Source organism: Eupeodes corollae, chromosome 2 (genome assembly GCF_945859685.1).
Source record: "Eupeodes corollae chromosome 2, idEupCoro1.1, whole genome shotgun sequence".
Lineage (NCBI taxonomy): Eukaryota > Metazoa > Arthropoda > Insecta > Diptera > Syrphidae > Eupeodes > Eupeodes corollae.
In genome coordinates, this window is record NC_079148.1 from 40895755 (window position 1) to 41026982 (window position 131228).

Genomic DNA, 131228 nt, shown 5'->3' on the forward strand with positions numbered 1-131228 from the left:
AATAGTCTTTTCTTAAGCAAAGTATCCGCGTTTTCTGCTGACAATGCAAATGTTAACTTTGGCAAAAAAAATTCAATATTCACAATTTTAAAAGCGAAAAATAAAAAAATTATAAAAGCAGGCTCGTCCAGTTCATATATTACACAATGTTGCTAAATTTTCAACTGAAAAACTAGAATACGATGTAGAAAGTTTTTTTCTGAAAGTATACAGTCATTTCAGTCGTTCGCCTTAAAGAAGGGCTGATTTGCAACAACAATTTGAAGCTTATGAAATGGAGTGGGAAGAAATATTAAAACATTTAACTAACAGATTTGTAAACGGTGATTTTTTAAGAGCTTGAGAACTTTTTAAAAAAAAAAAACGACATTTACTTTTTGAAGATAATTTCATTTAAATGTTGACCGCGGCTGCGTCTTAGGTGGTCCATTCGGAAAGTCCAATTTTGGGTAACTTTTTCGAGCATTTCGGCCGGAATAGCCCGAATTTCTTCGGAAATGTTGTTGAATAGTTGCTGGCTTATTTGTGTAGACTTTAGACTTGACGTAGCCCCACAAAAAATAGTCTAAAGGCGTCAAATCACATGATCTTGGTGGCCAACTTACCGGTCCATTCCTTGAGATGAATTTTTCTCAGAAGTTTTCCCTCAAAGTGGCCATAGAATCGCGAGCTGTGTGGCATGTAGCGCCATCTTGTTGAAACCACATGTCAACCAAGTTCAGTTCTTCCATTTTTGGCAACAAAAAGTTTGTTAGCATTGAACGATAGCGATCGCCATTCACCGTAACGTTGCGTCCAACAGCATCTTTGAAAAAATACGGTCTAATGATTCCACCAGCGTACAAACCACCCAAACAGTGCATTTTTCGGGATGCATGGGCAGTTCTTGAACGGCTTCTGGTTGCTCTTCACTCCAAATGCGGCAATTTTGCTTATTTACGTAGCCATTCAACCAGAAATGAGCCTCATCGCTGAACAAAATTTGTCGATAAAAAAGCGGATTTTCTGCCAACTTTTCTAGGGCCCATTCACTGAAAATTCGACGTTGTGGCAGATCGTTCGGCTTCAGTTCTTGCACGAGCTGTATTTTATACGTAAAATCTTCCATGTGGTCGAATAACACAAACCCAATTGCTGCGAACGGCGACGAATCGACATTTCACGGTCTTCAGCAACACTCTCAGAAACAGACGCAATATTCTCTTCTGTACGCACTGTACGCATTCGTGTGGTTGGTTTAATGTCCAATAAAGTAAACTGAGTGCGAAACTTGGTCACAATCGCATTAATTGTTTGCTCACTTGGTCGATTATGTAGACCATAAATTGGACGTAAAGGGCGAAACACATTTCGAACCGAACACTGATTTTGGTAATAAAATTCAATGATTTGCAAGCGTTGCTCGTTAGTAAGTCTATTCATGATGAAATGTCAAAGCATACTGAGCATCTTTCTCTTTGACACCATGTCTGAAATCCCGCGTGATCTGTCAAATACTAATGCATGAAAATCCTAACCTCAAAAAAATCACCCTTTATAATTGGACCCAGCTGATGAAAGATTACTGAAAACATGGCCTGCTCTTAAGTCACACTTTAACGAATCTGGAAACGAATGTCCTTGTCTTATTGAGATAGCTATTGAAACAGAGTGCGAAGAAAGAAAAACGCTTGCCTACTTATCATTTGTTCATAACGCGATGTTTTCGGTTGTTCAACGTGTAAATGCGTTTGAAAATGCACGAAATTCGTACAGAGTTATTCCTCGTACTTTGACTTTACCTGTTCAGAATTTAATAATTACATTAAAAACAATACTGATATAATTAAATGTGCCAAAAGTTCCTTAAATTATTCTTAGTAATTGTGTCCAACATAAAGTTTTTATCTACATATGAATAATTTATGTACCCAATTACAAAAAGACTGATCGTTTATGTGAAACTAAATTACACTATAGTAATAATAAAGTTATTTTAAAGTAGAAGATTTTATTTTTAAGTTTCGTGAATGAATTTCATTTTATTATTAATATACCTATGCAACTATGCAACGTAAATTTAAACACTGTGTTTTATTAGCTTTTAATAAAAGAAGTTATTTATTTGAATATAATTATACATGCTTTTATGATTTATTATTTTGTCCCGTGCAAAATGTTAAATTCCCGGGATTTCTCATTATTTAAGCCATTTGTCCCGGTTAGCTATTCGAAAACTCTGGCAAAGCAATTGGTGACAGAATATAGCCCTGTCTGAGTGCGCTTTCAAAATCATCTGACATACGTTGCTTTCATAATAACTATTAGTTTTTCTGGGATGGCTCTCCTCCGAAAATCTAACCAAATGTATTCCCTGTTGTCGCTTTCAAAGACCTTCTTGAAGTCGATGAACAGCACATGTAGTAGTGCTCGATGTTCAATGCACTGCTTAATAATGAACCACAGGGTGTTGATTTGATCAATGCAGGAGGATCAAGCGCGGAATCCTGCTTGTTCGTTCGTATAGCCTTTAGTTGAGATCTGATGAGCTCCAGTATGATTTTTCCTTCTATTTTGGCAACGGCAGCTAGAACTCAAATCCCTCTTCAGTTTTCGTACTTTGTAAGATCTGCTTTCTTTTGCTGTTCTTAGAAAGCCAATTTCACTTAAAGATATTTTCTGTTCAGATATTCGAGATTGATTTTATCCAAGAAATTTAATAAAATAACAAATTCTTATCTAAAAAGAATAAAATTGTTCTAAGAGTTATACTTTCTTTTTCTTAATTTGCAGAAAACGATGTAGAATTGGAAACTCATTCACTTAAGAACAAAAACATTATTTTGAAATGCATACATACAACATAACATACAATTAATTTTAAAACATAAAATTAAGTTATAAATGAAGGGTCTTCTTAATATGATTTTAAAAAAATAAGATTTTGTATTATTATTATCGAGCAACAAATATTTGTGTACAACTTTTTTTTTAAATCACGTCTTACTTTTTATTACCACTGTTATATCTACCTATAAATTCTATTTCTTGTACATACATATGCATATATTTCTTGCCTCCATTCATAAACCCATTCAGCTTCATTTTTACTCTACTACATCAAGTGAACATGTTTCCGATTATTTGTGAAGTGTGATTCTTTTTTCATTTATTCTTGATGCTCTTTTCTATTCCAAATAGAAAAAAACATATAAATACAAATATTCAACACCGATAAATATAGAAAAAAACGAATTATTTCCTCTCTTCTGAACACTTTTCATTCCCTCATCAACAAGACCACAATTTTCCATGGAATGTAGCTTCAAAAATGCAGCAAAGCAATATTCTCACTCAGTACTGTGGAGTGTGGTCAATGCGTAGATACTGTATATAGATACAACATTAAAAGTATTCTTTTGGGTTGCTTTTGTACCCAAGCAAGCAACAGTGCCAAGCCCACCTTCATTTTAGGTTGCCATGCTGCTGCTGAAGTTGGTATCGCCTCCGGTCTTGTGGATGACGTTGTACATCGACAATGCAATATTACTTGGAATGGACTGGACTGGACTTATTCCCTGTTTTTCACTCCCGTGATCTCATCTTAAAAATATCTGTATATACTCACTCCCTGCTTCGACTTTTCGAACATTTGATTTTGAATACTGATTAGTTGCCTCACTGAAGCAGAACCGTCGCGTTTGTCCGTCCGTCCGTAGCACATCAGAGTATGATACACCCTACATCGCCCGCCCAGGTAAAAATCATCGTAGACAACAAATTCACCATAGCGAAATAGGACGCAAGAAGAAATAAGAGTGGAAATAATTGCTGTGATCGAATTCGTGAGCAACTTGTGAGATCAAAAGCTAGAAACAGGGTTACCCTTTTAGACAGTTAATATCTCAATCTCAGTTCTATGTACAAAAGTGTACAATCAGTCCCAGTTATAGTTCTAAGATTAATTTAAAATGAAATATTTTGAAGGAAATTAAAAAACAAGTTCTTGTCGTCTATATCCTCGCTAGTGTTGAAAAATATCTTCTGTGTGAGTTGAGTATTAACTAAAAAAAACTGCTAACAAAATTATTGTTAAGTTAATTTTTATATTTTATATGTGGCAACACTGCAATAAGGTGAGCTAAGAATTGAAATACTTCAGAATTCAGATACACAAAAACACAAACAGATCTTTACAATCAGGTGAGACGTGTGCGAGAGATTCATTCGGTTTCGGTTCTCGCAGAAACTCTCACACAATCGATGAGAAAATAAAATCACTTTATTGTTTTTGTTGTTGCTGCTGGTTACCCTCATATTCTCTGTATAGTTCGTTCTCCGTGCTCCGTCACGTTCACGTCTTGTTGATAGTAACACAAACCTGTTGTTTCATTTATTTGTAATTAGTGTGACAGTTCGTGGAATTTTGTAAATTCAAATTTTTGTACTACACGTAATTAGTTAGTTAAGAAGTAAATTTTATGTTTAAGTTTTATAAAATAATCACGTAGGGTTTTCTAATTTATTAATTTTTTTAAATTAAAAATCCAAGTGTTTTTAAGATAAATGAATGGATATTTGTATCTTTAAAGAGAAAGAAATGGCAAATGGACGCCACGGTTACGGCTACAGAACCATTTTCTTTACATAAAAATTTGTGTGACCACTCTGCACATTTAGGGTTGTAAGAAATTTTTCGTCACCTAAAACATACAAATCAAGATATTGAATCGTAAGATTCAATTTTTATCTTCAAGAATTTATATGGTCATGAAACTTTTTAGTAAAATTTTGAGTGTTTAGTTGCTTTACCATTTTATCGAAAATAAACGTAAATATCTTCAAATACCGTGAAAAGGATCCTCTTCAAAGAATAGTTTTCGATGAAATTCAGGTTCATTTTAATGCACCTTAAGGGACCTATTACAAATGATACAACTCTTCTGTATTTTTTTAATGCAAAAGTGTAGCCGACTAAAAAGTTGAATTATAAAAAAAACAAACCACGTCTAATACAAAAACATCATACAGTTCAAGGGCCATATCTCTGATCTTCTGCGGTTTTGAGACTTGTTGCCATCTAGTTAAATTATGTGCTAGTAATGAGCTTTAATTCAATAGATCTTGGGTTCAATCCCTGCCTGTGCCATATAATTTTCTTTTTAACAGGTACTACCTCTTGCGAAGAATTTACAAATCCTTCAAAAGTATTTCTTCTCATAAAAAGTGTTTTCTCAAATTTGCTTTTTGGATTCGTCCCCTTTATCACTGACAACATTACTCAAACACAGGAATGATTGGGAGTTGTAAGTCACCAAGTCCTAGTTCTCAATTAACTGTTGTGATTTATTTTAATGAGCACAAATTTGGTATACGGCCTTAACCAAGAAAGGTGTTTTGAAAAAATATTATTGATATTTATTCATATAAAATTTCTCTAAATTCAGTCTTCCACTGCAGAACGAGATATTGGCAAAACATTTTGCCACAGTGAAGTTGCATTCTATAAGTGGACCGAAAAAAGAATCAATTAAGCAAGACAAAAATTTTGCATATCAATCTTTTATTTAAAATTTAAGACTAAACCATACAATGAAGTATACGTCTAGGTAAGTACTAGTAGTCTAAGAGTTATCCAAAATAAAAATTTAAACCCAACAAATAAGTTAAACTCTCTATATTAACTATCTGGTACTTCTAGAATCTCACCAGAAAACTGCAAAGATATGTAATAAAAAACTTTTAATTAGCATAACAATTGAAAAGCCTAAGGAGATTTTGAAAAAAAAAAAAACGAAGCAAACGACTGAATCACATGAATTTGCTCTGTATCCAAAGACTCAGTTTACAAATAGAACTTATACTTTAAAATTTTAAAAATTTAACATAAACATAAGTTTGTCTTCAAAGATTTAAATGCCATTTAATTAATCAAAAAACCTTGATTTAATAATTTGTTCATAATCGAAAATAGTTAGAGCGGTCTGTTTTTTTAAAATTAAATTTTTAATTTTAAGTTTGGAAATATTTTTAGCATGCAGCTTATTTATTTATATAGGTTTTAAATTTTCTTTTTGTTAAGAAATATTCATTTATTTTTGAGATATCGAAGTCAGCAGAATTAATATTTGTTTAAAAATCCAAGAAGTAAAATTTGACATTTTTGATAAAAAAATATTTTAAAGATAATATAAAAGCATGTGCAACACAAATAATTATTAAAATCGGTTATTTAGTTCTTGAGAAAACTTACAAACAAAAATTGATTATATGGGGGTACCCTTCTGAAGCAATATCAACATATTTTTTTCGATTGAAAAAAGCCAGTTTAAGAAATCAAAAATTAGAGACAATTTAATAAAAACGTATGGGTTCTTTTTTGAGAAAATTCGTATTTTCAATTTAGGATAACAGTGATTTTTAGTCTTTAAAACAAATAAGAAAGCACCTAACGTGAATCTGCTTAAAACCTTTAATTCCGAAATTGAACTCAATCAACCCTGTAGGTGAGAGGAAAAAAAGACAGACGGATGAAATCGGCGAACCATTTTTTTCGACGTTTCTACCATCGTATAATCATGTTTGATTAAAATCTGGCATCCTAAATTGTTTACGAATGCAATACTTGCCATGCCATTCCTATATCGAGCCCTACCCGCCTAACGTAAGCGCCAAAATAAATTTTATCATAAACGACTTATCAAAAGCTTACTGCTGGTCCTTGAAACAACTTGTACCTACCTATAGTCATTATTATGTATTACTGACAAATTTTAATAATCAAGTTGTCTTTTTTATTGAAAATGTCGCTTATGATAAAATGAAGGGAAGAGCTCGATATGTCGCAAGTAAAAATGGAAACTCGCGAAAATACATGTCTCCAAATTTGACTTCAGAAAGCTTAATCCTGAGCTGCCTCCAGGATCGTAATAAGCAGCTTAAAGAGCAAACTCGACGAAGAATCGACAAAACCTTCCATGTATCTTTGAAAAGCCCCTAGGAAACTTAAAATTTATTTACTTGAATATATATTTACATACAGCTGGCCACACTAATTACGATCACTATCCTCGGGAGAGAAAATTTAATCGGCATCTCTCTGAATCTATACAACCACGACCACCGATGCTGTTAAACCTCACTTTTATCCCCCTTACTCTATAAAGTCTTCAAACAAAAATAATAAAATTAAAGCTTCTCAAACATACCACCGCCGATTCCGAAATCCGAACCGAAACATTGATCGAGAAGAAAGGCAACAAACAACTCACCTCAAAAGCATTTTTTTAGTCGATCGTAGCTTTTCACTGTGAATGAACGTGTCCGATTCGAGATTGTCCCAAAATAGATCCAAGAGTTTTAAAAAAAAAATCCGGAAAATGTGCTAATTTTCTTTTTTTTTAATGGTTTCTTATGATTTATGAGCAATAAAATTACAAAAAAAAACAAAGCAACTTAACACTCCTTGGTTTACTTTTTGTGTTAGACGTAGTTAGACACACGCTTTCTCTGTAAAGTCTGATATCGTGTTTGTATATATTTTTTGTTTAATTTAATTGCTGATGCCAAACGAACGCGCGGCAACGACAAAAGGTAGAAGCATAGAAATATGATCAAGTGCTTTATTAATACCTTCCACAGTGATTGTATTCTTATTAAAATTTAATTAAATTTGTTGTTTAAGTTAATTAACTTATTCACCTAGTGGCGTATTGGATTACCATCTGCAGTGCTACGAGTAGCTGCAGCAGTGCGAATCCCATGTGTTACATCGTGTTTGTTCACTATAGATAGGACCATATACACGAGAATTCTACAACAATAATCACGATCGAATTGAAACAAAAAGAAAAAGAATTGATATTGAGTTAGAACTTTAGCAGCTAGACAAGACAAATTCAAAAACCACATCCCATCTCCTCATAGTTCCCAGTCCAGCCCCACAGAGAGACAAATATTGGCCGTGCCTGTCTGCCGTGCCCCAACCCGTGTGGTGTTGAATAGGAATTTAAAGTAAGTTCTGTTTGTTTTTTATTTTCTTATTTTTTTTGTTATTTGTAAATCGCGCAAAGTTGGAATATTTTTGTGGTCATTGGGTTTTCAACTTGGCATTAAAATGTTTTTATTTTTACAAATCATCAAAGGGGAAAGCAATATTCAGCAATAAATAAAAAGAAAAAACTCCGAACTATGGAGTTGGTATCTGTCTCCGATCAGTGTCTAATTTGGCATTGTTTTGGGCTTGTCACGCAATTGGGCATCATATTCAGATTCAAATTCAGATCCGTTTTGAATCTTGAGTGCTGATTTATAGTGTATTCCGTTAACAACACAATAACACGTAAGTGGGAGTTGATTTCCTCCAACAATTGTCTGATTTGAATTTGCTTGGTTGGGAGAAAGGCAATACAAAAACACATCAACAACAACAATAAAAGTAACAACCAAACCCAATCGCACTCGTTTTAACTTCCAACAGTTAGCTTTGTAGATACATACGAAAAGATATATAAATAGATACATAAAATGGTAATAATTACTAGTTGATGATTAAGTAGGAAAATGCTGTCATTGTCGGCAGCGCTTTGTGGGCGCAATAATTGAATTTTTTTACCTGGTAAGGTATAACAAAATAAAATCAATAACAGCGTCGTCGCACAAATTTGCTCTTCTTTTAAATTAAATGTTTTTATTTTATTCCCAATATTTGTCAACCTTTTAAATTAGGTACTATATAGGGTGATTTTCTATCTGGCAATACTTTCTTCGGAGTTGGCTTTTTACTAGACAGAAGTCACTTGATTTATGTTCAGTTTAGTTTAGTTTCATAATTGTTTGTTATTTTATTTGCTTGTGTACGCAAGATCCTAGACGATTGACACCTTGGAAGAGAATATTCGGAGGATTATTGCTGCCATATGGCAAAAATTGGTCTAAAATTGGGCTAGAGTTCATTTGAGACAGCTAAAAGATTTTAAGATAATATCTTTTTGGCAACACTGGTTGAAACAACAGTTTTGTTTGACTGTCAAACATCTTCAGTTTGATCTATAATTTAACCATTAATCGTCTCACAAACAACTTGCAAATTGCGTGTTCAAAAAAGTTCATGGCGCCTTTTTACCGAAAAATTGTGTTCAGCAACGAAGCTTATTTTTGGCTCAATGGGTACGTAAATAAGCAAAATTGTCGATTTTGGAGTGAATATCAGCCAGAAGCATTCCAAGAGCTACCAATGCATCCAGAAAAAGTCACAGTTTGGTGCGGTTTATGGGCTGATGGGATCATTGGACCGTACTTCTTCAAAAATGATACGAATCGTATGAATCGTAACGTAACTGTGAATGGTGAGCGCTACCGTGAGATGATATATGCCTTTTTTTACCCAAAATGCAAGAGCTTGACTTGCATGACATGTGGTTTCAACAAGACGGTGCCACATACCCAATAGCAAGCACAAGAATCGACTTATTGAGAGGCGAGTTTGGTGGACACGTTCGGGACCGTTGGCCGTCTAGATATTTAACGCCTTTAGACTATTTTTTGTGGGGCTATGTTAAAGTTCATGTCAAACAAGCCCGCTTCAGTTGACGCATTAGAACTCAACATTGAAGAATTTTTTCTTGAGATACCGGTCAAAATGTTGGAAAGAGTATGTCAAGATTGGACTAAGAGGATGGACCATTTGAATCGCAGTCAAAGTCAACATTTGCTTGAACTTATCGTCAAACATAAATTATATGGAGCGTACTATCGATTAAAATAAGAACTTTATGAATTTTTCTGAATTTTATGTGTTTTTGTTTTAAAACGTTCTTATAGCTTTTAAAAAAAAACACCCTTTATACGTCACAATTTACAAACTTTCCGTTGAGTTAGTAGTCCGGTCAAATTAGACCAAAAAATCAGTAAACCCACGACAAATTCAGGGGAAGCTGAAAATTCTTAAAATTGTTTAAATTATAATTATAAACATTGTCTTAAAAGTCCCAACCGATCCCATGTAAGGAAAAAATTTTAGCGGGGTAATAAGGTCCAAAAAATGAGTTTTTCGCGATTTTCTTGAAAACGGTAAGTTTTATCGCAAAATTACCCCAGACATAATTTGTAGATCAGGGAATTTCCTTTAAAAAAGGTATCAATAATTTTTTCCCTAAAAGCCACCGCTTCTGAGATATAACGATGCAAAAAATTGCAAGCGTCATAAACGCACACGTTTCCACGCCACCTCTGAGGTAGTGTACTTAGCGCGTTTTTTTTAACGTGGTTTCCCCAATAGGCCTATTCCACGGGTCTGTTGTGATTAGATTTAGAAATTAATAGTTTATTCGTCGAATTCGGAATCGTCAATCACTTCTTCTTCTTCTTCTTCCTCTTCTTCTTCTTCTTCTTCTTCTTCTTCTTCTTCTTCTTCTTCTTCTTCTTCTTCTTCTTCTTCTTCTTCTTCTTCTTCTTCTTCTTCTTCTTCTTCTTCTTCTTCATCCTGACTATAGGTGAATTGTGTTAAAAGTGAAGCATCACATGTTTCTTCGTCAGTATTAAATGAATCCTCTGTTGTTTTATTAGCTCCGTACCCTTTATCGTTGTTTGATGATATCGGGATGCGTAAAACACAGAAGTCTGCCATTTACGGTTGTTTCGAAAAAGTAAACATTGATATTAACAACGATAATGCGACGTACATTATTGATGGTGGATATTTACTGCACCGTGTTGTTTGGGATACTGAAGAAACATTCAGTGTTATTTTTGATAAGTACGTTCAGTATGTACGTCGACATTTTGGTCCCAGAGCTACTGTCGTATTTGATGGCTATAATGATTGCACGACAAATATTAAAGCAGCAGAACAGCGTCGTCGAACTTTGGCAACATCTTCATCTTCCGACATTTTATTTGATGAATTTATGACAGTTCCTACTAGTCAACAGAAATTTTTGGCAAATACTCACAACAAGTCTCGATTTATTTCAATGTTAAAAGAAAAGTTTACTGCTGAGAATATACTGGTTAAACAAGCTCATAACGACGCCGATGTACTGATTATCGAAACAGCAATAGAACAAGTTAACATGACAAATATAACGATTGTTGTGGGTGAAGATGTAGATTTACTCGTGTTACTCACTGCTCGAAGTCCAGCTGAAAAAACTATTTTCTTCTTAAAACCAGGAAAATCTCAAAATCAATCAGAGTTTCATTCATCAAAAAGTTTGTCGACTTTTGCAAAGTGTCGAAATCACATACTATTTTTACACGCCATAACTGGCTGTGATACGACATCTGCATTTTACAGGAGGGGTAAAACAACTGTATTCAAAATGTTTGAAAAGCAAGACTTACTTGCAACTGCTGAAGTTTTTGAAAAATGTAATTCAACTCCAGAAGAAGTTATTACCAACGGAATTCACTTTCTTCTTCGTATGTACGGAGCTCCTAAAAAAACTACCTGCTTAGACAAGTTTCGATATGCATCTTTTGTCAAAAATACTCGAAATAAGAAACAAGTACAATTAGCTTGTCTTCCTCCAACCTCAGTCTCTGCTCATCAACATCTTCTTCGGGTATACTACCAAGTTCAAGTGTGGCTTGGTTATCAACTAAACCCAACAGATTGGGGTTGGAAGTTGGTCGATAATATATTAGAACCAATTCAGACTTTGCTTCAACCTGCGCCGGAAAAATTGCTCAACACTATCTTTTGTAACTGTAAAAAAGGATACAATGCTAAATGTGGTTGCAAAAAAGTTGGGCTGATTTGTTCTCTGGCTTGTACGAATTGTCAAGGCCAGTCTTGTTCTAATGTAGAATCACCAGCAACAGAGGATTCATTTAATACTGACGAAGAAACATGTGATGCTTCACTTTTAACACAATTCACCTATAGTTAGGATGAAGAAGAAGAAGAAGAAGAAGAAGAAGAAGAAGAAGAAGAAGAAGAGGAAGAAGAAGAAGTGATTGACGATTCCGAATCCGACGAATAAACTATTAATTTCTAAATCTAATCACAACAGACCCATGGAATAGGCCTATTGGGGAAACCACGTTAAAAAAACGCGCTAAGTACACTACCTCAGAGGTGGCGTGGAAACGTGTGCGTTTATGACGCTTGCAATTTTTTGCATCGTTATATCTCAGAAGCGGTGGCTTTTAGGGAAAAAATTATTGATACCTTTTTTATAGGAAATTCCCTGATCTACAAATTATGTCTGGGGTAATTTTGCGATAAAACTTACCGTTTTCAAGAAAATCGCGAAAAACTCATTTTTTGGACCTTATTACCCCGCTAAAATTTGTTCCTTACATGGGATCGGTTGGGACTTTTAAGACAATGTTTATAATTATAATTTAAACAATTTTAAGAATTTTCAGCTTCCCCTGAATTTGTCGTGGGTCAAATGTCTAAATTGACCGGACTATAGTGAATCTTCTTGTGTAACAATCGTATTAAACGTACTTACCGGCAGAACTTCGTCTAGGACAATAAATAAAATTCAAATTTCTACAACCATTGGGAAAACCAAGAAATCTTTTAGATCAAAGAAAAGTAAAGGAGTTGTTGAAGTTTATCTTCCAAATTAATTATTGTTTACCAAATACACAAAAACAGTCTACGAAATTAAGGTTTTTTTTTAAAGTCATTGTTTTTAAGGACAACTTAAAACGATTTTCGCCCATTTTGAGGATGCTTAATCATCGCACCGAAAAGATTATTCTTATATATTATTTTTAACGTCCGAAAGCGCTGTCAGTAAGAGTAGGTTTGGAGAATCTGGGATAGTTGATTTTGGATCATTCATAAAAACTTGGTATTTTACTGCCTACACTTTTGTAAAATCTATTTCCCAACTTGGGGTATGGTCTTCACCCATCTGAAGGTAAAACTACCTTTGTTTGCAAAATAAGGTCTGCGTTTGTATTTGACTGACCCTGGATTTCATTTAATCTTTAGCATTTTGGCTCATTTAAAGATGAATATTTACGTAGAAAAGACTAACTAGTCAAATTTGTAATGGTAACAAGCTTTATTAAATTACCTTGAAAAAGTCACTGTTCGGTATAGACTTCTAATAAAGACATTGAAAAGACCATCGGATCAACGTCAGGCACTACCTAGGTTAATCATCGATCAAACTTCTTTGATCATGATTTGAATGCTATGTACACCATTTACATATTTCCAATAGAAAAGCAGAGGTTATAAATTCGTTAAGTAAACAGAAATCATTTCAAGTTAAAAGAATCAAATTCTTCTTCCATTATGTCAATTTGACTGTTAAGCTGTCACTATGTTAGATATGTTTTGTCTCATCAATGAAAATCTTGTAATTTATCCATAGAAACACTTTCGTTGTCTAATGATAAAAAAATTATTAAATTTTTTATGAATCCATTACTTGTCATATTTAAATTACAAAACACACATTACCTAAAGTAAAACAGAAAGATAAATAAAATGCCTAAATGCCATCTTAGGTGATGCTTTAAGTTGAAATCATAAAATTCTTGTTTTTGTTTGAAAATGTCGTGGGTTGTTTAAATAAAATATTTATACGTCCATGTTCCCAATTTGGAAGAGTTATTTACAGAAAAGACGCTGAATTTCAATTGAAAAACATTTTTGTTTTTTTTTAATATTTGTTTTAATGATACTCAGAAAAATGAGTATCTACCTACCTACTAATGTTTAAAGCTTATCTATTGTAAAAAGACTTAAGTTTATAGTTTAAGATCTCATAAATGTAACTATGGATGTTCTTTTAGAAAAAGTACGAATTTTGTTGTAAATTGTCTAAAACATCTTCGATTTGGATGGAACTTTTCCTATATAAAAAAAAACCGTATCGAAAAAACAAGTTAAAGAAAGCCTTTTATAACCTTAAAATAAAGTACTTCCTTTTATATATTTTCGATAAGTGTTTTTTACTATACCAATTTTATTTCCATTTTTTTTTTTAAATTAACGTTGCTGTTAGTTTTTTCCCATCAAATTCGTCAAATATAGATAAACATGCCCAAATTTCATTCATAAAAATCTTTATTAAAAAAATTATCATAAAATATGGAATTCGAACGAATAATAATTAATAAAACGTTAAAATTTTACAGTTAGCATCATTTAACATCACCAATATCTATCTTGGTCCAAACCTCTAATAGTCATAAAATGATGCTCTTTCTGAATTATATGCATATCTTCTCATCGTTTCTTGCATTAGCCACATCATAAAAAAAATCATTAAAAAGACGAAACATAAAAGTTTCTTTTGATGGTAGATCGGGTCGGGGTAGGGGTCGCAGCCGGGCCGGGATGTTCATTGCTTGATTAGGCCAACAAAGTTAGATGATGTGAATTGTGAAAACAACAATAAGGAAAATGAAAATTTTTATTTTCATAAACGAATTCATTCACCATCCACCTGTTTGACCAGTCCAAGAAGTCTCAACAACTTCTACACCAGCCAAGCTATAAGCGCGTGGTTACTCTGTCTTGTCTGCTAATAATATGCTATACCTTAATGGTCTTTCGTTTTTGAAAAGTCTTATTAAAGGCGTTGATGTGCAGGCACTGTTGCCACTTGAAGAAGTATATAACTCAAACATATTTCCCATTAAAAAAAATAAAAAGAAAACTATGGGAAAATAATTTTTAAAAAAGTTTATTTTTGATTTTGTTTTGTTATTAGAAAATAATGAACTTAATGGTTGCCAATTCAACTGAATTTCGTACTTTGAATAATGCAAGATAAGTTTTTATGGAACTTAATTTAAAATTACCTATTTTGTAATAATTTTTAAAATAATTGTAATTTGAGTTTTCGAAGTATTTATAAGTTCTAAAAAGTTCCCTAAATTCGACTTTGTAATAAAAAAAAAAGTGCCAACCATATAAACTGAGATTGATCAGCTCAGACTGAGAAATCAGTGGCTTTTGCTGCTGCATTCACAGTCAATCTCATGTAACATTAATGTAGGATGTATCTACACTAGACATTTATATAAAATACAGGTACAATATATACAATATGTAGGTACATATGTACTATTTTCCGCTTATGGACTTTTGCGGAATTTATAAGTGAAATTTATTTTTCTTATTGCAATTTCAATCTCAACGATAGTGCCGTTTTGGGTTTACTGAGAAACTTGAATAAAAAATATATAAAACTGGAAATCGTACTTCCTCCAATGAGAAGAAAAAAAAAATGCAAAATGAGGAAATAAAAATTGCGTTTAGTTTAAAATGAAACTGGTCATTGTCATGGAAGACATTGAAACTCATGTCCTCCTTTTTATACATATATAGCTAAAAACTATACTATACTATGTTTTGTATAGACATATTTCAGACGAGATAATTAAATGTGGTTTTAAGGTTTAAAAATTTTGCAAGCAATGTTAATTACTGTCTTAGTAAGCTGAAAAAATATGAACGTGTATTATCTTTTTTTTATAATAAGGAATAATGGTTATTAATTTTTTTAACAAGTATAAAACTATTCCACGCAAAAATAAATTCAAGTTGAAGGTGTAATGAACTTTAATGGGGAAGAGGGGAATTAAGCTCGAAACTATTACTGTTAAGCGTTTCTAAGAAAAATTGTCACACATTTCATTTTCTTAATAGTTGAATAAATTTTGTAAACCATAAATATTTTATTATATGAACGTCATTTTGTTGACTTTAATCAAAATAATATCTTAAAACGTGCTCTTTTTAACATTTATGTGTATTAGTCATTGAAAAGTTCATTCAAGTTTTCTTTTATACACAAAAATGCAATTTAAGAGTATTGAAATAAGTGTAGAATTTTATGATAAGAAAAGTTAAAAATAAGTTACTATTAAACACATTTACTTATCTTAATGTAATATATATAATTTCGAAAATAATATTTAACTTCCCTTTAGATGTTAATGTAAAATTGTAAATTTTGATATTTCTTAAAGTTTCAAGGAGCAAGAATCTTAAATCACTCTAACGTTCGTACCTTAGAGATAACTTTTTCTGTTCTTCATATCTCTTAGGGCGTCGCGGTTGAGATTAATTTTTGTCTTTACATAACAACACTAATACAGGATTAACCATTTTTCGGTTTGTTGAAACCACATATTCTCTAAGTCATATTCTTCAATGGCATCCAAACAAACGTCGGTTATCATATGACGCTCCGAATTGACGATGATAGCCGTTCAACTGTCGTTTTCGAAGAACTAAGTTCCAATCACACCTCCGTACTAAAAAGCGCACCAAAAAAGTGACTTTTGGTGGATGTAATGGCCTCTTTTCAAATACTTGAGGATTCTCAGAACTTCAAATACGATAATTTCATATACATACATACAGTACAGGACAAAATAAGTACCTTATAAATTTGCCGTTATGTTGACGAACATGTTTGGACAGTTTTGGGACAGTTACAAACATTATTTAAAGAATGTGGGTGAAATAAATCGAAATGCCGAAAATTTCAATTCAAGTTAGAAATCTTGTTGTTTTAGATAAAAAAAGGCATTTCGGATAGGGAAATTGCTAAAAAATATTTAATTAGTTAAGCCTCTGTAAGAAAGATTCAAAAAAATTTCAAATACTCGGTTCGGTAAATGATAAACTTGGTCGCGGTAGAAATAGAAAGAATAGTTCCTATGATTATCGCAAAATTATACTGGAAGTAAAAAAAAATAGAATGATTTCGAGTCGTTTTATTCAAGAAAAGACTGCAGTAAATGTTTCACAAAAACAATACAAAGGCGATTAAAAGAAGGAGGCCTCAAAAATAGTTTTGCTCAACGAAGCTCTTTAATTCGAAAAGCGAATAAAGTTAAACGATTAGAGTTTAAACCAATTAAGAATTTGTGGTCTATTTTGGACTCCATGCTTTTCTACATCCTGCGAAAATATTGATATCCAACATTTAAAAAATTTCGTGGAAAGTATGCCAAGGCGTCTACAAGTTGTTTTCGAGGCTAAAGGAAGGCATACGAAGTACTAAATAAGTTCAATTCCAATCTTTTATTGATTGCGTACTTTATTTTGTCCTATACATAAAAACGAAATTTTGATTTAACAAGTATTCAATTGGAAAACATGAAATAAAAAAATAAATCTTCGATATTTTTTGTTTTTTTTATCATTAACTTATTATTTGTCATTCATTATAGCACCAACACAAAAATTACATCGGTGCGCACTTTATTTTGTCCTCTACTGTATATTCACCGAGTGATACAAATACTTCGTCTGCAGCAGGCTTCAGATGTTGTTTGAGCTGGACTTTATATGGATGTAGGTGTAGATCCAAATGCAAAATACCCAATATTGTGCACTAAGACAGTCGTAAACCCTGATAACCACGAAGAATCGACACATTCGGGTTTTCGGCAAAACTTTCACTTAGAGCAGCGATATCTTCAGTGGTAAGAGCTAAAAGAAGAAACACAGACCTTACCTTTTTAAATTTTGCCAATTGCTTGCGTAGTTTGACGTTTATGTAAACCATAATCTCCCTAAAGCGCGATAAGTGACTTTGGCACAATCAGCATTTTTGTAGTAGATTTCAACAACTTGTTTGCATTATGCGATAGTTAAGCGATCCATTTTCGTAAGTCTCAGACTTTCAACCAAAAAAATAGTTGAACAACTAAGTTTGACAGATGTCAAATTCCAGCCCTACACTTTTTTAACCGCACGCAACAAGAAAAGTTAAAAGTTAAATAAACCCAATAATTATAATTAAAACTTTTTTTTAGCTAACCACTAAAAACTGTTGTTTGATATTTTTCGACCTTTTTAGGATGCAATAATATAAATTAATTTTTACTAACATTGTGCGTTAGAGATACCTTTTTTTATTTCCCAGGGCCAACTGAGGTTAATTCTATTTTAATATAACAACATTAATATATACAGAAAGGACTGATTTTTTTAAGAGTTATGTTGGCTGATCTGAGATATGACCTAAAAAAAAAACATATTTTTCAGCTGAAAAATATAAAGAGAAAAAAGTGATATTGTATATTCAGAATAACTTATACCGGCAAAAGACATTTTTAGGTCTGGTAACACTTTAGAAAAAATTAATTTACTGTGTTTTTTTATAAAATATGACTGCGAAAAAAAATGATATTGACGTCAATATCAAAACTAATACATGTGTAAGTTTTTATGAAGCTTTAATAGGAGTAATGTCTCGAAAAAACAGCTTAAACTTCAATTTTTTAACAAGAAATTAAATCCAATATTTTTCGGATCGATAAATCAATATAGAAAAAATCGCGTACGTTAAATCGGAGGAAAAAATCACAAAGTAACACAATAGATTCTTTTTTAATTTCTCATTCTATGATTTTGTGCTCAATACTTAAGTCCAAACATTTTTCTTTATTTTATAAACAAATATTTAATCTTTTAGACTTCTCATTTTTTGACGTTATTTAATTTGTTCAATCGAAAATCGTATTAGAAATTTTAACATTTTGAGATACTTTTCTTAATAGTTTTTAGAAAGTTGTCTCAATTTTGCACATAAGTATCGTAAAAACGTGGTTAAACATCGATATAATTTTTGTTTATAAAATTGAAGATCTTTAGAAAATTCACAATAAAAATTATACAAAGCTGTTTTTTGAAAATTCGATTAAGTAAATTTCTCAATTTCTTTAATACATCATTTGAGTTTTATTTTGTTTGTTGATCTTAAATACTTTCTAATGAAGATCTTCAAACTTAAATCTATTTGTAATGTAGTTACATACTTATGTATATCTTTTTAATACAATATTGTTGAATTTCAACTTATAAACCTGATTTATAATACTAGTCTACCAAATTATGTTTTTTCTTCTAAAGGGTGCCCCAAAATTAACTCAAGATTTGAATTTGCCACCATTTGTGCAGTGAAGTGTTGGCAACCCTGAAAAAAAAGCAATTTGACAGCTAACAGTATAGGGTTAATAAAAATGGAGCGTTACACGATAGAACAACGTGTCTTCTTATTAAAGAATATTTCAAAAATAGTGAAAGCTTGGCGGCTGCAGTTCGAAAATTTCATACAAAATATGGTCGGAATAGTGTTCTAACTTCATCAACTGTGAAGAGAGTAATTGAAAAATTCATGGAGACTGGATTGCCTCATTTGGGGTTCGGAGAACCCACATGTGATTGTCGAAAAACAAATGCATCCACAACGCGTGAATGTATGGTGTGGATTTTGGGCTGGAGGTATAATTGGGCCATATTATTTTAAAAATGATGCTGGTCAAGCAGTGACTGTTACTGGTGCTCGATATCGCGACATGATTACACAGTTCTTTCTACCAAAATTGGATGATATTGATGTGTCCAATATGTGGTTTTAACAAGACGGTGCCACATGTCATACAGCCCGTTAAACAATTCAATTACTGCATGAGACATTTCCAGGTCGTGTACTCTCTCGTTTCGGTAATCAAAATTGGCCTCCTAGATCGTGTGATTTAACACCATTAGACTTCTTTTTATGGGGTTATTGAAATCACAAGTCTATGTCAACAAGCTCACAACCACCCGTGCATTAAAGGAGGAGGTTCAACGCTGCATCAACGAAATTCAGCCACATTTATGCAGAATGGTCATGGAAAATTTCAACAAAAGAGTGCACATGTGCATGCAAAGCTGTGGATGCCATTTGTATGTGTTATTCCATACATAACCCTATTCTACGTACTTTTCGAGTCAATAAAAATATAACTATAAAAAGACTAAAGACGGCGTTTTCTATTTAATTCAAATCTTGCGTTAATTTTGGGACACCCTTTATTTAATACTATTTCAAAAGATTAGGTTTTGAACATATGTTTCTTTTAAGGACTTAGTTAAAACACATCAAAATGCCTTTAGAATAAATCATAAATTTCTAATTTGTATCTTATAAATACTGTTTAAAACATTCCAGTATTTCACTTAGTTTTTGTAACATTTCATCATAGTCATGAGATTACTGAAGGGTCTTTATTTTGTATATGTATGTGCTCCAAATCATAAACACCCGTTTCCACCTGTTCACTATATACCAAAAACTAAATTATATAACCTTAGGACTGCGAATTCGTAATAAAATAGAAAAAAATTAGAATAAATACTTAAGCGTCCATTTAAGGTTAATTTATGCCAGGTAAAGATTGAGATACATTTTTTTTCGAAAAATAAATAATACCCTGACAATTTCTGAACGATATATTAAAGAAATGTCCTTTTTGGAAAATCATTACGAAATTTTATTTACGATGATATTTTATGAATTTACTAGTGGCCGGGTACGTGCTTCGCGACGTATAAGGCATAGTAATACAAAAATGATTATTAAGTTCATGTATTCAAACAAAAAAATATTTTAAATTGCTAGCTATTTAAAAGTCCAAAAAATGACCCAATGGTTGGTCTAAAACAGTTGGATAAACAATATTTTTAGTTTTTCCATTTTGAGCATGAATAAATAAACAGTTGAGTTTACCGACTCTGAAACAGGCAACATAAAGTTGGCCTTGTGAAAAACATGATCCCTCCAAATTGACACCACAAACGTGAAGTGTTTGTCATTGGGCCTTATTTATGAACAACGCAAGTGATAAACGCACAGGATATTGTAATCTTTTCAATTCAAATGGCATGTTAGTTGGAATCATAGGGATATGCAGTATCAAACACACTTCTCCTTTTTATTTAGCAGTTAAGATTGTAGCTTCAATCAAATTTGGCAATAACTTTTTCACTGCCAATCTGGTTTATTATTACATAGTTTTGGTGGATTAATATTTCGCAATAATATTATCAAAGAACCAATTTTCAGCTCCAAGCAATGCGGTGGTATACCAGCCGGTTCCAATGAATTTAAAAATATAATTGGGTAATTCATTGCCTTATCTTGATTCTTAATACTGTCAATTGATTTATGTGTAGTGCCTACACCTGGCAATTTCGCTGGAATTTGAAATGGCATTGAAATGAAAGTTTTCGGTGCTAAAATGGTCCGTTCTCTCAACCAATCATGATTTCTCTTATTCTGAAGAATATTCGGAAAAAACCATTCAATTAACTCATCTATAGATTGCCCAATTGTACACAAATAGTTCGGTAAAGTGATCAATCCGTTGGTTGTCGATTGGTATTTTGCCATCACCAATTTCTAACAATTGTTTTAAAAACTCATGGGCAGTTGCATCATTATTTAGGTGAATACGCATATTAATGTTAAGTGTCAATTTTCGTACATATCTCCAAAAAGCTGATGACTTTAAACAGGCGTTTATTTCATCAGTAGTAGTTGATGGAGGAAGGACAGGCAATGTTTGATGAGAGTCTCCTGACAGCAATATCAGAGCACCACCAAAACAGCTGTTGATTACCGCGTAAATTTTGCATCTTCGATTAAAATCTTCTATTAATTTTTGTTCGCCATTGTCCACTCATCCCATAAAATAATTGACGTTAATCGCAGAACTTTTGCCATAGCAACATTTCTCGAAGAAACAAGTTGGAGTTTCAATCACCCATACATTTAATGGCAATTTAAATGCAGAGTGTGCGGTACGACCACCTTCTAATAATGTAGCAGCAATTCTTGAAGATGCATGTGCCAATTCAATTTTCAGTTCCGATCGAATAGTCGCTAAAATCAATGATACAACGAAAATTTTGCCTGTACCACCAGGTGATTCCAAGAAATATAATCCACCTGCATTATTGGAAACGGCTTGCAAGATTGTGCCACATAAATGTATTTGTTGAATATTCAATTTGGTTATATTCGATTGTAAAAATAAACGAAATGACATATGATCACGTTAAATTTGTTTGACAGAAATAACGTTACCTTCTTCGATTGTTTTGCCAAAGGTTCAAATCGGCTTTTAAGTAAAGGGTGATTTTTTTGAGGTTAGGATTTTCATGCATTAGTATTTGACAGATCACGCGGGATTTCAGACATGGTGTCAAAGAGAAAGATGCTCAGTATGCTTTGACATTTCATCATGAATAGACTTATTAACGAGCAACGCTTGCAAATCATTGAATTTTATTACCAAAATCAGTGTTCGGTTCGTAATGTGTTTCGCGCTTTACGTCCGATTTATGGTCTACATAATCGACCAAGTGAGCAAACAATTAATGCGATAGTGACCAAGTTTCGCACTCAGTTTACTTTATTGGACATTAAACCAACCACACGAATGCGTACAGTGCGTACAGAAGAGAATATTGCGTCTGTTTCTGAGAGTGTTGCTGAAGACCGTGAAATGTCGATTCGTCGCCGTTCACAGCAATTGGGTTTGTGTTATTCGACCACATGGAAGATTTTACGCAAAGATCTTGGTGTAAAACCGTATAAAATACAGCTCGTGCAAGAACTTAAGCCGAACGATCTGCCACAACGTCGAATTTTCAGTGAATGGGCCCTAGAAAAGTTGGCAGAAAATCCGCTTTTTTATCGACAAATTTTGTTCAGCGATGAGGCTCATTTCTGGTTGAATGGCTACGTAAATAAGCAAAATTGCCGCATTTGGAGTGAAGAGCAACCAGAAGCCGTTCAAGAACTGCCCATGCATCCCGAAAAATGCACTGTTTGGTGTGGTTTGTACGCTGGTGGAATCATTGGATCGTATTTTTTCAAAGATGCTGTTGGACGCAACGTTACGGTGAATGGCGATCGCTATCGTTCAATGCTAACAAACTTTTTGTTGCCAAAAATGGAAGAACTGAACTTGGTTGACATGTGGTTTCAACAAGATGGCGCTACATGCCACACAGCTCGCGATTCTATGGCCATTTTGAGGGAAAACTTCGGAGAACAATTCATCTCAAGGAATGGACCGGTAAGTTGGCCACCAAGATCATGCGATTTGAAGCCTTTAGACTATTTTTTGTGGGGCTACGTCAAGTCTTAAGTCTACACAAATTAGCCAGCAACTACTCCAGCTTTGGAAGACAACATTTCCGAAGAAATTCGGGCTATTCCGGCCGAAATGCTCGAAAAATTTACCCAAAATTGGACTTTCCGAATGGACCACCTAAGACGCAGCCGCGGTCAACATTTAAATGAAATTATCTTCAAAAAGTAAATGTCATGGACCAATCTAACGTTTCAAATAAAGAATCGATGAGATTTTGCAAATTGCATGCGTTTTTTTTTTTTTAAAGTTTTCAAGCTCTTAAAAAATCACCGTTTATTAGTAAAAATTGTTTGTATATTGTGAACTATAGAAAGATGTTGATTTAACACTTTTTCAAGATTTTTTTAATTTTCTCTGTGTACAAACCTTTTCTGGACTTCCACGAATAATTCAAGACCAAAATTAGCCAAATCTGTAAAGGCATTGTTGAGTTATTACATTACAACGAAAAGTGCCAATGATTTTGTATATATAGATATAACCTCAAAAAGCGTTATACACGTATTTTTTTCTAATTATGAAACGTTTTGTATCAAAAAATTCCTTATACATTGATTTTGAGGTTGGATTCAAAATAAATTAATCAAAAGCCTTAGAAAATGTATAATTTGATTGCAAAAACTTTGATTGCTGGTAGCTGATAAGAGTTGAAAAAAAAATAATTTATTTTTGAGAACGAATATTTAAAATACATATGTCAGATTATAACCACTTTACTTTACAAAATTGGTAAAACAGATAAAACAATTAAAGGAAATAAATTGCGGGTTTCTAACGATAATAGTAATTTTTAGAGTGATTAAAATATAGAAACCAATTTATTAAAATAAAAATTAATAAATACATTTTAACAGCTATTCAACTTAATACCTACTAAATTATATGGAAATACAAATTTATTCGAAAACCTTATCTGATATTCATATAAAATTCCTTAATTATAAATCCTAATTAAAAGAAAGACACCTGATACTAAACTTCCCTCATACCCCTCGTATTGTAATTATACATTCATTTTTATTCTAAAAAAACACTCAAATTAATAAATTATATATTTATTATTAACTTAAAAATATATGAAATTTTATCTATCTAATACTTCCGTTGAATCTTGTTTAAATTATATGAAATCTATTATTTTTTATTCATCCACATATTAAAGAGGTATATTATGTCAATTCAAAGTCCACTCCACACACACAAAGCCTAAAAATCTTAACCTAAATCGAAATAAATTTCTACCTCTCCATAGGCTATCGAATAAATTAATTAATTGAATATATATATAGTTTAAAGACGCACAATATCTTAAGTGTCGCACCATAAACAACCATAACAACTCTCTGTCAAAGTTCAAAAAAATCTGGTCAACCGTTAATGCGTTGGCGTTAAATAAAGAAAAGTCATCCTCTTCACTATACAAGAAAAAAAAAATCATCTTAAGAGCACTCATTTCTGTAGTCTTCCCTCACAGATGGTAAAGCTATAAAATTATGCATCATTATAAAAACTATAGGTATGTAAGTAAATACTTTATAGACTTTAGAGTGATACAGGTTTTTTTTTAAAGTCGCCCCCCATATGGCTGAGCACTGATACATATAGTTCAGCCCACGCGTTATCAGCCTCTTTTGGGTGAAATATGTTAAACATCAGCAACCCCGACCATAATTTTTCAATTTATTTTAACTCTGATGTCTTGATCCGTTTTTATTTTGAACGCCCACCAAACTTTGAAACAAAAAACAAAAAACCTGCCGTCATGTTTGACATTTTAGACGCAATAAAAATGGGAAAATAGGTACGTATACAATTTCTACTCCAAAGCCAGTGCTTGATTTATCTACATAGCTAAGAATATAAAGATCGAGGGCGCAGTTTAAATTTAAAAAGGCAACTTATTTAAAAGTTAAGAACAATATTTTGTATAAAACGAAATAATTAATTCAAAAACTTCGTTTTTATGAGATATTCTTTGTGTAATGTTTTTTTTGTAGATTGTTATTTTTTATTTAAGAAACGTCAATTGAAATTTTTAAAACGTTTTACCAAATGTTGAAAACAATGTTTTGTAAGATAAAATGGGTTTGAAGCCAAAATCTTTGATTCTTGCCAAGATATCCCGGTGGAAAAATACCAAAAAGGTTATTTGAGAAATATTTTTTCAATTTTTTTTTTATATTTACTGCCCATAAAAAATTGTAATCGGTCCGCTTACGCACTAGATACTTGAATTACGCTAGAGACTTGAATTACATTTTATTTTATATATTGTAACGTGATACCAAGAAAATGTATTTTTGGAAAAAATCCAATAAAGGGATTTTTTATAAATCAACAAAACTGAAAAAAATAATATTTGTCACCTCGAATGTTTTGCCAACAAAAAATAAAAAAATAACCTAAAACACCATTTTTTAAAGTTGGTAAAAATTGATTTTTGACTTAAATATCTTTTTAAAAATTTGAGATTATGGCTCTAAACTAATTCTATAGAAAATATTGTTTTAAACAATCAGTCAAATTTTAAGAAAAATTGAATTGACAGTTTTTTTACAAAAAAATAAAAACAATACTAAAATTTGGTAAAAACTTACTTTCAAAATTTATAAATATTGGCTTCAAACTATTTTTATTTCACGAAAAATAAAATTTTCAAAATTCAGTAAATTTTTTATAAAATCCAACACTCAGTTTTTTTCATAAAAAATTTAAATCTACAAAAACTAGTGCGCAAAATTGCTAAAAATTGGTTAACTTAAATTTATTTTGAATTCAAACTATTTCATCAAACGCAAACATTTTAACATTTTTAATAATAATTCAACTGTAAACTTTTTTAACAAAACACAAAAAACCTACAAAATTTTAAGCAGGACAAATCGACAAACGACGTTATCAGTGTGGGTCGCATCCCAGCGTCTTTGAAAACCGATTGATCGATATGTAATAAGAGTCACTAAATTATTAGTTCGAGAGATATTCGGGGTTAACCTAATTATACCCTTTGTTGAAATTGCTGATGTAAAAGCAGACCAATCTAATATGTTTAAAGTCCTCTCTGCATCTTTTGATGTTATTACCTGTCAAACAACATTTTTTGATAGCGATATCTCTTAAGGTTCTTCAGCTTATGTCCGACGAAAAAAGTTATAACGACAAAACACAAAAAACTACCTTTGATTTAGATTCTGAGGTTTTAATTCTACAATTTGGACCAACTACATTGCAATAACTCCTCTTAAAAAGTAATAATTCGCTTAGTAATATTTTCTGAACTTAATTTCAATTTATGGCATACTTTGAAAGTAATATACGCCCAACCAGCAACAAAACTCTCTGTTGTTCTTGGGAAACGGACACGGTTTTTGTGTTATTTTTATCTCATTTATCTTTTAAATAATATCTAACGTTCAAATCAAATCAATCAAGAAAACTTTGAGTAAGTCCAGTCCTGGACATTATTTTATGTATTGTAACCTTACACCTGACCTAAATGTGTGACCATAAAAATACATGTATCAATCCTAACACACGACTCTCGAATTTGTATACTCTGATGCAGTTACAAAATGTCAAACACAGATAACGAGCCTACAACTTCCGGTTTAATTATCACCTACCAAGACTTTATGTGACATACCTACTTATAGACTTTTACATTACCTACAGCGCGCTTTTCTATTTCCACAACAGCGAGAAAATGTTTTCATTAAACCTAAATTCGTTTGCATCGTTCCGCGTGTATGTTGACCCGCTTTTTTGCGGAAAGCAACGCAAATTTTTGTGTTAAATTGTTTATCTTCCGCGATTGAACAAACATTTGAATATTATTGTTTGTGCGTAGTATAGCGCACATTCACGTTCGACGACGTACCCGTCGTACCCAAAGTAAAGATATAGAGATATAGATAAATAAATGGGAGCTTTAGCATATCCTCCCACTCTCACGCGCCACTATACACTCTATGGACCGAGATCCGGAGATTCTATTTTTTTTTGTTTGTGTCTCGCTGAGCTATAAATATAACATCTGAACTGGTAAATGCGTGTATGGCTGTTGATTTTGGCTTATGCCGAGTGCCGACTTATTGAAGTTTAATTAACTTAATTAGAAGCCCTCAGTCGCTGGCTTCCAATTATTTAGCATTCGTCGAATACTCCAACGAAATTCGATGATTGATTTGAAGCTTCTCGTTTTGGAATTTGATTTTAGATTCCCAAACACACACACTATCCCTGCACGCAATGTGTTTTGTGTTTCATCAAAAAAAAACGACACGACATGTAAGCATTCAGATCGATTCAATTTGTTGTTGTTTTTTTGAGTATTGTTTTTCTTAGGAACACCACTTCTGTGATTTTAACCATTGGAGTTTCCATTAGGGCACGTCATTCGGATGGAAGGAAATGTTGTTTATGTTCATGATGCCGCTGATGCTACTGTGATGAAGAGCCTATCTTTTTTTTGGCCACATAATGTGTTGACGACTGCGTCTGCCTCTCCTGCTGCATGCCTTTGATTGATTGAATGAATTGGAATGTGTGATTTGAGATTTCTTCATACCTACACGTCTGTATAATGTAAACAAAGCCATTGAAATATATAACTTTTTGAATTTAAATATTCAATTAAAAAATGTTGATCAAAGATTTGTATCACTTCTTAAGTTTTAATAACATAATAATTTAAAAAAATGCTGAGATATTGAAACCATTTCAATTCGTTGCTTTTCAACATTCGACTGTCAATATTTTCAAAAATAATTTGCTTTATTCCATTTTATGCTTTTAAAAAGCCCTTACAAAATGGATTTTGAAAAATGAAAAACAGAAACAAAATTGAAGAACAACAACAAAATTGAAGAACAACATTATGTTGTATGGAAATCTAGAAAAATATGATTTCCGTTTCGGGTTTCCTAAGGACTCTGGTTTTTTTGAATATTAAATTGAAACGGGCATAAATGATAAAATTAAATCCAGTTTTTTTACTTAAACTGTGATACTGCTTTGTAAAAACATCGAAATATGAATGTCCTTATGTCTATATTTTAAAAAGTACTATAAACATATGCTCTAAGAAATTAAAAAATGCAGAATTATGACCTATAGAAAGTTTTCATGGAAAGTTATTTAAATTTATCCTATTTTTACATTGTGCACAAAATTCAAAGCTTTAACTTTATGCTTTGAAAAGGGAATATTTTTAAAAATTAGAAAACTAAAATGTTGAATTACCTATTATTGGTTGGCTACGTTTTGATATCCTGAAATAAACACAATTTGCTCAATTCCACAAAGTATAAGGTCCAAGTTTTTAAGCGTTTGGAAATAAAAATTAAAGACTGAGTCGCACGAACTTGTTCATTTATCTTAACACTTTAGAACAAGGGAATGAAGTTGACTGTGTTTACACTGACTTTTCTAGGGTTAGGTTAGGTTATAGTGGCTGTCCAAGATGAAAACGGACACACTTAGGCCAGTTTAATGGCTAATTGTGATACCACATGAATCTTGAGGCTTCCTCCTAAGCTCAATGGAACCAGTTAGAGTCCCTTACGAAACGTGAGAGGCTGATTATACTGATATGATTTAGATCGTTTAGATCGTTAAAGAAGAATTCTCCTAGGTAATTCTTGCGTTTTCGAGCTAGAGCAGGGCATGTGCAGAGAAGATGAAGAACCGTTTCTTCCTCTTCCTCGTCCAAACAGCTTCTGCAAAAGTCATTTGAGAATACGCCTAGTCTCGTGGCGTGCTTTCCTATTAGACAGTGTCCGGTTATGACACGTATTATCGAGCTTATATGAGATCTGCTTAGAGAGAGCAAGCACCTTGAACGTTTTAAATCCAGTGTTGGCCAGATGTTTTTTGTGGCTTGATACGTGGTGATGTTGGTCCACCTGGTGCCTGCCCTCCTCGCAGCGTCTTGCATTAGTAGCAGTTTACAAATAGCGGTTGGTATGCCAGTACTTGCCAAACGTGGTAGGATGGGCTGTACTGTACCGTTCCTGGCGAGTTCATCAGCCTTACAGTTACCTGGAATGTCTCTATGGCCCGGCACCCAGCATAGGTGAATATTAAACTGCTGCGCCATCTCCATTAGAGATGATCGACAGTTATGGACTGTTATAGAGTTTGTAGAGACAGAGTCCAGAGATTTGATAGCAGCCTGGCTGTCGGAGAAAATACGGATATCAGATGTTGATATCACGTTTTATTTGAGCCAAGACAAGACTTCCTTAATCGCCAAAAGTTCCGCCTGGAACACGCTACAATGATTGGGAAGGCGGAATGAGAGACTTAATTTCAGTCGTTCAGAGTACACACCACCACCAACCCCTTCTTTGGTTTTTGAGCCATCTGTGTAAAAGTGGATTGACTCATCCTCTAAGAATGTCCTATCCTCCCAAAAAGATCTGGTAGGTATAGAAATCTGGAAATTCTTGTCGAATTGTAGTTGGGGGATGGTGTAGTCTGTGTGCTTTGGAATTGATTCTAAGTACCTTAGAATCACGGAGTGGCCAATGTTGTTGTTAGTCCACTGCGACGAAGCATTGAGGCGAATAGTCGAGCTTGCAGCTATTTGTTTGCTAAATATGTCAAGAGGTGTAAGGTAGAGCAAGGTGTCCAGTGCTGCAGACGGGGTCGTGCGAAGCGATCCGCTTATACACAGGCAGGCTGAACGTTGGACTTTATTTAACTTATCCCTGTTTATACCTTTCTCTAAAGCAGTCCACCATACTGCCACACCGTACGTTAAAATCGGTCTGATTACCGATGTGTATAGCCAATGCGTGATTGTGGGCTGTAAACCCTATTTATTACCAATAGCTTTTTTGCAAGAAAAGAGAGCTACAGTAGCTTTTTTGACTCTTTCCTGTACGTTGCGTTTCCAATTTAGTTTTTTGTCTAAGACAAGACCTAGGTATTTAGCCTCGTCTGAGAATTTTAATTGGATTCCTTTAATATAAGGAGGGTTGATGGAATTTTGTATCCCCTCGAAAATAAGACCAGATCGGTTTTGTGTGGGTTAACACCCAGTCCACACTGTCTAAGGCATTTTGTAAGAGTTCATTTAGGATATTAAGATGCTTTCCTGAAACTGCTATAGCAACGTCGTCCGCATAAGCTATCACTCTGAAACCCTCCGCATCCAGACTAGTTAGGATTTCATTCACCACTAGGTTCCAGAGGAGAGGGGATAGAACACCACCTTTTCTAACTTAGCCACGAAATTATTTTATTTAAACTTAAAGCTCTTGGTGTTCCATTTTTCTTAGCTTGGATCAAATCATACCTTAAAAACAGATCATATGAGGGAAAATTTAGAAATTGTCATTCTGAACCTTTTGTTGCTCAATCTGGTGTTCCCCAGGGAGGCCATCTTGGGCCTTTTCTGTTCATCCTGTCTATTACCGACGTATCGTCATTTCCACGCTCAAGTGAAGTTTTTGCTGATGACATGAACATTTTTAAGATAGTAAAGCCCAGCCAAGATCGTATCCTTTTCCTAGCCGACATTGATCGTTTCACATTTCGGTGTCGCAAAAATAGGCTTACCCTCAACACTTTAAATTGCCAGACGATAACTTTTACTAAAAAACGAATCGGTATTGTATTGTATATCACAGCAAAAACTCTGTTACGTCTCCACATTAAACGATTTAGGTGTTCATTTCTGTTCTAACTTAGAATTTACACATCACATTAATTTTATTGTTAATAAAGCAAGTTCTATGCTTGGTTTTATAAAACGCTGGACAAAGGAGTTCAATGATCCCTTTGTTACTCTTTCTTTGTACAATTGCCATGTTCGTCCTCATCTTGAATATGCTTCACAGGTTTGGACTATTACGAAATTCATAAAAAACGTATTGAATCAATTCAATATAATTTTATTCGCTTTTTGTCCTAAAGGGTCTTCCTTGGGATGATCCTTGTGATCTGCCTCCCTATGAAGGTCGTATTCTGCTTTTTCAAATGCAATCTCTCCATCAATAGCGTGTTAATAATGACTTAATATTTCTTCATCAACTCATTGATAGTGAAATTGATGCACCTTATTTGCTATCTTGTGTACATTTGAATTCCCGAGGAGGAACTCACTACTTGCGTACTTTTGCCTTCATATATATTGACTTCCATAGAACTAACTATGGAAAGAATGAAGCTTTAAGTCGAATGACCATTATATATAACTTAAACTGTTCATCGATAGATTTAAATTTAAATAAGGTGGGATTAAAATCATTGTTCAAAACCAGTGCTCCACCATCGTAAACGTTCCTATTTTATTTTATTTTCTATGATAGTTAAATGTTAATTATGTTTTGTATTTTGTGCGTGTGTTAGGCTATAATTGGATTATTTTTTTTACTAACAACATGCACTTATGATGAGCCTCTAATCGTAGTTTGACGCTTGCTATAAGCTTACTACTTTCTGAAAATTTTGAAGTCTTAAAAAAGAGTTTGTTTAAAAAATTTCCTATCTTTGTTTGTTTTCAAAATTTAAAATGCCAAAAGTATTTGAAAATCTTTAAAGCGCTTTTTATAAATTAATTTTGTTTGTAAAAATATGTTTAAGTTGAGTTTAAGAGTTTAAAAATATTTTTAGTATGAAGTTATTTAGAACTTTGTAATATACATTTAAAATTTTAATTGCGTAAAAAAGTAATGAACCATTTTCCAGATATTGAATTTCGAAAAAAAAATGTTTATTTTATTTTTTTTTAAATCAAAAACATAAATAATTAAATTATCAAATATTATTGAAATAGCATTAGAGCTTCTGAAGAAAAAAATATTGAAATCGATTAGTTAATTCTTGGGCAATAATGGTTTTATGGGAGTACTCTTCTTGACCAATACAAACAAATCGTCTAAAATTTGACCAGAATAAGTGTAAGGGGACTACTGTTATTATTAATCTTTAAACAAATAAAAACGCAAATCGGCTCAAAACCTTACTTTCTAAATATGAGGTCAACCGAACCACTGCTTTAGGCTGTAGGGGCCAGGACAGACAGACTGAAGGAAGGAATTGGGGGTCATACTTCTCGAGTTCGAGTAGTTTCTATGTATCAGAATTAAAAATAATGGCAACAAAACGCAGCAGCAGTAGGTATAAACAAAAATACAAGTTTCTTAACTCGCTTAAATATTGCCTTCAAAGTTATTTGATCTTAATAAACTTATTGTTCTTAAAATTCAGTTTTCGAATTTTTCAATTCAAATTTTTTCAAAAGTCCGACTGTCAGTTTTTTTGCTAAAAATAAAAATATACAAAAAATACTACACGAAGTTAAGGTATAGAATTTAAATTATTTACATTTGGTGTTGTAAACGTAAAATAATGGTCTTAGACAAATCCAATTTGTATTATTTTTGTATAGGAAAAAAAAACTTTCACGAAATGCTACAAAAAAGGTAGGCAACATTGTACCAACAAATATTGTAAATCCCAAGTGTTTGAACTTGTTGTTTCATTAAGATAAAGATTTTTCTGCGATCACAATTTGCTCACAAATGTTGTTGAACTTTGTGCCAAATTGAACGAGATGAACAAGTAAAGCTAAATATTTGCTGCCTCTTTGATAAAAGATTAAAAAAAGGTATTATTTGGATATTTTTTCGTTATTCGTGATGACAAAGTAAGGGAATAGAAAAACACTATAAATTCTTTTATAATTTCAAGAGCTTCTTATCAATAGCGAACAAGGATACAACATTTATAACAATTATTTGACAACCGCGGTGCAAGCTCTATCTCCAAAATGTTGGAATTGCATAGTTCGGCCATAAAATGGCATTGTCCTTAATCCTCAAGCCAAAGCCATTAAAAACTGCTGCCTTTGTGTTCAAGAACAGTTTCTTTTCCAGATAAGTTTGCCATTTGTGGTCAAAGTATTGAAAGTATTTTTTCTGTCCTGCGTCGAATAAGACGAATTTTTTTTATTGAATAATGAATTTTTTTCTTCTGCCTTGCATCGATTAAAAAGAAATTTTTTATTGAAGTTACATATCTTACAACTTTTCTTTCAACTTTATATTTCGATGTCTCTATGCTCCGCTCTTCTTTAAAACCATTCTTATTTGTCTACAACAAAAGTTTTTAAAATTCAAACAAAACTTTCATACAAAACTAATTTAAAAAAATATAAATAACTTTGAAATGATTTCCACAAAAGAATCTCCCACATTATTGACAAAAATTCTCATCTAGTTTGCTTTTCTTTTGATCAAAGACAAATATTTAAAATGTTTATAGTACCACATAAAATATTAAAATATTCAAAAAGGGCATTTATGGCTATTTAAATTCAAATACTTTTTCTATGTCATAAAAAACACAAAAGAAAGGAAGTAAAATAATAATAAAAACAAACCAACAAAAACAAGATCAGAACAACAACAAAGAAAGGTGAAGATCACATAAGTTTGTTTGTAAACATTTTAATATTCATATAAATATATTTATAAAGAATCTTTTTTTAATTCTAAAAATAAAAGTCATTAACATCGACCAGATTTTTTTGAAAAACAAACAAAATTCTGGCAACATATGGCGACCACGATGTTTTGGCTTTTTATGCTTTCACCACAATAGGTTGGGTGAAAAGTGTTGCATATGTTGAAGATGTTCTCGTTAAAGTGATCAGAACTGGAGTTGCTCATGTAAGAAAATTTAAAGGTTTTGAGTAAAATATTACATTAACTTAATAAAAAATTTTGAAATAAAATTTAAAGAAAAATTAAGAACTTTCAGAGATTTTAGAACAATACTAGAAACTTTAAACATCGAACATTTCGCTGAATTAAATCTTTAAATTTAAAAATTCTTAAATTATAAATCTATACGACTTCATACCTGTCTTTTGTTCAACAACTAGTTTAGTCGTTTTAGACTCCAAATAATATTACTCAAAATTATAAAATAATTAAATAAGTTTTCAAAACTTACAACACTGCCTTCCATACTATTAAATGCCATGTTTTCTGATTTATATTTAAGTGTGGATATGATTTTGAAAAATTCTGTTCTTATTCTTGATGAACTTCAAAAATATTACAGACACACAATTTTTCAAAGTCGTTGAGCTTTTCTGATGGGCATGATGTGGTGTGGCATTGCCATAAAAACGATCTGATGATTTTTCTACTACAAAAAGTTTTGATCAATTGACAAAGTGATTTAGTTTTCCTTCCGTATGGCTTAAGTTTTGTGTGTTTAATGATATTTGGGTGTGCCTATTATTTATTTATGTTTATAATATTTTTGACAGTTTTTGAACACAACATCATAATAAATTATATTCTTTTTTTGTTTTTTTTTTTCAGAACTCTTAAAAAGTGCTTAAGGAACTATCCTCTTAATGAAGGCTACCAAACTAAATGATTTTAAATATGGCTACTTCAACTACTGATGATCGTCCAATTAGTGTTTATGACAATTTAAATACAATCTTGCCAAATTCAAATACAAATTCACCAAAAACACCTATTGTCACAATGAATACAAATACAACTTCACCTTATGCTGATATTTCATTTAAATTTGATGCCTCAAGATCGAACCAACAACAACAACAACAAAATATCACAAATAGTCCTCTTAACCATAATCATGCCAACAACAATCAAAATTCAATTAAAACCCCATCACCTATTATTCATCATTACTCACCAAACAATAATATCAACAACAATAGTCCGTACAGCCAAGTAAACAAACCCAACTCTCAGTCTCAGTCACAGTCTCAGTTAAGCCGTCCAATTAGTCAGCATTTAGATACAAACGGATATAGCGGTATATCGGCTGTCAAAGCGGCGCTCAATGATGCCAAATCAAAGTTTTTCGGTCTAAACGGCAATAACAACATTGAAGATCCAACCGAAGAATCTCTCTTATCCTCCAGCAGCGTTGGAGCCCAGCCAGACCATCAGAAGCTTTCAATAGTACCAAAATCCCAACCCAAATATCAGAATATCCCAGAAAATAGTGCAATTTTTAAAAGTGCTCAAGTTAATGTGCCTGCATCACCGCCAACACCTCCGCCACCACCTCCCCCTCCGCCGCCTCATTCGTCTTCGCCAATTCGTGATAATAGTAAATCAAATTCACCGGAAATGAGCAGACCAAGTACAGCCTTCTCAGCGCATTCCTCACCCATCTCGTCAATCGGTCCAAACTCGAAACTCAAGGACTCCCCGAACTCAGTACAATATTCCACAATTCAACACAAACCAATTTCATCTGAAATGGACTTTAGCATAAGTTCACAGCCTTCACAAGTAAGTGCAGATTTCGAAAATAGTGCAAAATTTTATTGTGAGAACCTACAAAAAAAAGACTTATCCAAATTAAAATATAGTTTTTAATCTCTGTTTTGATACTTAAATTATCAATTAATTAGAGCTTTTTAGTGGTTATAAAAGTACAGAGTTTATAAGTAGCTAATTAAAAAAAAAAAAGATGAATCAGTTAACGTGGTGTGAATTAAAATATAGGTTCAGGAACAATAGTTACGTATTAGCATGTTTTTTTTTTTTGCTGTAGGAAATGCCGGGCGGTGTATTGCGGCAAGTATAGAATCAATTAACTTATGATTGAGATATTTTAATCCCACTTAATCGATAGATATTAAAAAGAAGCTGAAAACACACCTATTAAGCCTCAGCCGCATGGCAAGCAGATATGAATTTTAGAACGGGAAATCGTGTATTTTAACGAAAGCAGTTGATAGTTTAGCTTTTGAGGTTCAGGGTTAAAGTAGTTAATAACTGTAAATCACACTGAGATAGATCAAAATTAATTACAATAAAAAGCTGAATTATAATTATGGATAATATAATAATTGCTATAAGACCATAATTACTATCTTCATGAGATAAATTATAATTTTTTCCTACTTTTCAATCTACTTCCAATTTAAACATAAGAGATGATTTAAAAATAATTGAAATGTCAGGAAAACGAAATGCCCTTTTACACCAATGCAATTTATACAATTTTTTCATGTAATTATTATTTTTTTTTGAGTGATGTCTATCAAATTTTATTTTTAATTCGAGATGATGTCGAAAAAGGCGAATACAAAATTTAGTGTTGAAATATGTAAAATAAAATAATTTAGGAATTAACAATAATAATCTTCTTTTCAGGCAGTCTATATGGCAACAACAGTACCACAAAATATTAAAGGAAGCAAAATAGCAGGAAGACATACGCCAACTAGAAACAGTCTACGTCACAGCAGAATGCTAGTTGTCAACAAAAATTATAATGGTAAATTTTATTTTACAGTCGTAACACTTTTCAATAAGGTTATGCAGCAGACAATTAAATTATATTTTTCTAATACTTTTGATGGCTTTAGTTCGATCTCAAAATAAATCTATAATATCAGGTTTTTGAAGTAAAACCTTTCAAAATTCGAAAAAGGCTTTTTTTAGGCAATGTAAATTCGTGAAGTATTTTTTTTCAACAAAATTCATGATATTTTTCAAAATCTACAATCCATTACTTCAATATGCCCTTTAAGTATGCCTTATTCAGTACTATATTTATTTTTCAAAAAAATCATCATTAGTCTTTACCTGGCATAGATAAACCTTATGCTAAAACGGTTCTTAGAAGCAACACGAAAACCGGGATAAAAGCAATTTATGTTATTATATTCTTAAGGGTACAAACATAATGTTGAAAACTAGTATTTCTGAGTTTGAATATATATCATTTATCCGGAGCTCGGATTCGAACTCAGCTCTAAAAATTAACTCTAAAACTAATAATTCCAAAAATCATAAAGGCTTTTCGAAGCATAAAGGCACATAGAAACACTAACTCAATTTTCAAGAAACTTCTTGTAATATCAAATCTACCAATGGAAACCTTATTTAAAATGTCTTCTAAATACTCTTTAATATATTTCTGAAAAATATCTTACAGATCAGACTTAATCCATTAAATAGCAAAACATTCACAAACATTTTTAAGGCTATGTCAAAACAGTTTCAAACCCAGAAAATGCTCAATTTCAGGACAGTTAAGTGTACACCAAATTGCAAGGGACTTATACACATATTCCCTTGGCTAATGAACTGTAGTTTATTTCCAATTTTTTACAACACAAAATCGACGTTACTTTTTGTTAATCGAAACTCACTTTTGTCGAAAAATCATTTCGTCAAAATTTACTGTCTTGTTAACTATTAATTCAATCTTCATTTTCATATTTACTTTAAACATATAGGAACTCTTTGGCAAGTTTTGCATTCGTAAAAAATTCGAACTCGAGATTTCAATCAAACCTGACATTACGATGGTAGGAGTCAAAAAAACACTAACTCAAAAAAGCGGATCCACCGATTCTGTCTATCTACAGCCCAAACCATTCAGTTGATGGACTTCAAGTTCAGAATTTTCATATATTCTTATAAGACTAAATATGACAGTAGTCTCCGTACAAATCTTATGATCAAAAATCGAAAATTCGAAATTTTCTCAAAAACAAACCGATAGATTTTTTGTAATATTCGCTGATTGTTTTAATATTTCTATTGCTTCAGAAAGGCACTCCCTATAGAACCTTTATTTTGTTTTTAATTTTTCTCGAGAGCTAATTAACCGATTTCAATACGAAAAAAGAGGCTGGGAATTGAGATGCGACCCACAATGATAACTTCCCATCCCGTCTGTCGATTTTTCTCGCTTAAAAAATTGAAGGGTTTCGTATTTTGTTAAAAAAGTTGTCAGTTGAATTATCTTTAAAAATTTTAAAATTACCAACAACATTTAGTATTTAATGAAATAGTTTGATTTCAAAATCTTTTTTTTTTTTTAATATTTTTAGTACAAAACCAATTTTTACGAATTTTAGTAGCATTTCTTAAAAGTTTTTATTTCTTTTATAAACAAATACAAATTGGATGAATTTGAAGTCAATATCTTCTATTGATCACGAAATATCGAGAACTGAATATCATTTCTTACGAAATTTTCAATTAAAATTTTTTGTAGTTTTTAACTTCCCATAGGAAGTTATTGTAATGGGTCCGATTTGTCAAATTGAAAATTTAGACATTTCTAGACGTTTCAAGGTCCCTAGAGTCAAAATAAAAGATTTTTAGAAAGATGTCTGTGCGTGCGTGTGTACGTACGTTTGTACGTCCGTACGTTCGCGACGTTTTTTTCGTCGTCCATAGCTCAAGAACCAGAACAGATATCGACTTCAAATAAATTTTTGTATACAGATAATAAGGCAAAAAGATGCAGAAAGGGCTCTCAAGAAAATTGCGTGGGTGGTTTTTTTACCATAGCAGTTTGAAAAAAAGGTGAAAATTTTGGTTAACCTCAAATATCTTACGAACCAAAAATGTTAGAGACTTGAATTAAATTTTATATAATATATTGTAACGTGATACCAAACAGGTATATTTTTTGAAAAAAATCAATCTAACGGTTTTTTTTTATAAATCAATAAAACTGAAAAAAAAAAATTTGTCACCTCCAAAATTTTACGACTGAAATATGATTTCATCCCTAAAACAATTTTGTGCAGCGAAGAATAATGTTTTTGACATCTGATAAGATTTTGAGAAAAATCTAATTGACAGTTTTTTTTACAAAAAATAAAAACCTAAAAAAAAATGTATAAAAGTTGGTAAAAATTGATTTTCGACTCAAATATCTTTTCCAAACTTTGAGATATTGGCTTTAATTTTCCTTTATCTTTCAAAACATCTTGTTGTCAACATTCAGTTTAAGTTTGAAAAAACTCGATTGGACAGTTTTTGTACAAAAAATTAAAAACCGAAAAAAAAATAACAAAAGTTCGTAAAAAATGATTTTCGACTCAAATATCTTTTAAAAACTTTGAGATAATAGGTTCTAACTAATTTTTTCTTATAAGAAATATTGTTTTCAACATTAGGACAAATTTTGAGAAAAATCGAATTAACAGTTTTTTTTAAAAAAATAAAAACCTGAAAAAAAATGTATAAAAGTTGGTAAAAATTGATTTTCGACTCAAATATCTCTTCAAAAATTTTAAATATTGGCTTCAAACTAATTTTATCTTATAAGAAATATTGTTTTCAACATTTAGTAAAATTTTTAAAAAATTTGAATCCACAGTTTTTTTACAAAAAATAAAACTCTAAAAAAAAAAAACAGTACTAAAACTTGGTAAAAATTTACTTTCGGCTCAAATAGCTTTTCAAAAATTAAAAATATTGGCTTCAAACTTATTTTATTTCAGAGAAAATATTGTTTTCAATATTCAGTAATTTTTATATAAAAATCCAACAGTCCGTTTTTTTCATAAAAAAAAATCTACAAAAAATAGTGCGCAAATTTGGTAAAAATACATATAGACAAACTTTTAAGCAAGACAAATCGACAGACGGAATGGGAAGTTATCAGTGTGGGTCGCATCCCAGCCTCTTTTTTTGTTTTTAATTTTTCTCGAGCACTAATCAACCAATTTCAATACGCAAAAAGAGGCTGGGAATTGAGATGCGACCCACAATGATAACTTCCCATCCCGTCTGTCGATTTGTCTCGCTTAAAAGGTTGAAGGGTTTCGTATTTTGCTAAAAAAGTTGTCAGTTGAATTATTTTTAAGAATTTGAAAATTACCAACGATATTTAGCATATAATAAAGTAGTTTGATTTCAAAATCTATTTTTTTACAATATTTTTAGTCTAAAACCAATTTTTACGAATTTTAGTAGCATGAATGAATTTGAAGTCAATATCTTCTATTGGTCACGAAATATCGAGAACTGAATATTATTTCTTACGAAATTTTCGTAAAATTTTTTGTAGTTTTTTTTTTGTTTAAATCCAATTTTTTCAATTTTTCAATATTACATTGGAAAATAAATTTGTATCATATTTAAGTACTGTTTTTTTTTTTGGCGCTTTCACCAACGTTAACACATCCGCGACCACTTCTGCTATGACGACCCTAAACGTCGAATACTCACTCTGTGAGTTGATTAATCTAATGCTTAAAAGCAGGATCATCAACTCTAAGATGGGGGATTTTTGTACGGTCTGTCGGTAGAGGCACTCTACAAGGTGGTGTTCTGTCCCCTCTCCTGTGGAACATAATGGTTAACGAACTACTAATATCCCTTGAGAGGGAAGGCTACAGAGCAGCGTTACCACTTTACTTCAATTGAAGTAGATCTACTTCTTTTTTTCAAATAAATATAAAATCTACTTCCTACTTCGCACCATCATCAAAATATTGAAATCTACTTCATTTCCAATACCTGGTTTTTTACCTACTTCAATTTTAATAAAAATAAACTGAATCTACTCCTTTTTTCTCTAACTCTTGTATGTAGTCTTAAAACTTTCTAGGGAATTAAAAATCGCTTGAGTATTTGCATTTGCAGTGAAGTTACGTCTTATCTAATGTATTCTAGTGAAACCCTTTTGTCATTTTCTATATACATGAAAGGGCCTAGAAGGACCTTAATCATAATTTCTAGTCAAAAGGGGTGTTGAAAATGTCTAGGCCGTATTTCAATAACAACGACTTGATTTTAGAAAATAATGCCTTAATTCTCATCGTTTCACATTTCAATAGACGAAAATTATTTATTGATTTTGTTTCGTTTTTAAACAATCCTTAATGACGTTTACAAAGCTTATCGATCTTTCAATAACAAATTTACATACATAGTTTTATTTTGTAAATATCTTAATCTATCATACATATAGGGCTGTAAGGCAAGTTTTGCATTCGTAAACAAATTCGAATTCGAGATTTTAATCAAACATGACATTACGATGGTAGAGAAGACGAAAAAAGTGGTCCCCCGATGTTTTCAAACTAAAAATAACAGTAGTTTCAATACAAATTTTTCAATAGATTTTTTTAAATTCTTGCTAAAATGTATGTTCTTAGTTTAGCTTCTTTCAATATAAAAATATATAAAGGCTATCCCATCCCAATTCGAACCGTTATTTTGTTTTTAAGTTTTCTCAAGAACTAAACTATTTTTTTTGCCAAAAATATCATTGTTTTTATTTTTAATTTAAAAACAAATATTATTTTTTTCGAAATTTGATTTCTTGAAAATGTGTTATCATTTTTTACAAAATTGAAATGCCAGTCGTCTAATAGTAAGTTCAAAATTATATACCAAAAATATTATTAAACTAAAATTCGAAAACGATTTTCAAACGCAAATTTAAAAAAAAAATTATTTTTTCTTGAGAAATCAAATGGCATTTGCATTTTTGAAAACAAACTTTTTTGCAGGTACATTTTAATTCAATACAGAAAAGAGTTTTACCCAGACATTTTTGAATTAGTAAGCGAGTTCATGCGAACTAGTCGTTCTGTTTGTTAATGTTTTAAGTTGGGCCCTAGTCTTATTTTGGATTTGATAGTTTGTTTTCAATATGAAAAGATATTTTAAAGTTGTCCAAAAACAAAGATAAAAGGTTTGTTCATTACGTATTACGATTACAATAACTATTTCTTGAAGAACTCGTCCTTTGGAATAAAAACATCCTAAAGTCATTTGATATAACCAACACGAGCCCAACCTTTGCTTTTTCGTTGCTAACAACCAAGATTTAAATTAAGAAATTTTACATTAACATATTGAAGTATATGTAATGAAGCCTTAAATAATTACATTTTTTTTCTACTTTTTTATTGAAATAATATAATTTAAAAATATGTAGAATAATATGAAAAAGTTAATTTTTGAAATCTACTTCCATTTTTTTCAATCTACTTCATTTTTTTCCCAAAATCTACTTCCACTTTTTTTTGAGAAGTGGTAACGCTGCTACAGAGTGGTTGCGTATGCCGATGATGTTGCTATCGCCGTCACAGGAGAACACCCTAATACACTGGGAGACCTCCTTCAAAATGCACTCAATATGCTCACTAGATGGGCCGATCACTGCGGACTTAGTATTAATCCTCAAAAAATAAACCTCGTCCTTTTTACACGGAAATACAAGATCCCAGTAATTGTACCTCCTTCAATAAAAGGTGAACCACTAATTTTGCCAACGAAGCCAAATAACTGGGTCTGATATTGGACACAAAATTAAGTTGGAACCTAATATTCAGGAAAGAGTTAAAAAAGCTACAGTAGCACCTTAGAAAGTCACATACTACGACAAACTCAGCAGAGTCCAACGCACTGCACGTCTTTGCATAAGCGGGGCATTAAGAACAACATCCTCACCAGCTTTAGACACTCTCCTCCATCAAACACCCCTCCACATATTCAGCAAACAAGTGACAGCGAGTACAGCTATAAGACTCAACGCCTCATCTCAATGGACCAACAACAATGTGGGGCATTTTGAACCTCTTTGGTTCTATACTACAATACATAGACTACACTATTCCAAAACCCCAATTTGGAAAAAACTTCCAATTATTCATTCCATCCAGAGATGAATGGAAGACAAGAAACTCCTTGATGACATAAGCATCAATTTTTATACAGATGGATCCAAGACAAATGAGGGAGTTGGTAGTGGTGTGTACTCAGAAAAGCTTAATCTAAGCATCTCATTCCGCTTCCCTAATTATTGTAGCGTCTTCCAAGCGGAAATTTTACCAATCAAAGAGGGTCTCTCTTGGCTAAGCGAAAACGTGATATCAATTTCTTATATCTGCATCTTCTCTTGACGGTATCTCAACCAAATCTCAAATGGCCCTCGATTGTCGACCATCTGTTATGGAGATGGCGCAGCAATTTAACATTCACCTCTGTTGGGTGCCGGGCCACAGAGACATCACAGGAAATTGTAGAGCCGATGAACTCGCTAAAAATGGAACCGTAATACCTATTTCACCTGAAAGGAAGAAGATAGGTATACCAATAGCTACATGTTAACTTCTGCTAAAAGAAACAGCAAACTCTAGGTGGCACAACTTACCAACATGCGCAGCCACAAAACTCATATGGCCTGTACTGGACCTAAAGCGCTCTGAAGACTTTTTATCTCAAAGCAGACTTCATATAAGCTCCCTAATAGGTGTCCTTACGGGACACTGTCTTATAGGCAGACACACAATACGACTTGGTGCAGCCTCAAATGACTTCTGCAGAAGCTATATGGACGAGGAAGAAGATTAAACCATCTCTAACCTCCTCTGCACTTGCATTGCTCTTTCACTAAGACGCAAACTTCATCTGGGAGAATTCTCTTTTGATAATCCCAGTGAACTAGCTAAAAAGTATATAAAATATCTCCTTCGCTTTATAAAAAGCTCAACATTTTTCGACTAGTGAGAAGTAATTCTCTTAATTCATGTGGTATCACAATGGGCCTTCTCTTTTGGCCTAAGTGGATTCTGAATCCGCAGCCACTTTAACCTAGCCTAACATAGTATTGTTATTTTTAGGTTTTTATTTTTTGTAAGAAATCTGTCAATTCGATTTTTCACAAAATTTTACTAGATGTCAAGTACATTATTCTTTGTTGTACACAATCATTTTTGTTCGTAAAGTATTCAAGGTGACAAATTTTTTTCTAGTTTTTGTAATTTATAATTGGATTTTTTTTCAAAAATATACTGCTTTGGTATCACGTCACAATATATAGTTCAAAATTTAATTTAAGTCTCTAGAGTCATTGCTATGTGAGATATTTAAATTTCTATATAAAAAACCACAAACTCAATTTTTGTCAGAGTCCTTTTTGCATCTCTCTGCACTATTATCTGTATAACAAAATTTATTTGAAGTCAATACCTCTACTACTTCTTGAGCTATGGACTACGAAAAAACGTCGCGAACGTACGTACACACGCAAGCACTGATATCTCTCTAAAAATCTTTTATTTCGACTCAAGGGAACTTGAAACGTCGAGAAATGCAAACATTTTCAATTCTACAAATCGGACCGATTACAATAACTTCCTATTGGAATTTAACAAGCTCTAATACTGGCTCAATAATATTTGATGAACAAAAAGTCGTTTTTTTTATTTTTTATTAAAAAAGAAATTGTTTTCGAAATTCGGTATCTTAAAAATGTGTCATCATATTTTAATGAAATCGAAAATCGAAAAACATATATCAATAAGTTCTAAGCAACTGCACACTAAACAATCTCAAATTAAAATTAAAAAAATGTATATATACAAAAATAAAACAAACTTTTTTGCAGATACATTTTTAACTCTTAAAATACAGGAATTATTTTAAAACATACTTTTTCAATACATGAGCACGTTAGTACAAGTTTTCAACAACTTTTCAAAAAAAAATCAAAATTTCTCTTTGCACATTATTCAAAAGCTTTTCAAAATTCTAAATATAATATAAAAAAAATTAATATTTGGTGAAACAAAAACTTTGCAAATGTCCCATTCGTCATAATGGAATTCTGAATTTATCAATGGAAAACCTAATTGTTGAAAAAATAAAAATTAGCAACATTTCTAGAAAGTTGAACGATACTGCGATACTTCAATCTCCAAATTTAACTTTGATTCAAATACCCATTAAATGCAATAAAAAATCCCCATAGATGGAAACAATTATAGAAACCGACGTTTGAAAAGATTCAAATTAAAATAAATTGTTTCATTTAACCAATGAAAAATTGCATTAGTCTAATGTATTCAACCTGTAAATTTAAATATTTTCTGTTCAGGTATTTCTTCTTCAATAGTTATAATCAAAACAATTTTGTTCTTAATCTATCATGTGGTTTCCTTAAGCTTAAAGTGAAGACATTCTGTTCTGTTACTTACATATTTTTAAATCACATACAAATTATTTTCATTTTAGGACCTCCCATTCCAAACCCGATGGAATTTCGATTCCCCAGGATGACAAGAATCTTACTTATCTTAGAGGTTATCATTGGAATATTGATAACATTTTTAGGAGTTTGGATTTTATTACTTGCTCCTCATACAGACATTCAAGATAATCCCTACTGGAGTGGATTAGCTGTAAGTTCGTTTATATTTATATTTAATAAAATTGATAGAAATATAAAAATATTATTTAAATATGTATCTTTCAGCTTCTTTTTTCGGGTATGCTGGGGCTTATTTTAATACGTTACAAGCGTATTAAACGCCACAAACTCCGTGAGAATTGTTTCACCTTTATAAAATTTGATTCCTATGTTCTTGCCATTCTGGCAACTTTGCTATGCGCTATTGCTTTTTGTTGTGCAGCTATTCATATTATAAGGCTCCAGGCCGATGACACCAAGTGTGTTTCATCAGATATTTTATTAGAGCATGGTGCATGTCAATGCACCTTTAATACCAACAGTATTCCAGTCACAAATGGAACGCTTCTAGACCTCAATCCAGCACCAGATAGCAGTTATTCAGTCGTTTACAGGTTTGAATTAATATCTTAAAATTATTGAAAATATTTTTAAATTTCTATATAAATTTTTGTACTTTCAGAGAATTAAGTTGCAGTGAGGTCAGAGGCGTTTGGATGTCAATTTTAAATTTCTCATTAGTTTTAAATTGCATAGGATTTTTACTTGCAATAATTTATTTAATATTATTATTTTTTTTTAGATACCGAGAAGTTTATACATCGGTACAAACAAGTGTATTTTAAATAACATAAGTTTTATAAAGTAGTTATACAAATTTGCTTTTAATTTTAAAATAGTTTCCTTTTTTACCACACTTTTAATGAATGACTTTAATTGTACCTCTATATTGTCTTTTTGTACTTAATTTAGTTTTTAGGTATTTTTTATCAATTTTAATGAATTTTTAGAAACAACATTTCTGTATGCACTTTAGTAATTATGTACATACTAATTTAAAAATAAATATTAAAATGAAACAACCTAATCGTAAATATTCTTTGTGGATAAATAAGTCTACTAGTCTATTAGGCTGGTAGGTATTAATTCTGATGTATTCTGGAAACCTTGACTATATAATAGGAGTAAGAGTATACACAGGCTTCGAATTAAAACTAAATATCATTTAGTTCGTCTATCAGCTCATTTTTGTTTACTGTCAAAATTGATGAATTTAAAAGTTCAAACACATAACTTTTCTTAAAAAAGTGTAAATTGTATATAGGTTTTTTATTTTATTATTTAACTTAACGTGAGTTTATTTATAATATAAATACAAAATATATAGTTATGAATTTAATAAGTTTTGTTTTTATAGAATACCATCAAGATGTGTCGCAACGAAATGAAAAAAAATATATATATAATGGGCAAGTTTAAAATAAAGAATCTTTTTATTAAAAAAAAAAACCTACAATATTTGTATAAGCTTGATTTAATGCTTAATGCAATTTATGTATTTTTTGATTTCAATTTAAATGAATAAGGTTGTTGTGCAATAAAGAGTTTCTTTTTTTGTTTTTTGGTATCACATAATATTACATTGCTTATAAAAAATACTCTAGTAAAATAATTTGATTGTATTATTTACTTATTTTAAAAAACTGAATTAAACTATTTCATAATTATTTCAGCTGGTGGCAGTATACTTTCACCATATAAACTATACCAAATGCTTGAGAACCATATTGTCTTGTCGACCCATTCACTTCCTGCTATCACATGTCCTATGTAAGGGGAATCACGAGACCTTTAAAGAAAAACAAATTATATATTTTACTTAATCTTATGAAAATCATAATATTGTTAAACTCCATATACCTTAAAATTTGTTTCTTATTGCTCTCAACAAATGTAATAGCCCAAGTCCATTGGGAATCCCTTTTCTTTTCACAACCCAAATAGGCAGTAACGGAATGCAAGAAAATTTCCCTAACAATTGTTAGTGATCCATTCTTTTCACGTTTTAATATAACAATTTTTCCATCTCTCAACTCAACGTGATACCATTTTAATGACTTGGTTTTATTATCGGCGAATTTTAAATCCTTGCCAGGAGTTACAGTTGCTAAATTTTTAACAGCTCTCTGGACATCTTTTAACATATCAATAGGTTTTAGTACCAAATTGTTGTGTTTACGATCTTCTTCGGGCCAATATGACCAACTAAGAACAGCATCGAATACTTTTGTGTCATGATGAAGAGGTCGCTCTAGATTTCCATTGAGAATAACCTCGTAGAGAGTTACTTCGTGAGTGGAAGCATTCATTTTTGGGGCCAATTCTTGACAAATTTCATAGGCAGTTTTTGTTGGGGTTATTGTAACGTTTACTTGGTCCTTTTCCTTAAAGAAACAAAAAGTGTATGATTTTAGAGAATTGGGTTTAAGAAAATGGTGGCATTAATTAAGTCATGAAATTCCAAATTCAAAACAAAAAACAAATGAAATTCAAAACTTCGCCATTTAAAAAAAGAAAGCATATCATTTTTACCTCATCTAAATTGTTGGGATTATTATTGAGAGTTATCCACATTTTTAAATCTCCTGATTTTTTCACAGAATCCGTAAATGTTTCAGCTGCGAAGTAATACTTTTGTAGGCAAACAAGCATTTCCTGTTCCCGTTTCTGCAAAAAAATTTAAATTTCATTTATTATTTTTAGAACACACAATTTTTTATATTTCTACAAACTCACGATTTCTTCTTCGGTAAAGGGAAACAGATGTTTGTAAAGATTAACCAAATCGACTATCACATCAGCTTCTTTTTGTGAATAAGTCATTTCCTCTACCTATTTTAAATATGGTGAAATAATTATTTTAATAAAATTTATAGGTTGTTTTTTTTTATTTACCGCATTTTGCAATAGCGTTGGACCCCAAATCATTGCCAAATTATTCACGCCCATTTTGTTCTTTTGTTTCTGCGAATTGATAAAAGCCAAATGACCAATAATTTTCTTCAAAGTTTCCCTTTCGATGACATGCAATCGACCCAGAAGCTCCTTGTAGGCATCAATTTTTGTTTGCTTCGAATCGAGTGCTGTTATACTAATGAAACTTTCCGAAGTTTTTCCCAATAGACGAACTGGCAGATCACGCATGAAACGTTTCAAGGCATTTGCCACATCGTGTTCATTGAATTCATTTCGAGTTATTTCAACATTAAATGCATCAGCACGAAATTGTGAGAGTAATTTTAAAATTGAATTTTCCGAGCCGGATTTACGATAGATGCCTTCTGACATCGAACCGTGTATGTAGACGAAATTGATGCATTTATCAACCAGAACAGGAACATCGAATTTTGTCAATTGTTGTTCGTCCAATGTGCAACCATTGTTGTGAGCTACTTCTCGGATGATGTGACGCCATATTTTTGTTTCTCGAGCGGATGTCATAATCATATAAACGGTGTAAGGGGGACAGTCTATCATCAAAATTGGACCTTTTTCCACGTGTAGATTTTCTATGGATTCGTCGTTTTCTTTCAAAACTGTAAATGGACAAACAATTTTTCTTTTTTCAATTATATCGTAATTTATAAAAATAAATAAATTAGGTGGCGCAACAGAGTAATGTTTTCAGAGATGGAAGGGACCTGCAGTTTATATGCCGAATCCGAACGGCTGATTTGAGAAAGCACTTTTCATGACAAGAACTACTCTTGGGAGATTTGTCAATTCCTCGCAAGAGTTGCCAAAGGCAGGGGTTGAACCCAAGACCCGTTGCATGGCAGTCCAACGTACTAACATCACGCTACGGGTACTACTACGTAATTTAGCTTGAATTTGAATTAAAATGCAAGTTACAGGGAGTTCCAAGGTTTTATTTTGATATTATGAAAACAGTATCATTCTAGAGAAATCAATGGATGTTAATTTATTCGCACATTTGCGGATGTATATTCTTGACATCGAATTCCATCATTAAGGTCTTGAAAATGTTTAAAATCATTGGAAGAGACCTTTTTACATAGCTCTAAAGAAAAAAGTCTACAAACGTTGCACACAATATCTCTATTACCAAAGTAAAGTAGAATCATGAAGTCAAAGCCTTAAAAATGACAGCTTATTCTAAAATATATTAAATTACAAAATCTCGTTGACCAAAGTAAGGTACAATCATGACGTGATAGCTTTAAAAGTGACAGCTGCCCAAATAGCGGACTATTCTGAATTTTGGGAAGCCCTGTGTGCTTGTCGTAAAAATAAAAAAAAACTCTTGCATTACAAAGCTTGTTAAGTTTTAACAACGAAATGAATACATTAGTGTTTTAAAGTTCAAACGAACGAAAGAAGTAATTTGACAAGAGAGGGTGATTGGTACTAAAGAATATACAAGCTTGTTCTTGTGTTCAAACTGCAAACAAAAAACACATTTCTTGGTTGAACACCTAAATACCTAAGACTAAATTACATCGTAGCGTAGGCTTACTAAACCTAGAGCTGGCAGCAAATTTTGATAGTAGAGTGATAACCTTTTTTTTCAGCCGTTGTTGTCGGGTCTTCGAAAAAAATGTTGAGGTCGAAATGATAACCACATAAATGGTACATAAAAAAATCAGAAAAAAATCCCCTTATCAAAAAGTATGTCTAACAAGTTTTAGTTTCAGCTTTCTGGTTGCAAGACGCTTTTTAAACTTTCTGGTTGCCAGACGCTTTTTAAGCATTTTACAACTTAAAACCCCGATAACTTTTTTCCTTTGAAATGTTACTAAAAGAATGATACCTCAAAAGTCTCCTGATTACTAAATGTGTGTTCAAGACTTTTTGCCACGAGATCTAAAAAGTGGTAAGGTAAGGTTAGGTTATAGTGGCTGTGCAAGATGGAAATGGACACAATTAGGCCAGTTTAATGGCCCATTGTGACACCACATGAATCTTGAGGCTTCCTCCTAAGCTTAATGGAACCAGCTTGAGTCCCTTACGAAACGTGAGAGGCTGATATGACTTAGATCGTTAGGATCGTTGAAGAAGAATTCTCCTAGGTAATTCTTACGTTTTCGAGCCAGAGCAGTGCATGTGCAGAGAAAATGAAGAACAGTTTCTTCCTCTTCCTCGTCCATATAGCTTCTGCAAAAGTCATTTGAGAATACGCCTAGTCTCGTGACGTGCTTTCCTATAAGACTTAGAGAGAGCAAGCACCTTGAACGTTTTAAAAACATATTTTTTTGTATCCAAGTCAACTTTGAAAAAAAGTAACCTGAGGTCTTTAAAAGCTATGGTGCAAAATTTAAAACGATTTAGTAAAATGTTAAAGAAATTCTAAATTAAAAAGTTGATTTAACTAATTTTAAACGATTTCAACATCCTTACTATCTCTTAACATTTTTCTAAAGTTCAAATCACGGAATGGCTACTTAAGCTTTTCACAATTTTCTTAATCCAGTTCTTATATTATCTGTCAGTATCCTTGTCAAAATGGTCAGGTTTGGGTGACATAAGGGACTTGATAGTAAGGCAAGTATCTAGGATCCCAAAAATTTGCCTTCCAATTAAGAAAGCTTTATTGGAAAGTTGACTGGAACGTTAATCAAGAAAAATCTCCCTAACTATCAAGTCAATTCCACTTACACATGTCAAAATGACAATTAATCATAGTTTTGTATTCAACTGAGACTCAAACTTTATTATTTTGTCATTTATTTATTTTCTGCACAATTATAATTTATGTTTTATGTAAAAGGGTTCAATGTCAAATTGAAAGAGGAGTGAGTAATATTTCCTTAAAATACAAAATACAGGTCGAGATGGAATTCTAGCTTGCTTGAGAGGTGTTTTGTAAAGAACTAAGTTTTTTGGTAGTTTTTGCACGGTCAACTGTAGGTAGAGGTTGGTGAAGTAAAGTTCCAAGTTTGAAGTTTGTAACACTTGCAAAACGAAGTTGAATGGCAACCTAGTCCCTTATTATTTGGAAATTTGACTTGAAAGAATTGATTTTTGTATTTCTTTATATTTTATGAGCTTTAATTGTGTTGTTTTAAATATAATAAAATATAAATTCTGAAAGACGAATATTTCGAAATATTTAAAGACTTTCTGCAGAAAAGTCCAGAGCAAGTCCCTCGAAGAACTTGATGAAGAAAGTTTGACAAGGTAAAATTACGGTTCTTGGTTGAAAACCTAAATACATAAGACTAAAGCTGGCAGCAAATTTGGGAGTAGAGTGATTACCAAAATTTCTTGATGTGAATTTGAAGATATACGCACCAATATATCAAATTCAACCGTTATGGCAAGTTTTTTTCAGCTGTTGTCGGGCGTTCAAAAAAGAAGGAATTTTTCCAATTTCGAGGTGGAAATGATAACCACATGAGTTATACATCAAGAAATACCCAAATTACAATAAAGTGTGTCCAAGACGTTTTACTTTCAGCTTTTAAGTATTTTTCAAATGCATTTTACAAGAATGATAACTTAAAAATCTCCTGATTACTAACTGCGTGTTTTCGACTTTTTGCCACGAGATCTAAAAAGTGGACAAATAACAAAATTTTCTGAAGACTTAAAGAAAATGACCGCAGAAATAGAAAATGTTAGTAATCCTTTTTCGGAAACATAGATCAGAGTAGTAGACGTTTTACATCTTCATTGGCATATGTTAAGCCCAGCTCATCGAAAAGTTTTTGCTTATTTTGAGATGTTGGGAGAAAAAAAAAACGCGACACATTTTTAAATGAGTGAAAATTCGATCCCAAGAGATTTGAAAAAAAGAATAAGTTTTGCTTTAGAATACAAGGTTATAAGAAAATTAGAATGGTAATGAAATTGATAGGAAGTTTACTTGCTGTGTTCATTTACACGAATATAAAATGTAGGAGCTAAGTATTTAAAAAAAAATGGCTATAGTAAAATGCTGAGCCTTAAAAAATAGATAGTTTAAATATTTGCTTCTGTGTTTATATAACAAGAATATAATGTAATAAATATGTCAAACACTGGTTTGTGTTGTAAGAATATGGAACAACTAAAATGTTAATATGATTAAACTAAGTGTTATTGACATCTTACCTATGCATCGAGCTTTACGTAGATCCATCTTTTCAATATTAGAGTTTGATTCACTAACAAAATATAAGTTTCGTTTAAGTTTCTTCAAAAGCAGCCATGTTCCACTCCACTCAGATGTTATTGAATTCTAAAAGGAAATTAGAGTATTTTTTTTATTTACGAACTTTAAAAAAAAAGTATTATTTTACCTTTAAGTAGCACCACCCAGCTCGGTAGAATGTGTAAGTATATTTTGTGGGAAACACATTTGTCATACTTTCCATGATTTTTTGCATCCAAACCGATCTGTTTTGAAAATGTATACAAATTATGTTATTTATCAAAGGACACGAAACAAATAAAAATTGACTTAAGTTTGTATTGAAGCCCTATGCTTTTAGCCTTAATAATAACAAATGTAAAAATTTATATTTAGAAGCAAAATAACAATGATATTTTTGAAAATATTACAGTAAAATCCGCCAACTTTGCTTAAGCAGTGAGTTTTAAATGTAATTGGTGGACAAATACTCGGGAATGAATAAAATGTTTTAGGTAAGCTGTATTTTCTCTTAATTGTGTTGGTTTAAAGAGGGTCTAAGAAACAATGAAGTTGTAATTTTACCGTAATTTAAAAAGTTTAAGTTTAATAGAAAAATAATTATTTTGACGTTTTGAAATCTTTTCCGAATTCAACTTTTAATAACGACATTGTTGAAGCTACATCTCTGAATTTGTCTGTCATTTAGTCTGATAATTTTTGCAAGTAACAGATAAGAAAAATAACTTTAAAGAATACCCAAAGAACGATCAAATTATTTTATCAAAATGAGTGATTCGTTCGGGCATCTGCAATCAATTTTCTTGCAGAATTTTGTATTAACCAAACAAATTTAAACTTAAGGAACATTTTGTCACCTAGAGTAGTTACAACCTTAGTTTCAACGTTCTTTTGTATCTACTCAGTGAAGGACATTTTTTGACAGACTAATTTATTCGTCTTTTTAAGGCTGAATATGGAAAGCACACTGAAATATTATTTTTACACCTTTTCTATATAAGTCGAATATTTAGGATTTTTGAAAGAGACGTGTCATAATTATAAGGTCAAAAGAAAATTGGTAAAAACTAAGCTTACAATAAACTAACAAGAAAAAAAGTTGTAAAAGAAAATTATCTTATTTTTGAATATACCTTTCTGACTCCTTGCCAACTCCATACAAATGACATACTCGAGACATCTTGCAATTTCCCGAGGTTCCACTGCTCATGATGACATTAGGATTGGTCATTTGCATTTGTGAAGATTGATTCTTCGGAACTGATGTAGTCAACTCGAAACAATAGAAATGTGTCGAATTGTCTGTCACACGACTATTACTAACACACTGCAGAGTTGTGATATTTTCTAAAGGAATCATTTCCTTGGGATTCTTCATTTCATGATCCAAATATGTTTGAAATTGCTTATCGCGCAGAATTGCCTTACGATTCTGAATTTCTTTGAGTATATCCTCAACAACACCACTGGGAAAACGAATCAACGGACCTTCGTAGCGCACCAAGTATGGCGAAAGCGATGGTCTGGGAATCATAGCGATGGGCACTTTCACATCCATTGAACGACTCGATCGAAAGCTTGTCTTTCGCTTGAGTGCATCGACACGAGTTCTTACACTTGAGAGCATATTCTTTGAGAATTTGGCCGTCCGGGATTTAAGCTCGGCTGTGGAATATGAGGATGATGATTTGGAATCAGATCCGGATATAGCTTCAAGGTACGTTGGTGGACTTTCGCCTTCGAAATGTTGAAGCTTATCAAAGGGGTTAACTCGGGCCTGAGGAGACTTTTCATCATTGACAAACCAATTTGTCTGCTTCTGGGAAGGCCGCGACAAATCGGGGTTTGATGATGATGCTGAATTTTCATCGACTGTCGACAGATACGGTTGGACTTCACATTCTTCGACTATATTTTCCATGCTGTCGGATCTAAGGTTGGGATTTTGATGAATAATCTGCACCTTCGACGTTGGTGAGGATGGAGCTGCTGGAGGTGCTTTCCGGATATTAACTTTTTTTGAACTTGTTGGCTGACATGTTTCTGCTGAGGCAGCTGCAGCTGCGGCAGATGTACTAGCCACGTTGCTGTTGTCCTCCTCAGAAGTACAAATGCTTTGTTCGTCGGCTGATTGATGTGCACTCGGAATGCGGCCATAAGTCTCTTCCTGAAGCATGTGTTCAAGCAAAAGAAGTTCATTGCTTTTGTCGTTTTCACCAACCGAAGATGGCTGACGATTTTGAGTTAGTGGATCGAACTCATAGAGTACATCCTTAACAGCTGCTGGCTGACGAGAGAATCGATAGGAATTAACTGGTGGTCTTGCGGGGCTTATATTCAAATTCCTCATTTGGGGCGTGAGAAGATCTTTCGAGCTGGATTCCATTTCGAAAAGTTTTCCGTAAGTAGCTTCTTGATTTGCGTACAATGGTTCAGGAGATGACGAGCCCTCGTCTTCGTTTTCTTCATGGTATTCCCAAGAGTCACTACGTTCTGGCTTGGGAGTTGCAGCCTCTTCTAAACGAATTATTTCCTTGAGCCTTAAGGACTCCAGGCGAGAGGCTTCTTCCTCTTCTCTGATGCGGATTTCGGTAGAATCAACGGTGGCTCTTGTCGAGAATGGCTCCTCATTGACGTTTCGCAGTTCAATGGGTTCGTAGTTTTTTCTTCGTTTTTGTCTTGTTGGGGGTTCTATTGGCTTGAGTTTTCCATAAATCACTTCATCTTTGGCACGTCCAACAGACGATGGAGGTGGAGGAGGGGGAAATTTGGGCATTGGCTTTGACAATTCAGCTGAAGTTCTTTTATTGTCATCTGTTAAATTTGTATTATTGCTACTATGACTTTTCGCCTGTAAGGAGGCAAGCACTTCAAGAGACGGTCGTGGAGGCAGGTTTAAAGGTTTTGAAGGAATACTTTTGTGAGGAAGTGATTTTGACGTAGCAGCCTTATCACCCATGGCATCTTCATACGAAGGACATGGATAGTCTTCGTTCAATGATTGAACCTTGATACTTCGAGGAACTTCATACGAACCATCATCGACTTCATCACCACCATTAGTCAAATCAACAACTCCATTAGTTTTATTCATTGGACTGCTAAATGAAATCGACTTAAAGACTGGATCATTTGGTGGAACAGTCTGAGGCCTTTCGGCATCAAAATCTTCTGCAGTAGTGGGTTTTTTCTTGTCCTTTTTGGTCAAGGTAAAATTATTTCCGATGGTATTGATTTTTTTGCCAACATTTTTCAAACGAAATGAAGCATCTGCACTTAAATTATTTATAAGATCTTGTGAGGTTTTGAAGTTTTTATCAAGCTTATGTTTGGCACCTTTGGCTTTCATGGCAACTCGTTCACTTATCGATTCGGTTAGAAGTTTTGATGTTGTTCCAATTGACTTAAGGAGATCACTGCAATTGAATAAAGTTCGGTAAGTGTGAGTTGTAGATTTATGTTAGCTTTTTTGTTCAATTAGTTATTAGCTTTTGGAGGTAAATGTACATCAGATGGTTTATTTTTGTATAGGAATATGTGTGTTAAATTGTAGTGTGTTGTTAGTGTAGATGGTGTTAGAAATTATATCTAGAGGGAAGTCTTGACTATTTTATCCAATAAGTGCAGATATTGAGTATATTTAAGTGATTAGAAGAAATGTTAGTGTAGTTAGTTTGATAGAGAAAGTAAGTATTCAATATTTTCTTGAGGAAAAAACTCAAAAAATTAAAAATCAAGACAATAAAAATGTCAAAAACCTTCAAAAATAGAGAAATAGTAATTAATTCAAATGCCCAAGCTTTTCAAGTTATTAAAAATCTCAAAAAATGTATGTTTTTGATATAGAAATTTAATTTTTCGATCAAAACTGAAGACTAAAACATTTGAAGCGTACACAATGTTAATTATTCAGGTTAAGAAAGTGAGCTTACATTTATTAAAAATATCTTAAAAGATGTGTATTTTATGTGCCCGTACTGAAATAAGTATTATAGAATCAAGAGACTAGAAACACCAACAACCTCTCACGAATAAAGAAAATAAACTAAAGTCCTATTCCTAGAATGAAAGACTCCAAAACCGAATTAAAGACTAGACCCCATATTCATACTTATTCCCAACATCCATGGTGCTACCCTAAATCATGATCAACACTGTATCAATTAGGGACAACAAAAAATCTTCATCCATAAGGAAACAAATCTAAATTTGGATATTTTTTCACCCCAAAAATGTTGAAATGATTCACAAGTCACCGCGCGGTCGGTAATGAAGATCTGTTGCAGGAGCGCGTGCCTATGTCTTCTTTGTGATGAAGCGACACTGCGTTGGGTAGGGGAAAATGACGGATGGAATTCTTTTTGTGACACTTCTTGTGTATACAAATTTAAGGACGAGTAATGGCATTGCAGAAAAAAACGAAAACTAAACATTAATTCAGTTTTAAAATAATATAATTATATAATACGAAAATCTACGTTTTATATATTTGATAACATTTTTAGAAAAATTGAATCGAACAAAAATACTGCAAATTCAATTTTCTTAATCTTAGGTACTCGTACTTCAATGAAGAAAACTTTTTAGGTTTCAAAATAGTTGAGTTAGATTTTTTGCACTAAGCCAAAACTTATCCTATAACAAGCTCCGTAATAAGTTTTGAGCAATTTCATGTGATTTGGTTGTATTCATAATTTGCTTCATTGGGGTAAATCCGTTGCTTCTACATTCCTTTAAAACAGAAGTCATGCGTTCCTATATGAGTTTTGTGTCTATTTTAGAACGCAATGGTTTTTTCTTTATTTCGTTTCTTAAGGATGACATCAAAATGCGGCAGAGAGGTAGATAAGCATAATTGTTTATTATACGAGTACATCTGCAACTAGGTGAGTGAACTTATTGTCGAGGATGATAAAAGTACCTCTGGCATAAATATAAGTAAGAGTGCGACGTATAACTTTTTGTTTAACCTAAAAATAGAGAAGGAAATTTAGGTACATACGAAAAATAAATATTTGTTTCCAAAAAGGAAGGAAGGAAGATATCACTCATTTCTCACCTATGATGAGATTGTTGTTTTTTTTTTCAATGCTGAAACAAAACTAACGTGAAGTAGTTATTTATTTAAGTTTAAGATTGGAATTTTTTGTATCTGAATTATACTAACTGCACCTAGACATAAATTTTTTAGGTAATGTTTTAAGATATTGTGGTAAGAATACATAATGCGCATAGGAGTCCTAGTCCCTTATTCACCGTGTTTAGATTGAAAAAAAAAAAAAAACATTCATAAAAATAGAATCTAGTGCGTAATTTTCTCCCTTATTAGCACGGTTTTTCTTTTTAAGGCTTTTTATTATTAGTATTGCTATTTTGACATACAAAATTTCAGCCAACCATGATTTTGAAATAAGGAATTTTTTGCTACAGAATTTAAAATAAGCAGAATTTTGTTCATATGGAGTTTTGTTATACAGAATTTTGACATTCAACATTTTAAATACAATATTATGGTCCATATTAAAATCCGACACCAAGTCAAATTATAGCTTAAAAAACTCTTATATTCAAATTTGTAACCACATTTTCGCACATCTCAGTCGTAACTTGGCTAATGTCGGTTATTAATCCATCACGTGGATCACACAACATAAATTATAGGCCTCAAATCGCATGATCATGCTGGCCAATTGACATCGCCAAAACGTGAAATTACGTGACCAGAAAACTTCTCAAGCAAAATTGTCCAAGTCATGATCTTCAACTGTTGGCCAAAAAGAAGTTGCACGATGCGTTCAACTGCCTCGAACGTCAGTAATATGTTGTAAAGATGATGAATGCATAGGCCCTACAACATCAGTAAGACCTCCATTTTCTTTACATTTCTTCACAGTTCTGCCGATTACCGTAAGGAGCGAAAAGTGGCTACGTCCGAAGTCAGTTTTAATAATTTGTAAGTATTTTTTGACTAAATATCTTAAAGATTTGCGTTAATTCTCAGTTAAATAGGGTATCCAGATAACTTTCTGTTGGTATTTTACGTGTAAAACAACGACTGATTCAAAACAACTGAGGTATCAGAAAAGAAATCCAAAGGTATCAAAGAATTTTTGTTATATGTGGGTATCTGACAGAACAGCTGTTTCAACATACTTATGTACATATATGTTGTTGAATTTGAAAAAAATCTAAAAGTTGATTTACAATTAGTATATTTTTAAATTATAAAAAAAAAAAATTTTACAGTAAATTTGGACATCAAAACCTAAATATTTCTATTTTTTGACAGCTATCTTACGTTAGCTATTCAAATAGGTTACTAAAGTATTTAAAATTGCATCCATCCTAAATAGACTTTTGAACACTAGATTGAACGCAGTCAATGGTAAGCATTTAACTAATATAATGACACTTCAAAAATTAGCTGAGTTTGACAGATTTCAAATGTCAACTACTACTAACTTAAAATATATCTTAAACAAAGCATCAAGATGGTTCTTTTACAACTATAGATAATTAATATTAAGCTTGTGGCCTTTCAGCTCGTAGAGAACCAAAACCAAGTGGGTTACAACTCGTAACCATTCCTGATATTAATTTAGAAATCCGGGTAATCACAGAGAATATTAACTGAAAAACATAAGCAACGTATATTCAACTTTCTGATAAAATTCTAACTATGAATCGAAATAGTTAATAATCTTCAGTAATACTTTAAATGTATGTATATCCTCTAGAAACAATACTACTCATAAAATGTGTATTGTTAGTTAGTTGTTTATAATAAATTTTAAGAAAATCTCACGTTCTCAGATTTGTTAAATTGTTTAGTAAAATTTTTAATTTCTTCTCAAACACTGAATACCTTCAAACATTCGTTACAAAACACGCAAATTGTTTTTCTCAAATTTCATCATGATTAATATACACTTAAAAAACATTTATTTTTTCTATCATACATTTTAAGAGTCTAAATATCAAAGCCTACATGTAAAAGCATACTTTCCTTAAATTGGATTTTAGAGCACGTGCAAAGTGTGAAAACAAAACATTAGCGTTTATGGTTGTATGTATGACATATATTATTGTTCAAATTAATAAATTGCGAAGCATTCAAAATAAGCTAAATATTATATTTATTGATTAAATACCAAATTCCTTTATTTACATGTGCCTGCATAAATAGGTACATGTACATACACTTCTCATCAAAAGATTAGGTACAATTTTCCTATAAAAACAAATACACTACTTTAAAAAACATTTTATTTAATTGTTTTTGAAAAACTACATAGGGCTTCAAACTAAGTAAAATTAAACAAATTATATCAAATAAAATGCACGAGGTAACACGGGCTTTCCAATAGGAGCTTGACAACTTTGAAATTAATTTATGAACGCAACCCTTTACTAATCATTGTCAATTTATTCCTTGAACTTAATATTTTCAAATTGTACATAATTATAAAAATGTTCTATTGATATTTTTTATTATAAGATAATGATCAACACGTGACTGTGAGTGGCCAGCTTTTTGCCATAAATATCGATTATTTATTATTGGGAATTGGAATTGGAAGATATTGGCTTGGACGACATGTGGTTTCAACAGGATGGATTATGCCAGTAATTCAACGACTTTGGAAAGGTCAGAGTAAACAATGAAGACGAAACAGAAAATTGGTCTTACGAATAGACAATGTATTTCAAGTCGACAGCAAAAATTTTTAAATTTGTTAAATGTTTTTAATGGCCTTTTATTTAAAAAAAAAAAAAGAGGTTGGCATGGGACCCACATTAATAACTTCCCATCCCGTCTGTCTTTTTGTCTTGCTTAAATGTTTATAGGGTTTCGTTTTGGCTTAAAAAAGTTGTCAGTTGAATTATTCTTAAAAAATTCAAAATTACCAACAATATTTGTCATGCAAAGAAATAGTTTAGTTTCGAAATCTAGTTTTGTTAAATAGATTTTTAGTCGAAAAAAATATTACCAATCTTAGTAGCATTTGTTAAATTTTTACAAATTGGATGAACGAAATTAATTTGAGAGATATCAAGAACCGAACATCAATTTTTACCAAATTTGCGTACCATTTTTTGTAGATTTTAATTTTTTATGAAAAAAACGGACTGTTGTATTTTTATAAAAAAAAAAAAACAAACTACTGAATATCGTAAAAAATATTTCCTGTGAAATAAAAAGAGTTTGAAGGCAATATTTTTAATTTTTAAAAGCTTTTTGAGTCGTTAGTAAATTTTTACCAAGTTTTAGTATTGTTTTTTGTTAGGTTTTTATTGTTTGTAAAAAAACTGTCAATTCAATTTTTCTCAAAATTGTACTGAATGTTGAAAACAATATTTCTAATAAAATCAAATTGATTGGAAGCGTTAATCTTAAATTTTTCAAAAGATATTTGAGCTGAAAAACAATTTTTACCAATATTTTTTAGTTTGACAAATCGGATCCATTACAATAACTTCCTATGGAAAGTTAAAGAAAAGTTGTTAAGTTATTATTGGAACACCATTTTTTAGTACAATAAGAAAAAACAAAATTTAAATTAAATTAGCTGGCAAAATAGTTATCCTTAGCAACCTATTGTGCCTAATCAATTGAAGAGCAGTGTATTTAAATTAATCTATAATAACATATTTCGTATTTTAATTTTCCATCGCAACAGCACAATTCAGCAAAAAACACCAATTTCGATTTAGAAAAATGCATTTTCGCCAGTTTTCCCAGAAAATTCAAAATAATTGAAAAATATATATACACATTTTATAATAACACCCAACCAATTTAAAACAAAATCAATAAATAAACAATTTTACAATTATTTCTGTTTTTTTGTACAAAAATGCAAAAGTAAGGAAAAATAGAAAATTAATTAATTTAAAACGAATTTATATGCTTTACTTTGGATCGCTGCTGTCGCCTAATTCTGATGGATGTGTTGAAGGAATTGGAAGTGGTGGTGGTACATACCCGGGACGTGGTGATTTGAATTTTGAATTCTCACTGCTGCCAGTCGCTGAATCTTCCATTGAGGAATTCAGGGTCGTACTCGATGATGATTTCATACTCTTCGAGATCTCAAACATACTCGTGGAATCATTCAAATCGGATGCAAAACTTGACTCACTGCCAATGGAGTAGCGAGTTGGTTTCACCACATCTAAATAAGTCTTTGGCGGTATATCGGGAGCTCTACGTTTTACTGGGGTTTCTTTGCTGGTTGCCCCTGTCCCGTTAGCCCCAGGTGGAGGGGGGCGTGGCAATGAAGCAACATTTTCATACACTTCATTGCTAATTGCATTGTTTTCATTGTTTAGTGGTTTTCGTGGAGCTGGAATGGGAGTAGATGTTGTTTTTGTAGATGTTGTTGTGGGTTCAGTAAGTTCAAGTTGTGGTTGCTTGACATGCTCTGGAATATTTTGATTTTCATCTCCTTTCTCATGGAGATTGTTTGTTTCAGTCGAGGTGACTTCAGGTGTCTCCGGTGTTAAGGCATCCGTCGTTGTTGTGGTAGCGGTCGGTGTCACCATCACCGCCGCCGCCGCTGATTGCACATGGAAGACTTTATTATCAGGACATTTATCAATTATAGCCTTAGCCTGAATATTCTCTGAACTTATGTTTAATTTTTTATCGATTATGTTGATGGTGACATTTTCATATTCACTTTTTCGTGGATCGGGTATAAAGCGACGAGGCATCGGCACTGGCCTTTTTTCCTCGCCCTCCATAATGTTCATCTAAAGAAAATATAAAAAAAATATATTAGATCTCATATAATTTTATTTTTATTGACAAAAGTCGATTTTTGTATATTGGTAGGGGAGAATGGGACACTTTCAAATATTGGAGTAATATGAAATGAAATTTTATTCTAGCCACCTAAATGTATCACACTATGCGAAAATTCTTCATACTTTCCAAATAGAAAAAATACAAATTATCAATTTTACTTCTGGTAAAAATCTTAAGAAAAAACAATATTTTCAGAAGTCTTTACTCCACTTAGCCCTACATCCTCTAATGGCAATTAGATCGTTTAAAATCAATCTAAAGATGAATATCAGTCTATGCTGAATACATATGATAGATTTATGTTAATTTATAATAAAGACCTATGTCTATCTATCTACATATCTATATGTATAAAATTATGATTAAGTCATTGTTGTTTGATGCCAATCGATATTTTATTGTCGTATGATATTATGATACCTTTGAACGTACATTATATATACGACTTCTGAAGGCTTATGAAACAAAATCGAGAGTATAACGAAGACAAAGGCTTGAAACTTTCTTTGAATGGAAAATAAAAATAAATACATTCGGCAAAACCAACCTACTCATATGACACCCATTTTATTTAACATATATATTTTTTATTTTTTGCACTTTTTCGCATCTATATTCTTTTGTTTATTTATTTTTTAAAAGATCTTTTGTAGGTTGAATTCGCTAATTTACTTTCACTTTTTGCCTGGAAGTAAGATTTTTGCTCGCTTCTTGAGACTTGAAGTTAATGGAAAACGATTTGGATTGTATTACTTGTGGTTGGAGTTGAAATGTAGATTTGATAGCAGTCAATGAAATGAATAATTGATTTGTTATTGTGCAGATGATATTGATATGCCAATATTTATTTATTATTTTCCTTCTGGGTGAGAATACTATCTTATCAAAGGTTATTTTTTCTGTAATAATTCCATTGAGTCTTTGCTCATCGGTTTTATGGTTTTTTTTATTCGCATACGTGATCGAAGATGGGAGGAAGAAAAGAACACATTTTCTTAACACTAACTTTTTTAGTTGAAGAATTAAACTTCATTAGTTTTCAATTTCTGGCACCAAAATTGATATAATTAACAAATTTGAATTCGTCTTTCATTTTTGTTTTTAACTACAAATACTTTTCAACATTCAACACTTTCCTATGAATTTACAAAAATGGTGCTTTTTAACTGACAATTATAATTATGAAGTAAAAACTGTAATTGAATTTCTAACTTAACATAAATTTACCATAATGTATTATGTTTTTGTTTCACATCCATTTGTTTTTAATGCAATCTTCAACAACGCATTGAAATTGTTTAGATTCATTATGAAAATATTGAATGTTTTTAATAAGTTATTACCAAAATCAAAGTTTGAAAATTTTTTCACAGAAACCGCATTCCACTTTTTAAGAAACTAGTTGATTCGTATTTTAGTAAAAAAAAATATATATTTACTTAGTGGACCTATTTTCACCACAAAGGCTACCTTAATAAGCTGAATTATCGTATTTAAGATAAGAGACTTAAATTTTCGTTGGAAAGCCTTTCTAAACCCAACGTGTCACTGTTTGGTGTGATTGAACCTTATTTATTTAAAAATGAGTTTTTTAGATCTGTGATTTTCAATCTGGCCATACTTCTTCCGGAGGTGATCTTTTTGAAAGATGTCACTTGATTTATGTGTGTGTGGTTTAAAATTGTATAATGAAATGATGATGATAATGAAAATGTCAGAAGTCTTGGGTTCAATCTCATGCGAGGTATTGACAAATCTTCCAAGAGTTATTTTTGTCATGAAAACTTCGGCCGTTCGGATTCGACTTAAGATTGTAGGTCCCCTCAATCTCTGACAACAGTACTCCCAAACAGGAATGATTGAGCGTTATAAGTCACTTTGCTTTAGTGCTTGAAAGACTGTTGCACCTCAAATTTGTTTTGTATTAATTGCTGGGATACGATTCCATTTGCTGCAAAAGAATTCTTTTTTTTCGAAAATTGGCCTTCTCATCTAGAATTTACTTAAGCCAGCCGCTGTGTCCACTTGACCGAAATCATTTTTAAAACAAAATGGCAAACCCTTATCTTTATAACAAAGCTAAATTGTTGGCTAAGCAAAAAATTGTATACATTTATTTAAAATTCACCAAAAATCGATATCTGAAATAATTCACAATCGTTTATTTCGAAAACAATAGTTATACGACCAAAGGAACATTTTTAATTTTAATTAATAAAAAGCATTAAAATTCAAAATTCAGTCTTTAATAACAACAATAACAAAAAAATAATAAACACAAAATAAACTTAACAGATTTCAGTTTCATTTGAATAAGGTACTAGTTGTCCAGTGGGTTCTTTGAATATGTCTTGTTCACATATACGATAAACATTTTTCTGAAATTTTCATTCTTGAATGAAAGAATTTCACTTACTGAATAGTTCTCCAGGCTCCCTTTTTCGTTAATATTCAGAGTTTGCGTTAATATGTTTGAAATTTTTTTTATTTTTGAGTACCCCTCGTTTTTATTTACAACCTTTTCATTTTTTTTCAAAATAACTATGCCCATTGGGCCTTCGACTAATTTAATTTTTGCAATTGCATCTTCCATCACATCAATTTGCCTTTTGAGTGTGTTCCACCCCTGCAGCTTAGTTATATTTCCATTAAGAAATCCATAGTTGGAACTTATACAAATTAAATGTTGTTTTAATAGTGACTGGTTAAGTATTTCTTTTGTTTTTTTAATAGAAAGAGCTTCAGAATCATCAAACTCTTTGACTACCCCTTCGAATTGCTCAAAATATTTTGAATAATAGTCCACTGCATTCACCCATGTTCCCCATCTGGTAATTACAGGTTGAGGGGGAAGAGGAATGCCTGGATTTTTGTTTTTAAAAGTATCTACATGTGTTGGTGCCTTAAGAAATAGAAAAACTTGCCCTGTGATGACTAATTTATAATTGCTTGAATCAAAGACAAACAACTTGTGATAATAGTGACGTTATTAGTTCTTTGTTTATTAAATTCTCAAGAAATTTGATTTTTACACATTCAATGCTTGTCACCGAAACAATAGAAATTTATTTGTATATACAAGTAGAAACTAACTTTACTTACAATGAATAATAACAATGAAAAAACCTTGAAAACACAAAACCAAAATCATGAATTTTCTTATATCTATTTTTTTATATTCTAATAAAAGTGAAATACGTTTATGTTTCTATCGTCGGTTTAGTTGATCTGTCATTTCAAATACAATAGTTGGCGTAAAAATATTATCGATTCAGAACAATGTTTACTTTGTATTGATTAATTATTTGTTAACTTTTATTTTATTCTTTTAGCATTCTGTTGCTTTAACTATAAAATAATTTTGAATTGTTTGTTTGGTTTTATTAAAAAAAAAAAACTGTTCAAGTTCAAAGTCTGTTTCCTGACAAATTTTTAAGTGGTTCGAAATGTTATAATCATAATGAATGACACTACGAACATCCTTAATTAATACACTTCGATCGTTTTGGAAAGTGCGAAAAATAGAAAAATCAAACTCATTACTCCTTACTTGAGTTTTGAATGTTAATGGAGCGTTGACAGATTTTATAGAAACATTTGAACGCATTATTAAGTGCGTTTTTTTGGTATTCTATTTATAGTACAGTGAGAAATTGCCAACAAAACTATCAGCAGTAGCCAGATTTTTGTATTTAAAAAATTGGTACAACTGAAAGATGATCTGTCAGAATAATAATATGAAAAAACACAAATAGAAGAAAGTTTTGCGAAAATCAAATGTTAAAATTAACTAAACAAAAAAAAAAGTAACTAAAACTAATAAAATTGACAATTTACAAGAAGAAATGGTAAAAGATTCTTTACAAAAAAAGTTAGTTTAAAAATTGCAGCTTTGACATAAAATAAAAACTTCAAGAAGAGGGTTTGTTCGTAGACTACTACATTAACATGTGGTGTTGAAGCGAGCTTGAAGCTCGTCTCAATTCTTTATATAGCTGAATCTAGTTGAAATGAGCTTGATTTGACTCGATTCCAGTGGGGGATTGGAGTCGTTTCAAAATTTGTGAAGATAAACCTATGTGGAGGAGTTGGTTTTACATATAATGCATTATTATGTGTTTATTTCCATGTTTGTGTACAAAAAATATAGTTTTGTTTTAATCAAATTTAAAAAAAAATTACACATGGAGTAGGTAGCGTATTCTTTTATGGTGCTGAATTATTCAGTTCTTTATTATCAAACTATCTCACTTGCACTTCATAATTAACATCGAAACACCATTTGCATTTTAGAAAGTGCTGTCAAACGTAATATTTTTAAATCTTCTTGTGAGATTGAAACTTCAAAAAGATTTATTTAATCTTAACTAAGATAAACCTTTAGTAGAAACATAGCAAAACGTAATTATCTTTTTATTGTTTTCTCTTGCAAAATAAGCCCAGTTAGTCCATTTTTATTAACAAAACTAAATAAAATCAACTGTAACAGATTTATTTTTTCGCCAATGGAAAACACATTCCAAATGCACAACTACTCAACGAACACAGCCATCGAGTTACAAATGCAATATCAATTATACCAACATTTGAGAACGAAATTACATAAGATCCATTCGAGACTCGTATAAATGTCAAAAACCCATCCCTAGTAAAATTCTCTTCTAACTTTAATGCTATTCATACTATACTATCTATATTGTTTTTGTTATTCGTGTAAAATCCTACTATACTATGGATAAGTTTTCCAACAAAACACGGATATTTTCTAAAGTAGATATTTATCAAAAAGAAAAAAATTAAGCCATAATTAAATAATGTGTACATCTTTGTATATAAATCACAAAAATATCCATTTTGTGGTTTTAAAAGTATAGGGCTGGAATTCGACATCTGTCAAACTATGTTGTTAAACAAGTGTTTTTTACATTTGAAAGTGTGAAATTTACGAAAATTGATCGCTGAACTATTGCACAACGCATACAAATTGTTAAAACAACTACAAAAAAGGTGGTTCTTTGACACCCACATATCGTGCTTTAAGAGGAGTATATGGTTTACATAATCGTCCAACTTCGCAAGCAATTGTTTAAATTGTGAAGAAATTTGTGGACACTGAATTGGTTATAGGCATTGTAAGGCCTGTGCTGTGCATCATCGTTTCGCTCGTACCACTCACAATATCGCTGCTGTAAGTGAAAATCTTTCCGAAGATCCGAATGTGTCGATTCCTAGTAATTCTCAGAAATTAAGACAGAAATTAAGCCATATTAAAGCGTGTTTTGCATTTCGATCTACACCTACATCCAAATAAAGTTCAGCTTACACAACAGCTGGAGCAAGCTGACCATTCACAATGTCGTAGATACGTCGAATGGGTGCTTCAACAACAGGCGGTGGACGGTGATATTTCGAACAAAATTTTTGTCAGCGACGAAGCACATTTCTCAGTCGGTAAGTAGGTTAATAAACGAAATTGTCGTATTTGTAGTTCTGAGAATTCTCAAGTAATTGAAGAGACGGTCTGCTCTTTGGTCCGGAGGTGTGATTTGTCCTTACTTCTTTAAAAACTAGGATGGAACGACTGTCAGTCAACTATCAACTGTTATAATTATATGATGACCGACTTTTTTTTTCCTGCTATTGAAGATTACGACATTAAGAACATGTGCTTTCAACAAAACGGTGAAACATGCCACACAAGTTTAGCGAACATGGTTTATTGCAAGAGATTTGTGCTGGCTGCCTAATTTCTCATCGTGGCGATATCAACACTGGCCACAAAAGTGGTCGAAAATTACCTCAAAAGAATCGATGCTTGCAATAATTCACGCGACGGTAACTTAAATAATGTAGTATTTCACACATAATTTCAATGTATAAACCTTATAATAAAAAAAAATAACTTATATGTGTTTTATTTACGTTTGCTTTTGAAACCGCAGAATGGATAACCCTGTTTATCATAACTTTGTATTAACTTTAACTGCAAAAAATTAGAACACATTGGGTTCAGTCATACTAAATATGGTTTAAATTCTATAAATCTTATTTAAATCCATAAACTCTTTTCATTAAATTGTAAAATGTTCTTGTAAACTTGATCTTTTTTAAACATTTGTATTTTTGTACGGAGCAACAGACTACGCATATTCGCGTTAAATTTAATGACCAAACAAAGATCAACTTTCCCTCTTTTATTGCAATTGAGTCTTGAAATAAAAAGCACTTTTAAAATGCTATCACTTTTTAAAAGTATCTACCGCTGCTCATCAGCAAATTCATAATAATAGTTACCTTTCTCTGTAACCTTAAATGGTAATTTTAACTTTAGACAACACACTCTAAGCTACTATCAAATTCAACGATCTTGAACTGTTAACACACATTATACGTATAATGGTGTCCAACAGTGTGGAAAGCAAATGCCATTCGTCACAGACTATGACACATTTTTGCGATCGTTTTTAAAATAATAATTCCTACCAACAATAGTACGAATAGAAAGAAATTATTATAATTAAACTTAAGGTATTCAAATGAAGAAAATAAATAAATACTTCTGAGGCGCCTCCTAACTTTCACGCGTAACTTAAGTACTGCTGCACTGAATTTTAAATAATAAAAACAAAATGACGTTGTTAAAGTTCGTTCATCTTTTGGAGTAGTATCTTTTTTGCTGAGTTAACTAATAAAAATTGAGTTCATTGTTGTATACACAATAAAGAAATAATAACAATCATAACATAAACAAGATCGAGACCAAAAGTCGACGACGATACATATGACACATCGCCCACTTGTTTATATTGTCAATTGAGCTAAAATTTCAATTGAAGTTGAAGCTATAGTTTCTACCTACCTACCTAAGAGTGCATCAACTCATTGTAGTCGGTTTTGCTTAAGAGGAGATCGTTCTTAAAAGATTCCAGAGTTTAAACTTTATTTACACTCTTTTCAATGTTTAATAGTACAATTTTCATTTGTTGTTTGTGAATGAGTGCTAAATAGTTTGTTGCGAAATAAACTTCTTTAAGATTATTTTCATCCGTAGTGCCATTGTTCTCGCAAACTTGTCAAATGATTTTGATAAAATTTTGTACATTTTATGACTGCAAATTTGTATTCCTGGATTACTAGGTTGGTGTTTAATGAAAAACATAGAATTTCAATCTAATAGAGGTTTTAAATTTAAAATTTAACTATATGATGTGTTATTATGTACAAAACAATACCTGAAAGCTAATATCTACCAAGGCTTTCTAGTTGAAACGAAGGATTTTGAAAATAGTATTTTGAATGTTATGATGATTTGGGTTGCCAGCTGCAATAGGTCTGACTTACTTCGGCCGCTTCTGCAGGGGTTTTCAATAAAATAAGGGCTAAATACTCTGATATATATTTCATAGTTTCAAAATTTTGATGATTTTGAGATATTTTAGATTATTTTCAAAAAGTTTATTAAAAATTTTATTGATTTTCGGGCAGTCGTTAGAAGGTAGTAGTTAGATGGTTGATGGTGAGCTTGATATTGAGTTGGCGGAGGTGGCAAATGGGTATGGGATTTTTATTAAGTAGATGACTGTGGGTGAGCTGGGTATGTCCAACCCTTAACCTGGTGAAGCATTTGTTCATGATTGTAGGCGTAGAGGTAGAGTAGATAACTGATTTGATTATCCAAATAAGAGAGAGTCAATTTTAAAATATCGTTTTTGGTGGGTTGGTATTTTGATATTGTTAAGTTGGTGTTTCTAACAATTTTTTTGGCTTTATGGTCTGCGTGTTTATTGCGAAAGCGGTACCTTGCTCACACTTAGAACCATCGGCCAAGAGGCTATTTAAATTGTTTGTCAAAATGCTACAATACAAGTTTTAAAATGTTCTAGTATTACTTTGCTATTTAAGTTAACCTCATTTTACTTTGGAGCCAGCCCTGAATGTAACTTACTTAATCGCACTGGACGTAATTATGTCGAGTATTTCGAGTATGTCTCATCTCTATAAAGAATTCCATTTTCATTTTAACGACGAGCGACGAGCGACGTATCTACTTAACTTAGCCCTCGAAATGATTAAAGTGACTCATATTATACCCATATTTATTTATATTTCTTTTTTTCAGTTTAAATGAATACAATTAAAAAATGGTTGTGTTTTGTTTTTTTTTTTTTTGTTTTGTATTCATTGCTGGTCAATTAAATTTCTATTGCAAAATTTAAATTTGATGAATTTATTTGCTTGTTGTTTTTTTGTTTGATGATTGTTTTGAATAAAAATATAACGACATATAGTTTACGGTTGAGTTGTTTCAGATTATTATTAGATATATGTACATACTTGAGGGAAAGGAAGTGAAAATTCTAATAATTTATACAAATTAAAAAAATATAGTTCTAAATTTAAGTAAGTTTGTATATACTTTGAATAAATGTTTAACTCTGTTTGTTGGGTATACGAAAATGAGACCACCTAGTTTCATATAACATTAAATTGCTACTGAATCATAAAAGTGCTTTAAAAACAGCTTTTGTTTGCTTAATTATCTTGAGAAAATTTGAATTGCAAAGTTATGAACGCTGCGAGGTTCAAATTAACTTGGCCAAGAGTCCTATAAAACTAAGAATATTATGCACTCAGAGAAAAACTGAAGAACCATTGAATAATTTTTACAGAAATCGGAATACTTCATGCAGCATGACTAACTTAAAGAACCCTTTAAAGAAACTTTTCCAACCCCGAGTATTTAATGACCAATAACCATAAACACAAACTCGTTAAGCAAAGCTCGATGAATTGAAAAATCTGTATATTTGAAAAATATTTGTAGTTGAATTTAAATAAGAGGCTTTGATGTAACAACTTCAAATTCCGTCTATCGATTTGGCTAGCTTAAAACTTTAACATAATATTTATAATCTTATTTTGTTTGAGATTATTAATTTGAGGTCAATATTTATCTTTGTTCTCCTAATACTTGAATCGAAAACCATTTCCTTTCAGTTTTTTACTGGTTGGTTCTTGTAGGTTTTGGTTTTTTTTTTTTTGAAAAAGTTGTCACTTTTCTAAAACAAAGTTAACTAAAAACTATCAACAATATTTTGCATTTGATAAACTAGTTTGATTTCAAAATCTATTTTTGTTAACGAGATTTTTAATTGAAATTTAATTACTTTCATTTTAATTGAAAACTAATTTTTAACAATTTTAGAAGCTTTTCTTGATTTTTTTACTTATTTCTGATATAAACAAATACAGATTGAATTTTTCTAAGAAAATTTAGCGCAGAATGAAATTAGTTTTAAGAATGAACATCAATTTTACCAATTTTGCATATTCACTATTTTTTGTAGATTTTAATTTGTACTGCATTTTTATAAAAATTTTACTGAATATCGAACACAATATTTTCTATAGAATGAAATCAGTCTAATTAGCCAATACTCTTAATTGTTGATATTTGAGTCGAAAATAAATTTTTACCATGTTTTTAGTAATGTTTTGTATGTTTTTATTTTTTTTTTAAGAAAAAACTTTAAATTTGATTTTTTTCAAAAATTGTTTTATACAATGAAATTAGTTTGAAGAAAATATCCTAAAGTGTTGGAAAGATATTAAAGTCGAAAATCAATTTGTACCATTATTTAGTATTGTTTTTTAAGATTTTTATTTTTTGTGAAAAAACTGTCAAAATTTTACAGGATGTTCAGGTTACAGGTTCGTGAGATACCATTTAAATTGAGATTCCTTATTACATCTTTCTGTGGTGTTATCTGTACAACAAATTTTTTTTGAAGTCCATATCTCTGCTGGTTCTTGAGATAAAGACGACGTAAAAAAATTTTCTGAACGTACGGACATACGAACGAACTTACACATGCACACTCAAACAGCTCTCTAAAAGTCTTTTGTTTAGATTCTAGGGAACTTGAAACTTTGAGAAATGCCAACATTTTCAATTTGACAAATCTAAATTACTAAAGATTTAACTAAAAACGAACGAATTGTTATTTCAAAATATTAACGTCTCAAAAACGACACTTGAAATACGGGATACGTAAATAACGTTGTGTAAAAATATTGATTTTTGTTGTACTTTTAAAAATTTTAAAGAATATTTACAATATCCGAAAGAAAACCACATAAACGGGATTGTTTTTACTCTTCGGACATTTTTCCGTTTCTCTTTTAAGTGGGTTTTATTGTATTTAGCTTTACGATCAACTTTCGATCTTGAATGGTGTTAAAAAAGTCGATATTCACAACACATGTGTTTGTTGAATTGAATGATTCCACATATAAAATCCATTGAATTTCATCAATCGAGAGATTTTTGAATAAGGATAGATAAATGCTGTTGAATATTTTATTCAACATTGATAAAACCAATAAAATCAGTTAATTTAAATCAGTTCCAATATATAAACAAATGGATATTTAAATCCATGTGTATAAAATATTATTCTATATTTTTCCTCAGTGTATTATTATAAAGAAGATGTCTGATTTTGTAATAAGAACAGTTGATATGATGATGAGATGCAACTTCCTGAATGAAAAGAAAAAAAAAATACACATGACTAAAGCATAATTTCATGGCAGAGTTGAATTACATGATTATGAAACGAATTCATTTCAATAAATTGGTATTAAGTTGTAATTTAACAGACTTGATGACATACAAAGCAAACATAAACATAAGAGTTTTTAAAAAAGTACAACAATTAGGTTAAACTTAAATATAAGAAAACAAAACTTGTAAAGAAAGCAATGGAGTTTATTAGACATGAGCATCACATTTCGTTACAAGCATTGTACGTGCCGTAATATTCGTCTCTAAAGCATTAACGATAAAAATGGTGTACTTTAAAGTTTAGTTAGTTAAATTGATTTTAAAGTAAATCGAAATAAATTATAATCTTCAAATAGGAAGTTATGTAATCGGTCGAATTTGACATTTCGCGACTTGAATATATTGACAACAATAAATAAAATTGCCTCAACATGAATTGTTGTTTGTAAAAAAATACTGTTTTTAACATCTAGTAAAAAGTTTAGAAAAATCCAATGGTTTATTTGCTAGGTATATGTATGTACGTAGATATATGTATGTATGAACATATAAGAACTATATGTCAAGCTTAACATTCGTAACAAATTACGAGCTCGAGATTTTAATCAAACTTGACATTACGATGGTAAAAAAAGTGGGTCCCCCGATTCCGTCTGTCTGTCTGTATGTTCTGGCCCCTACAGCCCAAAGCAGTGGGTGACTTGAATTCAAATTTTAAAATTCAGCTTCTTAACCGATTCGCATCTTTCATTTTTTCAAGACTAAAAATAACAGTAGTCTTCATACAATGTTGATGGTCAAAATTCGAGATTTCCATTTTTCTCAAAAACAAACCGATGGAAAGTTTCAACAAAATTTACTAAATTGGTAAAAATTAATTTTCGACTTAAAATCTTGGGAACAACACAAAATATCGAAAGCAAAGTTAGGTTATAATGCGCTAGTTTTTTTTAAGACATGGTTTTCTGACCAAATATTCTGAGAAAAAGAAAGATATTGAATTCAAACTTGGTTTATCTTATACAAAATGTTGTTTTTAATATTTTGTAAGACTTTTGGAAATATCGTCAGACGAGCAAGAATAGGGAGTTATAAGTGTCAGCAGCATCCTAGCCTCTTACTTTTGTATTTCTAATGTAAATGTGAAATACACAAGCGTCCACAGGTTTTTTCTCAAAATCCAACTCCTACTCTCACCTCCCCGTGGTGAACATCGGGTTCCTAGTACCTCAACTGGAGATTGGGTTCCAACCCCAATGGCAAATTGTTGGGGGCAGCAAACGAGAGAGGAGGGAGGGGTGTTTCCACTAAGGCACCTCTCCTTATCCAGGCGGCAGCGGGCGAATTATCGAGATGGAATCGACGGTGGCGTCTACAGTTCCAGTAAGGTTGAACTACTTAGTGAACACCTTATAGGGTTTCTTCGACATATTCGGAGCACAGGCCTGTAAGGAGCGGTTTATGCGGCACCCTTTCATTACAGTTATACTAAGGACCTGGCCCTCCAGGTTGGGGTTTGTGCCGTCAGGGTGACTTCCTGGCCACGTAAAAAATAGCTTTAGGTTCGAAGCACCAACAACCGGACGGATTCACTGTTGACAACCCACGCAAACGAAATAAGGACAACGAACTTCGGATATGTACGTGAATTGTTAGGTCCCTTGACAGACCACGTGCAGCCGAACAATTAGCGGAAGCCCTAAACTGCTGCAAGGCAGATATTACAGCCATCCAAGAAGTGCGATGGGATGGACCGGGCAAACGCAAACTAAAAGACTGCGATATCTACTACGGCGACTGCTACCGAGAACAAAGACAGCGTCTATTTGGGTGTGGATTTGTTGTTGGAACTAGGCTCAGGCAAAAAGTCTTGAGTTTCAACAGTGTGAGCGAGCGCATCACGACAATCCGCATCAAGGCTAAATTCGCCAACATAAGCCTAATATGCGCGCATGCCCCAACAGAAGAGAAAGATGAAGACACCAAAGACATATTCTTCGAGCTCTTGGACAAGACATATGAGCAGTGCCCTGGCTATGACATTAAAACTGTCTTAGGAGATTTTAATGCCAAGCTAGGAAGAGAAGATATCTTTGGTGGCATAATCGGGAGATACAGCCTGCACGCCACCACCTCCGACAACAGATTCAGGATGGTTGATTTCCCTGCGGGGCGAGACGTTCTGGTAGCTAGTACGCAGTTCACGCATCTTAATATACACAAGGGGACGACGTGGAAATCGCCTGATCAATCAACCGTCAACCAGATTGACCACATTGCGATCGACGCACGACACTTCTCCAGTATCCAGGATATCCGAACATTCCTAGAGGCCAACAATGACTCGGACCACCACTACCTCGTTGTAGCCAAGGTACGGCTACGCATATCCCGATCCAAGCCAAAACAAGGAAGTACTGTGAGAAGATTCGACGTTAGACTGCTAAAATCGCAAGAGACTGCCATGTCCTTTTCCGATCGAGTCTCTAATAACCTCTTAAGGAGTCCTATGCTGCCTGCATTAAGTATTGAAAACCAGTGGCAACATTGACTCGCAGCCATCAGAGATGCCGCCTCTGAAGTGCTAGGTTTCACACGGCCACCACAGCGAAACCCCTGGTTTAAAGACGAATACCGGCAAGCGCACGCAGCGAAACAAGAGGCATACAAAACGGCGCTGCACAAAAAGACTAGAGCTGCTCGCGAGCTCTACGAGCAGAAGAGGAGAGAGGAACACCGGCTTCTTAGATGAAAAAAGAGAGCATGAGAAGCGCGCGATCGAGGAGATAGAGCGGTGTCACAACAGGAATGAGGTTCGTTAATTTTACCAAAAGGTTAAAAAAACCTCCCACGGGTACCAGCCACGAACCGAAGACTGTAAAGACGATCAGGGGAACATCGTAGTAGAACCGCAGTCGATGCTGCGAATATGGAAAGATCACTTCTCCAAATTACTATTCAAAGCATCAAGCGATGACTTGGTACGAGGCATGCACATGTGGTTTTAGACCAGGAAAGTCCACTTTCGACCAAATATTCACACTACGGCAGATCTTGGAAAAAACCCAGGAGCTTCAAATCGATACCCACCATCTAGTTATCCATTTTAAAGCCGCGTATGACAGCATCTATAGGGAAGAGCTCTACCGAGCAATGTCTAGTTTTGGTATCCCTGTCAAACTTATCCGTTTGTGCAGAATAACGATGGAGAATGCACGCTGCTCTATCAAGGTCTGTCATGCGACTTCTTCAACATCGGTTTGGAGAGAATTGTGCAAAACTCAACACTAGAGGCACATTTCTTCCAAAGGTCCACCCAATTACTCGGATATGCAGATGATAGTGACATAATTGGAAGATCAAAGCGTGAAGTCAGTATAGCGTTTTTGAGCATTGCGACGGAAGCGAAGAAGATGGGTTTAGTGGTCAATGAGGGGCAAGACCAAGTATATGCTTTTATCAAAAAAGAACACTGAACAACGACGTCTTGGACAAAACGTCACCATGGACAGCTATAACTTTGAGGTAGTTAAGGACTTTGTCTACCTAGCACCGTTATTAACTCAGACAACGACACCAGCGCTGAAATCAAACGAAGAATAACTCTTGCAAATCGCTGCTTCTTTGGACTTAGAAGGCAATTGAGAAGTAAAGTACTCGCTCGAGCATCTAAAATCACTATCTATAAGACACTCATCATCCCGGTTCTCATTTATGGCGCTGAGGCCTGGACCCTGCCAAAGAAAGAAGAGACTTTCTTAGGATGCTTCGAGAGAAAAATTCTTCGGGTGATTTTTGGTCCCGTACGCATAGATGGAGAATAGAGGAGAAGATATAACGACGAACTGTACGGGCTGTACAGCGACACTGACCTAGTTAGCAAAATTAAAGTTCAACGGCGTAGATGGCTGGGTCATGTAGAGCGAATGGACATCAACGCTCCAGCCCGGAAGATCTTCGAATCCAATCCCGAGGGACGGCGCAGTAGAGGAAGACCGCGACTCAGGTGGCGCACCCAGGTGGGAGAGGACCTCAACCAACTTGGCGTGCGAAACTGAAGACAGCTAGCTAGGGACTGAGCTGGCTGGAGACGCTTGTTGGTTGAGGCCCAGGTCCGCCCCGGACTGTATCGCCACCTTAAGTTAGTAATGTAAATGTGGTTTGAACTACGAACTATTTATTTTGTCTCAAGTTCGCCGTTTATCAAACAAATTTTTTGAACTGATAAAAGTTTTTAAGTAAAACATATTACTGCACAACCAGTACTTATATTATTTTAGACATGACTCTTAAAAATAGTGTTTCCATACTATGTAAAGCAAATGTACAAAACTGGAACTGACAATGGACCGGAAACTTGACTTTTGGATGCTACATAATTAATTCTATCTAATATCTGCGCATGCATATTATGAAAATTTAATATTTCCTTCATCTTTGATTTCTTTTTTCGAGCGGATAACGAATAAAAATTAAGAAATAACTCAAAATAATTACAAACTTATTTAACATGCCTTCTACAGATATTTATTATTTATTATCAGTGTCGTATTAGGTATCAAATTGAACTTTAAGTTTTTGTATTTATTAACATTAACAACTGGCAATGTTGACTTAGAAGCACGTATAAAATAAATATGAAGTAATCATTTGGGAATAATTTTTACAAGTATGAATAATTACTCATGACTTCAGTTCTTTATCCTACTTAGGTATCCTTATGTTTTCAAATTTTGAGTGAGTAACGATGTTCATTTTTTACAATAAATACTCGTAGAACAAAACTAACCTTTATGACCATATGAAATAACTATGGAATCTATTGTGTCAATAAATGAAACAAAACGAACTTATAACAATATATTTACCGGTTAAGTCAAAATTGCTCTAAGAGTGATAGAAAATAAAAACGTTCAAAATTTTTTAGATAAAAATAAAATATAATAAAAGGAAGTAGTTATTATTATAAACAATCTGCGAGTGTTTTGTTTTAATGAGCTTAGATTTATTTTGTCAGTTTAACGATATCATTTTTGCAGTAAGATAAAGCTCTTTCAAACGCTTATGACTTATCAAATCAAAACACATATTTAAGTTTTACACACGTTTAATTACAAATTGACAAAGTTTCTAAAAGCTTATTTCTATATTATTTTTAGATATCATGCATTGCAATACATAAACCATACTAATAAAATGTTAAAAATTCAATACGTAAAATAGTGCGTATACGCCCGAGTTTGTCGAACAATTTTTGTTCTTCTTTCTCGTTTACAGTGAAAGAAGTTATGACGCATTTACGGAAATAATTTGCATTAAACATTATAGCATAACACTCAAGCTGTGTTTTAAAATGTAATTTAAATTAAAGTGTATCGTTCAAATACATTTTCATTTATGTTTATTGGTTCAACATACATATTCATATAAGAGTATGTTAATTTTCCAACAATCGCTACAGCAGTAGATATTTTTGTTTATTAATATTTTTGCTTAGCCACATGGACTGTGGGATACGACCATCAGAAAAAATATTGTGAGTGCGGATTGCGTTATCGCTTTACGTTTGGTTTAGTCATCTATTCCACATTAAACCTATTCCAATGGCAAAGAGCATTGAGGTTTATGGTTAAAGGGGGAATATATTTAAATGTATATTAAATGTAATTCTATCTATACATTTTTTCTAGTAGTATTTATTATGATAAGAAGTATGTTTCAAAAATCATCAAGATTTATGTTTGACAATACTGCAATCCTGCCTCAAAAACTGAACTCAAAAATAAAGCAAAGTCACATACAATCTATCCGATTGCTTATCCGATGGCTCAACAACAAAAGTGTAACATTTTAAATGGTTTTAAAAACAAACTAATGACACTGGTGGACAAAATTAATTTTTTTTTTTGGGAGAAAAACAAAAATGTCCTAAATCGAATTCGCCTTGAAATATTTCTATCCCATCAGGTTTTAAAAATAGTTAACATGGATTTTTTTCAAGACTAAGTTAAAACCCAAAATATCTCTTAACAAAAAATTGATTGAAGATTTGGCAAAGTACATATCTTTCTTCTCTAAATACAATTACAATTTAAAAAAGAGGCTGGAATGCGACCCACACTGATAACTTCCCATCCCGTCTGTCGATTTGTCTTGCTTAAAAGTTTGTCTATACGTACTCGTATCAATTTAAAAAAAAATTGGGTACTATTTTTTGTAGATTTTATTTTTTATGAAAAAACGGACTGTTGGATTTTTATATAAAAATTACTGAATATCGAAAACAATATTTTCTGTGAAATAAAATAAGTTTGAAGCCAATATCTTTAATTTTTGAAAAGCTTTTTGAATCGAAAGTAAATTTTTACCAAGTTTTAGTATTGTTTTTTTTTGAGATTTATTTTTTGTAAGAAAACTGTCAATAAGATTTTTTTTCAAAATTTTACCGAATGTTAAAAACAATGTTTCTTATAAGATAAAATAAGTTTAAAGCCTAAATTTCAAATTTTTGAAAAGATATTTGAGTCGAAAATCAATTTTTACCAACTTTTGTAAAAATTTTGTTTATGTTTTTAATTTTTTGTACAAAAACTGTCAATTCGATTTTTTTCAAAATTTTACTGAATGTTAACAACAATATTTTTTAAAAGATTAAAGTAGTTTAAAGTCAATATCTACAATTTTTGGAAAGATTTTGAGTTGAAAATCAATTTTTACCAACTTTTATATCTACATTTTTTTTTAGGTTTTTATTTTTTGTAAAAAAACTGTTAATTCGATTATTCTCAAAATATGGCTTAATGTTGAAAAAAATATTTCTTATAAGTAAAAATTAGTTAGAAGATATTACCTCAAATTTTTGAAAAGATATTTGAGTCAAAAATCAATTTTTATCAACTTTTATACATTTTTTTTAGGTTTTTTTTTGTATAAAAACTGTTAATTCGATTTTTCTCAAAATTTGTCCTAATGTTAAAAACAATATTTCCTATAAGTAAAAATTAGTTAGAAGCTATTATCTCAAATTTTTGAAAAGATATTTGAGTCGAAAATCAATTTTTACCAACTTTTATTAATTTGGTTTAGGTTTTTATTTTTTGTAAAAAAAATTGTCAATTCGATTTTTCTCAACATTTTTTAGAATGTTGAAAATAATATTTCTTAAAAGATAAAATAAGTTTGAAGCCTAAATATCAAGTTTTTGAAAAGATATTTGAATTGATAGTCAATTTTTACCAACTTTGAGTAATGTTTTTTTTTATTTTTATTTTTTATAAAAAAAAACTGTCAATTCGATTTTTCTCAAAACTTTATCAGATGACAAAAACATTATTCTTCGTTGTCCGAAATTGTTTTGGAGATGAAATCATATTTTAGTCGTAAAATTTTGGAGGTGACAAATTTTTTTTCTCAGTTTTTTTTTTTGATTTATAAAAAGAACAGTTAAATGGATTTTTTTTCCAAAAAATATATGTACTTCTTTGATATCACGTTACAATGTATTATATGAAATTTAATTCAAGTCTCTAGCGTTTTTGGTTCGTAAGATATTTAGGGTTAACCAAAATGTTCACCTTTTTTTAAACTGCTATGGTAAAAAAGCCACCCACGCAATTTTCTTGAGAGCAATTTCTGCATCTTTCTGCCTTAATATCTGTATAACAAAATTTATTTGAAATCTATATCTCTTCTGGTTCTTGAGCTATGGACGACGAAAAAAACGTCACGAACGTACGGACGTACGAACGTACGTACACACGCAAGCACAACTTTCTAAAAATCTTTTATTTCGACTCTAGGGACCTTGAAACGTCGAGCAATGTCAAAATTTTCAATTTGACAAATCGGACCTATTACAATAACTTCCTATGGGAAGTTAATATTTTTAGCATCTCACTTAGTTCTTGGAAATTATCATTAGTCCTTTTTTTGACTCTGTATTAAGTTTTGAGAAAATCTTGAACTAAATACTTTCATAGTTTTGAAAAATAAATTTTCAAGGCAATTTTTAGTAACTATTTTGAATCTGAACTTTGATTTTAAGAATCTGTTAAAATTGTCAAAAATATCCGTTTTCAAAATAATTTTTACATTTTTTAACATATTACAAAAACTCGACATAATAGAAATGGTTAGACGACAGATTCGTTACAAGAACAAAACTTACTTTCAAACCGTTTTTACTTTTTTGAAGAAAACCGTTTTAGCAGAAATGGTTTAGCGTTTCTTTCAAGTTTTTGTAAGACAGGTGAGGTCTAATAATTCATGAAGATGTTTCAACTGAATCTTGAAAAAACAGATTATAGATTTGGAAAACCATCAAGTATTTTATTAAATAAAAGCAACATCATACATTTATGAAGCCTTAAAGAGCTTCATTTTAAGAAGTAATATCGCAAAAACCTGACGTGATACATTATTTCTGAAGTGGAATTTGAAATGATTAAGGCCAACAAAAACCATTGGAAAAGTACAATGTTATTTCCAATAAGAAAAGCTTCTCTTCTAGTTTTTTTGTAAAACTTTTATTTTTAATAAACAAGCTATTTAAAACAGTCCCAGAATGAAACTCTTTAATAATAATAATTTTGTATTAAACAAAATTCGTCCAATACTAATATCATTGTTTTTCAAATGAAAAAGTTTATAATAATTTATAGAAATATTTTTGTAAAACAAAAAGATTATGGAATAATCAATCACCTGCTGACTAAGACTAATTTTGTTTGAAAATGTTACTAGATATCAATAGTTTTTGTAGTAAGAAATCATATTTGAGTAATAAAATAATTATTTCAATTTTTGAAACTAAAAGAAACTAAATTATTTGTTTCTTAAACCATACAAAATATTTATAACACTACCAGGTGTTATGTTTTTGAAGTCAAAAATATTATTTTTTCAAACGATATTTAACAAAAACTGCAAACAAAATGTTTACGTTTTTTAAATTTAAGTCCTTTCTGCATAAATGGATGTAATTATCTGGAAAACAAAATTTGCCCTACGTACACATCTTCACAAACAATCAACGGTAGAAATAGATTATAGGAACCGTGAAACGTGAAGAAATATCAAGATTTTCATATCCATAAATCTGACCGATGACAATAATATCTACTTGGGAAAAAAAAATATACAAATATGTAATACATGATTCTATTTGTTCTTATGTTCTAGATTAAGTTAAAACTTGTACAATAAATAAAAAAATAAAAATTTTAATGCACTTCTGCAAATTGAAAATACAAATATTTTATCACTAAAAGTATCGTATAAGGTACACAAAGTTTGCAAATTTAGGTCAGTGACATTTTTATTGCGTAATGAAGATAAATGAAGATAAAACTTCCTACATCAGTTGACAACCTACAAAGTTAGAAAATTAAATGATTTTCTCCAAGATTGTTGTACGCTATGTAGGAGTCTTAGATATGGTTCTTCGTTCAGTTAAAGATTGATTCCATGGAGGCCTATAAAATAAAAAAAAATACTAAGAACACACACACGTTTTTCTTTAAATAAAAGGTGTGGGTACTTACGATTGACTTGACAAACAAAAATACAAGAATATCGAAACCAGTTAACATTAAATACAACAAATACTTTCAACTATCTACAGAAAAAATAACCTCAAACACTCCTGTCTTACATCACTCAGTAAAGTTACTCAAAGATATGTATATGCATGTCGTATATATTATAAGACCAAATAGTACTGAAAATATTGTTGCATAAAAATTGTTGTTATATTGATTTTATTTTGACCATCAAATTTAGAAAACATGAGTTTTTATATAGAAGTAGATATGTAGATACCATTTTAGAATTTGTGTTTTGAATAGATTTCTATTTTCGATTAGTCATTTCAAACTTTGTGCTTTCGTCCGTTTTTGCTGAAAAAGCTGCGAATATTTTTGTTGGGCGTTTTTTTTTTGTTTTGTTCAAAAGTAAACTTATTTGCATAAATTAAGCAATACCGAAGATTTTAAAAATGCTTGTATACATATTACAAACCTACTTAATATTCTTACTGGCCACACTATAAGCCGCTATAGTTTACGAGCAAAGAAAGAATCATGAAAGGGACAAGTTTAGAAGAACAAGTTTTTTAAAACGATGTTTGATAATGCGTGTAGGTCAAAGGCATCAGAAGTATAGTTGCTTAATTCTGACTCAAGTAATTCGTGATGGTCATGTTAAAGTTGTATAAAGATAGATTATAAGAGAGGCACATTTATAGGTATACAAAGATTGCCATTTAGTCTAGTTAACTTTGAACAAGAATATTGACCGTATTATGAGAAAGTAATAGATTGAAATCTAGATACAATACAATCTAGAAATGGTACACTTCAAAGCAACATGTAATCTTTGTTTTATAACTAATAATTTTAGAAGTGGTTGCGATTGTGACCCACGTTCTTACTGGTACCTGTGAAATCTTAAACCTGACATTTTTCTAGTAGTGTGCCAAATTTATATTTAAAGAACTTTAAAAAAGTACATACAAACAATTTAGCAGTATTTTCGTTTTTTTTGTCAATTGATTTATTTTAGTATACAAGAACTAAAATTAGCCCAAGTTAATTTTAAGTGGTTTTCAGCGATTTTTGTTATGAAAATTATTTGTATAGAATTAAATAAGTGCCAAATGGTTATCTTTACTTGGTAAAAAGTTATTCTTTTCTTTTCTTTAATTTTCAAAACATTATTATTTCTAGTTTAAGATTTGTCTGAAGATTTTTTACTATTTTTTTTAATACCCAAGCTAAGAAATAATTGTTTTCACTTTCTTTACTAATAAAACAATTATTCAGTTACATAAATTTGTTCGAAGCTTTATCAATCATGCGGTGTAATGTGTAGAATAAAATTAAATTTAAGACTGTTTACGACCAAACTAAATCTACAGTATATTTTGTGAATTAAGTAAGTCTCACTACCACCTGAATTTCTTTAAAGTTTTTGTAGTACATCTCGAAAAACTGAATTTATTTGAAGTCAGTTCCTCTGTTTACTTTTAAGATATATAGATGATGAAGACTCCGCAAAAATAATGGGCTTAGATTCTAGGAACTTTGAGACATCGAAGGAATTTTGAGGCTATTGCGGTAGAGTATCGTTTATGATAGGCATGAAACCTTGTGGCAGTGTGGCAAAAAAAAATGTAAGAAAATATCGCCTATCATTTTTAAAGCTTTCTTTTCAATTCTAGTCAAACGACTCAAGTATGTTATTGGAGCTCCAGCCCAAATACGAGAATAATAATTTTTTGCTTCGGACGAATAAAAGCTTTGTTGATCACAGCGACATCGCTAGATCAGAAGTGGAGATACGTCAAATATGTGATCACTTCACAAAAGATGGATTTTGACGACATATCTAGAACTAAAAGCTGTTTTTGAAGCATTAAATTATACACAGTTTTTAAGTTCTCATTTGGACAATGCTGTCAAGATCAAAATTTAATGAGCTTATCATACGCTTTAGGTCGTTGGTAGTACACGTCAAAAGAATAAGGAAGAGAATCTAAAAACTTATATTAAAAGCTGAGGAACTTTGAAATTTGTAATTATATTTCACATTTCGAGAGCCAGAATTTTGACCAAAATGAAATGTTATTCATAATAATTTCCGTATAATGACAAGTGAAATCTGACATTTACAAAAATGGATCGTTTAACTATCGCACAACGCATACAAAAATGGTGATTCTGCCACAGCCACATATTGTTCAACTACACTTGCAATTGTCAAAATTGTGAAGAAATTTGGAGTGACTAGATTAGTTACAGATATTGAAGGGCCTGTCCATCATCGTTTTACTCGTCCCACTGAAAATATCGCTGCTGTATGCAATGTTGACAAAGACCCGAATGTGTCACACAACAACTGGAGCCAGTTGACCATTCACAACGTCGCGTCGTAGATACGTCGATTGGGTTCTTGAACAACAAGCGGTGGACGGCGAATTTTCGAGCAAAATTTTATCCAGCGATGAAGCACATTTCTCACTCGGTGGGTATGATAATAAACAAAATTTTCGTATTTGGGGTTCTGAGAATCTTCAAGTAGACCGTTGAAGAGAGGCCATTACATCCACAAACACTGTTTGGTGGGCTCTTTGGTTCGGAGGTGTGATTGGTCCTTACTTCTTCGAAAACGATGATGGAACGACGTCACCATCAATTAGGAGCGTTAAGGTTATATGATACCCGACTTTTTTTAATGCGACTTGGAGAATGTGTGGTTTCACAAACACAGAGACATTTTCTGGCTGCGTAATATATCGTCATGGTGATATCAACTAGCCACCAATCATGCAATTCAAAACCTCTCGACTTTTTTGTAAGGGGCTACGCGAAAGACCGTGTTTATGCAGATAAACCCTTGACTCTTAAAAACTTAAGAACCAACATTCGTCAAGTTATGGCTCAATATGTGTCAAAGAGTAGTCGATAATGACCTCAAAAGAATCGAAGCTTGCAACAATGTGGTGGTAATTTTTTAAGATCATAGTTATAAACAATTTGTAATAAAATATAATTGCTTTCTACCAACAAACAGACTTAAAAAAAATCGTTCCGTTGTAACACTCTCGTAAGAAATTTTATTGTTTCTTCTTATCAATAGCGATATCTTTTTTTAACAATTCTCATTAAGTTAAGTAACCCCAACAACTTAAAATAATGTTAGTAATATATACCTCCCGGACTACAATTTTTCGATACCAACTTTGGTCTCTAACTCTTTGGTTTTCTTTTAATTTTTTTTTTCGTCGAATTACTTTGTCAGACAGGTTTTAAATATAAAATAAATATACTTTTATACGTATGTGCATATACAGTGTTATTCTAAAGCAATAGATGTATGTTACTTATAAGATTTCCTTTGAATAATTTGTTTTTATTTTCAAAAACCAGTATATGAATATTACATGAGAGTGCACAAGAGCACAAGGGCATCAAGCTGAAGATGAAGGCATAAACAATAATGATTCAATGTAAAAAATAATAGAAAAAAAACAGCATGAATAAATTGAAAAAATAAAGACACTGCAGCTTTTATTTTAAGGTAAATTTTTATTCATTGATGCAAAACTAAATTCTTTGTTTTGTTTATTTACAGACACTCTTTTTGCAGATCGTTTAAGTAATTTGTTTTTTTTTGTTCGTTTTAAGCGGAAGAAATACCTGTTTGTCACATAACAAACAACAACAAAAACAAAATAAAGAAAACCAACCAGGAGAAATTTCACAAGTGTATTTTCTTTTTCTTTTTATATAAGACAAAGTACAATCTATCAAAAATGTAAATTGAGTTCCACAATTTATCGATAAACTGAAACAAGATAATCGGGCATCAAAAACATCTCCAATTAGTAAATTTGATTGAAATACTTACAACTAGATCTGTAAGGTAATAAAATATTATAATCTGTTTTGTAGCAGAAGTCAATAACTATTCTTTAATAATAAAATTTTTAAGTTAAAGGGTGTTTTTAAATCGTTTGATTTTCAGGAAGAAATAAAACACATATAATTTAGAAAGAATAGGTTTACCATTAGGTTTCAAAAATTGTTTCAGAAATGGCTCGAATAAATTTCTCCCGAGAGGCCCAATTTCTGACCATATTTATATATGTCAATAACGTGCCTGAAACAATCGTCTAGGGATTATCTGAGTAGAAAAGCACAAATAGCAGTCCAGTGGTGTAAAATAACACGATTTTGAAGGCCATGGCACAGGCTTACGAATGCGAGAAAATGCGCTCACCAAAAGTTTCCTTCAATAAATTGATGAATAGACCGAATCGAACCATTACGTTGGTAATAAATTTGCACGATTTGCAAACTATGGTTAGAAGTAAGCGTATTCATTGTCAAATGGCCAATTACAGCTATCATTTATTTTCATCATTGAAAGCAATCATTGAAATTTGTTTGGCAGTTCGTTTATTGGTATCATTAAAATTTTCTGTCATTGAAAGAATTTTTCTTACTCAAATACACCGATAAGTGTTTACTGATAGAAATCAGTCATTAGAATTGTTTGAAATTGGAACACAAATCAGTGGAACAGTCCGTTTTGATTTTGAACATAAAAGTATCAGTTATTTAGGAAAATGAGTTTCCGTCCGGAAAATAGTAAAAAATAAAGAATGCGCAATTACACTTTTTTATCATTTGTGTGATTACTAATCAAAGGGAAATACCATCAAATATTGATTCTAAAATTTGTCTGGTTTGGTTTCAATGATAGCTATAACTTGCTCTTAAATATGATATTTGTCAAAATAACTAACTGGCTGTACAGCGAAGCTGAAGCTTGTGATACTGTCAAAAGTTAAAAGTACGAAAACAACACAGCTACCATGCACAGTTGAAGCCGAAACTGAAGTGCAAATTGGGTAAACTTTTACTTTTGAATTCATGCTGCGCAGACTTTTGACATTTGTATGCTGTATATGTTTAGTTGAGGGATCAAGTTGAAAACTTTTGACTTGATGATGTGCAGATTTAATTCTTGTCGCGCTTCACTATTGTGGACGGTCTTTGCTTCAAAATGCACGTTTTTAATGACGACTTCTGCTTTAAGCGTTTTTTAAAACTTCAAGCTTCATCCATTGTTCGGTTGCTACGAAAAAAAGTAATGGCAGATTAAAAATACAAGTACAATATCTTATACTTTAAAATGAAAATGTATTAGTTCGGGTCTTGTACTTTTAGTTCAAATCCTCAGTTTTTATAGATGTACTTAATCGTTTTTAATTCCAAAAGAACTTAAGTATGGTTTCAATTTACAAAGTATATATTTACTATCAATTTCTTTTGAACTTCAAGATTTTTCAATAGGAGGTTTCATTTTGAATAGTCCACTATTTGAGCAGTTGTCACTTTGGAAGCCTCATCTTTTGACATTAACAAGTAAAAACAATAAAATTACTAAAAAAACATCAAGATGGGAGGGGCTACAATTGCACATGTTTCATGAAACATTTAATGCAGAGGAAATAGTACTTTCTTCCATTTATTTCTGTTAAATAGTACTCGTTCTTTTTATATCAAAATAAAATGACTTAAAGGAAGCCAAAGGAATAAATGAAAAACAATTTAGGTACTTATGTGGAATTGAAGTACATGTACCAATACTGGTACAAGAAAAAGTCCAACGGAATGGTACTGAAGCAATTCGAAAACATTTAAGTATATTGAAGTATCTGCAATAAAATCATTAAGTACCATAAAGTACACGTACACAGGTCTGCCTGAAACGAGGAATCTACACATTTATATCTACTAAAAAAATTGTATGCAATTTGTATGAAAAAATTATTTTAAAAAGTCAATGGAAACAATATTTTGTTGTATATATACAAATTTTAAAAAACATAAAGAATTGGTTGAAACAAACAAAAAATTAAACAAATTGTTTCCTCAAAAAATGTATAAAAGTAAATTTGAATATTAGTCACTTAAAAATGAACAAATAACAATTTTTTCCTAAATTATAGATAAAAGAAAACAGTTTAATTAAAACTAAAAATGTTTTCTAAATTTCTCGAAATGCAAAATTTGTGTTTTCTTCAATATTTTTTAATGCAAAAAAATGAATTTAATTTTAAAAATCAATTAAAACTACATTTCTATTCTAAAAAAAATGTCCTACTTTGTTTTAATTTTCTTTTTAATGCGAAAAAACGAATGGAAGTTTTCGTTAATATGCCCTTATTTTTCCCAAAGTGCTTTTTTAAGGTTTTAATTCAATGAATTCCCAATAATATGATTAGATTGATTGAATTATATTTTTTTTTCAATGTTCTATCATGAAATTGGTGTGGGTCATAAGTCATAGCATTTAGGTTTGACGTTAGTTTTTTTTTTTGTAAACTAGCAATGAAGTGAAATTCCCCTTAAAAAGTTGTTTAAGGAATTTATGTTGACTGTCTTGTCTATGGCTCTGCTTAGGTTAACCATACCTTCAATACAATTCAGGCTACCAAGTGTTGGTTGGTAATGCTAAAAGATAATATCTTTTTATCACATAATACGACAATAGTCAAAAGTAAAGATTTCGGACTGCCAAAAACTCAATATAGGTAAACAATGATAAACGTAATTACACATAGATACAATAAGTTTGTTTGTATGCGTATTTAGGTAAAGATTTATGTACGAGTATTTCATGTTATGTAGATATTATCAAACACAACACCGGTCTTTACATACCTCAGTTAACGACTGAAGTTCGCCTTCTTAAAAACACTTAAATCCAGGTAGAATACGGTAGGAATAGAATGAAATATGACCACTGCAGCTTATTTTTCAAAAATAAATCTCCTTTGGTTATTTCAAATTAATTCGCATGTACAAATTTTAATAAAACATAATATTGCACTTCTCATCACTTTTCACTTTTTTACACTTCATTTTGTGGTGCGGATTTGGATTCTATATTATTTTAGTTCATTAAACTACACATATCACTACAACTGGGAACTTTTTGATATAATTCCTTTGTTATCATTTTTTCGGACTTAATATAAATGAACCAAAACAGCAATTAAAGCCGATCAAAAACAATAATGTGATGGTGGTTTTTGTATTAATAGTTCTACATTGAAACCTCAAGTACATACATATAAAAGAATTTATATATCTTTCAGGGTATAAAATATGCTGATTGTAGATATTATTGCTCAGAGAATTTAATCAACCACTTCATGAATTAATGCAACATAAAACCGAAGCACTTTTTGAATTTTGATACTCGGACTCGATATTAGCTACAATAGATTAAAGTGAGTGCTGAGTGAACGTCGTCAGCGAGTTTTTCGAAGATGAATCACTCAAAAAAAATAACAATAAACTCATAAGAACACACCCGATAGATACAGATACAATGCACACAAATGCAGGGACATTAAAAATACGTAAGTACGTCGTAGATACATACAATGGTGTTTCACTTCACTTGAAAAATTAGCACGGCCTTATTATAAGCGAGAATGAATAAGAAAGAAAACTAGACATCATAAACCTTTTGATACTAATTGTATCTTTTACACTACATTCTACAATCCGTCCGTCGGTCGGTCGTTCGTCGGAATGAGAGAATTTTCAAAGTAACGATGTTGATTCTCGAACGTTTCGCATATGACTGATTTCGAACTTTACTTTCAATTTGATGGATACTATTGAAGGCGGCTTTTGGCTGTCGTTGTTTCATTTTCGATATTACAGTCGAAGTTTCGAAGTTTTCGAATTTATTAAATTGTTGTTTTTTGTTTAGGTTTGTGTTGGGCGCCAGCGCTGGCATTTGTATTTCTATCTTTTACTTACTTTGTTTAAATGGGAGTGATTAGCATTTGTTTTATTTAAAAGTTTTATACTTGATAAAACATTTAATTTTAAATTAAATTTCATGAAGTAATACATTTTTTTTAAATTGTCTGTAAAACAATGTATTGAACAATACAATAAATTAAAATTTTATTAAATTAATAACTTTTAAAACAAGCAAACGTTGGAAAAAAGATATTTTTGATAATTTAATAAAAAAAAGAGAATATTTTTACAAAGCTTTACATTAAAAAATCCACCATACATTAGAGAGTAGAATATTTTATAAATACAATAAATTTGTATCGGTTTTTTTCAACAATTTTATAAAAGGGAAGTATCCTTTATACTTGTAACACATAGGCACTACATATTTGTCAAGTATTGCGTTCTTATAAATTGTTTGAAATCAAACTTGGCCAGAATTCTATAGAGTTTTAAATTGAAAATCAAGGTATGATGTAGATTCGCTTTGAATTTCTTTAAATTTGTAGTCCTTGCCTTGCACACATTTTTTGGTAAAAAATTAAAAATTCCAATTTTCTCAAAAACGGCCCGAACTTTTTCTACATAATATATAAAATAAATTTTTGTATAAGAGCTGAAAGTAATTTGATGCTAGCGCTCTAAGAAAAATTGTTAACAATAGATTTTAATTCATTGTCAATTTTTATAAATAAATAATATTTTTATCATTTTATATGTTATATACTCTTATTTTGTTTTTAAATTTTTCCAGGAATTAATAAACAGCAAAAGTTCGAATTAGTCTTAATATCCATCTAGCACGTCAGGTTTTTGGAATTCAAAAAAAACTTACATAATAATTCATGAAGTAGTTTTTTTTTTCTAAATTAAATTTTCCAAACCTACAATCCTTACATATTGATTTCGTTTAAAAAATGTACTTATATTTATTTATGCTTAAACAGTTCTTAAAAGAAGTGAAGAACGCAAAACGGCAAATAATAATTTTTGTATCTTAAAGATATAACATAAAGTTTTTTGAATGTATTAAACAAAATATAAAAATATTAGTGAAAGCGAGTACATCAAGGAATTCATAGTCTTTTAAAGCTTCAGTTTTTGGTTTAAATGTGAATTGAGGACTTTAAAAAAATATTAGTTTGTTTTTAAATATAAAGGATGTTCAAATGGTAGACATGTGCATTCAAGAGGACACAAGCGTCCACAGGTTTTTTCTTAAAACCAACCTCTGTCTATCAACTCCTACTCTCACCTCCACGTGGTGAACATCGGGTGCCTAGTACCTCAACTGGAGATTGGGTTCCAACCCCAGTGGAAAGTTGTTGGGGGCAGCAAACGAGAGAGGTGGGGAGAGGTGTTTCCACTAAGGCACCTCTCCTTATCCAGACGGCAGCGGAGGAATTCCCGAGATGGAATCAACGGTGGCGTCTACAGTTCCAGTAAGGTTGAACTACTTAGTGAACACCTTATAGGGCTTCTTCGACTTATTCGGAGCCCAGGCCTGTAAGGAGCGGTTTTATCCGGCTCCCTATCCTTGGAGTTATACTTAGGATCTGGCCCTCCAGGTTGGGGGTTGTGCGTCGGGGTGACTTCCTGGCCACGTAAAAGCTTTCAAAGTTGCGAAGCACCAACAAGCCTCGGATACGGACGGATTTACTGTTGACAACCAACGCAAACGAATAAAGGACAACGAACTTCGGATATGCACGTGGAATGTTAGGTCCCTTAACAGACCACGTGCGGCCGAAGAATTAGCGGAGGCCCTAGAACGATATAAAGCAGATATCACCGCCATCCAGGAAATACGATGGGATGGGCCGGGCAAAAAGAGGATGAAAAACTGCGATACACAATGTATCGAAAACCAGTGGCAACATTGCCAAGATGCAATCAGAGAAGCCGCCTCTGATGTGCTGGGCTTCAAACACCACCAACAAGGAACCCCTGGTTTGATGAGGAATGTCGGCAGGCAAATGCAGCCAAACAACAGGCACGCAAAGCGGCGCTGCATAAAAGGACGAGAGCTGCTCGTGAACTCTATGAGCAGAAGAGGCAAGAGGAACGCCGACTTTTCAGAAGGAAAAAGAGAGGGCATGAGAAGCGTGCGGTCGAAGATGTTGAGAGGTATAAAAGCAGGAATGAGGTTCGAAAGTTTTATGAACAGGTGAAACGAAATTCACAGGTACATAAACCTAGAACCGAAGGCTGCAAAGACGAAAGTGGAAACATCATAGTGGAACCGCAGTCAATGCTGAGGATATGGAAGAACCACTTCTGCAGACTGTATAACGGCGACGAAGAACTGAATCCCGCTGTCAGGCAGGATGACCCATTCGATATAGACGACGAAAGCCAACAATCCCGTCCTCCCGACTTAGACGAAGTAAAGATTGCCATATCTAAGTTGAAGTCTAATAAAGCCGCTGGAGCAGATGGCTTGAATGCCGAGCTCCTTAAAGCAGCTGGAGATAAGTTGGTTAGGAGCATGCACCAACTTATCTGTAAGATATGGTCGGAAGAAAACATGCCCGATGAATGGAACCTCAGTATTGTTTGCCCGATCCTGAAAAAAGGAGACCCTCTAAACTGCACCAACTATAGAGGAATAAGTCTACTTAACATCGCCTATAAAATCTTCTCTGCCATAATATGTGAACGTCTAAAGCCCATCGTCAACAACCTGATAGGTCCTTATCAGTGTGGTTTTAGACCAGGAAAGTCCACAGTTGATCAAATATTCACATTACGGCAGATCCTGGAAAAAACTCAAGAGCACCAAATCGACACCCACCATCTTTTCATCGATTTCAAGGCCGCATATGACAGCATCTACAGGGACGAGCTGTATAGAGCCATGTCTAGTTTTGGCATCCCTGCCAAACTCGTCCGTTTGTGCAGGATGACCAAGGAGAATTCACGCTGTTCCATAAAGGTTGGAAACAACTTAACAGAACCTTTTGATGTCAAAAAGGGTTTTAGATAAGGTGATGCGCTGTCATGCGATTTTTTTAACATCGTGCTTGAAAGAATAGTGCAGAGCTCACACGTCAACACTAGAGACACTATCTTTCAAAAGTCTGTCCAATTACTGGCATATGCTGATGACATTGACATAATCGGAAGAACTCAGCGTGATGTCAATGGGGCTTTTGTGAGTATTGAGGCAGAGGCGGCAAAAATGGGTTTAACGGTTAATGAGGGCAAAACAAAGTACATGCTGTCGTCTAGAAAGGACATACAACACCGACGTTTTGGTCAAAACGTCACAATCGACAGACGTACCTTTGAGGTAGTCAAGGACTTCGTCTACCTAGGCTCCGCTGTAAACGCAGAAAACAACACCAGCGCTGAGATCAAACGCAGAATAACTCTTGCTAACCGCTGTTTCTTTGGACTAAGAAAGCAATTGAGTAGTAATGTCCTCTCTCGAGGGACCAAAGTGTTGCTATATAAGACCCTTATCATCCCCGTCCTGCTATACGGTGCAGAAGCATGGACCATGACAAAAGCGGATGAAAGCACCTTGGGTCGCTTCGAGAGAAAAGTTCTTCGTGTGATCTACGGTCCCGTATGCATCGAAGGGGAGTGGAGGAGAAGATGGAACGACGAACTGTACGGGCTGTACAGCGACGTAGACTTAGAGTAAAAATCCAACGACTAAGATGGCTGGGTCACGTAGAGCGCATGGAAACCAATGCTCCGGCCCGGAAAGTCTTCGAATCCGCACCCACAGGACAGCGCAGTAGAGGAAGACCGCGGATCAGGTGGCGCGCACAAGTGGAAGGTGACCTCACCCAACTTGGAGCGCGAAACTGGAGACATCTAGCTAGGGACCGAGCTAGATGGAGAAGTTTGTTGGGTGAGGCCCTAGTTCACACAGGGCATTGTAAGACAATGTTCAATACGCCTGTATGCTGATGACACCCAACTCTATTTGAGTGGCCTCTTGGGACGTATTGAACACTCTGCAGCTTGTATAAATGAGGACTTAAGCTTGATTGAGCGTTAATCGGTTAATAACTGCTCACTTTTTAACCCAAAGAAATCAAAGTGTCTCTTGGTTTCAAAAAACAGAATTGATGTGCCTTACTTTCCAGCAATCCTTTTGAATAACTGTCCTATTGCTTACGTCGACTCAGCTAAAAATGTAGGTGTAGTTTCTAACCGCAGCCTTACCTGGACACATCATATAAACAACACAATTAGGAAATCGTATGGTGTCCTACGCATGCTATGGTCAACAAAGCACTTTATTCCTTTAACAATTAGAATTCTACTAGTGAAAACGCTGATTTTACCTCTGCTTACTTACGGCTGTGAAATTTTTTGTAAGTTAGACTTCGAGAGTAAAGGGAAATTAAAAGATATATTCCCGGGCTGCGACGTTACGACAGAGTTTCGCAGCATACATCCCAAATTCTTGGATCTTCACAATGAATTAACCTTTTTCAACTCTAACAGATGTCGTGATCTAGTAATTACGCGTTTTCAGTGTCTAACATCTGAACGTCAGTTCTTTGTCAACTCAGTAAGAATTTGAAATTCAATGCCGCGAGAAATAAAAAGTATTAATAACACAAAACAAATGGGAAAGGAACTTTAACTTTACTTTAATAATGCAAAGATTAAGTTATATTCGCAAATTCGTAAAAATATGTAAAACTTGAAATAAAATCAATTATGTATGTAGCTACTGTACATTTTACTAGCTACACTATAAATAAGATATTGTATCTTAAAGTGTAGGCTAATCAAGAAATAAATAAATACTAAAAATACTAAATACTAAAGTAAATAAATGCATACCAAAATATTTCTGAACAAAATTGAAAAGTTTTAAATATAAACTAAATAAATATAAATTAATCAAGTAGAAAGGGCTCTAACGATTTTCGAAAAATAATAAATTAAGTTTTTTTCAATCGAAGGCCTTTTTAATTTTTAAAGATTTGTCTGGTTTTATTTTTAAAGCTTAAAATATACACTGCATCAAAAAATTGCACGTACATCAATCAAATTCAAATAAAATTATTACATTTAATGTACTTATAACCTAATCCACGTACCGATTGACTTTATTTTGAACAAAAAATGATACATAGATGTAAGTACAGTATTAATAGGTAACACAAATTTCGACCTTTCTTCTTATAACTTTTTTTTTTATAAACATATGTTTCTATAAGTATACAAAAATTGCACGTACACCAAACAAATGTACGTACACTGTTGTTTTTTTCTACATAAATGAAATAACGGTTCTTTTCCAAGCCAAAAACTCGTACGATCATGAGATTGAATCTCCTACTCAGTCTGTTATGTTTAATTGATCTGGCTAAAAGTGTTTTTTTTTGCGTTTTAAATTTTTTTTTAGTTATGGAATCATCACATAAAAAAGTTCCTATTGAAATAAAAAAACAAATTGTGGATCACAAAAAGGATGGAAAAAGTTATTCTGAAATATCATCCATTGTTAAGAGATCAAAATCAACTATTCAATGCGTGATAAAAAATTATGAAAAAAACGAAAGCTTCGAAATGGCCCCAGGAAGAGGTCGAAAAAAAATTTTAAATGGCAAAATGGAACGCAAAATCGTACGAATGGTGAAGGTTGACCCAAAAATAAGTGCTCCTAAGATAGCTGCAGAAATCACAGTAAGTCATGGAATATCACTAAACCCACAAACAGTCCGGAACGTATTGCATTCAAAGGGTTATCAAGGACGTGCAATAAGAAAAAAGCCTTATATTTCGAAGACAAACCTGTAAAAGCGTTTGGACTCTGCAAATGCGTATGTTTCGAAGCCGGATGATTTCTGGAAAAACGTGATATTCCTTGACGAGAGTAAGTTCAACATTTTTGGGTCGGATGGAAGAAGGTTTGTGTGGCGGCAACCAAACACCGCCTTGGAGACAAAAAATATGCAGCCAACAGTAAAGCATGGAGGCGGAAATGTCATGGTCTGGGGAGCGATGGGGGCTAGCGGGGTGGGAAATTTAGTATTTGTTGAGTCAACGATGGATAAAATGGTTTATCTGCAAATACTAAAAGATAACTTAAAAGCCAGCGCTAATAAAATGGGCTTAAGCGAGGAATTTGCATTAGTACAAGACAACGACCCTAAGCATTCCTCAAGGCTTGTGAAAGAATGGCTGTTGTACAATGTGAAATCGCAGTTGCCTCATCCTCCTCAATCCCCAGATCTAAATCCCATCGAACATCTTTGGGATTATTTGGAAAAGAAAATCTGAGAATCGGAAATAAGAAACAAAAATCAACTGAAAGCCGTTTTAATTGAAGAATGGAACAAAATTCCACCGGAAGTGACTTCAAAACTAGTCCTGTCCATGCAAAACCGTTTAAAGAATGTTATTAAAAAGGTTACCATACTAGGTACTAAACGAAGCAATTAACTAATAAACTTTAAAGTGTATGTGCAATTTTTTTATGTTAATTTTAGTTTCTTCCCTTTTTGTTATTGTTTTTTTATTCCTATGAAGTCTATGTAACTGAATTTTATTTTGTTTTTACTTCTATCATAATAAAGATAATAATTAATGAAAAAATAAATATATAATAAGTATTTTTGATAAAGTATGTGCATTTTTTCACTAAACAGTCAGATGTACGTGCAATTTTTTGATGCAGTGTAAGTACTATTCTGTTTTAAAGCTCTTTCGCATAGGTCAACTTTAGTCGTCAAATAGCTAAGCTTACTTTTTTGATACTATTTGTTTTTCGTTCCCATTCTGTATTTTTTTTTTGGAAAATTTAAGCCCAGATCATGTGAAGTTTTCTTTTAATAAATAAACGTAATGTCTGTAGCTCAGTAGCACTTCATAGTATTATATCATCTAGTAAAGGGTTTTTATCAAATTTTAATGTCCTGCGATGAATCCTTAAATCTCACCAACGCGATGATACGGACCTTCATTTTCCATACAATTCTCTAATAGCTTCAGAAAAAATATCGAGTAACAAGATTTTTTTAGGAAAATCAAAAGTTCAAATGCGTCAAAACCGTGAGATTGATATTTTTCGAGATGTTAGTCAACGACCTTTACGATATTGTCTTGAAGTATAAAAATTCAATTCAACGTTACCTTTAATACCTTTAAAAAAATACAATTTTAGTGGTTTGGTGCTTTGTTTTCTTCACTGAAATTTTAATCGGATTCAATTATTACACACATATTGATATAAAAACATGCTTTTATTATTTTTATTTTGCAAAAAGTAGTTGTTTTCGAAAAAAATGTTAAGAGAACTGTGTCCTTAACTTTTCCAACACCGATATTCTTCAAATTTTTCCAAATTTGCTTACTTCCTAAAGACGCGTTGATGCGAGTTGCATATAAAGTGGATTTTGCCTTTCGAATTTTTTGAACAGTTTTCTTGCGCAAAGAGGTACATTTTTGGTGAAAGCCGTCAAGACGAAAGAGTTTCCACCGTCTATAGGTTAGGTCACGCTGTCTTATCAAAGGACGTATGTCATTTGTGAACCATGGTTTATTGTGAGGAGCGCAGCTTTTGGTTTTTAAGGTTATATGGCTCTCAAATATTCTATTCACGCTGCTATTCAGAAAATCTAACTGCTCTCTGGGGATCGGATTTCCAAGATATTATTCCAGTGATTCTAAGATCCATTTCAAGTGATGCATAGTTGATTTGTTTGAAATCACGGTATTCGATTGAACGAATATGAATCTCTACTTGAAAGTCGAAAGTTAAAAAAAATTAAATCATGATTTGAAAAAGCTGCCGCAGACAACTGATCGTAAAGAATCACTTTGCTTTGATCGGTCACAAGAAATAAATCCAACAGAGTGGGGTCAGAATTTGAAAAATGGGTGGCAGTACGTGTGTTTAGGGAGTAAAGATTAAGAGAGAGAAATTCGTTGAGAAAGTTATTTTCATCAAAAGGGTTGCAATTGAAATCTCCGCGTAAAATAATTTTAGGATATGAAACTGAAATTCGTTCTAAGGTAGAAATAAGTGGAGAGATACTAATGTTTCTGTTTGGTCTGTATATGGTACCTATAAGAAGCTTTCTACTGTCATTAGTTAACTCTTCAAAAATATATTCAATTTCACTATCCTCTACAGAAGAGACCTTAAATTGCATTTTAACCCTTCCCTCACATACATAGCAACGCCCCACCTCTGCCCAGCACCCTATCTGAACGATACAACTTATAACCCGCTAATGAGCATAACTGGTCGTTTAGCGAAACATTAAGCCAAGTTTCAGATACGCAAACCACGTCAACCTTTGAATCTTTAAATGTACAACGAAATTAGTCGATTTTACACAATAAACTTTGTGCATTAATATGGCACCAGTTTGATTTATAGTCTAAGAGATGGTCGAAAATTTTGGGAGTGGATTTATAACCAAAAATGGATAAAGTTTTCCCCAATTTCATTGGCTGGACAATCGAGGATAACATTGTAAAACTGAAATTATTTATCGGAATTGCGATCTTAGAAAACATTTAAAACCTTGTAAACGAAAATCAAAGTGAAGACATCATTATGAATCTTTCTTGATGAAGCTAATAATTTGTCTATCAAATCAATTTTCAAATAAAATCTTTGATTTTCACAAATTTTTGTAATCAGGGCAAGTTTTCTGATATATTGGTATATCATTCTTTTGGTTATACTTTATACTTTATAACCTTCTGGCAAGCAGAAGGCTGAAATTAAAACGTTTTGAACACACATTTTTGTAATCAGGGGTATTTTTCTGATTTTTTGATGTATCACTCATGTGGTTATCTTTTCGACACCAAATTTGGAAAAATAACCATTTTCGAACGCTTACCCCCGACCGCTGAAAAAAAGCTTCCACACGGTTGAATTTTATATTATGGTGCGTATATATGCACATTCAAATCAAGGATTTTTGATTATGACTTTAATCCCAAAATTGAATGCCTGCTCTAGGTCTATAATTAATGTGCGTACAAATTCATAAAGGCTAAAACATTCAAAAAGTAGCGTATACGGCTCTCTGTAGCAATTTTTAAATTATATAAAATAGATGCTAAAAAGGTTTTCACTAACTAAAAGAACTTAGATGTTTCAACAATAACATATTCTTGAGAATATTCTTCCTGTTTTGACTTGGACTTAATATTTTGTTGACACTCTTTTAACTTGACTCTAATACCATCTATAGGGTCTAGTACAAATAGATAGAAAAATACCCGTGTATGTAAATCTTTATTGTTATCGACCAAATGGTGTCCCAATAATACAATAATTATTTTCAAAACCATACTAAGAACATAATACAAATATTATATTTACCTTCATCGTGCTTGAATTAATTTATTAATCCCTTTTGAAACCATCGGAGTGGAGCAACGGAAAAACTATTAAAGGAAATGCCCGTTTAATGCTACAAATTATACTAAAAACATCTACATACAAAAATGAATTTATTTACTTTAATATTACAGTTACGTTAGTGTCCTTATCTATGTCTTTTTCAATATTAAATGGAGACATTCCAGTCTTACAGCATATTTCATCAAAATTACATAGTCCTGTGTATAACTTTTGTCGTCCAGACGGAACCGAACCCGTAAAAACTGGATATTTATGAATGCATCTTATTAAATTATGCTGCAATCCGAAAACTACCAATTTCCTTTCATCGATATTATGATTTTGTGGACATAAACGTTGGCAAATTGCTCGCAAAGTTATGCCATGTGTCATTGAGGCATAAAATTGGAATATTTTCTGTATTGGTGGTTTGGATTTTTCTTTCTCTGGATTAAGTGAAACATATTCACGACAAGCTTTGGTCAATTCTGAACTTTGGATCAAGGTCTTGAGATGTTGAGTGCACATATAGACATTACTGTATTTTAAAATTGGCAATAAGTGTACAACTTTATAGTAAGCTAGATTTTGAATGCATGATTTGACAAGATTCGTTTCCACATCTGCTTCTGCTGCTATCTGTGCTATGTGATTGATGCCGTTGATGTAGGGTAGAATCTAAGAGAAGCCACATTAATTTACTCATTTTTATTAAAGAAACTATTTTGTGTATCGGAATAGGTACCTGCTGTGTGGTGAGATCCCAACTTTCGATTGGTATAGTTTTGTATTCAATTGTTAAAAGTGGAACCATGTGATCTTTTACCACTGGCGGGTCAGGTTTGTGAGTCACAATTTTCAGATAAATAGTTGTATCACCCTCTGAAAACAAAAAATTAGTAGTTTTGAGTTATCTTATTTCAAAACTTAGGTATTTGATTAAACATGAGATCGTGAGTTCTCAAGTTATTGTAAGATTTATCCCTTACCAACAATAGTTGTAACTTTGTTTTTGTTTAAATCTTCCATCACAGTTGCAAAGAGTTCTTGTAATCGTTGCTTGTTATCTTCTTCCTTTGATAGGAAGCAAGTTTCTTCCTCCATCATGATCTACAGAAAAGATAAATGTAACTTTGATGATATAACATTTTGGATTTTAGGTGTTTTACCAAATATTCGGATAGTTTTTTCACAACAGGTTCATATTGAATTGATCTTGCCCAAGCATCACAAACAAAACACAAATTAAAATGAAACGCATTTCGGGCATACTTTTGATGTTCTATTCGAACAGGATACCCAACGATTTTCAGGCGCAAGGCATTGACAGTGAGAATGCAACGTTGCAATTGAGGTTTTGGAATAATGTAGACATTGATGGCATCAAATATCTTTTTTGAAACATAATCTTCTGGGACCTTCTCATAAGAAAAAAGAATTCAAATTGAAAAAGTGTTGATGCTATTTCTTGATTGCTGGAGATTCTTACTTGGCAACTTATTTTGCATCCAGCTGTGGGATGGAATTCGCTTAGGAATATACATCTTATTAAACCTTCTTTGTCACATCCTTCGTAGTCCGTATTTGAATTCATTTTTCTTAGTTTAGTTTAAGTTCAATGCTTAAAAATACTTATTAACTTTAATTATAAAACTTAATCGACATTGAATCTTATTTGTTTCGTCTTATCAACATCGAAATTCAAAATAAAAATAAGCAATGAACAGATGTTTTTGACATTTCCGAGGTGAATTTAATTTTCCGAAATGGGGAGATCAGGGATGTGATTTGTAATGCCCTAAACTTGAACCCGACTTGCAGTAATGAACGATGTTGCACAATCCTGGTTCAATATTTTTGGCCCGTTTCATTCACTTAAAATTGAGCCAAATCGAATTATAGCTGTGTGAGAGTTAATTAATTCATTAACCTTTGTTCACAACACTAACTTTTCTTCATGTTCTTTGCAAAATTATTTAAATGGTGAAAATACAGGTTACCTATCGTTTTTTTTCCGAAATCATGATCCCGCTCAATATGTTGACAGGTATTTTCAAAATTATATTGAATGAAATGATTCATTTTACACTTGGATATCTTTGCGAAATATTATAAACTTATTTCCAAACTAAGTGAGTGCTGTGTCGCCTAAATAGCCGTTTTTTAAAAAATATTTTTTAAACTAAATAAAGCACCCACTGCGTTTGTTATACGCACGTTTCAGCAACAAGTTCGAGAGGTGGCTATGTAAGTGAACAAATTCATTCAATTCAGTCCCAAAGTGGCCATTACAGACCCAAGTTAAATGCCTTTTTTTAATGTGAAATAGTAGACATGAACTTGAAAAAATCTCTGATTCATCCAGCTTGTGTTACAATCAAAATTATGTGCGCTTAATTGACAAATGTCCGATTTCATAAACAAACACTAAAAGCACTTGCATCTAAAAGCTTGTTAAATTTTATCAGGCCTTTAAATTTTTCCAGTTTCACCAAGCTTAAAATGGGACATTTCAGGGATATTTTTGTTAAACCCTGTAAAAATAAAACCCTTTTTTCATTCTATTAAGCGAATTGTGTGTGAAAAACTGAGAAAGCATTATATGTTGAAATAAATGACAATAATCGCTCTGGAAAGTGGGAACCTCATTTTGAAGGCAATATAATCATTGTTTGAAAAGGGATTCTTGTGAACGTGGAATACTCTTGAACGTCGAATACCTATAATGTTGTTCTTCTTCGTTGAATCATAAAAATGATTTTATAAATAGTAATGCAATGCTGAATTTGTTTAGCTATTCATTCTATATTCTCCAAATATTATAAATACAAATTTTACGAAACAAAACATAAGCTGTCAATCTGTCACATTCATTTTTTAATGACACTTTTAAATTTTAATGAGCCAAAAATGGGCATTTAGTTTTAAAAGGTATTTAAAAGCTTGTTTACTTTAAAAATGGAAACCTAAATATCCCATTTCACTGTTTAAAATCCTGTTAAATGTATATGCCCGATTTCATAAACAAACACTAAAAGCACTTTTATCTAAAAGCTTTTTAAATTTTATCAGGCCTTTATGGCTGAAACACAAACACGCTTCAGCTTCGGCTTCGCCTGACGTTTACGAGTTCAGCCATAGGAATTCAATGCATGCTATCACAATGGAGCTTCGACCTCACGTTTCGTTTGACAATCGTAAGGAAAAGAACGTAATGTGACTCCAAACGGAAGCTCTAGTTCAATTATCTAAACATTTGCTTTGTCTGACTGCTCATCAGCTGTAAAAAAAAATGTCAACAAACAAAATATTTGCTCTGTGGAAGGATGAAATAATAGAAATGTCATTCAAAGCAACCTCGAAGCAGGCCTAACGTAACGCAGACGAAGCCGAAGCTGAAGCATGTATGTGTTTCAGCCATTAATTTTTTTCAGTTTCACAAAGCTAAAAATGGGAAACTTTAGGGATATTTTTTGTTAAAATAGAGTTCTCCTCACAACCCTGTAAAAAGAAAACCTCTCTCTTCTTTCTATTAAGCGAATTGTGTGAGAAAAAATGAGAAAGCATTATATGTTGAAATAAATGACAAGAATCTCAAAATACAACAGAGTAAACAAATCAAAAACAAACGTTTAAGTAATCGTGTGGCTTGGACGGTGGCGTATAACTATATATTATGTTCTTCTTCGTCAGATGAAGATGACGAATCTAACATACGAATTAAAAATTAAAATCATAAAAATAATATAATAAATAGTAATGCAATGTTGAATTGGTTAACCTATTCATTTCATATTTAAAAATATTGAGAATAAACATTTTACGAAGTAAAACATCAGCTGTCAACCTGTCATTTTCATTTTTTGATGACACTTTTAACATTTAATGAGCCAAAAACGGGCATTTAGTTTTGAAAGGGGTTTAAAAGCTTATTTACTTTAAAAACCCTTGGTGAAACCAAAATATCCCAGTTTACAGTTTAAAATCTTGTTAAATGTTTAAAAGTTGTTTATGAAATTGGGCATAACTGTGTTATCAGCTGTATTTGCCGATTTCAACTAACCACTTAAATATGCGATGTAACCCTTTTGGACTTTTTTTGTAGGGAGCCGTTAACAGCCGATGTGATACCAAAAACCCCGAAACTATTCATGCTCTTAAGCCCAATACCTCCCAGGCAATCCGAGAGTAACAGCACAGAACCATTGACAATGTCTTGGCAAATTGGAGTGACATTGTGTTCTACTTCGAAATCAGTTGCATTTTTAAAAACGAACTTGTAAGAATCAAATGTTATATGTACTTAGGAGAGAATTAGATATTGATTTTGAAGTATTTATCAATAAAAGTGTGAAAAATTCACTATATTTCCTTTTAGAAACGGCCCTGTTACATGTGATTCAAAAAGCGAAATCTTGATCTATCGTCTTCAAACAAAAAATCATATAAAATAAAATGTAAATGCAAAATACAATATGAAATAAATGAATTCCATTAGCTAAGAAAATTAAAGCTGTATTCAGAAGATTTCCTACATTTTAATCTTCTATTCTAAAAAAACTTATTTCTATATTTAAAATTACCCTGTTTTGCAAACCAATTTCACTTTTTAAAACTGGTGAAAGTTTTGTACACAAAAACTTGTATTTCCCGTAAATAAGTACAAATTCTCCCATTACGAATTCATAAATTAAAAGGATACATTAGAAACTAGCCTTGAAATTTCTTAAGAACAAATAATAAACTACTAACAAAGCGTATAAGAAGGTGCTTCACTAAAACAAGGTCATTTCGAATACCTCCGTGCAGAAGCTTGCATGTTCGATCTTTTAAAAGATTTTGTATAGAATATCTAAGACAGTGTTGAGAAAGACTATTTTAATTTAATATAAAACTCAAATGGGATTCGGCAAAACTGTGACAGCTACGGAAAGAGCGAAAAGTAGATGCTTCCAAGTTTTTACGAATCTGAGGACATAAAATAGCTAGAAGATTTAACAAAAAACAAGACGGTAACTCTTCATTAACTAATTCCCGATAAGGTACTAGTTATAGCCTTTGTTGAAACTAATCTTTAAAAATGTTTACATATTTTCGTTGACCTATTAGACTTTTCGACATTCATGTCATATATTCCTTATAACACAACTATCCCTTCTGAAGGTTCGCCGGGAAATTGTAGAAACTCTTGAACTTGATTTTTGTATTTTGTTTATTTTGTCAAACTTTATGTAGTAATAGATGTTCTAAGTTTCTTTGTAAAAAAATATTGAAAATTGTTAAATATTTGACTGTGTAGGGAACACAGTCAAATTTGAAAAAAATTAAAAATAATTATCTATTTAAAACATTGAAACAAAAAATTTAAAAGATACGCTTTTTATTTTCCTGACGGAAATTGATTTTTAAAATCTATTATTTCAAAAAGTTAATCGAAACGTTTCAAATTGTCAACAAAATCTCAATCAAAACATTTTGTTCCTCTCATACAAATTTCAATGATCGCCAAAGTGGACCTTTTTAAAAATATTTCAATGATTGGTCTATGTGATAAATAAAGCTTATCCTTATAAGGATTTAGCAATTACCATACATATCCAGAAACAGTACGTCATTTAAAATGGTCCATTGGCTTCAATTCTTGAGTTAGCTTTATTTTGTAATGGCATAAGCTAAGGTCACCTTATACACCATGAGCCGTATGCATAAATGGTGGCAAATGCTTTTACTAGTAAATTTTTATAGTATTTACTGTTTTCCAAATGCATAAAAGACATAGTGAATGCTGTAAAGGTAGTATTTACTAGAAGAAAAGTATTTACTAGATTTGAATGAAATTTTATAGAAAATACTTATATTGATATGCATAAAAAACTAGTACAAACTTTTCTTTCTAGTATTTACTGCAATTTTTTCAAGTTTCTAAATACCAACTTGAACATTTACTAGTAAATGCTTTCTCACTTTCAAAGCAATCGGTGTGCAGAGCATTTATTACGAGTAAAAATATGGCAGCTTTTTTCAATTTTAGATCTAAAAAAGTTTATTAAGAGTGCAAAATGCCCGGGAATAATAATTTTAAAATGCTCTACCGTTTTGAAAAAAATAACGTAGAATGGCTAAGCTAATATTTTATGGGTAAGATATTTTATTTGCAATTAATTGAAGCTAATCAATTCATTTATCCCCTTTGCATTAAAAAATCTTTAGGTTCTCAATCTAAAAGAAGGGGAGGAGCAACGTCCGCTGAAGAAAAGATGAGAATATTTTTGAGATATGTTGGAGATCCAGGCTTTCAAGTTGGCGTTGGGGAAGACACGGGCATGCATCAGAGTACTGTTTGCAGAACTGTACACTATGTAGCAAAACAGATATTGGATAAATCCTCTCTTTGGATTAAGTTTCCTTTGGATTACCCACAACAATTGGAAGCTAAACAGGATTGGCTTTTGAAATACAGTTTTCCATCATGTATAGAAGAAGAAGCCCCACTTACACTCAGAGGAGTATATAAACCGTAAAGGATATGCCTCCATCAATATTCAAGCGACCTGTAATGCCAGAGAATGGTTTACAAGTGTTGTTTGCGAATGACCAGGGTCAGTTCATGATTCAAGGATTTGGAAAAATAGTTTTCTTGAACCTATTTTGAGATCGTCCGAAAATACAATATTATTGGCAGACAAGGGATATGGAATTGCACCATGACACTAATGACACCATTCAAAAATCCAACTAGTAACATCGAAAAATCTTATAACAAATTGCATACTAAAGAGAGGTACATAATAGAATATTGTTTTGGACAACTGAAAAGCTGGTTTCCAATCCTTCAAAACTGTATACGAGTCAAATTAAAGAATGTCCCAACTTTAGTTACTACATGTTTTGTCCTGCACAATATTGAAAAGTATTTAAATGACAGTGACGACTTCGAAATTTCAGAAAGAGATGGAAGAGGAAATGAAAGTGCAGTCCACACTTCAAAGAATAATGCGTCTGTACTACAAATCAGAAGATTGGGCTGATAAAGAGAAATGAGCTTGCAGAAATGATATACAATATACAATTATAATTTTGTTATAATTTTATTAAAGATACATATATTATGTACAAAAATATATTTAAAAATGTATAAATTAACAAAAATTTCAAAATAAAATAAAAAAAGTTACTTACTTACTTACTTAAGGTGGCGCTACAGTCCTGTGTGAACTAGGGCCTCACCCAACAAACTTCTCCATCTAGCTCGGGTGAGGTCACCTTCCACTTATGCGCGCCACCTGATCCGCGGTCTTCCTCTACTGCTCTGTCCTGTGGGTGCGGATTGGAAGATTTTCCGGGCCGGAGCATTAGTTTCCATGCGCTCTACGTGACCCAGCCATTTTAGTCGTTGGACTTTTACCCTTCTGGCTAAGTCTACGTCGCTGTACAGCCCGTACAGCTCGTCGTTCCATCTTTTCCTCCACTCCCCTTCGATGCATACGGGACCGTAGATCACACGAAGAAATTTTCTCTCGAAGCGACCCAAGGTGCTTTTATCCGCTTTTGTCATGGTCCATGCTTCAGCACCGTATAGCAGGAGGGGGATGATAAGGGTCTTATATAGCAACACTTTGGTCCCTCGAGAGAGGACTTTACCACTCAATTGCTTTCTAAGTCCAAAGAAACAGCGGTTAGCAAGAGTTGTTCTGCGTTTGATCTCAGCGCTGGTGTTGTTTTCTGCGCTTACAGTGGAGCCTAGGTAGACAAAGTCCTTGACTACGTCAAAGTTACGTCTGTCGATTGTGACGGTTTGACCAAAACGTCGGTGTTGTATGTCCTTTCTAGACGACAGCATGTACTTTGTTTTGCCCTCATTAACCGTTAAACCCATTTTGCCGCCTCTGCCTCAATACTCACAAAAGCCCCATTGACATCACGCTGAGTTCTTCCAATTATGTCAATGTCATCAGCATATGCCAGTAATTATACAGACTTTTGAAAGATAGTGTCTCTAGAGTTGACGTGTGAGCTCTGCACTATTCTTTCAAGCACGATGTTAAAAAAATCGCATGACAGCGCATCACCTTGTCTAAAACCTTTTTTCGACATCAAAAGGTTCTGTTAAGTTGTTTCCAACCTTTATGGAGCAGCGTGAATTCTCCATGGTCATCCTGCACAAACGGACTAGTTTTGCAGGGATGCCAAAGCTAGACATGGCTCTATAGAGCTCTTTAATGTATATGCTATCATATGCGGCCTTGAAATCGATGAAAAGATGGTGGGTGTCGATTTGGTGTTCTTGAGTTTTTTCCAGGATCTGCCGTAATGTGAATATTTGATCAACTGTGGACTTTCCTGCTCTAAAACCACACTGATAAGGACCTATCAGGTTGTTGACGATGGGCTTTAGACGTTCACATATTACGGCAGAGAAGATTTTATAGGCGATGTTAAGTAAACTTATTCCTCTATAGTTGGTGCAGTTTAGAGGGTTTCCTTTTTGTCAGTAACGGGCAAACAATACTGAGGTTAAATTCATCGGGCATGCTCAATTCTTATAACACTGCTGAATTGACTGATTTCGAGTATTTGATACGGACGCCTGAACTGATATTTTCCACAGAATTGTTATCTCACTTAAACGGCAACTTATATTACAACTTAAATGTTGGATCAAATTCTAGCCATCTAGTAAAGAAAGCAAAAACATATGTGTTTTTGAAAGAAAGTACTACGATCGAAAATTGAAGTTACCGCTCTTAAAGTTACGGCCACTGACTTCGAATTCAATGGAAAAAATGTTTGCAGGTGTTACTCTTTCGTGTACTTTACTGTTATGACCTTCAGCATCAATCATTATGCTACAGCCTTAAACTAACTTATTCATATTATATATTGTAACTCTTAACTATCTATATACCTTTCTCACTCAAACATCGAATTATGTTCTTTCTTTTTTACATTTTAATAAATTGGATTTAACCTTTGAAAAACGTGGTCGACATTCTTTTCATTTCAAGCTTTCTTATTTTCAACATATATTAAATTCCAGCAGGCTACAACATTTACCATGATGAAAATGTTAAAACCACTGAATAAATTGACAATTACAGTTCAATGTATAAGAATATAAGGGTTTACAAATTAAATTCAATGTTGTCAAATCCCTATTAGAAAACCCGATACTTCCAAAAAGGACTACTTGTTGATTTCCTCATCATCGTTTTTCAATCCACCGCTGTACACTTACTTAAACTTATGTAACCCCCCATTAACTTAACGAGCCAACCCTGTTGCTGCATTAATTCACCTCACTTTTACCAAACGTCAACCCATAAAGAACATCCGAAAACACAAAGCAAAATGTCAAAGAAAATAAAATTTTTCTCATCTCCACTCGCTCGCTCGTACTTTACTTTGTAAATTGTATGTAGTTTGTGTGCTCACTGAAGCTGATTGACTGAATTTAATTTTTCTCTGTTGAATAAAAATTTTCATAAATTGTGTTTCCGAAAGAATAACTCTTAACTCATTTAATTTCCACCGAATCAAACAAGATCTTCACAAACAGAATGATTAAAGTAAGTTAAAGTTAGCAGCGCATCGGTGAAATTATGGAAAACTCATTTCAATCAATTTTTCCGGCTGTGTTTTTGTAGACATCATGGCTGGATTATTGATTTTTTATTTCGTTTCCGAAAACTTTTTATATCCTATTGTCCACAAAGGACGAAAATCTTTTTGAATAAAACTGAGCCTCAGAATTAAAAATAATCGAAACAAAGACCTTTGTGAGATTTGTTTCATATATTTGAAAGAATACCTTTTATTGGTTTTGGATCTTTCAATCCACAATGCTTGTTGAGGCTCATCGTTGTCGTTGTAGTTGTCGTCCATCGGGGAGGGCGTGAACACCACCCAAACCCAGTTGCCTTGGCCGTGTGTGGTGCTGGTGCTGATGCTAGTGCTAGTGCCTTTTGCTTTTCTCTTGAATCACAATCACAAGTGTTCAGTGTCAATTTTTATTCACACATTATTTTCAATTCTTTATTCTCTCCCTCTCGTATATCGCATAATTGAATCGGAACCTCAACTCAAGCAGCATCCTAGGACTGGATTGCTGTTGTAGTATGCTCTAGAAAAGCAGAAGGACTGCCCCCCAAACAGTCAAGTGCATGTTTTGTGTCGAGAGTGTGTTGCACCCCTGTCCACCTCGCAGCAATCAATCATCCAAGTATTCTAAACAAAGATGAACTCGGACAGCAGTGAAAAAGGCAGTTCCATCATTCGAGGACGACCCTATTCGAAGATGAGTTCAGTTGTCGATGCGGATTTTGAGAAATTCGAGAAGCCCCAGGAGCGCTATGTGTGGGAGATGAGGACGCGCAGTCCGAACACCACTCCCGCCAGCACTGTCCTCAACTCGCCGGACTTGGCTGAAGTGCAGTACTCGCAGCACCATGGTCGTCAGCATCAGATTCGGGTCGGGCGGAGTCCCGTCAGTCAAGTGGATAACATGGTACCGCAGGGTCTGACCAGTCCCGGGTCGCCCACAGACGTTGGCAAAGCCGGCGGACATTGCGTCCGCGATGGGGAGATTGTTGTCTTCGACGACATCGACACCAACTGGATAAAGTCGCAAGCCAAAGATGGCAATGTCGACGATATTCTGAAGGTCACCAAAATGATTGGCCAGCTTCCGATCGCAGAGTATGAAGGTTCCCCGCGCCGCATTGGCACTCAACAACAGGGCTTCAGCCTGCAAGGAGGCTGTTTTAAGATGGCCTGTGCCACAGTCGGAGGCATGCCCACACGTCCTCCTGGGTTCCCGCAGCGTGTGTCGCAGCATTCTTCGCCGGCTACGCAGCAAGAAAACAACCACAAGTCGGAGAATCTAATTGACATCGACGGCGGCAATGGTGTAGCTGAAGTTGACACCGACAATCGAAATGAATCATCGACCGCCGCTGATGAATCGCGGTCCAAGACACCAACATTTGATTATTTGTACGAGTTCTCAGAGACACGAAAGGTCCTCGAGGAGTTTTTCAAAGGAGCCAATACCGATGAGAAACAGTTTGCCGATTTCGCTGAGAGTGACGATCTTGGAAGTTCTGTAAGTAGATTTTTGTATTGCTCCATCTTCAAACATAAATACACAAATGATGTAAGGGTTGTTCTTAATTGGTTTTGTTTATTTTTACTTTGCTTAAGTTTGTTGTTCTTTTTTTGTTTCTGAGTTAATTTATTCGCTTAAATCGTGACAATTTACTTCAATGAAATGATGGTATTGGATTAATCACTTGTTTATGCGTTTATATGCATGACTCACCACCACAACACCGCACCGGCAGAATTATTTTGTAGGGTTTGTGTTCTTTGCAAAAAGAAAAATGCATTTAATTTGAATAATCAATTAAAAAAAGAAATACAATAATTGTTTATGACTGCGATATGAAGAAAACATGAAAACTGATGTAGTTTGTTTGAAAGAGTATTTAATGGAGTAGAAAAAGTTGTTGTTCGCTTTTTTAAAATTCCAGTTGGGAGCAGTAGAAAATTTGTAACATCAAAAACTTTTGAAGTACATTGACTAGACCAATATTTTGTTGTAAAGTTTCTTTTTGATGAAGGAAATAGTTGTTAAAAAAATACAGCAAAAGTTTTTTCAGTGATAATAATGATGTTTTTAAAAAGTATATGAAGCGAGTTTTAAGAAACATCTGAGCAACCAAAAAATGGCATTTTAAAAAGCAAAGAAGTTTAAGATAACATATTTTGTTTCTATTTCTATTTAATTTTTCAAGTGAAAAAGTAAAGAGGAAAGATTACTTCGCAAATTGAATTTCTTTCTATATTTTTTTTTGGTTGTGTTGAATTGTTTAAAACTTTAGTGCCAAAAGCCTTTTGGGTGCAAAATGGTTTCCCACGAATCTTGATTCATTTTGAAATGTACATAATTTATTATTTATTCATGAATTCCAAAATGATTCTGGACAAAAATAGACAACAAAACATGCATCGCTTTGATCAACTGCTTATCTCTCCTTTTACTTGCTTCCCAATTTAAACAAATATAGTGTAAACCAGCGGAGCACTTTTTGCGTGAGGAATTTTACCTTGGAGCACTTCGTTGCGCATATGCCATTTTTCTCAGTTACATGTATCACCCAGTCCCTGAAGTGATACACTGACTCGAATCATTTATTTAAAAAAATATATTTGTCAGATACTCCAATTTCTACAATCAACGCAACATGTATCCCAAAACGAAGTTGTCGTCAATGAAGAACGATCTTACTTCAGCTCTCATTTCGAATAGCAGCGTCAGTGTTTTTCTGCGAAAAAGCCATCTTACTTCTGCCTGAAGTAGTAAAGACTTATGTAGACTACCCATTTAATCACTCAATCCTTTAAAAAGCCTTGTGTTCTTTGGCCGTGATAATAAAGTCCAACGTTCAGCCTGCCTATGTATAAGCGGATCGCTTCGCACGACCTCGTCTGCGGCACTGGACACCTTGCTCTACCTTACACCTTGCTCTACCTTACACCTCTTGACATATTTAGTAAACAAATAGCTGCAAGCTCTGCTATTCGCCTCAAAGCTTCGTCGCAGTGGAATAACAACAACATTGGCCACTCCGTAATTCTAAGGTACTTAGAATCAATTCCAAAGCACACAGACTACACCATCCCCCAACTACAATTCGACAGGAATTTCCAGATTTCTATACCTACCAGATCTTTTTGGGAGGATAGGACATTCTTGGAGAAGGAGTCAATCCACTTTTACACAGATGGCTCAAAAACCAAAGAAGGGGTTGGTGGTGGTGTGTACTCTGAACGACTGAAATTAAGTTTCTCATTCCACCTTCCCAATCATTGTAGCGTGTTCCAGGCGGAACTTTTGGCGATTAAGGAAGTCTTGTCTTGGCTCAAAGAAAACGTGATATCAACATCTGATATCCGTATTTTCTCCGACAGCCAGGCCGCTATCAAATCTCTGGACTCTGTCTCTACAAACTCTATAACAGTCCATAACTGTCGATCATCTCTGATGGAGATGGCGCAACAGTTTAATATTCACCTTTGCTGGGAGCCGGGCCATAGAGACATTCCAGGTAACTGTAAGGCAGATGAACTCGCCAGGAACGGTACAGTACAGCCCATCCTACCACGTTTGGCAAGTACTGGCATACCAATCGCTACTTGTAAACTGCTACTAATGCAAGGCGCTGTGAGGAGGGCAGGCACCAGGTGGACCAACATCACCACGTGTCAAGCCACAAAAAACATCTGGCCAACACTGGATTTAAAACGTTCAAGGTGCTTGCTCTCTCTAAGCAGATCGCATATAAGCTCGATAATAGGTGTCATAACCGGACACTGTCTAATAGGAAAGCACGCCACGAGACTAGGCGTATTCTCAAATGACTTTTGCAGAAGCTGTATGGACGAGGAAGAGGAAGAAACGGTTCTTCATCTTCTCTGCACATGCCCTGCTCTAGCTCGAAAACGCAAGAATTACCTAGGAGAATTCTTCTTTAACGATCTAAACGATCTAAATCATATCGGTATAATCAGCATATCACGTTTCGTAAGGGACTCAAGCTGGTTCCATTGAGCTTAGGAGGAAACCTCAAGATTTATGTGGTATCACAATGGGCCATTAAAATGTCCTAAGTGTGTCCGTTTCCATCTTGGACAGCCACTATAACCTAACCTTACCTTCTGTAAAAGGATTCCTTGTCAATTTGGTTAAGAAAAAAGAGGTTGGGATGCGACCCACACTGATAACTTCCCATCCCGTCTGTCGATTTGTCTTGCTTAAAAGTTTGTCTATGTACTCGTATCAATTTTTACCAAAATTGCGTATTTTTTTTGTAGACTTTATTTTTTATGAAAATAACGGACTGTTGGATTTTATATAAAAATTACTAAATATCGAAAACAATATTTTCTGAGAAATAAAATAAGTTTGAAGCCAATATTTTTAATTTTTGAAAAACCTTTTTGAGTCGAAAGTAAATTTTTACCAAGTTTTAGTATTGTTCTTTTTTTAGAGTTTTATTTTTTGATATTTGAATCGATATTCAATTTTTACCAACTTTGAGTAATGTTTTTTTAGATTTTTATTTTTTATAAAAAAAAAATGTCAATTCGATTTTACTCCAAATTCATATTTTAGTCGTAAAATTTTAGAGGTAAAAAATTTTTTTTTTAGTTTTTTTGATTTATAAAAAAAAAGTTAAATGGATTTTTTTTCAAAATATACTTCTTTAAAATCACGTTACAATATATTATATATGTATAATTTAATTCAAGTCTCTAGCGTTTTTGGTTCGTAAGATATTAAGGGTTAACCAAAATTTTCAACTTTTTTTAAACTGCTATGGTTAAAAAACCAACCCCTCAATTTTCTTGAGAGCCCTTTCTGCATCTTTCTGCCTTATTATCTGTATAAAAACATTTATTTGAAATCGATATCTCTTCTGGTTCTTGAGCTATGGACGACGAAAAAATGTCGCGAACGTACAGACGTACGAACGAACGTACGTACACACGCACAGACATCTTTCTAAAAATCTTTTATTTCGACTCTAAGGACCTTGAAACGTCGAGAAATGTCAAAATTTTCAATTTGACAAATCGGACCCATTACAATAACTTCCTATGGGAAGTTAATAACTAATTTTTCTTTACAATACAAAATACAAATCGTGGTGGACTTGTAGCTTGCCTGAGGTGTGTTTTGAAGAGAGTGATTTTGTTGGTACTTTTTGTATTATGAACTTAAAGCGGAGATTTGCGAAGTAAAGTTCTGAATTTGAAATTCATGACGTTTGAAAAACTACCTAGTTGCCACGGTCAAAATGTACGTTCAAAGCATGAAGTTTACTGCAAATGAAGTCCCTTATGTTGGCTGAACCTGCCCATTGTAATGTGTTCGTTTTGTTGTTTGTTTTGTATTTTCTTCATCGTTTTGAATTTTTGTTTTCTTTGGTTCTCCCTAAAGTCCAGTGCCTCTAATCCATTAATTCTTGAGCGAAGTAGTACAAATACAAAATATACCTTTAAATTTTAAATAATTGGCCCACATTTGCACATACAGTTGTGTTCATAAAAATAGCAGAGCTTTTGATTTTATAACTAAAAAGGTTGAACAATTAATTTTTTTTTATTTTTCGGTAAGTAAATATTTTACTATTTAAAGTTTTAGGTATTTGTAACATACCAGCATATAAAAAATAATAAATATTTGTAATTCGAAAACTGCGTTTGAAAGGAAAAACCTACCAAAATATTCAAGACATCCTGGGGCTGCTCAGCAAAAATGGTCAATAACGCCTTAAAATGTCAAAATAAACCGAAAACGCGAGGCCCAAAAAGGATGACTACTAAAATAACTGACAGAAAAATTGTTCACTTAGCAAAACAGAACCCTTCTATAGGCTCTAGGAAAATAAGAAATGGACTTTAACTGTCTGTTAGCGCTGTCACAATACGAAGACGTCTTTTATAAGCGAAGTTACCAGCCCGAAGTCCACGCAAGGTTCCATTCTTGACGAAAAGGCAAGTGGCAAAGAAAATGGAGTTTCTTAAAGCGCATAGAGATTGGGCAAAAGAGAAATGGAGAAATGCTCTGTAAAGCGATGAAAGCAAAGTCGTACTTTTTGAGCCCAAGGGTCGTCGGGAATATGTTACAAGATCCTATAATGCAGAAATTGATCCACGGTACACTATAAAAACAGTGAAGCATGGTGGATGAAAATTTATGATATGGGTTTGTTTCTCATACTACGGGAGTATTGGTTTGGTATACCAACAAGACTATGACCCAAAGCATACGTCAAAAAATGCAAAATCATGGTTTGTGCAGAAGAAGTTATCCGTTATGGAGTGGCCCGCTCAATCTTCCGACTTTAACACCATCGACAATTTGTGGGGGGATATTAAGAACGCAATTGATTAAGCAAAGCTTAAGAAATCGAAAGAGTTGTGGGAAGCAGTGCGTGATTCGTGGAACGCATTACAAGTCGAGAGGTCTCAGGTTTTAGTGGACTCGATGCCACGTAGATGCGAAGCAGTCATAAAAAACAATGGTTATGCAACAAACTACTAATTGGAAGCTAACATTATTTGTATACTTTCATATAACTTATTACAGTTTTTCTTACTTCTTACTTCTTAAGATCCAGTACTTTGTCATGCACTGCTATTTTTATGAACAGCCATATATTTAAAATTCTGTTTTTATGAATAAAATATTTTAGTTTGTTATTAGAAGTTTAATGAAATATATTATAACGTTGATATTGAAGGCCTTTTTGTTTTATTTGGAGAGCACTGCTATTTTTATGAACACAACTGTATGTAAAACTGGTAAAGCCGATAAAATTACGACGCGACAAAATTTGCTTAATATTTGCAAATATGAAACATCATAAAAGTATGTTCAAGGACAAACATATAGTGCTCCAGTACTTTTCGTTTATCATTATAATATTTATCAATATATTAAATTACAACAAATTAATACATTTGTTTTAATTCCCATTAAGAAGAAAGTAGAATGAAAATCATTTTCATATCATTTATTAAATAACCAAAACAGAAAATCGACCTGTTTAATGTTTATAGGAATACAAATATATAAATTTCATCTGGGAAATTATTATCAACAAATGCATTCCGAAATTCTTATCTCCAATCAAAACTGATTTATTATTCCCACATAAAAAATATTTCTTATCTGAAAAATTGAATTCTACATATATTAAAAACGCTCCGTTTCAATCTTCTTTAAACTCAAAGATTATAAAATTGCAACGGTTAAGTAATGAGTGCTATATTTATCCAGTGACAGTTTATCTTACACATTCTTACAATAAATTAAATGCACCCAGTGAGTCGGACGTCCATAAATATCTACTTTTGCTATAGTAGTCCTCAAGTCGAGTCGCAAAAATTGTGGGCGGTGACGACGACGCACGGTGAGATAACTTGCCATATACTTTAGACTTAAACGATTGTTTTCTTTAATAGGATTATTGTCAGAACTGTGTATTTAAATTAGAACATTAATACCTATTTTAATTGTTTATCAATGGTATTACCTATGTATATGCACCATAAGCACACCCTGACAGACAAAAACTTAGACCATTTTAACAAGACTTGTTAGTTCAGCCTTTACAAAATTATTTTTGTTTTATTTTTATTAAATGAGCCCTTAATCTTTATTATAACCTTCTCAATAAGAAATAATTCAATCTTGTAGGATACACATCAAGACTATGAGCGGGAGGAAGACAAGAAAGCCGAACAAGCTTACATTGGTCAAAGGTTAGCTAGAATCCCAAAGGAAGAGCTCTACATGGTTCATCGTTCGCCCAGAAAACAAGTAATACATACAATTTGCTTCCTTATTATTTTACAGGTCTAACGTTTTTCGCTTTTAGCAATATGACAATTACAACGAGCAAAATGACATTGAACTTTACATCGATTCGAATAGTCGTAGCTCTGGTGAACTTGCCGATACAGAATTAGAAGCTAACTTACGTCGCCATTCACGCAACTTCACCCTATCACCAGAAACAACCGACTACGATTCCAATTGTGGTGATTTGGATAGCCTTTCCAATGATATTAATTTGCAAACTGATTTTGGAAAACTCTACACAAGTATGCCAGTTCTAGAAGATGGGCTTTCGAGCGGTCATGCTTCCGATACGGAGAATAATATTTCCGTAGTGATTGATAAGAAATTCTTAGAGTGTAATAATCTAAGTGTGGCAGCTTTGGATGATGTCGAAAATAATAGTGTCATAAATAATAGTCAAGATGAATCCGATATAGAAGTGAAGCAGGTAATGAACGATGTGGCTACAAGTGATAGTGGTTGCTGTAATACAGCCCTCAATAATGGTGATGTTAAAGATGCTCATATCTATGACGCTGTCTATGCAACAAGTGAGTAATTTTGTGATTTTTTTCAAAAAGTCCATAAAATTGTAATTGTTATTTTTTGTACGTAAAGATGTGCCACAAAATACTCCACCACCACCACCAGCACCAGTTGCACACCGCCCGACAATAACCGATGCCGAGTCTCAAGATATTCAAGAAGCTATGAAAGATATTCGATCTGCCTTGCAGCGTGCGAAAACTCTTCCCGAAAAAGCTAAATTCTGCGATGAAGTACTTCCCGCCGGACGTGAATCACCAATATGGGTTCCACGAACTAACTCGCATGAGAATTCCTCCGTTGATGTTATGCACAAAGGCCAGTGTCACACCGAAGAGGAGGAACATGATACTGATTTGGAAACTGATCGGTTATTGGGACAACAACGTCTTGATGATCAAGGATTTTATGATGATAAAGTAAGTCAACCGTACAAATAAATAGAAAAATCGATTAAATATGAATTTTTTATATAAAAAACAGCAACTTTGGTCAAAGAATTCTCCAACTCATTCTCCGACTACTTCAGATATAACAATGCTCAATAACTCAACTAGCGTTAAACCGCAAACATTTTCATCAGCCACCATCCGACAAGGTATCGGAACAGCACTCACCCCAACCTCACCAGAACATTGTCAAATAATTGGCACAGGTGAAGTTACCATAACATCACCTGAGAAACTACAATACTCAAAGAGTCCAACAGGTTCAATTAAATCATTGAAAGACTCTACAAATAGTGATAAGAAAGCAAAAACTAGAAATAAAGAAGGTAAGTTTTGTTTTGTTCTTGAAAATTTTGTCTCAGTTGTTGTTTGTCTATCTCCTTTCCAACAAAAAAAAACTGGGCTTTGTTAATGACCAAAAAACTAAAAATTAAATGGTGTTTGTTTTTATTTTTCTATATTCCACGCTTCTTTCGTGTAACCTTTGCAAATCAAAATAACTACAATATTTTGAAAAATAAAATAAAAAAACATTAAATGTCCTCTAACCAAATTGTTGCACTCAAAAAAATAATGAACAAAATAATGTAAGTCCTTTGGTTGTTGTGTTATATTTTTTGTTTAAATTTAAAATCGATATAAATTATAATTTTTATTTTCGTAAAACAATAAAAAAAGCAGGAAGTTTTCATGAACAAAAACAAATATTTAACTACAAATTGCAATTAATCTAGGTTTTGGAGCATTTGAAAATAATTGTGTTTGGAATAACAAAGGTACTAATATTAGGGAACATTCCTTAACTTAACTGGAGGCAAGTTCTCATGACCATGAATTTAAATCAATTTAAGAGAGTGAAAGAGCATACTCGTTGCACATTATGCTCGCCAAATTAGTTCCCCTGATTAACATAAGCATTTGGTGTGGTTAAGTGATAGTATTAGCTTAGGTACTGTCGATGATATATAAAATATGATCTTGTGTCCCCTTGCACTCATGACCTAACATAGAGATAGTACTGCTCTCCAATTCTAGGATAATGACGCTGCCGCGCCGCCGGTATCACACCAATCGTTTTTTTGTCGAGTAGCATGGGAAGTTTTGTCTGCAATACCCATTACCTACCCTAGAGACGATTTTTGGATACAAATGAGGGCCACTACTTGACCGTACTAAAGGGTTTTCCAATAAGAGGTGTTATTTTGAATAGCCATCTTTTCTGGCACCTATTACTTTAAACTACGTTAATACTTAAAATGGAATTAAACACTATTTCGGTGAAAGTAGCAAACAAATGTTTTAGAGCAATTCATTTCAGAACATGTAGGTCGTAGTGTTGCAGAAAATTCAAGTTTTCCGAATCCTTATCGATTTTTGGATGAAGGCATTACACTAACTAAATTACAAAAAAGTTCAGTTAACACAAGTCTGTCAAACACTAGCAACGTTTTCTCTTCGCTGATTGGGTCCTTAAAATCTTCAGAAGTGAGGCCAATTTTTACCTCATTCGCATTTTTGGTTCGGAAATTCAAGAACGATTGTTGAAAAACTGTTTGGTGTAGTTTTTGATCTGAAAGTGAGATTAGACCTTGCTCATTTAAAAATGAATCGTGCCACCGAACTATGAATAGTGATTTTTTAAGTCGTAATTGGAAAATATTAATATGGCTGAAATTTATTTTAAACAAGACGGTGTCGTTACGTCTCACACAAGCATCCTTAATTTAGGTTGGGTTGGAGTGGCTGTCCAGATGTCATTGACGCACGTAGACCTAGAGGGCCCATTGTGATTACTCATGGGAGAGTAATGAATTTAAACAAACTATTTTGTACTTTTAATAAAGTTAGACAGACGTTTTGTGTCAATCGTTGCCAGTTCACTGGTGTTATCGAAGAAGGGATTACCGAGAAGATATTTGCATGTAGCAAGTGGTGTTCCTATGTTATGTTTTTGTCTAACATGAGGCAGAAGTGTTCCGTTTTTTTCGAGCTCTTTGGCTTTGCAATTTCCCGGAATTTCTCTGTGGCCCGTCACCCAAATGAGTTGAATGTTAAACTGTCCCGTCATCTCATTCAAAGATGATTGACAATCGTGGACTGTTTGAGAGTTTGTGGAGATAGACGCTAGAGATTTAAGAGCGGCTTGGCTGTCTGAGAAGATTCGTATATCCTTACAAGATATAACGTTTTCTTTGAGCCAGGATAGTGCTTCTTTAATCGCCATTACTTCTGCCCGGAATACACTACATTGATTGGGAAGTCTATAGGATAGACTGAGATTCAGTTGTTCTGAAAAGATACCACTTCCAACTCCGTGATCGGTCTTTGAACCGTCAGTATAGAAGTGTACCGCATCGTCTTCCAGGGGTCTCTGTTCTTCCCAGGTGGGAAGGGATGGACACATGGAATCTTTTACCAAATACCATTTTTAGGGTGGTATAGTCTAAGCGATCTGGGATAGATCTGAAACTGTCTAGAATAGTAGTATGTCCAGTATTGTTACTGGTCCATTGAGAGGTGGCTCTAAGCCTTACACATGAGTTGGCAGCCACCTTTTTAGAGAAGATGTCAAGTGGTGTTAGGTTTAAAAGCACTTCCAGTGCTGCGGTTGGTGTTGAGCGAAGTGCATCTGTGATGCACATACCTGCTGACCGCTGGACTTTGATGAGCTTATTTAGATTTACCATCTTGTCCAGTGCGGTCAACCATACGACGCACGGCTCCATAAATGAGTATCGACCTGATTACCGAAGTGTATAGCCAGTGGGTTATTTTTGGGGAGAAACCCCATTTTGATCCTTTGGCCTTTTTACAAGTAAAAATGCTACAGTAGCCTTTTTGACTCTTTCATCAATATTTGCCTTCCAATTTAGTTTTTTGTCTAAAATGAGGCCCAAATATTTAGCTTGATCGGAAAAGCTTAATGATATTTCTCTAATCTTGGGTGGGCTAATCTGAGGAATTTTATATCTTCTCGAAAAGAGTATTAATTCTGTTTTGTGTGGGTTGACGTCCAATCCACATTGCTTAGCCCATTTAGTAAGCCTGTTTAGGGCATTTTGTAGAAGTTCCGAGAGAACTTGGGGGTGCTTCCCAGATACGGATATCGCAACGTCGTCAGCATAGGCAATCACCTTAAAACCCTCTGCTTCCAATGCTATTAGTTGGTCGTTTACTACCATGTTCCATACAAGAAGCGAAAGGACTCCACCTTGGGGAGTGCCTCGATTCATCGATCTGGTGGTAGTAAAACTTCTCATGTTAGAAATTATTGTCCTGCTTTTGAGCATGAGACTTATAAGATCTATGAGTGACTTCTCCATTGCTGTTGTGATCGCCTGATAACTGACGTTGTTGAAAGCTCCTTCAATATCTAGGAACGCTACCAAGTTATATTCTTCGTATTCGAGGAAATGTTCAATAGTACGTACCAGCGAGTGAAGTGCTGATTCTACTGATTTTCCTTTAGAGTAAGCATGTTGAGCTGTGGAAATGAGACATGGTTTTAAATTATGTCTGATGTAAATTTCAATCAATCTTTCCAAGGTTTTAAGAAGGAAGGATGATAGGCTCATTGGTCGTAGATCTTTAGGGTTAACGTGTGATTGTTTCCCTGCTTTGGGAATGAAGACTACTTTTGCCATTCTCCAGGCTTTGGGAATGTATCTCAACCTTACACAGCTTGTCAGAATGATTTCCAATGGTGGAATGATCATGTCTGAGCATTTTTGTAGTTCGGCCGGAATGATTCCGTCTGGTCCTGAAGATTTATATGGATCAAAGCTGTCTATGGCCCATTGCAGTTTTTCCCGCGTTATTAGATCACACAAGCATCCTTACAATCGCAATTTTGCACGCACAGATTTATTTATTTCTTCAAGAAGTGATCGCAGTAATTGGTCAACGAAATCTGGTGCTTTAACACCTATTGACTTTTTATTTACACTCACTTGAAATATAAAGTGATGTCAATGCTCCACAATTGATTAAAGACAATCGTGAAGTTATGGAGACGAAAATGTGAAAATCGGTCATAGAAAATTTTATGAAAAGGATATAAGGAAGCAGCCGTAGCCGTGGTAGCCATTTGGCATACTTTCCTTTTAAGATTTTAACAAACATGAAATTACGATCTAAGAGAAATCAAGAAAAGTGAGCCCAGCAATTCCGTTGACATGTCTGCCTATACTCAGCCCTACAGACTGAAAGCTTGGGTCAGTTGACTACCAGGATTTTTTTCATTTTTTGTTTTAAGACCAAAAATAAAATACCCATTTTTTCACCAAAAACGGATCATGGTCTTGATTTTCTCTAAAAATGTTTTACTTTTAACTTCTTTCAATATAAAAATATATTTTTGCATTATTCCAAAAAGATATCCCCCATAAAACAGTTCAAACATTTGTTTGTGAACAAGCTCTTATATTGTCTAAATAATATTTGATTATCATAGTGCATAATTCAAAATACGTAATAGTTTGTCCTTGGCAATTGTGTCAGTTAAATTTCGAACGGGTTCAGTCCCAAGTCCTGGTACAAAATATGTCAAAAACAGACTAAATCGAATGCGTCATGTTTTCAAGTGTTTTCTGCAGATCTTACATTTTTTCGGCTGAAATCTGCTGTTTGATCAATTCGGCGACTGTAAAATGGACAAAGCTCATAGTTATCCGAGCTGAACACCTATTTCCATGCAACAATTTTATCATTTTTAGGTGTATTTGAATTGTACATCTGTTCATGGTGTTCTTAAATTCATATTGAACATTCTTTAACAAGAGCTAAAAAATGTTTCGAAACTTGAAGAATCCATTGAGATTTGCAAACTTGTAAATATAAAAATCATGAACATGAAAACTTCCGTGTGTTTTTCTTTATAGATTTATTTGTTTTAAGAAATTCCATTAAAAAAAAATATAAATTAAATTAACTTTGCTTTATCCACATTACAGCATTACTTGATCCGGCAGTACTTATCGAGGGGGTTTTATTTCGAGCAAGGTACTTGGGTTCGACGCAATTAGTGTGCGAAGGACAACCAACAAAATCTACTCGAATGATGCAAGCTGAAGAAGCTGTTTCCAGGATCAAGGTAAGCATTTTTCTGTTTTGAATTTCTTATACAAATACATATATACCACAACATCATCAAAGAAAAACAAAAAAACATACTAACTACATTCCCAATCTTTGTTCGCATGCATACTAACAGGCTTTGGTAAGTTCGCTCAATCCGTTGGCACTTCTAATAGTATTTTTGTGTGGACAAATTTAAATTAAGATCAATTTAATTTAATTTATTTTATGTATAGGCACCAGAAGGTGAAAGTCAACCATCCACCGAAGTTGATTTATTTATATCAACCGAGAAAATAATGGTCCTTAACACTGATCTCAAAGAGATCATGATGGACCATGCCCTTCGTACAATCTCCTACATTGCTGATATTGGTGATCTGGTAGTTCTTATGGCACGACGTAGATTCGTGCCCGCTGATACCGATGAAGGACCCAAACCAAACCGGACACCCAAAATGATATGTCACGTTTTTGAGAGTGACGAAGCACAATTTATAGCACAATCAATTGGTCAGGCATTCCAAGTGGCATACATGGAATTTCTGAAAGCAAATGGAATTGAGGATCATAGTTTTGTTAAGGAAATGGATTACCAGGAAGTGCTCAATAGTCAGGAGATCTTTGGTGATGAATTGGAGATCTTTGCGAAAAAAGAATTACAAAAAGAGGTCGTCGTACCTAAGGCGAAAGGAGAAATACTAGGGGTAGTGATTGTAGAGAGTGGTTGGGGTTCCATGTTGCCCACAGTTGTAATTGCAAATCTAATGTCAGCTGGAGCTGCAGCTAGATGTGGTCAATTAAATATCGGTGACCAACTGATTGCTATAAATGGCATGAGCTTAGTCGGGCTTCCATTATCGACTTGTCAGAGTTATATACGCAATGCAAAGAATCAGACTGCTGTTAAATTTACGGTTGTGCCTTGTCCGCCAGTAGTCGAGGTTAAGATTAAACGACCGAATACCAAATATCAATTAGGATTTAGTGTTCAAAATGGAGTGGTAAGTTTAAAAAAAAAAAACAAAAACCTTATCTTTGACATTCTTATTTCTCTTCTTAAAGATTTGTAGTCTTTTACGCGGTGGAATTGCTGAGCGCGGGGGTGTGAGAGTGGGTCATAGAATAATTGAAATAAATAATCAAAGTGTTGTGGCTGTTCCTCATGAAAAAATTGTTAATTTATTAGCAACATCTGTTGGCGAGGTAATACAATAAAAAATGACTAAAACGTCAAAATACAATATAATTAATTTGTTTTTTTCTTCTCTTAATCAGATTTTAATGAAAACAATGCCGACTTCAATGTTTAGACTCCTGACAGGTCAGGAAAATCCAATTTTCATCTAACTATTTTCAACTTTCCAATAAATATAAAAGTTATAAAAAAGAAATCTAACTTATTGCTATCTTAGTCTATAAGAATTTTGAGGGTTGTTTGCAAAAAGTTTTAGGTCGTCTTATCAACAAAGAGCTATAATGAAAATTATATAAAATGCATTCTTCTTAAGTTGACCAATGTGAAATTGCTTTTAGCACGATACAGATAGAGCTCTATTGGAAAGAAGAATTAATGGTTCTTTGTTTTAGCACAGCCTAACATTTTTCAAGCAATCCTCTTACCTAAACAAAAACAAAACAAAAAACAAATCCTAACGAATATTTGAAACCAAAAATACAAAGAAAATACCCACACGCACTTATTTGCTATTTGCGGCAACGATTATAATCATGAAAAAAAAATATTTAAAGAAAATAAATAAATTAAAATTTAAATAAAAGAAAAGAAAACACGAACAACAACAATTCTAAATCACTCTTAAAGATTTCTCCTGTGAACACTAAACAATCATTTTTGTTGTTGTAAATTTTCATTATAAAAAATTGCAAGAACAATATATTAACAAAAAAAATATCGAATTTAAGTTGTTTGCGCGAAGAAGTATTGTTTTAATTTTGTTAATCACTGTATGAGCTTTTTTTACATTTCATAATTTTCTTCTTTTGTTTTTTGAAATTTTCAGTCTTATTACAAAATTTATAAATAAATTTCACGCAGTAAATAAAATATTTTGCAAAAAAAAATCGAGACTGATAATTGCGTGATTTATTTTTAATGATTTTACTTTTATTTTTATTAAATATGCATTAAACCAAAAAAACAATAAAATTACATACAAATCGATGTACATACATAAATAAGCTTATATTAGTTTTATTTTAAAATTAAAAACAAATGTATTAATTATATAAAAAAACAACAAAAGTATTTGTAATTTATACACCAGTATAACATTTGTCAATTTATTTTTGTATTCAATTTATTATTTACAACATATGCAATATATTTATTTATTAAGTTTTATCGTGCCATTAGCATCACTTTTCTTCCTTATTGTAATATTTTTTTATACAAATTTTTGTTTTCAAAATTCATACATTTAATTTTAATAAAGATACATATTTTATTTTAATAAAATTTTAGTTTGTTGTTATTTATTATTTTATTTCAAAACCACACATGCTCAAAACCAAAACCTATGAATGTACTAAAAACTTTTAACACACCACATATCTACATTATATCCCAATATTATTCGCTTGTCTCTCCAAAATATTCACCTTAAAATGAAAAACAAAAAAAAAAAACATTTCTTAAACAAACCAAACAAAATTAAATATATAACAATATTTTTGAGTTAATATACAATCATCTGCGTTGGTCATAAATTTAAACACTTGCTTGTATATAAATGTTTATCAGTTGTTAACAAAAAAAAATAAAAGTAAAATAAAAATCTAAAAAGAATGAACTTCTTGTAAGTGACCTTTGAGATAAATGAACTTAGACAAAAAAGAAAACCAAAACAAATAAAATTAATGGAAAAATGCTCAATAATATTATTTAACATTCAAATGTTCTTTGAATATTTTATAAAAGTTTATGTAGGTGTAGATTTGATTTAACATTCAAAAGAATTGTTTTATTCAGAAATAAATACAAAAGAAAAATGACAAAATGATTAAAATGTTAACATTCAAAGTTACTTTTAGTTTAAAGTTAAAATACAAAAACATACACACATACAAACAATATTAAGAGTATCGAAGCTCGAGCATGTTAAAAAAATCAACTGTAGATTTTTAAACAGTTTCTGCATTAGATTGAAAATGTGTTAACTTAAAACAATTGTTTTAGTAGAGAGTTCAAAACAGATATCGGTGATTATTTGTTATGCAAGGAATCTTTGCAGAAGTACACCCAAAGGTATCTTTCCACGAGGATATACTTAAGTCTGATGCAACTTTAAAATTTTCTGAATGCATATTAAATCCATAAGATGGAAATGGTTTGTTTAGCTAGAAGCAACATATTTGAAATGGTGAAGTAATTTAGGGCTTTTTTGTGCTGAAATCGATATAAATAGCTCCTAACCCTGCATCCGCACAAGTACAAAAGTAATATTAAAATATTTGTTAAGGAGCCTGTAAAGCTTGACGTCAAACTGGGAATTTTCAAGGATAAGCTTTTCTGAACTCAGTCCTGGCAACACGAGCACAACAACTGCACAACATCCCCTACCATTAGTTTTCTAAAATTTTAAACTTAGTCGGGATTAGAGCTCTAAATCAGTACAAAACGATGCCAAAGATCTTTGGTCATTAAAACTAGTATAATACTTGTCCTTGCTGAAAGCCTCTTTTACACTCGCAATAAAAATTATTGAGTTGAGAAAACAAAACAAAAAACGTCTTTACATCAACAAACTTCTGCAAATTGGAATTTATAAATAAGATCCTTGCTTTGGGATGACCATGTTCTTTGCGCTGCTGTCGATCCTCAAGTACGGCAGAAAATTGAACGAATCATAGGTTAAGTCACCAAAAAATAAAGGATTACTTACAAAGGGTTGTAAAATGGTCTTTTTATCGACTTATATGAATGCCCAAACATCCTCAATTGCTTAACCTTGGGTCAGCATTTTTTAAAAATAAATTGCAGTAAGGGTTTTAAATGTTTCGAGAAATAACTGCTTCAATTTGTTGTTTCCAAAAAAGTTTCAATGGTGTGAGACTTTATTTAATCATTTCTTTGAACTCTCTGAACATCCTAACTGAAAGATGATGGGATCTCATTTTATATTGATAATATATTAATTTTACAGAAAAAAAGATAAGAAACTGCTCTGTTAAGAAAATGAATTAAAAAAGAACATACATACATACACAACACACATATACTTACAGATTTCAAAATAGTTTTGATCAATAGGTGAAAAATTCAATAAAACAAAGTGCATACGACGTGATAATTGTTGTAATATTTACCAGAATAAAAAAAAGTTAATTTACTTACTATATATGTTTACTGGAAAATTTATTTAAAACAAAAAGTATTAAAATAAAAAATAAAAGAAAAACATAAAAAAAAACTAAATTAACTTTATATAAATGTGTAAAAAAAAAATTTAAAAAATTATGTATAATCTTATTAATCGTAGTTAGAACCATGTAAAATAAAACAATAATTATTCTAATTGATACGTTTTACATAAAACATAAACAAAAAATGTGTTTAATATTATCAATTAGTTCGCAGCAGCACAATAAACAAATAAATTAAAGATGTAATGAAAGGGGGACAGTAAAATTAAATATTAATGAACATTTTTATAATTTAATTTATGAAACAAAAAAATAATATGTATAAATTTATTATTTAAAATGATTTATATTAAATTTTGGATTCTCTTTTTTTGTTTACAACCATCTATTTATTTATTTTTTTAAATGTTTTGCTAAATGTTTACTTTTGTTGCAAGAAGAAACGTCCACAAAAATAATTTAAAATTGTATGAGGATTGTATTATTTAATGTAAGAATACAAACAAAAAACAAAAACAAATGATAAGACGCATATTAATTAATAATAATAATAATATTATATAAATGTGTTTAAAAATTAATAATACAAAAGAAAAACTCTGTAAAATGTGTAAGCAGGTAAAATTATTATTATTAATAATGATTTTGTTTGCAATAAATACTACAGGCAATATGAAGAACAAAATAGTCATACAAACAAAAACAAAACAAACAAAAATATTATTACATAAATGTATCAATCATTGAATAAATGGCATATAATTTCGCATTTTTTAAACGAAGCTTTTGTTCTTAATTTTTATTTTTACAGAAGTATAAGTTTAAAAAAAATCTTCTCTGCCGTAATATGTGAACGTCTAAAGCCCATCGTCAACAACCTGATAGGTCCTTATCAGTGTGATTTTAGACCAGGAAAGTCCACAGTTGATCAAATATTCACATTACGGCCGATCCTGGAAAAAACCCAAGAACACCAAATCGACACCCACCATCTTTTCATCGATTTCAAGGCCGCATATGATAGCATATACAGGAAAGAGCTGTATAGAGCCATGTCTAGCTTTGGCATCCCTACCAAACTCGTCCGTTTGTGCAGGATGACAATGGAGAATTCACGCTGCTCCGTAAAGGTTGAAAAGAGCTTAACAGAACCTTTCGATTTCAAAAAAGGTTTTAGACAAGGTGATGCGCTGTCATGTTATTTTTTTAACATCGTGCTTTAAAGAATAGTGCAGAGCTCACACTTCAACACTAGAGGCACCATCTTTCAAAATTCTGTCATATTACTAGCATATGGTGATGACATTGACATAATCGGAAGAACTCAGTGTGATGTCAATGGGGCTTTTGTGAGTATTGAGGCAGAGGCGGCAAAAATGGGTTTAACGGTTAATGAGGGCAAAACAAAGTACATGCTGTCGTCAAGAAAGGACATACAACACCGACGTCTTGGTCAAAACGTCACAATCGACAGACGTAACTTTGAGGTAGTCAAGGACTTCGTCTACCTAGGCTCCGCTGTAAACGCAGAAAACAACAAAAGCGCTGAGATCAAACGCAGAATAACTCTTGCTAACTGCTGTTTCTTTGGACTAAGAAAGCAATTGCGTGGTAAAGTCCTCTCTCGAGGGACCAAAGTGTTGCTATATAAGACCCTTATCATCCCCGTCCTGCTATACGGTGCAGAAGCATGGACCATGACAAAAGCGGATGAAAGCACCTAGGGTCGCTTCGAGAGAAAAGTTCTTCGTGTGATCTACGGTCCCGTATGCATCGAAGGGGAGTGGAGGAGAAGATGGAACGATGAGCTGTACGGGCTGTACAGCGACGTAGACTTAGCCAGACGGGTAAAAGTCCAACGACTTAGAGGGCTGGGTCACGTAAAACGCATGGAAACCAATGCTCCGGCCCGGAAAGTCTTCGAATCCACACCCACAGGACAGCGCAGTAGAGGAAGACCACGGATCATGTGCCGCGCCCAAGTGGAAGGTGACCTCACCCAACTTGGATCGTGAAACTGGAGACATTTAGCTAGGGACCGAACTAGATGGAGAAGTTTGTTGGGTGAGGCCATAGTTCACACAGGACTGTAGCGCCACCTTAAGTAAGTAAGTAAGTATAGTTTTTAATCTGGCAATAACTTTTTAAAAATTGATGTTTTTGACAGCTGTCAATTGATTTATGCTTAGTTTGGTTTGCATTTCATAGACCTCTGTACAACGTTTGAACACAACGAAACAATCAGTTTAGTGAAGGAAACATTTGTTGAGTGCAGTTTCTTGCGTCGAATTTTGCGAATTGTGTACAGACCTGCTAAAATACAATTTAAAGTTGCCACTGCATGTTTATAAAGGTCAGACAAAAATCAGAAATGACCTCAGCGAGATATTAAAGGGTTTTTCAATTAGGGCGGGTAGATGTTGAAATGGAATAAAACAAGGTGTGTTTGTAACAAAATTATTTTTTCATTTGATAGGCACACAGGTACAGCCTCGGATTGTTACAGTGGCATGGATCTGAGTGGTCCAATTTTTGAATGATTCTTCCGCATAGTTCCTGCTGAATTTGATGGCCTGTGTTATGTTCACCCTTAGGGCATCAGTCGATTGTGGTTTATTTGCATAGACCTGCGACTTCAAGAAAACCCACAGGAAAAAGTCTAGCGGGGTCAAATCGCCCGACCTTGTTGGCCAATTTACTTTACCCCTGCGAGAGATAAACTTACCTTCAAATCGTCCATGTCAATCGTGGCGTTTGCTGTGTGGCACTTAGTGCGGTCCTGTCATCTAGGTCCATATGGTTCAATTTGTCGCACGAGTGTCGCGAAAAGTACTCGCACAAGCTATCAATTCTGAAGTTTTGTGTGTTAAAGAGTGGAAGAAACTGGCAATTAAATGCTCATATACTTTTTCAATATCAGAAGACGAAATCGAGTTGCTTAAGTTGAATTTTGATGGCTTGCTGAAAAAATCCGGCAACATGATATACGATAAGGTTATGAGTGAAGCTGAAGCATCTATTTATAGATCTTACTGCAGTAAACTAAACCATTTCTTGAACCACAACACCTACTTCTTGGCCAAAAACAGTACACAAAAATTCAGCTTGTTATTTAGAGTAAGAGGTGAACTCATCAATTTGAACTACATTCCTCACCGTCCAGAATTGCCAATATTGTGCGATTTATGCAATCGCAACGAACGCGAAGATGTATTTGATTTCCTGGGAGTTTCTCCAATATTCAAGGAGTTCCGAAAGCGCGAAAGCGAAAGCGGAATAGATATACTGGGTTTAGAAGTTTAGAAGAAACGATCAACAACTTGAATAGAGAACTAGGTTGGGAACTTCTGTATGAATACTCATTAAACGCTCTTTGCCATAGAACCATAATAATTGAGGAACATTTTTAAGGTTTTAAAGTTTGAAAATTGTAAAGATTATTTTATTGAATTGTATCTAATTAGTTTTTTTTTTGTATTTATAAATTTACAAAAAATGTCAGCCTGGTAGACGGATTTCGGCCAAACCATTTAAATACTTGTATAATTTTACAATTCAGAACAATAATGTCTTGTTCTTGTATATTTTTAAGTCAATAAAACTAAACTAAAGTAAACTGGTTCAATTTGGGAAGAAGAAATTAGTCAGCATTGTTGTGTAGCGCTCGCTGTTGATGGTGACCGCCTCACTAACGTCGGTTAAAAAACTTCAGAAACGAAAATCCACAAAAAAACGGTAAAATCTGGTAAACCTCGCGGGGCATGGCGACGACGCACGTCTCGAATACGGTTATTTAGCTTGTTAACAAAGCCATTCATTCGAAAGGGAACCTCGTCACTAAACATGATTTTTCGGCCAAAATTGGGGTCCTCTTAAAAACAATTCGAAGCCCAGTCAGCGAACAAACGGCGTATCTATGGTCATGAACTTTGAGCTCTTGGGTCAGTTGGATTTTGTACGGGTGTAGGCCCAAGTGCCGATGCAAAAATTCGCCAAGTTGAAGTCTGCCAAAGGCTGAGTCCTTGTGTACGGCGAAGAATAGACTGCCTCGGGTTCTGCTGTTCACTCTCAAGGAAGACGGCGATGTTCTCGTTTACTGAACAGGTTGTCTCAAATTTGGCCACCAAACGTTAAATAGTCGTGAGTGTGAAGGGTCCTTCTGTAACAGAAAATGAACCCAAATGATTACTCGGAGGAGACAGGCTGTGACTATTGCCGGTCGTATGTTTCATCAAACGTTTCAAAAAATGTCCATGTTTTGGCTTAAAACTGTAGGTCCCCTACATCTCTGACAACAGTATTCGCACACAATAATAGTTGAGAGTTGTAGGTCACTAGGCCCTAGTTTTCAACGGACTTTTGAGCTAGCTTATTTATTTATTTTGTATGATTTATTTCTATTTTCTGCGCTCTTTGCTGGTAAACATATATAGATGCCGAATCTGCAAGACGCTGATAACATTTATGACGTTTACGAACAAAACTTTTGCAATTCATCTGCATAA

General features: G+C 32.8%; 4 protein-coding genes across 5 annotated transcripts; 2 read left to right on the plus strand and 2 right to left on the minus strand.

Annotated features, from left to right (window-relative positions):
- The first annotated feature begins 7257 nt into the window (after nucleotides 1-7257).
- Nucleotides 7258-45742, plus strand: LOC129948484 (putative uncharacterized protein DDB_G0277255). The gene is made up of 7 exons (XM_056059497.1): nucleotides 7258-7572; nucleotides 7664-7992; nucleotides 34248-35201; nucleotides 36072-36195; nucleotides 44700-44866; nucleotides 44941-45269; nucleotides 45338-45742. Exons 3-7 carry the CDS (start codon nucleotides 34302-34304, stop codon nucleotides 45498-45500), a joined length of 1683 nt encoding a protein of 560 aa, XP_055915472.1. The 5' UTR covers nucleotides 7258-7572; nucleotides 7664-7992; nucleotides 34248-34301; the 3' UTR covers nucleotides 45501-45742.
- Nucleotides 45743-46129: 387 nt separating this feature from the next.
- Nucleotides 46130-89337, minus strand: LOC129948483 (uncharacterized). Its single transcript, XM_056059496.1, has 10 exons — nucleotides 88419-89337; nucleotides 60726-61564; nucleotides 52942-55224; nucleotides 51957-52053; nucleotides 51769-51895; nucleotides 47611-48251; nucleotides 47452-47547; nucleotides 47248-47382; nucleotides 46576-47099; nucleotides 46130-46504 (listed from the first exon to the last, which is right to left on the minus strand). The coding sequence occupies exons 2-10, from the start codon at nucleotides 61562-61564 to the stop codon at nucleotides 46369-46371; spliced, it is 4878 nt and encodes a 1625-aa protein (XP_055915471.1). The 5' UTR covers nucleotides 88419-89337; the 3' UTR covers nucleotides 46130-46368.
- A 9613-nt stretch (nucleotides 89338-98950) lies between these two features.
- LOC129945835 (GATOR complex protein NPRL2) lies at nucleotides 98951-100550 on the minus strand. The gene is made up of 5 exons (XM_056055769.1): nucleotides 100346-100550; nucleotides 100026-100274; nucleotides 99846-99966; nucleotides 99602-99738; nucleotides 98951-99534 (listed from the first exon to the last, which is right to left on the minus strand). The coding sequence occupies exons 1-5, from the start codon at nucleotides 100448-100450 to the stop codon at nucleotides 98971-98973; spliced, it is 1176 nt and encodes a 391-aa protein (XP_055911744.1). The 5' UTR covers nucleotides 100451-100550; the 3' UTR covers nucleotides 98951-98970.
- A 7711-nt stretch (nucleotides 100551-108261) lies between these two features.
- LOC129945737 (uncharacterized) lies at nucleotides 108262-124348 on the plus strand. 2 transcript variants are annotated; one of them, XM_056055618.1, is made up of 10 exons: nucleotides 108262-108422; nucleotides 108944-109957; nucleotides 116123-116245; nucleotides 116304-116817; nucleotides 116885-117231; nucleotides 117296-117587; nucleotides 122232-122353; nucleotides 122574-123341; nucleotides 123403-123543; nucleotides 123616-124348. In XM_056055618.1, exons 2-10 carry the CDS (start codon nucleotides 109091-109093, stop codon nucleotides 123685-123687), a joined length of 3246 nt encoding a protein of 1081 aa, XP_055911593.1. In that variant the 5' UTR covers nucleotides 108262-108422; nucleotides 108944-109090; the 3' UTR covers nucleotides 123688-124348. The 2 variants fall into 2 exon arrangements, with proteins under 2 accessions (XP_055911593.1, XP_055911592.1); XM_056055617.1 differs by having other exon boundaries at nucleotides 108263-108422; nucleotides 122214-122353.
- The last annotated feature ends 6880 nt before the right edge of the window (nucleotides 124349-131228 follow it).

Bases quoted from the DNA above. Each gene is read 5' to 3' on its own strand.
- LOC129945737 (XM_056055617.1), top strand. From the start codon at position 109,091: ATGAACTCGGACAGCAGTGAAAAAGGCAGTTCCATCATTCGAGGACGA. The intron at 116,246-116,303 runs GTAATACATACA...TTTCGCTTTTAG, and splicing joins ATCGTTCGCCCAGAAAACAA to CAATATGACAATTACAACGA. The intron at 123,342-123,402 runs GTAAGTTTAAAA...CTCTTCTTAAAG, and splicing joins TTAGTGTTCAAAATGGAGTG to ATTTGTAGTCTTTTACGCGG.
- LOC129948483 (XM_056059496.1), bottom strand. From the start codon at position 61,564: ATGAACATTATGGAGGGCGAGGAAAAAAGGCCAGTGCCGATGCCTCGT. The intron at 52,054-52,941 runs GTATATTCAAAA...TTTTCAAAACAG, and splicing joins GTTGGCAAGGAGTCAGAAAG to ATCGGTTTGGATGCAAAAAA. The intron at 51,896-51,956 runs GTAAAATAATAC...ATTTCCTTTTAG, and splicing joins CTGGGTGGTGCTACTTAAAG to AATTCAATAACATCTGAGTG.
- LOC129945835 (XM_056055769.1), bottom strand. From the start codon at position 100,450: ATGAATTCAAATACGGACTACGAAGGATGTGACAAAGAAGGTTTAATA. The intron at 100,275-100,345 runs GTAAGAATCTCC...TCTTATGAGAAG, and splicing joins GATGCAAAATAAGTTGCCAA to GTCCCAGAAGATTATGTTTC. The intron at 99,967-100,025 runs GTAAAACACCTA...TCTTTTCTGTAG, and splicing joins AAAAACTATCCGAATATTTG to ATCATGATGGAGGAAGAAAC.
- LOC129948484 (XM_056059497.1), top strand. From the start codon at position 34,302: ATGATTTTAAATATGGCTACTTCAACTACTGATGATCGTCCAATTAGT. The intron at 36,196-44,699 runs GTAAATTTTATT...TTTTCATTTTAG, and splicing joins TGTCAACAAAAATTATAATG to GACCTCCCATTCCAAACCCG. The intron at 45,270-45,337 runs GTTTGAATTAAT...TTGTACTTTCAG, and splicing joins AGTTATTCAGTCGTTTACAG to AGAATTAAGTTGCAGTGAGG.